We start from the raw sequence: 140540 nt of genomic DNA on the forward strand, positions 1-140540 counted from the left end.
TACTGTACGTATTTTCTAATTTGTCTTAATGAAATAACAAGATGAGTGCCATGCAAATATCATATGTATGGCATTGCATTTGAAGCGTACAGAAGATCGAGGATTTGAAAAAAATTAACTTGTGATTATGTGTCCATATATTGATGAAGTTGGGCCGGGGAGAATTCAAACTTAATTTTGGAACTAATGGAGTTTATACTTTATAAACCATGCATTTAGACCAAAGGATCCATGGTTTCTCAGCTGATCTTGGGGTTGGGGAAGTTCTTCAAGCATCAGTTTTTGGTCGATTCCACGTTAAGCATCGTGGAAACATTGATAATACTCCGCCAAAATAAGGTAGATACGTGATTAAGGTTGGTTTGGAATTGTTTCTCTAGTAAGCACTTGGGTTGGAATTATTTTTATTATGTATACATACAAAATTTTATTGAAATTCAAGAGTTTTTTGAAAAAGTATTTGGAAATGTTTTTAAAGAAGCATCTACTGTGTGTGTATATATATATATATATATATTTAGAAAACACTTAGAAAAATTAAAAACGCTTTTAAATTTTTTGTCTGCACTCATAATCGCTTTTGGTTATCCAATAACATTTACAACGCTTACTACAACAATCTCAACATGGGTTGGAATTATTTTTATTATGTATACATACAAATTATTATTGAAATTCAAGAGTTTTTTGAAAAAGTATTTGGAAATGTTTTTAAAGAAGCATCTACTGTGTGTGTATATATATATATATATATTTAGAAAACACTTAGAAAAATTAAAAACGCTTTTAAATTTTTTGTCTGCACTCATAATCGCTTTTGGTTATCCAATAACATTTACAACGCTTACTACAACAATCTCAACATGGGTTGGAATTATTTTTATTATGTATACATACAAATTATTATTGAAATTCAAGAGTTTTTTGAAAAAGTATTTGGAAATGTTTTTAAAAAGCATCTAGTGTGTGTATATATATTTAGAAAACACTTAGAAAAATTAGAAACGCATTTATTTTTTTTATAACATGCTTTCATAATCGCTTTTGTTATCCAATAACACTTTGCAACACTCTCTATAACAATCTCGACAAGATATTCCAAAGAGAGATACAATTATAAAAACGTGTCTATCATGTAGGTAATTATACAGTACTTTAGTATGAAATGGTTTTTGATGGGCTAAAATCAAAAGAAAGCATGAATAAAATTGGTTGACCGAACAAAAACTGGAATACACTTAAAATTATGTACTAGTAAATATGACAACGATGTATTTCATAATTGACACTATAGACATCGAAATTTCGATGAAATAAATGTTGACCAATAGTTACAATTTCAATGCTCACGTGTTATATAAATTTTACACGTAGCGTGTGACTAAACGAAAAATCAAAATAAATCGAAAAAGTCATCAAGCAGGACACATGTCAACACCTGGCAGAAATGATTTATTTCATCTGATTATTTAAACCCAAAAATCAAGTTTTGGAATTCTATAAATAGGAAGCCAAGGCATTTATTTGGAAAGGAATTCATAACCAATTCACCTCACACCAAAACCTTGAAACTTTGAAACTCCAAAGTTCCCAAGCAAATCCCGAAGGATCAAGAAAACTCTCTTCGTTCTTCGTCAACCCAACCTTCAAGATCAAGCCCCAACGGCCCTTTGAAGGAACTTCCTCCAATTCAAGATCAAGCTCCGACTGCCCTTGAAGAAAGCATTCATCGTTCATCATCCGTTCATCCTAAGATCAAGCCCCAACGGCCCTTTAAATCAACAACATCAACAAATCCACATATCCAACCATTCTTCAAGATCAAGCCCAAAAGCCTTGAAGATCCGTTCATCCATCAACCTTCAAGATCAAGCCCAAAGGCCCTTGAAGAAACTTCCCTCAACCTTCAAGATTAAGCCCCAATGGCCCTTGAAGAAAACTTTCGACCGTTCATCCAAGATCAAGCCTCGACGGCCTTGGATCAATCGCACATCCACAAATCAACACCTTACAGAGATCGAATCAGAGGATCAAATTTGAGAGAGATTGTAACCCCTAAATCATTAATACAAATATTATTTTGTACACGTATTCTTGCCTCTTTCGTTTCAGGAATTTTCCGTGTTTACAGACACTCTTTACAACCTTACCATTTCATATGAATTCTATTTGTTTCTTATTAACAAATACAATGGTGTAGGATTATTTGTTCATATTTGAATCTAATGCTCAATAATCACAACAGAAATTCTATGGTGCTCTAGATTATAAGGTTTGAGCTTTTTATTCATTAAATCTTGACTTTTATGCTTTTTATCACTGTTCTAACAGTTAAAAAAATCATAATATTCAATACTTTGAAGCACTGTAGAAATCCCGTGACCATAGTACCTTGACATCACGACTTCATATATTGTGTTTCTCACATGTTTAGGCAGTTCAATGTCAAGCCCAGAAAGGCATATATAGATAAAGTTGTACTTTGCACACCCAAATTTCATCTTTCGGCATCCTTGTTTCTCTAGACACTTAATTTACTTTCACGCATTTCTTTGGACATTCAAAATAATTTACTAAATTTTCAAAAATACCTTTCTTTTACTTTTTATGAATCTGTCTATCTCTATCTCTCCATATCGACACTACATTTGTATGAGTTTCCTTGCAACAAATTGTATATTCCATTGTATATCTCTTTTTTCGCACAAGCTTATTAGTTTTATCATAAGTTGTGAGCAGTTTGTGAGAGACATGAGTGAGCATGGTTTGAAAGACACCTGTAATTGGATGTTGATGATGCTACTAGTCCATGTTGCTTTCTGCACATTCTAGGTATTGACTGCAATGTGCATGCATTGTTCCACAATTTGGACTTTTTACTGCTTCTGGCAATGTTGTGTGTCTAGTCATTCTTGGATAGTTTGTGGCTTTTATTTTGTGTGTCATTTCTTGTACATTTCTGTTAGGAAAAATTAGTATCCGGTCACTAGTTCTTACTGTTCATTGACTTAGACTTTATTAGTTCTCAAATTTTATTCAAGTCCCTATCATTAATGTGATAATGAATTTACATGTGTATTATATAATTTTTTTAATATAAAAATTAGTAATTAATTTAGGGTTTAATACTCACACCTCTATTAAACTTCTAATTAATTTTCAATTCAAACATTTCGAAAATAATAAAAAATTAAATTAAATTAAGTTTGTACCTATTAGTTTTTTTTATATATATATAAAAGATTCTCAATTTTTTAATCTTAAATGTACCCATTCATATAATTTTTCAATTTTTTTAATCTTAAATGTACCCATTCTCAAATATATCAATTTGTTATAGGTAAAATGTACCCTTTTTTTAATATAAAATCCATTCAAATTTTTTAATCCATGTTTAAACTTATATGGGTACATTCTTTTTCGTTGATTTGAGAATGTATCCATGTTTTGGTACAATAACTTTTTTTGTTAATTTTGGTTAATGTACCCATACATAAATGTACACACACACACACACAATATAATAAAGAGTATAATTTATATTTTATTATTTTTAATCCCATAAATTATGGGTTTTATTTAAAATCTCATTAATATAAACAATTACAAATTTCAATTTTTAATGTAAAAAATATAGTAACTTACATTATTACATTAATGTCAAGGACCTCAATCAAAAACTAAAAACTAACAAGGTCTTAATCAAAGAATATTGATAGCTAGGGACCGTATCCAAAGTGTTCATTTCTTTTATATTCAAGCTGTCAAGAGTAAGGGCTGGGTCAATGACCAACTACTAATCAAATTAATATTGTTTTAACTTGACTACATATACAACCTGGCTTTTGGTTTTATCATACAAGGCCCTTGAGCATTATGAGTGGAATCACTCATATACGTTGTAATTTCAACACTGCTCCTCACGTGGGACCACGCCTTTAGTATGCCACATGTGCAACCAATTCATCATCAATAACTTCTTTTTTAAGTAGCAGAAGATTCGTCATCGAGCTAGGTCTTGTTCACAATTAGACTGGCTTGGGTCACAATTGGAACGATCGTTAGGTCCAAGTCAAAAGAAACTGCTACCATATGATGTCAAGACTTCAGAGTCAAGTCGGTGGTCCATTACTAATCACATTAATATTATCAATTTAACCATTGGCATAGTCTAACAATATTATTGAGTTTTATTACAAAAAAGAGTGGAATCATTTAATAAATTGTAACATATTATGTCAAGTTTCTAGTGTGAAATTATTCTTCAACAGATCCTTCATACACTCTTCTTCACCCTTCCTTTTGCTGTGTATTTCCCCTCTATCACTAAAACAAAAAGTAAAAACAAAAAATGAAACCAAAATATAGTTATCAGCTCTAAAATTTTTCCTTTAAATACAATTCCTCATCCCAGTGTGACACATGATTGACATTCCATTTTTATAAGCTTGGTGATGACTGATGAGTATTTGAAAATTACGCATGCACTCATGTGCGGTGACTAAACAGTACACTAGTCCCTTTTGATTAGGTCTTCTCAGCCATCAAAATTGCTTGTGAGGTGTAAAGAGGCGATGTTGCCGTGGATGACGATGACAGCTTATATCAAGTGCTACTGCAGATCAACTGCAGACCCACCCCAGACCCTCCCTCTCCCCCCAACCAAAAGAATAATAGTGGTTCGTGGTTGAACTAACGAGCTTTTTAGGGTTTTGGACGTAGCAACTTAGCAAGCATGGAGAGTTAGAGACGACAGAGGCGGTTGTTTTTTGAAGGTGAAGTAGGTTGGTCAAGAAAACCACTTTACTAGACTCGCTCACCAACGGACCAACCAACCTTATAACTACGGTAGGTACTGCCATGCCCCATGCACTATTATGTTTAAAATTTAAATACTAATAAGGTTGACAAGTTATGAATGATTTGAAAGGTATACCATATAATTTGACCTTATTTAAAATTACCAAAGAGTGACCTTATTGGTTGTGGTTTAGAAGACTGGTCTTATTTTCACCCCAAGCTTGTCCACCATTTCAAACTTTTAATTAGAATGTAAGCATCGGTCTCAAAATTAGTTAGCAATCACTAGTTAGGTCTAAGTGTTGAATACTTCAAGACTATATTCATATATTAGTTGGCTGAAAAGTTAGGTATTTTCCTAACCGTTGCTTCTCTTCGAAAATGATAGTACATAAGTATATATGATTATTATATACATATATATATACATATATATATATATGGTGCTTCATTGTGCAGCATGTGTGTGCAAAAATGATAGTACCAAAAGGTTGGATTTAATTCATCCTTGTATCGTTTAGTTGAACTGCAACTTTTGATTAAAAGACATGATGCTTACTCAAACTGTATGAGTAGAGTTAAAAGATGTAATTAGTCAATATTTATTTTCTGTAAATTCTAAATAGAAGACATGTCTTTTGGGTCAACACTATTAAGAAAGGTTGTATATCTTCAACTAAAATGAAAGGACTCGATGAACAAGTGCTTTAATGTCTATAAATACCTATTGTGGCATAATGTTTCTCACACAATTTCAGAAATTTGCTTCTACATTCCTTGCTCTCTTCTATCTCCATCACATTCATACAATTTCTTTCTAGTTATTTCTAAGGGAATCTAATTCGGTTTTGCTAATCGAATATTACATAATTTGTTGTATCCTGTAAGTGATTTGCCAAGAACCCTTTAGTAAACTCATTCTAGTGGGAGCAAATAACACTTTAAGGAAATGATTCAAGTTGTACCTTAAAGTCATCATTTGGATTATTCTCTATATTTCTACATTTTCTCTAACAATCTTAAAGTGTTACTTCATCATGGAGAATAAGTCTGATAACATGGCTTTGAAGATTATCAATCAAGATGTCTACAAGCTAGACAAATTTGATGGATCAAACTTCACCCAATGGAAGGACAAGATGTGTTTCATGCTTAATATTCTAAATATCATATATATGTTGGACCCAAAATTGGAGCCTATTCGTGAACCAAGTGACAAAGACACGGACAAAATAGTTGTCGATCGAAAGAAGCATGAAGAAGATGAATTGGTATGTCGATGACACATCTTGGGCACATTATCTGATCACTTACATGACCTGTACACGCACATTCAATCTCCAAAGGAAATTTGAGAAGCACTTGAACACAAGTACATAATGGAGAAAAGAGGTACCGATAAATTTTTAATGTTCAAATATTATGAGTTCACTATGTTTGGTAATAAACACATCCTAGACCAAGTTCATGAATTATTGGTCTTGGTCTCAAAGCTTAGTGAACTTAAAATAGTTATTCCGGATCCTATGATAGTTGAGGCTATTATGGCAAAATTACCCTAAACATGGAATAACTATAGAAAGAAACTTCTACACATGGTGGAAGATATTAGTTTGGAGGATTTGCAAAAAGGAATTCAAATTGAAGAGGAAACTCGAAATCGTGATAAGAATTTTGCAAATCAAGATTTCTCTAAAGTTCACATTGTCGAGGGAAACAAATATAAAAAGAACTTCAAAGTCAAAATTGACAAAGGGAAGTTTAAGAAGACCAATTCCAACAACAATCAAAAGAATGCAAATGGTGTATGCTACCATTGTGGAAAGAAAGACCATTACATTCGTGATTGTAAACACATGAAAGCAAGTGAGGAATATGCCAATAAGTCCAATAACGCAAATATGGTGGAAAACTCTAGAATTGATAACATTGTTGCAATGGTATTAATGATGCATATTAGCATGATTACCGAACTGAATATGGCACTGGCAATAAAATCCTTTGATTGGTGGCTTGACTCAGGGGCTAATGTACATGTGTGCAATGACAAGACACAATTCAAGACATTTGAAGCATCAACGGACAATCAAGAGGTTTTAATGGGGAATCATAATTCTGCCAAGGTTATAGGAAAAGGAACCGTTGAACTTCAGTTTACTTCTGGGAAGAAATTGATGTTGCTTAATGTACTACATGTTCCAGAAATTAATTAGAAAGAATCTTGTGTCTGCAAATTTAGTATGTAAGAACGGTATAAAGATTGTTCTAGAGTCTGAAAGTTAATAATGTTGAAAAATGGATGTTTGTTGGGAAGCGGTATTCTTGTGAGGCGATGTTCAAACTAAGTGTTAATAATAAAGTGATTTCTTCTGCTTATATTGTTGAATCTTCCTCTTATTTATGGTATTTACATTTAGCTCATGTAAATTCTAGATCTTTAAAATACATGCACACACTTGGTTTAATTGCTTGCAATGATCATGACAATGATAAATGTGAAACATGTATTCAAGCAAATATGACTAAGAAACATTTTCCAACTGCCGAAAGAAATACAAATTTATTAGACTTAATACATTCAGACATATATGAATTAATGGTGTTATAACAAGAGGAGGAAAAAGATATTTTATCACATTTATAGATGATAGTTCTAAGTTCACTTATGTTTATTTATTGTCTAATAAAGATGAAGCTTCTGAGTGTTTTAAGCACTAAAGGCTGAAGTTGAAAACCAAAAGGGAAGGAAAATTAAATGCATTCGTAGTGATAGAGGTAGTGAAAAATTTTCACATTAATTTGATATCTTTTGTGAAGAGTAAGGTGTTGTACATCAAAGAATTGCACCTTATACACCACAACAAAATGGTTTGGCAGAAAGAAAAAATAGGACACTCTCGGAAATGATTAATTCTATGATGATTAATGCTAATACCCCTAAACATTTATGCAAGAAGCATTATTTATTGCATGCAATATACACAATAGAATTACATCTATGAAGACACATGTGTCACCATATGAAATTTGGAAAGGAATAAAACCAAATTTGTCATATTTGAGAGTATAGGGTTGTGTAGCCTTTTACAAGGCACTGAACCCTAAGAGATCCAAGTTGGGTCCAAGAGGAATTAAAAGCATATTTGTAGGATATGCTAAAAATTCAAAGGCATTTAGGTTGCTTAATTTAGACTCAAATACAATAGTTGAGTCCAAAGATGTCGAATTTATAGAAAATAAATTTTATAACGACTACTCAATGTATGGAAAAGAGAGTGATAAAACATCTTTCTCTAATCCGGCTACTAGTCATTATCAAGGTGAGGAAAGAAAACAGTTTGAAGCTATTAATGAACCAATGAAAAGCCAAAGGGTGAGAAAAGAAAAGACTCTAGGCTCTGATTTTATTTCATCTCAATTTATTGTATTTTTAGTCGAATGAAATAGAAAAAAAGGCTCTTAAGAAAATACCCATATTGTTGAATGTTGAGGATGATCCTAAAAGTCTAAGTGAAGCATTGACTTCAAGAGATGCAGCCTTTTGGAAAGAGGCTATAGATGATGAATTTGAATCATTAATATATAATTAGACATGGGTTTTAGTAAACTTGCCACAAGGATCAAAAGCAATAGGTTGTAAGTGGGTATTTAGAAGAAAATACAATACATATATTATTTTGTACACGTGTTATTGTCTTTTTCGTTTCAGGAATTTTCCATATTTACAATAATAACAAGTTATTGATAAGTGGTTGTGAAAGCACTGAAAATTAATATATAGCTATTCCAAGATGATCAGTGCAAGACTGCTACGTTTAGGATGATGAGTTTTATCTCATAATGAGGTTATTTATAGTTATGTCTATAGTAGTAAGGACATGGGAAGGAACCTCACCTATATGAACATAAGAAGTGGTGCCGCCCCTACCAAGAGTTGGGTTTTCTCTTTTAAATATTCATGAAACCAGGATGAAGCACAATGTCATAATAGTACTTAATTAGTTCAGAAATTTCTTAAGGAAATAAGACATAATCATGTGTGTGGTGATTCCGGTTTTAACATAAGAATAGTTGGTTTAAACTTAGGTCATCATCGCATTCGTTATAACTTTGAATTACTTACACTAATTAAATGTTTAATTCGAAAGACACCTCTATTGCATGCATAATTATATCGGTATGCTTGTGATTAATTATAAAAAGAGAATTATTGTAATACCATTTATTATATATTCTTAAAATAGAGAAGGATTGTTGAATATTTGAAGAATATATTCATATATTAGTTGGCTGAAAAGTTGGGTATATGCCCAACCGTTGCTTATCTTCGAGTGAAGCATTGCAACAATTAGTTTCAATAATATATAACATAGTATATATTATATATGTGTGTGTGTGTGTGTGTATGGTGCTGCATTGTGCAGCATGTGTGTGCGAAAATGATAGTACCAAAAGGTTGGATTTAATTCAACCTTGTATCTTTTGGTTGAACTGCAACTTTTGGTTAAAAGACATGATGTTTACTTAAATTGTATGAGTAGAGTTAAAAGATGTAATTAGTCAATATTTATTTTCTAAAAATTCTAAATAGAAGATATATCTTTTGGGTCAACACTATTAAGAAGGGTTGTATATCTTCAACTAAAATGAAAGGACTCGATGAACATGTGCTTTAATGTCTATAAATACCTATTGTGGCAAACAATTTCATAAATTTGCTTCTACATTCCTTGCTCTCTTCGCTCTCCATAACATTCATACAATTTCTTTCTAGTTATTTCTAAGGGAATATAATTCGGTTTTGCTTATATACTTTGTTGTATCCTGGAAGTGATTTGCCAAGAACTCTTTAGCAAACTCATTCGAGTGTGGGCAAATAACACTTTAAGGAAACGATTCAAGTCGTACCTCAAAATCATCATTCAGATTATTCTCTATATTTCTACATTTTCTCTAACAATAAGATCTTTTAAGCTACTATGTTAGACTTTTGTGTATTTTATGTCGGATAATTTCAAGGAAATTCTTATTAGCATTTCAAAAATCTCATTTAGCACTCCAAACTTTCGATAATTAGAAAGAAAAATACATTTGTAAGGAGTGTAGAATGAGATTTTTAGAATGTTAATAACAATCTCCAATTTCAAATGTTAAAAACTGATCATTCCAATTAATTTCGTATATTTAAAGTATACATTTTTAAAGAAAAAAATGTAAAAAAATAGATCACGTATATAAAATAAAAGGAAAAGGCTTATATCATAACATTTTTGAATTCCCTGCATGGAGGGCGGGAAGTGGTAAACAAAGCACATGGATAATATTAAATTAGACATAATTGGATAATGATTAAAAGAGTAAGGAGAAAATCAAAGTAGCATGTGGAAAAGCAATAACACGTAGATTGAAAGATTCCCTTTGCTAATTTGCGTCCACACCACTTTAATGGGGAAGATCCCATCCTAAACCCTTTCACACTTGACTTTCTTATTTAGTTTGGTGGCAGTTCAAGGTCATGAATCATGATGGTTGGTTTGTTTCTTCAGATCAAGATTCGAAATTACTGGTAACATAACATAGTTAAATTATACATGATATGGTAACACTTTTCTTATAACATTAACATACTATATACGTTGTTTACATCAAGATTTGATTGTTGATCCTAACCTTTACAATTCACTTTTTATAATCTAGCTAATTGATGTCTTTTTAATTAAGTTTATATTAGTACTTATCATTTATCAAACAACTGTTGATTGAAAAACCAAATATCAGAAGTTCATTCCTATTAGTCATGTTGCCACAATAGTTAAAATTGACTCGAAACATAAGGACTAGTGAGGACTACACATATCATAATGCACATAAAATAAGATTATTTTTATTTTTATTATTTAAGAGAAAAATAAAAATCAAACTCTTATCATAGATGCGGTAAATAAATGACAAATAAAACAAGTGTTTTACAAATTGTACTAAAATATCTCCCACTCTTATAACTAATAATGCCAAATGCATTGGCATCATAATTTGACCTACTTTTGTAAATAAATGGCATACTATTATTTGTTATTAGTGAAGCCGATCGGCTCGAGCATACGGTGATGGTGTCATCCTATATCTTCCAGTTGGAACCAACCCCAAAAGAGGCACAAAGTCCCAAAGATGATGATGGTAAAGAGGTCAAACTCCCACTACCAGCCACGTAGGACAACATGTCATCCAACGTGGCAACAAATTAGGTTTGACTCTCCTCTCTTAAAAGCTTGATCATTTTCCATTACCTTACCATCTTCCCCCTCACCACCTTTTTCATAATTAATTTCCCTCTCCAATCTTCATCCCTTCGTGGTGTATATATAACACATACTACACCTCTCCATTTGCTCTCTAATATTATTCCGTTCAAACAAAAGAAAAACAAGACGAGATGGGAAACTGCATAAGGCATGAATCGTCTATGTGGGCAGGAGAGGATTGGGGGAGTCTAGCAAATGGAATGAACGGTGACGGTTATTGCGATGGTGATCAAGCAAACATAAAGATCATGAAGAGGGAGAAGAACCAGATTGAAGAAGCAAGCCAGAGGGATTCATGTTGTTCTACAACAACAACTAGTAACAGTAGTAAAATTGGTGCAGCAACAGAGCTGAAGATCAAGATCACAAAGAAGCAGTGGGAAGAGTTGTTGGGAAAGGTGGAGTTTAAGCAAACGTCAGTTGAGCAGGTTTTGGCTCAGTTGATTGGGGTTAGTGATGGCTATGAGACCCAGTTGCAAAGGTCTTGGAGGCCTGCTCTTCAAAGCATTCCTGAGGTCAATTAATTTTTCCTTTTGTATATGTTAATTATGTGGTTTTTGTTAACATACATGTTCCGAAGGTAATATCAAAGGGGGGATGTGGGGAAGAGTAATTAGCTTTCTTAACATATTTTGTTCAATATTAACGTACATACTCTAGAATTCAGAAAGAAAGGAAAAGACCCAAATTTTTGTTTTACCTCTCTCTCTCTCTCTCTCTCTCTCTCGGTGATACAAGGAGGAGGACGGCCCTAGCTAGTCCCCTCATGGCTAGCTCTGCTTCAATCATGGAAGAACACTTACATGCAACGAGTTTACTATTATTAAGACGTCTCGATCTAATAATGCAATGTTAAATGGAGTAAAATTTACACATTGAACTATTGGGTCGAAATGCCACAACGACACTGAGCCCGTTCAATGCACTTCATTCTCCTCCATAGATATAGCTAGGATTCATTTCTAACCATTTCATTATAAGAAACAGCCTCCTCTTAATTATAAAAGGGACCCAACAACTATCTTTTGCTACAAGAGCAGGTGGCTGTGAGTAATTGTGACCATTTTTATTTGGTAAAGTTCCCCAACAGATTGTTAAAGATTAAACCCAATAAAAGATTAAAGAAAGTTTGCTTAGAAGGAATAGTAAAAAAGGGCCCAAGACAATCCCCAAAACTAAGTATATGGTTCCTTATGAAACCTATATTACTAAACTAATACAACTAAAGCACTGGTTTGATTAGGAAACAAAATGCTCTTTGTACTGTTTATTGACAAAAGAATACTCCATTCCATTTCAGTAAGACTTATCGTTGTCTCAAACATGTAAAATAGAGTGTTGTTATAAATCACATCAATAACCACATCTCTAATATAGACAAGCACGAGTACCCCACGCATGTAAATAGAAACATTCCTCTTATAAAAAAGGCTTGCTCTAAACCAAAGTCTAGAGTCAAGAACCCACATTGGACTCTTCTATGCCAACAAAAGTACATAGTATCTAACCAAATTAATTTAAGGGAATTTTTGTTGACACCTATTACTTGAACGGGAAAAACACCGAATAACCTCACTTATTGTGGTAAAAAAAAAATTCGCTCATCGATCTCAAATATTATGAGTACTGATCAAGGTATAAAATATCGATGATATCGGAAATATTGGTAGTCCAAAAATATGGAAATTTCGATGGAAATATCGGGATATTATCGATATCGATAAAAATTGAATAAAAACCACGGAAATTGTAAGAAAAACTTGAAAATTTTTATTGAAACTTTGCATGATGTTTATTTAGTCAATTATCTATTAGTTTATCACAAAAAATTAGAAGTATATGCATTACATGATAGATATAACTGATTTAAGTTGATTATATAGCGAGTTGGCAAACATTGTGAGTGTAGAAAATATGTAGTGATTAATGAAAGAAGTTTAAACACACCATAATCATTTATATATAATGAATTAGTACAATATTTTACAATTTATACATTGCATGGTAAGATACATGAGTGACTTAGCAAGGTCTAAAATATCGATGATATCAGAAATATCGGTAGTCTAAAAACACGAAAATTTCGATGAAAATATCGGGATATTATGAATATTTTAGACTATCATGTTGTCTTATCTCACCACCCCACTAGTTTAAGAAATTTTTACTACCATTTTTACCCTTTTGTAGAATTACATCAAAGGACCTGGAAAAACGCTCGCATTGCTGGGGAGGCCTACGCTGTCATGGCTCTCAAGCACGTCCCCGCTGACATCTGATCCCAGGGCGGCATAACCCGAATGTCCAACCCCCAGCTCATCAAGGAAATCAAGTGCTCCGTCACCATCCCCGTCATGGCCAAAGTCTGCATCAGCCATTTCATCGAGGCCCAAATCCTTGAAGCCATCGGCATGGACTACATCGACGAGAGCGAGATCCTCACCCTGCCGTTTGTCTGCGGCTGTCGGAATCTTAGCGAGGTCGCAGCGATGACTCCTGACAGAGGTGGAAGCCGGTACCGGAAACATCGTCGAGGTCGTTTGACTCGTGCGGCGTGGCGACTTGCGCGTACACTGATGATGCAGTTGGGGTGAAAAAAAAAAGCACTTAGATATTTGAGGTTATTTTAGGAATAATTGGGGTGGATTAATAGGATTTTAGTTTTTTAATTTTTTATGATGGGTGAGATTAAAATGTGAGTGTAGAAATAGAACAATGGAGTGGGTCGAGTAGTACTTAATTTTATTTAACATGAGACTTTTTGGATCATTTTCTGACCAAAATGCTCCTGAAGTTTGATGTATTTTCAACTTGGATCGACTCTAAAACCAACCTTATGTATCCACAAAAATCCCATTTTATCCACTAGCTCCATGCCTACTTCAATGGCATTCTTCACTCCACATACCATGAAAGTGGTAGTTCAATTTATCCAACAAGAAACGATGCATGAAAAACTCATCAAAAGAACAACCATGCCTTACTACGTCGTCTTCTTTTTCACTTAAACTTTTCGTTTCGTTTGTGCGGAAACTCACATCAACAACCAACAATGGCAAAAATGGCATTCTCATATTCTTGTTTTTGAGTAAAATTCCATATCCCGATTGGGATCATCAGGTCGTAAAGGTCAATTTCAAAGACCAACTCTCATCTCCTCCAAAATGCCCCTTGTGTTCGACTCCAAAATCAACATTTGTGCGTCATACAATCATAAGTTTATTTAAAAATAAAACGAATTTTTGTTTTGTTTCTACTGTCACATCTCTTTGAGCCAAAAGCGCATGGTTTTATTTTTGGACTCAAAACACATCTTATTTAGAAAGATGTCATCCGCACATCTAAAGCACTTTACCTTTCCTCGTCGAAGTGATATTGGACTTGGTACGGCTCTGATGCAGGGCGCAGCAGATAAAAACAAAATAAAATGACATATAGGATTTATAGGTAGGGTCCACTATCTCCTAGTGCGAGGAGAGGCCTGAAAACCCTATAAATTTTGGTTTTAATACCAGCCTACAACGTAGATACTAGAAAGAATAAAGCAGCAGACTCTTACAAAGAGAAAGGCACAAATATGAGATAGAAATCTCTCTGAATATTTCATTCACCAACAAAAACGTTCAACTCCCTCATCTTACAAAAAGAAATGGTTTTTATAACCATTTTGTAACTTACATTTAGAAATTGAAAGACAATATGATTAATCGACATAAAACTGAATTAAAATCACATAAAAATGAAAATTACATAACTAAAGTAATGATATCAGCCATAAAACATCCTGAAAGTAAACCGATCAGCCAATATGTATTAAACCACCCTCTCTGTTCCAGCAAATAAATTTATCTTCCAATAATTTATGGTCACCACTCACCACATCTACTTCGATCAATGTGAGGAAGAAATTCCGTAAGATTTTTTTGTATGTTTTCGGAACATTTAAGTTGGTTGCAAGAGAAAACATACAAACACAATTGCGTTCGATTCAAAACTTCATAATGCATGCAATATAAAAACTTTGAAATCTCGTGACTCATTTTATTGTCTCACGCGACATATTTAGAGCCCATAGTGACCAAAAAATAAAAAATATAAATACAGTTAACCCAAATATATATTCAAAGGACTCGGTGAGAGCCCAAAGGGATGAAAGAGCACATCTTCGGATTCTTCCCCATCACGCCGCTGCCAAAAATAAAACATAAAAACCCAAAAAAGGAAATTTCATTTCGGAATCCCTCCAATTTTTCCAAATTCAAATCCCGCCCTATAAATCCCAGTCTGCCAGTCTCACCCATTTTCCATCTCCCTTCAATTTTCAATACCCAAAATCCATTTTCTCGATTTCTCTCCATGGCCGACTACGAGCCTCCGTCGTTCTCTCTCGGACTCGACCTTGGTTTCGATTCGCAGCTCCAACCAGCTGCCGCGAACCACTCCACACCCGCCGCAGCTCCAAACTCTTCGCGGGGTTCCAATGCACATACACCCGTTGAGGTAGATGAGGAGTTAGAGCCTCAAATCACGGGCCCGGATCCAGATCCTGGGTCCCGACCCGGCCGACCGCTCAAGCGGCTCAAGAGAGGGGTGGCTGAGAAGCGGGAATCTACGCCGGCTACGCCGTGTCGTAATGTTGACGACGATATCGAAGATTTCTCGTCTGGGGAAGATTTTGTTCAAGGTAATGATAAAGATTTATCATTTTTGTTTGTTTAGGGTTAGCTGGAAATGGGAAGAGAATAAATGTGTGATCTTTTATGCAGTATTTGATAAAATTAGGAAAGAAAATTGGGGAAATAATGTTAATTGTTTGCAGATGCTTAGGAGAATGAAGTAATTGTAAAGGAAATATTTTTTGTTTCATTTCGCTATCGGTTTCGAAGGAACAAACATGGAATGTAATTAGGAAGTTGTTATCTGCAAGAAAGTAGTATTTTTTGTTAGATTTGCAGATGTAATGTAATGGGTTTTTTGATGTGGTGAGGGGCCTTTTTGCAAAACTTATGGTTTTTGGTGATTTGGGAATTAGGGTTATGTGCAGTATGAACTTTGAGATGGGAAAATGGTTAATTATGGTTGAAATTGAAATGCATTTTCGGGGTAGCGGCATAAATAGGGTTTAGTTAAACCTGTGGGTTGGTAAATAGTGTTCATTGTAAGTTGTTTGTAAGAAGCACAAGCAAACACATTGAACAATCTTTGGCATAGTTGGTTAAGTTCTGTGTTTGGCAATGTAAACCTGGGCTTTTTCTTTGGTTGTTTTATTGTTGTTGCTGCTGCTAGGCTGCTTTAGGATTTGCTTCAGAAGATATTGGGTGTTTTGATTCTCATGTAGTGCTATTAGGAGTGTTGGTTTAGTAGCGTAATAGTTTCCTTCTTGGATATTTTGCCAGGAAGGTCCAACTTTGTGCATAATCTTTAATCCGATTCATATCGAGGTTTTGAGCTTTCTCTCTCTCTCTCTCTCTCTCTCGTGTGTGTGTGTGTGTGTGTGTGTGTGGTGTATCTGCTTCATAGAAAATGTATTAAGGTTAACGGTTGCTAAATTTATAGCAGATGTGCATTCGTCAACACAATACCATACTGTATCTAGTAGTTCAAAGGTCCCATTACGTGGAAGTGGGGTTTTAACCTCTCAATCATCCTGCCATATCATGGGAAGGAAAAGGAAACCAGTTTCAGATGTCTCAGCTTCTGTGAGTTTGGAGGAAAGCCACAAAGGATTCATGTTTCCGAAGTTAACTGCCAGTCCTCTTCGAAGGTTCCAATTAATTGATTCCGATTCTGATGATCCTTCACCCAGTGAAAGTGTGAGCAGGGGTACTTGTGATGTTGATGCATCCTCAAAGAAGCAAAAGTATAGTTCTGCCCATGCTGCAACTACTAGTGAAACAAAGAAGAAATCTTCTATGAGTATGCCTGTAGATGTGGATGATGTGGATTTATGGAAAGATTTCAGTCCGATCAAGAAGTTTAGCATTCCAACACCTGCTTTAGATGAGGTATGTCAGGAGTACTTGCGATCTGCGAAGGATAAGTCTGCTCAGAAATTTGAGAGGGTTTCATGTTTACATACCAATGAGAATTTTCATGAAACAATGCCTGGTGGCCAAGATTTTGAACAACTCTGGAATACGGCTGATCCCCTTCCACCTGCTCATCGTTACTTTTTTCATGATGATCCAAAGATTCGGAAATTAGTCTGCAATCGCTTGCCCAATTTTTTCCCACTCGTTAACATCAGAGGAAATCAGCAGAGTGGTGCATCAGTAATTGATTACATGTGAGCACTTCTTTTTCAGTTGTTTCTAGTTTTTTTTTAACTTTCTTTTTAGTTATGTCATGATATGTTTGTCTTTGTCACTTCAGGGGTCAGTTTAACAATGGAGATGCTTCAAAACAGAGAGTGAGTCAGAAGATTGACCTTGAAAAAACCTCTAATAGGCAAAGAAATAAATCAAACGTACCAAATGTTGAAGATGCTTCTGGAAGCTGGGTGAACCCAAAAGATGGTAGACTAGCACAGAAAGTTAGTGTCAATAAAAGCTCAAAAAAGGGAAGAATTAAGTCAGTAAAATCCAATGTTGGAACAGTCGAGCATGCTTCTGGAAACTGGGTGGAACCCAGAAGCTGCGTCAGTACAAAGCGGGTTCAAGCAAATGCACAACCTTCTAGTCAATGGGATGCGTTTGGTGGAAGTGGGCAAGCTGCTGGTTATTGGTATACCGGCCCTGGTGGAAGGAAGGTATGTTACACTGCTTATTGCTGATTTGATTTTTATGGATCTTTTGTTAATTTCAATTCAGAGGTCATTGAGGTTCTAAAAATTGACTCTGGATTGTTAAAACATATGCAATTATGTTTACAATCTTCCAAAGCAACACTGCTAAAGTCCTACATTTTCTTATTATTGCTTTACTGAAGAAGGTGAATGATATCGGTTGATGCTTTGGTTATCACATTTCCAGATTTGAAGGATATCATTAATTGCTAGTGTCAATGCATAATTTGGGTTTCCGCTTGAAGCTTTCTCATGGAACTAGGAAACCAGAATTTGATATTGCTGGTGAAATTTCGTATGACCCTTATGTAGGCATTCTTATCCGCAGTCACGTGGATATAATTGACTTGGCATTTTAGTTACAAACTGTTTGTTGCGTCTCTGACATTATTGATGTGTGCTTCTCTCTCCTTTCATTTATGTAATGCTCTTGTTTTTGTCGCCAGGTTTATCGTTGCAAAACTGGGCAGGAATTGAGTGGTTCGGCAGCCTACAAACAGTATAAGAAGGTACATATAAATCCGTCCATGCTTCTCCACGTTTCATTCTTCTCTTAATGCAGCTCACACATTTATACATTTCATCGACAGGAAAGTGGACGTTCTGTGCAAGCCAAGAAAGCAAAACCAAAACCAAAAAAGAAAAATGTTCCCAAGAAGAGGTGAGGCTGACGGTTAATGGCCATGTACCAAAAGTTTTTCTGTACCATTTCTTGTCGATAATTTTACTATCTGGAATCTTCATAAAATCTTTGTGTGAACGCTTATTTCATGAAATAAAAAAGAGATTTTGATAGTGTTTGATTTCTGGATTGAGTTTCTTCAATGGAATAGGGAAAACAGAAATGTACAGAGAGAGAAATTAGAGAGCCATGGAAGCTTCAAGGTTCATTGGATTCCACTCTACCAAGCAAGAAGCTCGGAGAGCATATATTACCGTTAGAGGAGTGAGTAACAACCGTACTCTCTCACATCATTACAAATCAATCATAACCATCCATTCTTAAGTCATCATGTAAGATGCTTATACTTGTCATGAGCTATAACTCATTACAATCTAATCTAGATGCCATATGGAATATGATCCAAAGGCTCACATTAAATCTTACAACTTGCATATAATAAAACCATCACAGCAAATACATTTATACACCAATACTTTTTTCAAAATGTTTTGCTGATTTCATTCCAAGTGCAGCTCTCAAATACCCAAACCGATCCTTAGGTAGAGCCTTGGTAAAAATTTCTGCCAATTGCTCTTCTATACTGCAATACTTCAATTCAATTGTGCCATCCCAAATTGCATCCCTTATGAAGTGATACCTTATATTGATATGTTTGGTTTTCTGGTGGAAAACTGGATTCTTGGACATGGCTATGGCAGAGGTATTGTCACATAGCAAAGGTGCAGCCTTCACTTGTTCTCCAAAGTCAGATAACACAAACTTCAGCCATATTGCCTGTGTTGTAGCTTCTGCAGCATTTATATATTTAGCTTCTGCAGTGGATAAAGCCACACTGCATTGCTTGACAGAAGCCCAAGAAAATATCCCTGGGCCAAAGTTGAATACATAGCCCGAAGTACTCTTCATATCATCCAAGCTTCATGCCCAGTCACTATCACAGTAGCCTATCAACACAACTTCTTTACCCTTCACATACTTAATTCTAAAATCCAATGTCCCTTAGACATATCTCAAGACCTTTTTAGTTGTCCCCATGTGCTTCCTAGTAGACTTATGCATAAATATTGCCAATAAACATGATGCATACATCAAATCTAGTCTAGTAGTTGTTAGGTATAACAAACTACCAACCATTTTTCTATACAAACCCTCATTAACATCTTCACTTTCATCAACCTTAAATAGCTTCTCATTGATTGCAAGTGGAGTCTTCACAGCTTTACAGTCCTTTAAACCAAACTTCTCAAGTAAGGACTTGGCATATTTCTTCTAATGGATAAATATGCCCTTATCAGTTTGAAGTATGCCTAAACCAAGGAAATGATGTAGCAATCCCAAGTTTGATATCTCATAATGTTTCATCATATCCATCTTAAACTCTTGAATCATTTCATCAAAACTCCTTGTGTAGATAATGTCACCTACATACAGAGACATAATAAGCACACCTGCATCATTGAATTTAGTATACAAAGTAGCTTCACTTTGACTTTTCTTAAACCCAGACTTGTTGAAGTATGTATCTATTTCATCATACCAAGCTCTGGGAGCTTGTTTCAAACCATATAAGGCCTTTTTCAGTCTGTAAACTTTGTCTTCTTGCCCTGTGACTTCAAATCCCTGTAGTTGATCAACATATACTTCCTCATGCAGTGTACCATTTAGAAATGCAGATTCGACATCCAATTGGAACAATCTTCATTCCTTTTAAGCTACCAGTGCAATTAAAGTTCTAATGGTATCAAGCCTTACCATTGGTGCAAAGGTCTCATTGAAGTCAACCCCAGGCTTCTGAGAGTAGCCCTTTACCACTAACCTTGCCTTGTTCTTCTGCATTGAGCCATCCAGATTAAGTTGTCTTATAGACCCATTTGACACCAATTACTGGTTTATCAAATGGTCTATTAACTAGCTCCCATGTGTCATTCTTTTCATTTCAATCTCTGTAGACATAGCTTTTCTCCAAGCTTCATCCCCTGATGCCTTTTCAAAACACTCAGGCTTTATTATACAAAAATTGCACCTTTCATATACTTCATTCAAGCTCCTGAACCTGAGAGGAGTATGATCATACTCTTGTGGACCAGTGTGGTTCACTTGTTCCCCTTGACTTGAAGAAGAAGTAATAATTTGATCATGTTGCTCCTGCAATACCTCTGAGCACTCCACATCTTTATCACTCTCTTCACTCTCAACATTGCTCCCTTCATTTTCATGCACTCCATTAGCTATTGCAATCGACATATTCTTCCCTGCACAAGACTTCAAGTCCCAATAAGAGTTCTCATAAAAAATCAAATCTCTAGAGATGACGATTTTCTTGGTTTTAGGATTATACAACCTGTAACCCTTTTCATAGGTTCCATAACCAAGAAAAATACAATTGACACTTGTTGCATCTAGTTTCTGTCTCATCTGTGATGGAACTTGTGCATAGCATAGAGGGATCCAAACACTCTTAAGTGTTTCACTCCAGGATTCCTTCCATTATATGCTTCAAATGGAGTCTTCTTATTCAGAGCTTTGGTAGGGCATCTATTAAGAATGTAGACTGTAATGTTAACTGTTTCTGCCCAAAACTCAAATGGAATACCTTTCTCCAACATCATGCATTTAGCCATTTCTACAATGGTCTTATTTCTCCTCTCTGCAACACCATTTTGTTGTGGAGAATAGGCCACTGTGAGCTGTCTTTCCAAACCTAGATCTTCACAAAACTGAGAAAATTCAAGGGAAGTGTACTCTCCTCCTGTCACTTCTTAATTTCTTTTATTTGTACCCACTTTGTAGTTCAACAGTTGCTTTGAATTTCTTGAACACACCAAATGCCTCAGATTTACTCTTTAGAAAATAAACCCATCGCATTCTGGTACAATCATTTGTGAAGGTGATAAAGTACTTGTTTCCAGCTTTGGTAGGTGTTTGCATTGGTCCACATATATCAGTGTGAATCAACTCCAATGGTAAAGTAGCTTTCCACTTGGTTTCTTTGGGAAAAACATCTCTGGAATGCTTGCCAAGTGCACATCCCTCACACACTGTGGTGTTCATTTTTAGCTCAGGCAATCCAATTACCATATCATACTCTTGTAGTTGCATTAGAGCATTCATATTCAAATGCCCTAGCCTTCTATGCCATATCTCAGCAGCTTGCCCAACACTAGCTCTTATGACAATTTGGATTCTTGGTTGCAACTTAAAGGGAAAGCTTCGATTTCCTTTCATTGGGATCTTAACAACTAGATTAGAGCATGTGAAATCATCATAGATTCTGACTTCAATTCCTCCAAATACAAGGTAGTACCCATGCTCCATCATTTTTCCTACACTCAGCAAATTCTCTTTCAAACCAGGTACTAAATTATCTCCCTTATGTACCTTTTGCCTTGCTTAGTTTCAACCAATAAATCACCATTTCTAACCACATCAACCAATTGCCCTATGCCCATCTTAACTTTGGCAGTGACATTCCTATCTATATTCACCAATAGATCTTCTATCCCTGTCATGTGGTTACTACAACCACCGTCAACATACCAAATGTCTTCACCCTTATTCACAGCAGTTTTCATACACACAGAACATAGTTGGATTATTCTCCACTTGACCAACATAATTTGCATGTTGAGTAGCTTTCTTAGACCTACAATCCTTGGCAAAATGCCTTGGCTTATCACAGTTATGACACCTTGGTTTCCCCTTGAACCAACACTCTCCAAAATGTAATTTGTCACAGTATTTGCAAGGGTTCTTGGCTCCATTAGAAGGTCCAACAAATTTCCCTTGCTGGTGCACAGGTTGTTATCCCACTTCTTACCCTTTGTCTTCTGATTCTTTGTGGGTTTGAAGTTTTGGTTGGCATTATAATTGTTCTTCCTGGAAGCTATACTTAAGCTAGCAAAAGCTTTTTCAATACTGTTTTCAGAATGCCTCTCAATTCGTTGTTTATACTCTTTTAGAGTAGCAATTACATCCTTCACATCAATAGTCTCCAAATCCCTAGTATTTTCAATCACAACTACAATACTATCATAGGATTTAGGGAGGCTAATTAATAACTTTTGCACGATTATTTGATTTCCAATATCTTTACCATAACTTTTCATTTGTGTAATAAGATCAAGTAATTGCACAAGATACACAGAGAATGCTTCATGCTCACCTATCCGAGTATATTCAAAATCACGCTTTAAACTTTGAAGTTTCATAGCTCTTACCTGTTTATCTCCAATAAAATCTTGCTTCAGTATATCCCAGTCCTCCTTTGCCATTTCTAGTATGGTGATCCTTGAGAAAATCTCATCTGACACAGCTCCTTGAATGATGTCAAGAGTCTTAGAATCTTTGATTGTGTTCTCCTTCAGAAGCTTAAGCTCAATTGCAGTGAGCTATTCTTCTCTTTTCGCCGGAGGACTGTACCCTATCTCAACCATATCCCACAAATCGTGAGATCTGAATATGGTCTTCATCTTTATCTGCCAGAAATCAAAGTTTTCTCCATTGAAAACCGGTGCTCGAAGATCAGCACCACTCGATCTAGCCATATTAGACTTGTTATCGAGTAACCCAGAAATTTTCAGAGCTTTCTTCAGTTGCAGCAAAACCCGATTCTCCTCCGAGTTCTTTTGCTATCAACCACGTCATAGTTTCACACCCAGATCAAGCTCGAACCTGGCTCTGATACCATGATAGTGTTTGATTTCTGGATTGAGTTTCTTCAATGGAATAGTGAAAACAGAAATGTACAGAGAGAAAGAAATTAGAGAGCCATGGAAGCTTCAAGGTTCATTGGATTCCACTCTACCAAGCAAGAAGCTCGGAGAGCATATATTACCGTTAGGGGACCGTTAGAGGAGTAACAACCTCACTCTCTCACATCATTACAAATTTATCACAACCATCCATCATCAAGTCATCATGTAAGATGCTTACACTTATCATGAGCTATGACTCATTACAATCTAATCTAGATGCTATATGGAATAAGATCCAAAGGCTCACATTAAATCTTACAACCTACATATAATAAAACCATCACAGCAAATACATTAATACACCAATAGATTTGTGTTTTCATAACCTGGGATCTACATGTAGATTACATTTCTTTATGCTATTAAGATAATATATTTTGAATCATTGCTCATGCTCGAGTAATGATTAATTACAACCACTTGGTTCTATGATGGAACTCTAATTGTTAAGATTTCACAGTTAAGCCATTGAGATTAGTCTAGGTCGTGATAATGAATTGGAAAATCGTTAGGATTACACTAGGTCACGAGTATGATTCCCTCCATTTTGGTTTTAAAATTAAAAAATAATAATAATAATAATTCTATTGCCATAATGTTTAGGGAAATGTTTTTATATTAATTAACATAGATGTGTAGAAGAAGAAAAAGAGTGAACCATTTCCGCTCATGGAATAGGCGCTTTCTAACCAACCTTTTCAGCTCATAAAATGTGACTATTAGCGTCTTCAATCACCAAGTCCGCGGTTACATGTTTACTACGTATGAACCATTTCGGTGACTTAATCGATTGCCATGGGCTGCTGCAACTCAATATGACAAGCTGTCAAACATGGCAATAACTTACCTATCACATATTGTATACCCCTCTCTCGACTTCGTCACATGATTAGTGATGTGATGAGAGGGAGAGAGGAGAATACAACACGATACGTAAGTTCCTCTTCTCAAACACAGTAACAATAGGCTTATATTCAAGCATCCTAAATCTTCCAATCATGAAGTTACAAGCAGTTTATTTGCTGCATGACAAATGCACATAACAAAGCAATTCATCGGGCACAAGGGAGACAAACAATATTTCTGCTCTTGCTTTCGGAATACTTGCTTTCCCTCAAAAATAAAACCCACAAAAATAAAAGGAAAACAGTCCCTGAAGAAAACCTCTTATACAACATTTGATGCTCTAAAACAAAAAGCACTCGCAAACACGGTCAGGATTCAGGACAAGCAAAAATCATGGATTGTGTTAGCAACAAAGTGTTCAACTGACTGCTGCAAGCGCTTGGGCAATATATGCTCCGTATTACTAACTTCATGAGACCTCATCAGTTTGCTCAAGACAATATCATTGAGCCCTGGATCTGAATACATGGTTGCATCTCCTGAAATGATTAGAGCAGCATGATTAGTTTCTAGAGATTGAAAACCAAATGTAACAGCAACAACACCGTAGGAATCAAGTGAATTGAGAAACCAGCAGCAAACTAGGGAAATGCGTAAAAGTTGCTGTAGTGCAAATGAAGGAACAAGTTACCCCAATCAAACAATCATAAATACTCCCCATATCATTTGTTTCTTATTTAACCCATCAAGCTGAGGATATATTCGATGCTACCACCAGGTTAGATACATTTTCAGAAAAGATTGATTTGGCCAAACAACTTATTGATCTTGCAGTCCTACATTTAAAAGGTCTTCACATAACATGTTGACAAAATTAAGAACATTACAACGAACATGGAGCATTATAATTAAAGTCAAGTCAGAAACTAGGAAGTGCAAGAGTATTACGACTTCAATTCCTCATTCCTGCTCTTAATATCATTTGACCATAAGACTGGGTCAACATTCTTTGGCAACGAGTCTTGTTGTTGGTTTTTCTCCCTAAGCCACAGCTCCACTTTATAGCACTCATTAAAAACCTGAAACATGAAAAGTCAAACGCAGAAGAAAATATAATAGTCACATTTATATGAGGCATAAGTAACTAACTGAATTCGCAGCCATCCGGTAATCCCCAATGCACTTTAATAGATCTCTTGTAGCTTGCAATCTTGCTTCCTTGTCTTTATATCGGTTCTCAATTGGATTTACCAGCTACAGTTATCAAATAGACATCAAGAATGGAGAAAGATAACCGGAATTTAAATTCTCAAATTTCAAGAAGTGGAGAAAACCTTCTGAAGATCTTCCAGCTTTGAAGTATAAGCATTTTCTGTTTCATCTTCTCCATCATCATAAAGCCATTCCTCTGTCTGCTGCAGGCTCCTGGAGATGCCCTCCATCTCTTGATAACTTGCAAAGCTTCGATATGTGTTGAGAAGCTGTTCACATGCATGTCCTTATGTTAAAAAGCCAGCCTCTGGCAAAAAGTGGCAGCATGAACTAAAAGATCTACGAGAGTCTGACTAAGCTACGGTCAAACATGTTCAGGTATGAATAATGGCACAAACAGAGATACAACAATAAGGGACTGATTTTTTGCCCAAAGATATATAGAACTGATTATCATCCCATACTATAGAACAGTTCAAAATTGTTTGCTTAAAGAAAATATTACTAGATGCAGTGTTCCCCATTGTGCATTTCGGTCTTTATCACACCCACACCATGAAAACCAAATCTTTGAGTTGCTAATATTTACTCCCAGGCCACATGGGGATTAAAACTATTCCGGTATTACAAGAAGAATGTCAGTGCTATGTCCTTATACTGCTTCAAAAAGGCGTAAGTCAAACCACGGCAAAGTGATTGAGCAGGCAAAGCCGAAGCAAACATGATGGAAAGATAATACAGGCTATACCTTATTTTGCATCTCATAGACGTAAGACTCCAACGCATTCTTTTTGTCTTTAGTTTGTTCCATAATTTTGTCCTGTTGAGCTAACTGGAGTTCTTTTTCTTGAGCTTCTGAAAGTTCAGCCTTGGTCATTCCACCATATATACTTTCACTAACAGGTATCTCTAGCGTCCTGGTGGCTTTTTTGTTTCTTTTAGCCTCACCCTGAAAATTTGGATATCTTTCAATAAGTTTACATCTGCTCCACAAACTTTAAACACAACTGAATTTGACAGGAACTTTGCAAAACCAAAATAGTATGCATTGCAGATTAAGTATAAACGACAAGATTACTGTAGATTAAGTATAAACGACAAGATTACTGTAGATTAACTATAAGGGAATTATCACATTTATTCAAAATTTGGATTTATCTCTAGTTTTTCCAGCATGAAATAAAGAACATAAATAAGAACTAAATTACGAGGGAGTGCATTTCTGTAACTTAAGAAGTTGGAAACAAACTTACACCAGTATGTGAAGAGTTGTGCTGCATACTGCCTTCTTCAAATCCATCTGCAACTGCCTCAGTAGAACCAGAAGCAGTTACATAATCAGTGTCCATTGGTTCCATTTTTGAACCGGCAAGACCCCCTGTAGAAGAGTCATCTCCGTGATCTTCCATCACCTAAAGCCATTATAAGATTTATACAACAAAACTTTCGACCAAAAAAAAAAGTACCACAAAACTATGATCCTAGGAAATCAGTAAATGACAAAGTAGATATTGTCAGGAAAAAAAAAGGTTTTACTTACCATAGCTGATTCAACAGAGACAACACCGTGGAGATCTAACATAACTTTAACTTTAACCCTTGTTTTTTCGCCATGGGAGCATTGGAAAGGGCCAATCTACATAAACAGCAGCCCTTATTGAGGAAGTAACAGTAATCCAATTAAATAAAAGGTATTTTCATTGCAAGGTAAGCCAAAACAAAAGGATCTAAATGACATTTGCATTGAGCAGATAGTAAATCTTTTTAATTGGGTTTTGGTGGCATCTCTCTCCCTCTAATGCCCACACATAAACATTTAATTGTTTGACATGTCAAATACTGGAGTCGTCTCCCCCAACTGTTCTATAAATTGTCTAACTAAAAAAAAACAGAAGATTTTAATCATCCTAAATTCTTATAGAGGCTTCAAAGATTAGACATTGAACTTAGTGTTCAGTGGTAACATGATTGCCTTTGATTTACTTTCACTTCTCTATGTGGTCATCCTTTCTACACATTTTTATCATGCATCCCCACCAATTCCCCTCTACCACCCCACTGAAAAAAAGGGAATGAAGAGCATAGTATATTACAGTAAAACAACAAATGTCAGGAGAAGTGCCAGCAGGCACTTCGCTGGGATTAGCATAGAATGCTTTCAAATGAAATAAACTGCTTCGTCGAAACATCAGTTCTTTAACACTTGGAATGGGTTGGCCTTTTGGAAACAGGATGCCACTTGTCCCTGTGCAAATTGGAGCTTCATCGATTAAGAATGCTATTGAGAAAGGAATTGAGTCTTGAACCTGCATAGAGATCCGGGAAAACCATTACAAACATTGTGGACAACTATCCAGATAGCAAAGACGTCTCACAAGTGTCTCTACATTTTACAATTAAAGCCACAAGTTTGTGCTTTGTCGGTAGGGGTTTTTGGAATGCACATCAATTCCAGAATGAGTAAGCAGTCGTTACCCTTTGTCATACTCTCAAATTTCAAAAAATAAAAAAAGAACCGAAAGAAGGGAAAAGAAGGGGGGGGGGGGGGTGGTGGTGTGGGGGGGCATTGCATAGAACAGCATAGCATTACTGATGCATCTCTTGTTCCATACAGGGGCATTGCATAGAACAGCGTAGTATTACTGATGCATTGCATATGAACAAACATATCATGGTATTCTTAACTGACAGTAAAGCACTGTATTTGTGACCATGAATTGAAAGTTTCAAAATACAAACCTCATGTTCTCTGACTCGAAAAACAGGACTGAGCATTGCACATTGAAGAGCGCATCCACGTGCTACACACTCACTCGCATTCAGCGTCCGGCCAGGTTCTTTCCTGAACACAGAAGCTAATATTCTAGCAACCGCTGGAATCCTAGACCCTGACCCGACAAGCTCCACAGAATGAATCTTATCAGCAGTCAAACCTGCATCAGATAGAGCTTTGCTACAAGGAACACCAATTCTCTCCAACAAACCTGAAGCCAGCATCTCAAAGTCTTCCCTTTTAATAAATCCCCTGACATCTTTTTCATCCATTAAGCACTCAATATTAAGAGGTGCCTCCGTATTCGCACTCAACACTTTCTTCAGCTTCTCACATGCTGCCCGTAGCCTGATACTTGCCTTCACATTAGAGTACACATCAATTCTGTACTGCTCCTTGAACTGTGTGGCAAAATGATTAAACAAGACCTCATCGAAGTCTCTCCCTCCCAAGCTTCTGTCAAAAGTATGAGATAGTATCTTCATTTGCCAAGCCTCAAATGACGCAATAGAGACCTGTGTATCACAGTGACCAATGTCAATAAATGCCACATAAGTTGGACCGGAAGTTGAGAAATCTGTTCTGTAAACTCCATAACTATGAGCAGTTGCAGTACAGTCATGCATCAATCTCAAAGGCTTCAACCCAGCAACTTTGGCAGCATCCAAATATGCACGTCTTTGCAAGTCTGTAAAGTACGATGGAATTCCAATCACACAATCTGAAATGGGCATTTCCTGATTCTTCTCTATTAGATCTTTCAAATGTGCAAAAAGCATTGCTGTAACTTGAACTGGCGTAAATGTATGAGTCGCGCCCAAGTACTTCAAATGAATCAAAATGCCACCATCTGGAGCTTCAGAAGTTTCAAAGGGCAAAATTCGAAGGTCACGTTGAACATCAGGCTCAGTAAATTTTCTACCCATCAGTCTCTTCACCTGAGACACCGTAGATTTCGGGTTCATCATTGCAGAGGCAGCACCAGCAGACCCCAGAAACCTCTGCTTCTCACCAAAACAAACCAGAGCTGGGGTTTCACGTTTCGATTCATCATTCAACAAAACATCAACTCCCCATTGATTCACCACCGCAATTACACAATTCTCATTTCCAACATCAAACCCCACCACACTCATGTTTAACAAAATTTCGAAACGAAACTACCGACACCAATTAAGTTCCACAAAACCTACAATTCAATCCCAACACTGCAAATAAGAAAAAAGATACACAGAAATGTGAATTCAATTTACTTCAAACAAGTTTTCACCAACAAATGCTTAAACATTTTTATTAATAACTGCTGTTATACGTTTATCAAATTCCTAAACCCAGGTAAATTTAGCCATCAGTACATTTCAATTTTCCCAGAAACCAAACAAAATTCAAATGTCAAATATTTCAAAAGCAAATCCGCAAAGTACTACCAAAATCTGCACAGAAATGATGAATTGAGCAGGCTGAGGAAGGTGATTGCAGTACCGTTTGAGAAACGACGTTCCGGAAAGAAACCGAAGAACACCACGAAATTGGGTAATTTCAGAGAGAAGAAGAAACTATTAACAAAACTGCAGAAACTTAAGAACTAAGGAAAATGAAGCACGAAGAATTTGAGAGAGAGAAAGAATGAGAGCTGATTTCATATCAGTAAAGTTGTTACAACTGTTGATCTTCTAGCTATTTATAGAAGCTAGGTAAACTTAATGACTAAGAAGGCTTCTAATTAACTCATGCTACAAGATTGTGACACATGTACACTCAAGATCATTACACCTGTCCATTTAGAGACTTACACTTAATACCCCCTCAATCTCAACTGGGTATCCTAGCTTGAGATTACCATTGGAACAATGCTGCAGAAATAAGGAACTATGAAGACCTTTGGTCAATACATCTGCCACTTGATCATTTGTAGAAATATACTCAACCAACAAATTTCCCTTTTGAACTCGTTCACGAACAAAGTGAAAATCTGTATCAAGATTTTTTATCCGAGTGTGAAAAACCAGATTAGAACACAAAGCAAGTGTCGAAACATTATCACAGAAGAGAAGTGGAGGAGATGGCAAGAAAATATGCAGATCCTTAAGAATCAAATGTATCCATGCTACATCAGCAGTAGCATTAGCCAATGCTTTATATTTTGCTTCTGTTGAACTTCTGGAAACACTTCTCTGTTTCTCTGACTGCCAAGAAATGGGATTGGGACCTAAGAATACCACAAAGCCAGTTGTTGATCTTCTAGTGTTTACATCTGATGCCCAATCAGCATCACTATAAGCAGTTAACTCCATAGAAGCAGCAGCAGAAAATGTGAGACCACAACGCATAGTGCCTTGTAAATAACGCAAAATCCTTTTCACCAAGGAAAAATGCAAATTTGTTGGAGTGGACATGAACTGACAAGCATAATTAACTGCAAAAAGCTATGTCAGAACGTGTAAATGTAAGATGTTGTAAGACACCAACCAGACTACGAAATAAAGTAGGGTCAGAGATGAGTGTTCCTTCATCTTTAAACAACTGAGTATGTGGCTTGCAAGGAGTGAAACATGGTTTGCATGAGTCCATGGATGCCTTGTGAAGTACATCTTTTACATACGTAGACTAAGATATGAACAAATCCCCATTGTCCTTGTAAGTAATCTGAAGACCCAATAAGTATGTCAATAATCTCATATCCTTCATATCAAATACCTCTCCTAGCCTATCAATCACTTCTTGCACTAACCCAGGTTGTGAACCAGTGATAATTATGTCGTCGACATAGAAGAGAAGAATCACAACTTCATTGTCTAGAGCTTTAACTAACAAACTGGGATCGGATTTAGAAACAACAAATCCCAAATTAGGTAGATAGGTGGTAAATTTCAAGTTTCAGGCTCTAGGAGCTTGTTTAAGTCCATAGAGAGACTTAACAAGCTTACAAACATACTGAGGATGATTAGGGTCTTGAAACCCTTGTGGTTGCTTCATGAACACCTCTTCTTGAAGATCACCATGCAGAAATGCATTTTTGACATCTAATTGGCGTAACTTCCACCTTTGTGACGCTGCAAGAGCAAGGACAAGTCTTACAGTTGTGTGTCTTACTACAGGGCTAAGTGTATCAGCATAATCTAACCCATGTTCTTGACTGTAGCCTTGGGCCACTAAGCGAGCTTTATATCTAGAAACCTTGCCATATTGATCCTTCTTAATCTTATAAACCCACTTACTTCCTATCACATTCCTATAAATTGGTGGTGGAACCAACTCCCATGTTCCCTGTTTTTGCAAAGCATTGAACTCTTGTACCATAGCATTCCTCCAGTGATCATGAACAACTGCTGTTCTAAAAGTAGTAGGCTCAACAGAATCATGAATAGACAAAACAGCAGTGTAACCCTTGAACACAACATCAACAGATTCACTAGCATTTGTCTCAGAGAAATCAGCAGTAGATGCTATATAGGAACTATAATCTTTCCTAGAGATGGCACCAGATTTAAGTCTAGTTGTCATAGGATGACTTGAAGATACAACGGGTAAATCAGAATTAGCAGCAGCATTTGAATCATTATTTGGATCAAGTGAGAGAGTTAACCACCACTGTGATGAACACTGCCGGATGGTGTATTCTGCCAATTAATCGAAGAATCCATAGTGTTACCACTTGAATGATCAGGCCTATTAACTGAAGGTATTATAATTGGAACAAGTATGGGATGCTTGTCTAAAGGAGTATATTACTGCTGTGAAGAAGAACGTACAGAACTCTCCATAAATGGAAACACAGTTTCATCATGCACCACATGTCTTGAGATAAACAATTTTTCAAAACTCAAATCCCGCCCTATAAATCCCACTCTTCCAGTCTCACCCATTTTTCATCTCCCTCCAATTTTCCATACCCAAAATCCATTTTCTCGATTTCTCTCCATGGCCGACTACGAGCCTCCGTCGTTCTCTCTCGGACTCGACCTTGGTTTCGATTCGCAGCTCCAACCAGCTGCCGCGAACCACTCCACACCCGCCGCAGCTCCAACCTCTTCGCGGGGTTCCAATGCCCATACACCCGTTGAGGTAGATGAGGAGTTAGAGCCTCAAATCACGGGCCCGGATCCAGATCCTGGGTCCTGACCCTGCCGACCGCTCAAGCGGCTTAAGAGAGGGGAGGCTGAGAAGCCGAACCCACGCCGTGTCGTAACGACGATATCGAAGATTTCTCGTCTGGGGAAGATTTTGTTCAAGGTAATGATAAAGATTTATCATTTTTGTTCGTTTAGGGTTAGCTGGAAATGGGAAGAGAATGTGTGATCTTTTATGCCGTATTTGATAAAATTGGGAAACAAAATTGGGGCAAACAACGTTAATTGTTTGCAGATGCTTAGGAGTTAGGAGAATAGAGTAATTGTAAAGGAAATATTTTTTGTTTCATTTCGCCATCGATTTCGAAGGAACCAACATGGAATGTAATCAGGAAGTTGGTAACTGGAAGAAAGTAGTATTTTTTGTTAGATTTGCAGATGTAATGCAATGGGGTTTTTGATGTGGTGAGGGGCCCTTTTGCAAAACTCATGGATTTTGGTGATTTGGGAATTAGGGTTATGTGCAGTATGAACTTTGAGATGGGAAAACGGTTAATTATGGTTGCATCTCTGACATCATTGATGTGTGCATCTCTCTCCTAATGCTCTCGTTTTGTCGCCAGGTTTATCGTTGCAAAACTGGGCAGGAATCGAGTGGTTCGGCAGCCTACAGACGGTATAAGAAGGTACATATAAACCCGTCCATGCTTCTCCACGTTTCATTCTTCTCTTAACGCAGCTCACACATTTGTGCATTTCATCGACAGGAAAGTGGACGTTTTAAAGAAAAATGTTCCCAAGGAGAGGTGAGGCTGACAGTCATGGCCATTTCTTGTCGATAATTTTACTATCCAGAATCTTCATAAACTCTTTGTGTTAACACTTACTTCTTGAAATAAAAAAGAGATTTGTGTTTTCATAACCTGGGATCTACATGTAGATTACATTTCTTTCTGCTATTAAGATAATACATTTTGAATCATTGCTCTCGCTCGAGTAATGATTAATGACAACCAATTGGTTCTATGACGGAACTCCAATTGTTAAGATTTCGCATTTAAGCCATTGAGATTAGTCCAGGTCGTGATAATAAATTGGAAAATCGTCAGTATTACACTAGGTCACGAGTATGATTCCCTCCATTTTGGTTTTTAAATAAAAATTAAAAAATAATAATAATAATTCTATTGCCGTAATGTTTAGGGAAATGTTTTTATATTAATTAACATAGATATGTAGAAGAAGAAAAAGATAACCATTGCCACTCATGGATTAGGCACTTTCTAACCTATCGTTTCAACTCATAAAAATGTGACAATTAGCGTCTCCGATCACCCAGTCTGCGGTTACATGTTCACTATGTACAAACCATTTTGGTTTGGTGACTTGGTCGATCGCCATGGGCTGCTGCAACTCAATATGACAAGCTGTCAAACACGGCAATAACTTACCTATCACATGTTGTATACCCCTCTCTCCGGCCTTCGTCACATGATTAGCAATGTGATGAGAAGGAGAGAGGGGAACACAACACAGGATACGTAAGTTCCTCTTCTCAAACACAGTAACAATAGGTTTATATTCAAGCATCCTAAATCTTCCAATCATGAAGGTACAAGAAGTTTATTTGCTACATGACAAATGCACATAACAAAGCAATTCATCGGGCACAAGGGAGACAATATTTCTGCTCATGCTTTCGGAATACTTGCTTTCCCTCAAAAATAAAACCCACAAAAGAAGGAAAACAGTCCCTGAGGAAAACCTCTTACACAACAATTGATGCTCTGAAACAAAAAGCACTCGCAAACACGGTCAGGACTCAGGACTAGCAAAAACCATGGATTATGTTAGCAACAAAGTGTTCAAATGACTGCTTCAAGCGCTTGGGCAATATATGCTCCGTATTACTAACTTCATGAGACCTCATCAGTTTGCTCAAGACAATATCATTGACATAGGTCTTCGGCAGAAGAACAAGCAAAAATCAGAGTCCGATATTGACTATTATGTTCTTGTATACTGCTGCCCATCCATTCAAAGGCAAAACCGTGAATGCAACAGAAACAGTTGTCAGAACAAACAAGAAAGTAGGGCTATAAAATTTTTTGTACACATCCTGCATTGTTCCACTCACTAGTGATCAGAAAGTGTCATGTTGGTTAGAGCCCTTGTGGTCCTCGCGATTAGGAGCCCTGGATCTGAATACATGGTTGCATCTCCTGAAATGATTAGAGTAGCATGATTAGTTTCTAGAGATCGAAAACCAAATGTGACAGCAACACCATAGGAATTAAGTGAATCGAGAAAACAGCAGCAAACTAGGGAAATGCATAAAAGTTGGTGTAGTGCAAATGAAGGAACAAGTTACCCCAATCAAACAATCATAAATACTCCCCATATCATTTGTTTCTTATTTAATCCATCAAGGTGGGATATATTAGATGTTACCACCAGGTTAGATACATTTTCAAAAAGGATTGCTTTGGCAAAACAACTTAATGATCTGCAGTCCTACATTTAAAAGGTCTTTGCACACCATGTTGGCAAAATTAAGAACATTAAAAAGAACATGGAGCATTATAATTAAAGTCAAGTCGGAAGCTAGGAAGTGCAAGAGTATTACGACTTCAATTCCTCATTCCTGCTCCTAATATCATTTGACCATAAGACTGGGTCAACATTCTTTGGCAATGAGTCTTGTTGTTGGTTTTTGTCCCTAAGCCACTGCTCCACTTTATAGCACTCATTAACAACCTGAAACATGAAAAGTCAATCGCAGAAGAAAATATAATAGTCACATTTATATGAGGCATAAGTAACTAACTGAATTGACATACCGATTCTCTATCCATGGGTGGAAGTGAATTCACAGCCATCCGGTAATCCCCAGTGCACTTCAACAGATCTCTTGTAGCTTGTAATCTTGCTTCCTCATCTTTATATCGGTTCTCAATTGGATCTACCAGCTAGAGTTATCAAATAGACATCAAGAATGGAGAAAGATAACCGGAATTTAAATTCTCAAATTTCAAGAAGTGGAGAAAACCTTCTGAAGATCTTCCAGCTTTGAAGTATAAGCATTTTCTGTTTCATCTTCTCCATCATCATAAAGCCATTCCTCTGTCTGCTGCAGGCTCCTGGAGATGCCCTCCCTCTCTTGATCACTTGCAAAGCTTCGATATGTGTTGAGAAGCTATTCACATGCATGTCCTTATGTTAAAAAGCCAGCCTCTGGCACAAAGTGGCAGCATGAACTAAAAGATCTACGAGAGTCTGACTAAGCCACAGTCAAACATGCTCAGGTATGGATAATGACACAAACAGAGATACAGCAATAAGGGACTGATTTTTTGCCCAAAGATATATAGAACTGATTATCATCCCATACTATCGAACAGTTCAAAATTGTTTGCTTAAAGAAAATAAAGAGTAGTCACAAAGCTTAAATCCTAATATTACTAGATGCAGTGTTCCCCATTGTGCATTTCGGTCTTTATCACACCCACACCATGAAAACCAAATTTTTTAGTTGGTAATATTTACTCCCAGGACACATGGGGATTAAAACTATTCCGGTATTAGAAGTAGAATGTCAGTGCTATGTCCTTATACTGCTTCAAAAAGGCGTAAGTCAAACCACGGCAAAGTGTTTGAGCAGGCAAAGCCGAACCAAACATGATGGAAAGATAATACAGGCTATACCTTATTTCGCATCTCATAGACGTAAGACTCCAACGCATTCTTTTTGTCTTTGGTTTGTTCCATAATTCTGTCCTGTTGAGCTAACTGGAGTTCTTTTTCTTGAGCTTCTGAAAGTTCAGCCTTGGTCATTCCACCATATATACTTTCACTAACAGGTATCTCTAGCCGCCTGGTGGCTTTTTTGTTTCTTTTAGCTTCACCCTGAAAGTGTGGATATCTTTCAATAAGTTTACATCTGCTCCACAAACTTTAAACAACTGAATTTGACAGGAACTTTGCAAAACCAAAACAGTATGCATTGCAGCTTAAGTATAAACGACAAGATTATTGTAGACTAACTATAAGGGAATTATCGCATTTATTCAAATTTTGGATTTATCTCTAGTTTTTCCAGCATGAAATAAAGGAAATAAATAAGAACTAAATTACGAGGGAGTGCATTTCTGTAACTTATGAAGTTGGAAACAAACTTACACCAGTATGTGAAGAGTTGTGCTGCATGCTGCTTTCTTCAAATCCATCTGCAACTGCCTCAGTAGAACCAGAAGCAGTTACATAATCAGTGTCCATTGGTTCCATTTTTGAACCGGCAAGACCCCTTGTAGAAGAGTCATCTCCGTGATCTTCCATCACCTAAAGCCATTATAAGATTTATACCACAAAACTTTCGACCAAAAAAAAAAATAAGTACCACAAAACTATGATCCTAGGAAACCAGTAAATGACAAAGTAGATATTGTCAGGAAAAAAACAAGTTTTACTTACCATAGCTGATTCAACAGAGACAACACCGTGGAGATCCAACATAACTTTAACTTTAACTTTAACCCTTGTTTTTTCGCCATGGGAGCATTGGAAAGGGCCAATCTACATAAACAGCAGCCCTTATTGAGGAAGTAACAGTAATCCAATTAAATAAAAGGTATTTTCATTGCAAGGTAAGCCAAAACAAAAGGATCTAAATGACATTTGCATTGAGCAGATAGTAAATCTTTTTAATTGGGTTTTGTTGACATCTCTCTCTCTTTAATGCCCACACATAAACATTTAATTGTTCGACATGTCAAATACTGGAGTCGTCTCCCCCAAGTGTTCTATAAATTGTCCAACTAAAAAAAAACAGAGAAGATTTTACATCATCCTAAATTCTTATAGAGGCTTCAAAGATTAGACATTGAACTTAGTGCTCAGTGGTAACATGATTGCCCTTGATTTACCTTCACTTCTCTATGTGGTCATCCTTTCTACACATTTTTATCATGCATCCCCACCAATAAAATTCTTAGTGTCACATATTCCCCTCTCCCACCCCACTGGAAGAAAGGGAATGAAGAGCATAGTATATTACCTTAAAACAACAAATGTCAGGAGAAGTGCCAGCAGGCACTTCACTGGGATTAGCATAGAATGCTTTCAAATGAAATAAACTGCTTCGTCGAAACGTCAGTACTTTAACACTTGGAATGGGTTGGCCTTTTGGAAACAGGATGCCACTTGTCCCTGTGCAAATTGGAGCTTCATCTATTAAGAATGCTACCGAGAAAGGAATTGAGTCTAGAACCTGCATATAGATCCAGGAAAACCATTACATGCATTGTGGGCAACTATCCAGATAGCAAAGACGTCTCACAAATGTGTCTACATTTTACAATTAAAGCCACAAGTTTGTGCTTTGTAGGTAGGGGTTTTTGGAATGCACATCAATTCCAGAATGAGTAAGCAGGCGTTACCTTCAACCAATAAAAATCAATTATAAAGCAAACATTAATCCTTTTTTAAGGTGGTCCCTAAGCCTAAGCTTTGTCAGAGGCATTGTCATACTCTCAAATTTCAAAAGAAAAAAAAAAGAACCGGGTGAGAAAGGGGGGGGAGGGGGTGGGTGGTGGGGAAGGGGAACAAACTCATCTCTTGTTCAATACAGGCATTGCATAGAAAAGCATAGTATTACTGATGCATTGCATATGAACAAATATATCATGGTATTCTTAACTGAAAGTAAAGCACTGTATTTGTGACCATGAATTGAAAGTTTCATAATACAAACCTCATATTCTCTGACTCGAAAAACAGGACTGAGCATTGCACATTGAAGAGCGCATCCACGTGCTACACACTCACTCGCATTCAGCGTCCGGCCGGGTTCTTTCCTGAACACAGAAGCTAATATTCTAGCAACCGCTGGAATCCTAGACCCTGACCCGACAAGCTCCACAGAATGAATCTTATCAGCAGTCAAACCTGCATCAGCTAGAGCTTTGCTACAAGGAATACCAATCCTCTCCAACAAACCTGAAGCCAGCATCTCAAAGTCTTCCCTTTTAATAAATCCCCTGACATCTATTTCATCCATTAAGCACTCAATATTAAGAGGTGCCTCCGCATTCGCACTCAACACTTTCTTCAGCTTCTCACATGCTGCCCGTAACCTGATACTTGCCTTGACATTAGAGTAAACATCAATTCTGTACTGCTCCTTGAACTGTGCAGCAAAATGATTAAACAAGATCTCATCAAAGTCTCTCCCTCCCAAGCTTCTGTCAAAAGTATGAGATAGTATCTTCATTTCCCCAGCATCAAATGACGCAATAGAGACCTGTGTATCACACTGACCAATGTCAATAAATGCCACATAAGTTGGACCGGAAGTTGAGAAATCTGTTTTGTAAATCCCATAACTAAGAGCAGTTGCAGTACAGTCATGCATCAATCTCAAAGGCTTCAACCCAGCAACTGTGGCAGCATCCAAATATGCACGTCTTTGCAAGTCTGTAAAGTACGATGGAATTCCAATCACACAATCTGAAATGGGCATTTCCTGATTCTTCTCTATTAGATCTTTCAAATGTGCAAAAAGCATTGCTGTAACTTGAACTGGCGTAAACGTATGAGTCGCCCCCAAGTACTTCAAATGAATCAAAATGCCACCATCTGGAGCTTCAGAAGTATCAAGGGGCAAAATTTGAAGGTCACGTTGAACATCAGGCTCAGTAAATTTTCTACCAATCAGTCTCTTCACCTGAGACACCGTAGATTTCGGGTTCATCATTGCAGAGGCAGCACCAGCAGACCCCAGAAACCTCTGCTTCTCACCAAAACAAACCACAGCTGGGGTTTCACGTTTCGATTCATCATTCAACAAAACATCAACTCCCCGTTGCTTCACCACCGCAATTACACAATTCTCATTTCCAACATCAAACCCCACCACACTCATGTTTAACGAAATTTCGAAATGAAACTACCGACACCAATTAAGTTCCACAAAACCTACAATTCAATCCCAACCTGCAAAGAAGAAAAAAGATACACAGAAATGTGAATTCAATGTACTTCAAACAAGCTTTCACTAACAAATGCTTAAACGTTTTTATTAATAACTGCTGTTATACGTTTTCAAATTCCTAAACCCAGCTAAATTTAGCCATCAGTACATTTCAATTTCCGAAATCTGAGGATCCAGGGACTCAAAATTCCATCAGGATATTTAATTTTCCTTCAATTTTCCCAGAAACCAAACAAAATTCAAATGTCAAATATTTCAAAAGCAAATCCGCAAAGTACTACCAAAATCTGCACAGAAATGATGAATTGAGCAGGCTGAAGAGTACCTGATTGAGAAACGACGTTCCGGAAAGAAACCGAAGAAGAACACCATGAAATTGGGTAATTTCAGAGAGAAGAAGAAACTTGGTAGAGAGGAAAACTCTGCCCTTTGCTCGCATTGCAGAATATACAACGCCATATTCCTCCTTAATAAAATTATGCCATTTTATGGGGATCTGTTGGCAAATAATAATATTCTCAGAAATGCCTTTCTGTTTCTCGTATTTAACAATTCCCTCTGTTAGATTTCGATTTTTTGGTTCAAGTCCTTATTGTCGCTGCAAAAATGAATGTGTGAATAGCCCACACTTTTTTACTTCTCACACACTTCTTGTTAATTTCTATCATTTAATCTTCTTTAATTCATCCGATCTGACGGTCGAAAATTAAAACAATATGTGAGAATTATAAAGAGGTATGTGAATTGCACACCCCTACAAAAAATCACATACATGCAATTACATGATAAGGAGTTTGATTTCAATATATAGGAATCAGATTCAATATATAGGAATCAGACGCTCAGAGTTTATTTGTATAACATTACTGTTACAATGTTAACTTTAATTTTTTTTAACACACATAAAATTGAAATTAAACTTAATTTTCTGCCAACTATGTAATGCCAAAGCTCAAAGAACAGTAAAATAAGAGAGTAATGCCTTGTAAATTTTCTTTTTGGTGCAACGTAGATAAGATTCTTTTAACCTATCACGTCTTTAGGGGCAACTTGCCAAAGTTCAAGTCGTTTTAGAGCAATTACTTCGAGTGCGACCATTCTGGATCCCATATCAAGAACGCTCCAATTGTTTTATTATACATATATGAACAAGAATAATTTTTATTTGTGGAGAATTCTATGGTACCATACCCATTTAATTTAATAAAAGTTGAGTATTATCTTAGAGCATTGATTAAGTTCAACGAATTATCTTGACCGTCATATACAATTTGTTTTAATAAAAGTCAAGGACTATCTTACATAGTTAATTAAATCTAAGAAAAACTAATGAAAAATGTTTGAAAACTTTTAACGATAAGACCAAAATAAAGGGTAAAATGAATAGTACCAGGTTTGACTTTTTAGTGTAAAAATATGGTTTTTCATTAAAATCAACAGTACCGTGGGCTTTTCGTTAAAATTTCCTTAAATCTAATGAATTATGTTGACCGCTAGGCTAGTTTACTTTTTCTTTGATTATTTTTTTGTTTTGTTTTGGCGTCTCAGTCTTCTCCTTCTTCACCGTTAATCTACTTCAATACGTCATGCATGAAAAGATCCGTACGTATTTTCTATTACTCGAACCATGCATAAAGGTCGAGCGTGTTCCCCTTCACAAGTGTTTTTTATTCTCGGGATGTACTTTTCCTCGATGCAGCGTTGCAGATTACTAATTTTCTACTTAATTGCAGATGTGGATTCTTTGAAACCATGCAACGATTGAAGGAGCCGAGTTCTCGAATAAGAGGGCAATTTATATCTAGTCATGCTTCTCTTCTCGACATTTCCCTTGTCATGCGGCTGACTCGTACCGGCAGTGTTGGCATTGCAAAAAAACAGGCAAAATGTTCATATGTCTGAGCCTATCAGGGTTGCAGGCTAACATATATGATTTTTGTGCTTTTATTTGCACATATTCGTAAATATATGCATTTGTTGTGCGAAAAGAAATATGCATTTGTTACTACCTTTCTAGTTTCTACAACGTTGTTCATATATGCGTGTCCAAACCGGATCAAAGCAACTCTAGTTTACCATAGAAAATGGTCCAAGGAATGAGTAAATATTGGAATGCTTGTTTTATGCAGATCATATGGTGTTGGTATCCCCCAACTGGACAGCTTAACGTACTGGCAAACCATCTTCGCATAGATCGCTCCAATCCAACTGCAGCTATTGAATCTATGAACGAGGAATCCTATTTTATCATCTCCTCATTCTACATAGGATTGTTTTGATATCTATCCTTCGTTTTTTTACCTTTGTCTTGCTCGGGGTAGCTCGAGCAGCTGTGAGAAACAAACTTTCTTTGATTTCTTGAGGGCAACAGATCAAGAGATGGACGACTGCTCCCCTTTAAAAAGGTAATTTTGATTACTTGTTAACATATGTTATTTTCGGGACATTTGGAATATAGATCATAGAGTGGAGTGACAGTAGACTTCTTCTACTGTAACTGGCCAGCCTACTTGATAGTTATCCTGATCGATATCTCATGCATTTGGTGCAACGCATTTTCTTTCAAATTGAGGAAGCATGGGTAACCTCTAATGGATTGTGTTCTGCAATCACTCTTGTGTACTTCTTGAATAATCTTGTTCGTCGTTGGGCATCTACTTTTGTACAGAACTTCAATGTCTTTACTTGTCTTCTGCATTCAAGCATATGAAACAAATTGTATAACGTTTCTTTGCAGGGCTTTGTTCTTCTGGCATTGCAGACAGTTCCCATGGTCCTGACAGGTACCCATCGAGCATGGAGGAAGGGTAGTTTACATGTTCCGCCAGCATCTCTAAGCGTAAAGTTTCTTCCTCCAATAAGAACCGATGGTCGGACAGCTGACAAGATTGACGCACATTAAAATGGTGCATGACTTGTATGTCCAAAACCTTCCAAAGTCACAGAGGCCTCTTGTGTTAGAAGAATTCACGAACGGTCAGTAATAGTTGTGGAGCTTGTGGTACTAAGAAGTACAAATTCTAAGTAATCATCCATTCTTTAAATTACAATCCCCTATTAATTGTAACTAAATTAGTTTTGAAATGGCGAGGAACTGTAGTTCAATTGATTAAGAGTAATAACTCGACGCCTAAGATCTTAGGTTCGACTCATCTGCCCCAACATTGATTGTATAAAATTAGTATTGAAATGTAAAAGTGATCCGAGCATGCACAAGCATTTGGGCTAGGGCTAAACTTTGGGGTATAAGAAAGTTCAAACTCTTAACATGTGGGGTATGAAGACATAAGTTTTCTACAACTCTTTAATTACAAACCTCCCAACTTGAACATGAGTCTTCATGATGCACAATATGTCAGCCACACTTTGATTCCTAAATTTGAATTTAACTCAAAGAGGCAAACAAAACTCCTTTTAAGTAGCAACTATAAGTTAAGTTGGATGCTAAAGTACATTTTTCTGATCATCTACCTAAGAAAAATAGCTCGTGCGAACATGATAATTTTTGAGTGGTTGACGTTTGACCATTTAAAGTATAACATTTAACTTTCTCGTCCATCTTTGGAATGTTGACATGTGCGTCATTCTTTTGGTAAATGTCTTTTTTGGTCTTTTTGAACTTGGCGTACGACTATATATACTTTTATTAATGCTTTAACAACACGTAGAAGGTGAACGTCACACTCATCGTAATTTAGATGTTTTGTGCATGAGCGGCCATATGGGTCTTTCCAAACTTTACAATAGGCGAGTCAATCGTGAGACTTTGTTTAGTTCTAAGATAAGTCATTTAAGTTGATCAAATTCAAATTCAAATTCAAATTCAAATTCAAAACTTTTATAAGAAAATGTGAGAATTAGTGAGGGATAAGAACAAGCAACAACCCACTTTTATCTTATGTGTCACCGCACCGTTTACATCTTACAATGTAACATATGGCCAAATCACACATTAATTAATTAATTATATTAACTTCAGCATCGAAAGTGACATTTTCTCCGAACTCATACTTCTGTTTCTCTGGTAGCATATTTTTTACCCGGTCCCCACCTCGTCCCTTCCGCCTGGCCCAAAACCCAAAACCTCAAGATTCCCAGATATCAACGACCAGTGAAGCTTTTGTTCTCTGTTCGACGACGTCGTTGCAACACTTGGAGAAGGTACTGCCACTTTCTTCCCCAATCTCTCTCAGTCCCTAGCTCAGCTTTGATTTTTTTTTTTGTTTTACTTGGGTTTACTTAAGTCTAATCAAAGCTCAAAACTTTTCCTTGGGTTTAATTGCAAATTAATTTTTAATCTCTATGTTTTATTGGGTATCAATAAAAATTAAAACTTTTAATTTGGTTTATCTATCTTCTGAGTTGCTGTTGTGTAGGAATTCAACCAAAAAAAAAAAAAAAAAAAAAACAGAGAAAATGAATAAATACGGAAGTGTGGTTGTTTAGGTGAGTGGAGTTATTTGCTTTTATTGACTCCATTTATGAATAAGTTAAATATTAGCTTTTTGTTAAATAAAAAATAAAATATAATCTTTATGAAATTTTGGGGTTAAATTTCAATATTATTTTGAAATTACATATTCCATATTACAATTCTATGGCCCGCTGTATTCAGCTTTTGTGCTTGTATGCTGGAAGCTTGAAATTTGAAGGTGAAAAATAAGGATGGAAAAGCTTGTGTTGCCTGGATTTTAATTTGTTTGTTGCTTCTGGTGTGCCTATTTTTTGTGTCCCAGTTTTGAGTTGAGTGACTTGTATCAATCAATGTCGATATAATTATGCAGTTTGGTTCACTAGCATCTGTTGTGTGGCTTATATTTGCGTTGGCCTATTTAATTTGTTGTCTTTCTGATGACATTTTGCGATCATGCTTGTTCATTGTAGTTGTTTGTTGATTCTAAAACAGTCGATTTCAGTAATTAGGAAGCGGGTTTGTCCAAAAATCGTAATTGGTAAATGGTTTCGTTTGTTGCTTGACTTGGTGCACGGGAGGTTAGCTGCGGCTACCCTGTTCTGTACAAGGGCATTACACACATAACTTATGAGGGACATTTGAATTTAAACCAAGCTATGGGAATTTTGAGAACTATAGAAGTTGTTTATGACGGAATGTTGAGTTATACGATTAAACCTCAACTGTCTCTTATACTGGTGAATGTAGAGTCTAGTCCAAAGCACTTGCTCGTAACATTTTCTTTCTCGTTCGTGTAATTATTCTGGTATGAATTTCAAAGTGATGATTCTTTTGAATCTCAGTTTGCAGTTGTACGTCCTAAGAAGTGGTCTCAGAGTTGGTTTCCTAGAGTTTCAGATTACTTCTTATTCACCATTTGGTGGAGAAGTATAAAGATAGACAAAACCAAAGGCAGACTGAAAACTAAGTGCTGAGTAAAACACACGTTTGTGTTTGGTGTCCTACCTCTGCTTGTCCGAAAACCCCCAAAACTTAACCAGGAAAATAAGTCAAACATGCATTCGTGAAAAAGGAGAGAAAAGGGTGGGGTTTCTCTAGGTTGAAGAATGGACCCAGCGGGAGTCCCACAGAAAGCTTTTAGCCCCGTGGTAGAGCGCGTCTCTGATAATTGTGTAGTCAAAGGAAGAAATCAACCCATGAAAATCAACTCATTATCCATGGTTTCCTTATAAAAGTTCCCTTGCTCTTCAGTTTTCCATTTCAGTTAGAATTTCTTATTGGGCTTAGTGTTACTTGCAAGTAATGCACAAGTACATACCACATGGATTTTTCATTTATTATCCAGTATCTTTTGTAAACATTTGTTTCCTTTCTGGTTTGGAAGTTTACTATATCTTCAGAATCACGATTATGAAATTATGTGAATTTACAGATTGTGGTTAAGTTTTAGCTTCTATAGCTCAAGACTAATTATAGTTGTGGTTAACGTTTTTGTTTTCGTTAATTTTATTTGATATGGTGAAATTTTAAGCTATTAGTAGCTGGCTTGTAGCTTGTGGAGGTTAGTTTACTTCCTAAAGTTAAGTATCCAGCTTAATAATTTTGAGGAGTCTGGAAGTATTGGTGAATATGAACATGATTTCAGTTTGAATCCAATATATCATTGACATGTAAATTCAAATATCATGTTCCATATCAATTTTCTCATTTAAACTCACTTTAAAGCCTTCCTCTTGCTGTAGGGTGGGAAAATTTCGGGGAAGAGGACGAGAGTTTGTTAAAAGTGCCTGAAGATGAGCCAATCGGATCAAGGGAACACCCCTGATGGCTCGTCAAGTATCCCCATGAAGCGAAAACGTGGCCGTCCACGGAAATATCCCAAACTAGATCTGGAAGAGAATGCTCATGTGACAAACACTCCAAATCTGAATATGGGGGAAAATGCTGGTAATGGTGTTCCTTCTGCTCCTCCTGGGTTTTTAGGGAGGAATGGATACCAGCCCCATCGTCGAGCTCCCACTAATGGTGCAGCTGATGTCATGGTCGGAACAGTAGTTTCTGGTGTCATTGATGCAACATTTGATGGAGGATATCTACTTAGTGTTAGGGTTGGCAACTCTCCCACCACTTTGAGGGGTGTCATCTTCAAGCCTGGACGTTACGTTCCTGTTTCAGCGGAGAATGATGTGGCCCCAGATGTTCAAATGATAAGGCGAAATGTGATTCCAAATCCAGCTGAGATCTCTCATTTCCATGGTTCGAGCCCTCGTTCTAGAGACGCCATTCGATCTGTTAATCATGTAACATCAAAACGCAAACATATGGTTCCAGTGGCACCCCAAACTGCTAACCCACTACTGTCCAGAGGCAACTTGTTGCCTGTTATACTGCAACCTCGAAATTTATCTGAAGGGGTACCACTCACTGGTTTACCAAATTCTGTTGCTCCAGGTGCTCCTCCGACTAATGGGTCCATACGCACCAACCGGGTGCCACTCACCAATGAAGTTGCAAACCAATCTTCAGATCTGACAACTTCAATAGTTAAGCAGGTTCCTTCGGTTCCTCCATCAAATGGGTCGATATCTACCAACCAGATTCCGACAGTTGGAAATCAATCGTTGGTCTTCGAAGGTGGACAAAATGAGAATGGTACTTGTAATCAACCATCGACAGAGATGCTGAAGGCAGAAGCCAAATCAACGAGACTCCCAAATATACCTTTTGAAAAACTGGTTACCGAGGTAGTTAAGAGGATTGATACACCCTCACAAGCCCCCGCACATGCCCCCTTACATTCAACTGAGATAGACATTGAGGGTAGCAAGTCAACTGGCAGTGAGCTGGAGGACGATATGAATCAGCCTCTAGTAATTGAACCTCTGCAAGCCATACAGCCTAAAGACCACTCTGTGCCACATTCAAATCCCCCGGAGGACAACAGAAATGGAAAAATGTCTGAGCTGTTGCAGGTAAAGGGACTCGTCTATTACACATATCCTTATGCAATAGTAGTTAACTTATTATCCGAACATGTACATTGATTCTAAACATCTCAACAAGTTTTTTTTTTATTTTTTTATTTTTTATTCTTCTTCTTCTTTTGGCTGGAAAATCAACAAGGTTTTGCAGGAAAGCATGAGGGAAAGTGAGTCAACCACAGCTTCGAGAGTGAAGTCGGATGAACCAAGCCAAACTGCGCTCGGAGGTGAAGAATCCGATCGTTCAAGAAAACCTTCCGAGGCATGAAGTGTTTGCTTTTATGGTTGCCACCTCGTATGGATACTGTGTACATGCTATGGTGATGGACACCATTGCATGATGTGGTAATCAGACCAGTGTGTGGAAAGATTGTGTTTTTAAACGAAGGATGTTGGATAATAAGTACATAGAAGGGTTGTTTTCTTAAATTAGGAGCTGTGGAAGATTTGTTTTTACGCATTTTATAGTTTATTTAAGAATGATAATTTGTTTTGTGGTGTTCTGTATGAGATACTCTCGGGTTCTTTAACTGTTAGATCTTAGTCATTGTGAAACAAAGATTTAACAGTTAAAAAACTTGGAAGTATCTCAATACTCTGGAGGCCAGAGAAAATTCCGGCTTGGAAAAGACAAGGTAAAAATCCAGACCAAGCCGGCACGACCAATAATCCAGGACATGGTTGAAAGCTAAACAACTAAACAAGGGGACAAGTAAGCCTGGGATTTCAGAATATTCTGTTGTTCCTCTGTTTCCAACTGAAGGAATTCAGAGCATTCGTTATGGAAGTTGGTCAAGTTTATATTATCCCTTGTCTGGTCTTGCAATTTACGTAGTATGGAAAAGGATAGCTACTATTTGGTTTTCTTTTCTTTTTTCTTTTCCTTTTAACAAATGATACGATATTTACAATAGTCCAGGACATGGTTGAAAGCTAAACAACTGAACAAAGGGGACAAGTAAACCTGGGATTTCTGAATATTCTGTTGTTCCTCTGTTTCCAACCGAAGGAATTCAGAGCTTCTGTTAGGGAAGTTGGTCAAGTTTATATCCTTTGTCTGGTCGTACAATTTACGTACTATGGAAAAGGATAGCTACTTGGTAGTATTTAGTTTTCTTTTCTTTTTTCTTTTCCTTTTAACAAACGATACGATATTACAGATATACTTTTTCAATCAATTGTTGATCCACATAACAATCCACAACGAGTCATAATTTTGTAGACTCACTTTTCTTTGCATCCGTGTGAGTCAAAATTGAGACCTTTAATTAGGTAAAAACCGGATGCCGCTAGACCAACTGGCCATGTGCAATTATATGGTGGTACTATACCGAAGTGAGCAAATATGAGACAAAGAATTAGATTCGTTAAATTGTGGAACTTGTATTTTCAACTGGTTTACAATTTCCATTACCAGGACCAAGTAGATATGCAACAAAGTCCAACATGCTGACCATTTTTTTGGTCAATCAACATGATATATAACGCAATTGAATTTGATTGTCCAACTTTTTTACCATTTTTTGAAACTTTTTTGGGTATACCGATTAACTCTTTGACTAGTGATACTTCTCAACGTTCAAAATTAGAAGAGCTTCAAAGGGTTTCCTTAATTGTGTCTAGGTCAACAACAACACTTGCTACACAAATTCACCTTCAAAAATTGGTGCCCTTTTGTTCCATAAGCCTAACCTAATTCTAACCAATAAACCAACCATCAGATTATGGTACCCAGGTTTATATAACATATATACACACATCTAAAAAATGGAAAAAAATGAAGCAGATTTGACAAAAACAAGATTGCATGCATGCATATATAAACAATGGAAAAAAATTCCAAGAGAGCTATGGATTACGAACAAATTAAATGTTGTATATGAAGTAAGACATCAGGAATCGTAGTGTAAACAATATGATCGTTGATACTGTTCAAATGTAAATCTACAAATTACAACAACAGAATTAAAGAACAGCAGCAGGTTGATCCATATTGTTCCAAAGGTCGTCCAAGTCTATCATGATGTCATCACCATCACAATCATAAAATTGGGTGTAGTCAAGGTTAATGTTGGAATGCATGCAAGTCATATCTTTTGTTAAAATGCATGCATGAAATAAACATGTTGGATGACTAGTGAAGTTAGGCTAGTCAACCTTCTTTGTGTAAATTAGGCAAGTTAGGCAAGTTAGGAAATTAGGCAAATTAGGCAAGTTAGGCTTATGTTCTCTTTCTTTTTCTATATAATGTTTCATCTTGTAATTGTTTTGATATGAAATACACATAAAAAATTCAACATGGTATCAGAGCAGGAACTCGAAATTCCTGGCTCTGTTGATCGTTTCCGCTAAGTTTCTTTTACTCTAAGCCAAGATGGCTGGAGAACATTATGAAGCTGAGTGCTCGATGGATGCTCTGTTGATCGTTTCTGCTAAGTTTCTTTTACTCTAAGCCAAGATTGCTGGAGAACTTTTACTCTAAGCCAAGATGGCTGGAGAACATTTACTCTAAGCCAAGATGGCTGGAGAACTTTTACTCTAAGCCAAGATGGCTGGAGAACTTTTACTCTAAGCCAAGATGGCTGGAGAACATTTACTCTAAGCCAAGATGGCTGGAGAACATTATGAAGCTGAGAGCTCGATGGATGCTTTAGCTCTACCTAACGTTGTTCAAGTTTGTGGCACGAAGCCATTACTGTTTGTTTGCGGCACGAAGCCATTTCAAGTTTGTTTGTTTGCGGCACGAAGCCATTACTGTTTGTTTGCGGCACGAAGCCATTTCAAGTGGGAATTTGGTAACATGGCGCAGCAAGAAGCAAAGCATTATTTTTACTAAACCTCTTCCTACGGTTCAGTTCATGCGCATTCTGTCCAAGCTTGGCTCAAGGAATCCCCTCGATCCAGCTTGAGGGGGAGTGTTGGAATGCATGCAAGTCATATCTTTTGTTAAAATGCATGCATGAAATAAACATGTTGGATGACTAGTGAAGTTAGGCTAGTCAACCTTCTTTGTGTAAATTAGGCAAGTTAGGCAAGTTAGGAAATTAGGCAAATTAGGCAAGTTAGGCTTATGTTCTCTTTCTTTTCCTATATAATGTTTCATCTTGTAATTGTTTTGATATGAAATACACATAAAAAATTCAACAGTTAAGAAGTGAATTTTGATCCTTATCGTTGATTTCTGATCAAGATTGGAGGGACTAGTTGGTGAAGAAGCCGTAGTGGGATCGGCTACAAAGTAGTGTGCTTGATCAGCGAAACCAGTCGTACCAGTCTGCGGCGGATCATATTGAGTCAGTACCACTACTTGGGTCTTGTGTACTGGAGTAGTAATATTGTGGCGTGTCCGTCGAAGCATTATTCACAAAACCATTGTGCTGAAGGTAATCTTCTTGTCTAGCCATGCCTAGTGAGGATGCCATAGTTGGGTCTGCAATAGAATTTGGTTGGGAAAGACATGCTGCTTCTGCAATGAAATCATATGGCCTCGCCATAGCCGTCATTGGTGTCATTGGTTCTTGTGGATCATGGTAGTATTGTGGCAAGTGCATTTGCTGCTGTTGATTGTCTGGCATAGCTAGTGATGAAGAAGCCACAGTTCGGTCTTGTGTAACAAAGTAGCGTTGCTGCTCAGTGAGCCCAGTCGGCAAGTTTGTAACGTTCGCATGATCGATAGTAGTAGTTGTCTGCTCCTGCTGCAGTGGAATATCATATTGATTAATAACCTCATAGTACTGTGCTGGCTCATGATAGGAGTACTGTGGCTGATCCACATTAGTCACAGCAATACTACTACTAGTACTAGTTGCATTAATATTAGTCTGCTGCTGCTGCTGCTGCTGCTGATTGTAGTGATCAACATTAACCTCAGAAGACATGGGAGCCACATAAGATTCATCAATATTCTCTGATAGCCTTTGAATCTTGTTTCTATTGGATTGAACCACTCGAGCCTCCTCGCGATCATGATCCCGATCATCCGCCTTTCTCTTTCTGTCACAATTCTTTCGAATCCGGCAGACTACATATTCATCATTATTCTGACGACTAGTTGAACTTGATTTAATGTGCTTGACCAGTTTAGGGTCAAGGCTAAACTCGTGCATAATCCAGCAATCGCTTTCTTGACGAAATTTAGTATTCCTGTATTGAAACCTTTTCAAGAAACCTATCGTCTTCCCAGTCTTACGATCTTCGACTTTGGTCCCTGAGTTCTCGCCTTTCCATGTCCCAGACCCTATCGTGCAAGCTATGCGGGAACCCGCACCCTTGGCGCTGGCTGGCTTCAGCTTGGTGAAGAAATAAAGGTCTTCATCCTTTTCTAAATTTTGTCCGCCATTGTTATTCCATATATCTCTTGCCTCCATGCTACCATATAGATCGATCTCAGGAATAACATGCTCATCCCTAAACGGTACACCACGATTCCACGAACCTTGTTATACAGATAATATTCCACTAACTCTTCGTCTCTTGGATGAAACTTGTAACCCACGGGAAAGTTATTAGAAGGTGCCATGCATAAGGTAGGTATAACTAGGTTTTCCTTGGACGTTCTTGACAAGATGAAATATATTTCTCGGGAGGGCTGCTGAGAGAGATGGCACGTACGTAGTAGGGTTTATTATATTATGGAGGAGAAGAAAGTTTGTTTGGGGGTTTAAAGGGATTCCTTGGATCGCAGCGAAGTGGGTTTATGTGAGCGAGTTGCTTGGTTGCCCTCCAATATATATAGATGCATATTAGGGCACCGCCTCTCAATCATTTCCATGTAATTAGCATGCAATTTGATTCCGAGTAAACTTCTATATACATTAGGGTTTCAATTATATATAAGAAATCTGTTTAGATTTGGAAAACTCAAGACTACTGATAATTTTGTGGATAATATATACTTGCATTCCCCCTTTGAACGGATGAGCTTATTTGCTCCCGTAAAAATAATGTATTACCGTACAAATTTTATAATCGAAACCGTTTAATTTCTTAATTTTTATTTGAAGATCACCCCTACCAAAAATCATTTGAATCGGAGATCATTGAATTGAATCATTCGAATGTCTTGAACAAATAAATGATGTGAGTACCAAGTAACATATTCATGAAGAACTATTCATTTATTTGATATGTTTGGATGATTAAACGATTTCCGATTTGGATGAATTTTTGTATGAATAATTTTCAAATAATAATTAAAAAAATGAGTGATTCCGATCTTTGAGTTTATATGTTCAAGATACTTTATTCGCAATTTCGCAACTGGGGGAAATAATATGTGCATCGCCTCATGGTGTGATGCAAGTGTCCTAATTCAGCTAATGTAACCCCAAAAAAAGTTTAAATAAATAAAACACCCACCTCATTTTTATTTTTTGGAAATTAACACCCGGCAAATCTATTGTTTGACTGAAAAATAAATAAATAATACCCCACCCATGCTATAACCCTCTATTTGGATAAGAAAACTAAATTGAAAATTTGGACAAAGTCAATTTTTTTTTTGATTCATAAACACATAAATTTAAAATCGTCGTGTGAAACAAAAACTTGAAATTTGGACAAAATCAATTTCCTTTTTTAGATTTATAAACACAGAAATTTAAAATTACCGTGTGGAGCAAAAATTTTAAGGCCTATTTGGTAGTCTACTTGAATCCAACTTTTTAAACTCAAAAACAATTTTCAAGTTTTAGGCCATAAAAACTTGTTTAGTATGACTATTTTCAAAAACTGAATTCAAAACTAACTCAAAAATATAGTTTATTTCCTAAAAACACAAAAAATGAGTTTTTAGAGTTTTTAAACTTAAATTCACTGGAAATTTTATTTAAACCCATGTAACTTTTTTCTACACCCAACTTAAATTTTAAATGTTAATTGTCTATTTTACCCTATTGCATAATCACTATTAAGTACAAAATGAAATTAATAATAAAACTCAAATTTCTCTATAAACCAAGACACTATAATTAAACCCTAGCATTACCCTTTGTTTATCCTACGTCCATTCCAACTAAAACTCTAATAGTTCTGATAGAGAAAAACAAGCTTTTTTTATTGATGGATAGTGATTTTGAAGTTTTGAATCCTACAACTAAGGTATGACTCGATTTATGGATATTTTGTTTGTTTGCTTCTTCTTTGGATTAAATTTCATACTTATTATATTATATTGTATTTGTTTTTCTCTACCGTCTGTCTGCCCCCAAAACACCATGCATGGACTTTTGATTAGTAGTGCAAAGACATATACTTGATTCTTGGTGCAAATAACGTTTGCCCAACCTCATAAACCTTGACCACTCACTAGCGGGTGGCATGTCTCCATCCAAACCAAAGCATCAAGGTCAAATGTTTTTTCTGGCAAAGTGATGGATTGAACTGGAGCTTGCATCGCATTCTCTGGCAAATTCAAATCTATGGAAGGATCTCTTGGATCTTAAGTCTATGGATGGGTTTGGAAGCAGAAGAAAAAAAAATCCACGGAAATGCTAGTCATATGCAATTATACAGGGGCAATGGACGCCTCTTTGAAGAAAAAAAAACATTCAGTTAGACCATCTCCAACCCTAACCTAAAACCTAAAAATATTTAGCCCATAAAATTTAGGTTTTAGCCCAGAAACAGCTTTTCTGCTCCAACCCTTATGACCTAAAATTTTAGCCCCAAATTTATTAAAGAATGAATTTAGGCTATTTTTTTTAAATTAACTTTAAAAAAAATTATGTTGACTATCCTAAATTAATTTTATGAACATTTTAACCTAAAAATATTTAAATTATGATAAATTTTGAAAAATCACTAAATCAATACATGAAAATCATGATAAACCACATAAACTTAATACAAACGATATTTAATAAACCACATAAACTTAATACAAATGGTAGAAAGAAAAATTGGAAGAATTGTAGGAGAAAAGTGAGTTTTGTGTGGATATTTGAATAAATACATAGGTATTTATAGAGTTTTTGGGTGAATTTTGAGTTAAATAATTTTTTAAAATTATTTTAGCTGTTGGATTTAAATTTGGACCGTTAGATTTGATTATATTCGATCTAAGCCGTTGGATTCAATAAATATATAAATATAAAATTAAAAAAAATATAATTTGAACCTGGACCGTTGGATTAACCAACGGCCCATTTAAATCCAGTCGTTGGATCGAAAAAAAGTAGCTGTTGGGCTACATAAATGGCTGACACTCGGGGGGACAACCCCACGTGGGTGGGCTCGGCTGGCAGGGATGCCTGGCGTTTGCATCGCGTGGGCGACTGGGTTTTGGGGTGTGGTCTTCATAGCCCCGGTTTCAGTCTCACCTTGTGGGGTCCACTCCAATTTGTGGCCTAAACTTGGGTCGATATTTGGCCCCAGGATGAATTTTAGGCCATGGGTTGGGTTGAGTTTTGGGGGAGGAAGGGGAAATTTAGGTTTTAGGTCAGGGTTGGAGTGAGCCTTAGAGATGTTATTTTATAAAGGGAATGAGTGTAAAGATAACTTTACATTTTGAATTGGATTTGAGAGGGTAGTTTAGGTAATAAATTTGGGTTTAAAGAGATATTAATTCTTTAATTAAAAAAAATATGGGTGAAAGGGAGTAAGTTGAGTGTAGAAAGATGTAAGATGAGTTCAAATAAAATTTCTATAAACTCACTCATTTCTTTTCTCTCCCTCCTCCTCCCATCTCACTCCAAATCTGTCTCTCTCTTTTCTTCTTTCTCTCCCCTCTTTTTTTTTTGGGTAAAAGACTGTTTACTACCCTCATGTTTCGTGGTTTTCAACATTTAGTACATCAAGTTTTTTTCGTCTCAGATTCATACCTAAAGTGTAAATTTTGGGACAATCTCATACATCCATTAGTCAAACTGTTAACTCTCCCGTAAAATGTGATGTGGCGCCCATGTGGACACTGACTGGGCGCCACGTGTCATCCACGTTTTTTTTTTCTTCTTCTTTCTTCTTCCTTCTTCTTCTTCCTCCGACTGCAACTTTTTTTTTTCCTCTTTCTCCTTCTTCCTTCCCCCTTCCCCTTCTTCCCCTTCTTCCTTCTTCTTCCTTCTCATTTTCCTTCTTCTTCTTCTTCCTCCGAATCTAGGGAAGTTTTTTTTTTCTTCTTCTTCTTCTTCTTCCTCCTTCTTTCTTCCTCTTCTTCTTCCTCCGAATCTGCCCAGATTCAGTTTTTTTTTTTTTTTTTTCTTCCTTCTTCTTCCTCCGATTGCAACTTTTTTTTTTCCTTCCTCCTTCTTCCTTCCCCTTCTTCTCCTTCTTCTTCTTCATCTTCCTCAAAAAAAAAAAAAAAAAAACCTTCATCTTCCCCAGATTCGGAGGAAGAAGAAGAAGAAGGAAGAAGGGGAAGGAAGAAGGAGAAGAAGGAGGAAGAAAAAAAAAAGTTGCAATCGGAGGAGGAAGAAGGAGGAGGAAGAAGAAAGAAAAAAAAAAGAAAAAAAAAAAAAACTGAATCTGGGCAGATTCGGAGGAAGAAGAAGAAGAAGAAGAAGAAGAGGAAGGAAGAAGGAGGAAGGAGAAGGAAGAAGGAGAAAAAAAAAAACTTCCCTAGATTCGAAGGAAGAAGAAGAAGAAGGAGAAGGAGAAGGAAGAAGAAGGAAGAAGGGGAAGAAGGGGAGGGAAGAAGGAGGAAGGAAGAAGGAGAAGGAGGAAGAAAAAAAAAAGTTGCAGTCGGAGGAAGAAGAAGGAAAAAAAAAATGTGGATGACATGTGACGCCAAGTCAGTGTCCACATGGGCGCCACGTCACAGTTAACGGGAGATTGAACAGTTTGACTAACGGATGTATGAGATTGTCCCAAAATTTACACTTTAGGTATGAATTTGAGACGAAAAAAACTTGATGTACTAAATGTTGAAAACCACGAAACATGATGGTAGTAAACAGTTTTTACCTTTTTTTTTTACCTTTTTCGTCTCTCCTTCAATCCGCTCTCTTCATTCTCTCGGTTCTTTCTCTCACTCCTCTTCCTCTCTATCTCCTCCAATCCTCTCTCTTCTTTCTCTTTCCTCCAATCATCTCTTACTTTCTTTTTTCCTCTCTCCTCTTTCTCCCTCTCCTACAACCCTCTTTTTGGATCTCTTTATCCAGTTTAAGTCATAAGATTTAAAAATTTTAAATCGCATACCAATCAAGTTTATTAGTTTTAAAGAATTTTTTTTCAAAAAATATTTTGAGAAATGATGAAAATTTTCGAATAAGATACCAAATAGTTCCATAGAAATTTGAAACGATGAGGATTTTTGGGCGAATCCGCAAGCTTCCGGGCCTTGTTGAGGCCCTCCCGGTCGAATGAAGCAGGATTCTTTGACATGTGTGATCGCATTCCCTCGACCACTTCCTCCTCACCCCGTCTCCCTCCCTGCCTTCTCTGGCAAACCCTCCGACCCCCTCTTCAACTCCACGTACGTAAAACCCACACCAACGTCGTGCAGTCCATATTTTTTTAATCATCGTAACAGATATAGAATAAAAACATGCATCAGCAGAGGGATGTGAAATTTCAAAATCAAACGAAGAAATACAAACATTGGTTGTTTGAATAATTTACAAGTCACTCTATTGTCCAAAATTGTTCAAATGGAAGCAAAAACCACGAAACTCCCTCCCTTTTCGTGCAGGAAAAGTTCACTACATTTCGAAAAAAACAATGTAAGCTTCACTTCCTTTAGCAAACCCTTTTGCAAAAGTTCTCTCAACTTTAAGGTACAGAAAATAACACAATGAATGAATGCAGGTTGAAAGAATTTAAGGCCAAAATTTTCAAAATCTATAATATGAATATGGGAAAAAGAACCCCTGGCGGAGGTAATTAGTCGAAGAAACATTTTCACCAAAATCTGGGGTTGGGGCGAGCGAGATCATTAGATCCTGGGACTTCAATGAGACGATTAGAAGGGAAGGGAGGTCGCAAAAATGGGATGTGACTTGGTATTGGGGAAAGGCTGCTGTCCTGTGGCCATAGACGGTGGAGGAACACAGAGCTGAAAAGCTTGGTTTGGTGCAGTTCCTGCATTAAAACCGAGAAACGAATCCTTGATCATGACAGTTAAAGAATTCGCAAAACAAAATACTATAATTTTATTACTCAGTTTTCCTTTTTCTAAGAATTTAGATACTTGGTTTTCTTTTCATTACGTATGGAGCATAACCAATAATTTAGTCAAATAGTCATCACAATGATTCTTTACTTCACCAAATTTTTGTTTCCTTCCTTGTTCAATTAAGATTCATCGTAAACGTAATAACTAGCTCATACCTTGGTGCTTGGGAAACTGGACCTGATGTGGAGTCAACACAGGACGAGCAGACAGTGGTGAGATTGCCGTTGCACCCTGCACCAAATCCTTCAATAAAAAAGGAAGGCAGATTAAACAATTGTAAATAAAAGATACAAAAACCATCATGAAAGTCATATTTTGTTGTCTTTCACTATCATTGTTATTTCATTTCAAAGAATGTTGGGACTCATGCCAGTAGAATGTATCAACAACCAACAGGTATGTCTTAGTCAAATACAAACTCAATGCCAGTCCTAAAAAGCATGGAGTTACCACTTCAAACTTGATTAACGAAAGAAATCATATCAAAAGACAGCTTTAATCATAGGAGTTTTCGTATGCCATAGTATCTTACTTGAGAAACTGGATGCACGTATACAAGCTGCCCGAATCGTCCAACCATAACCTGAGGGTTAGTGAATCAGAAAAAGGGAGTAAAAAAATGTAACTGCTCAAAAGAAGTTGACATACAGATGGTATTAATATCCTTCAATTACTTACAGCTTGAGAATTGGGATGAACATAGGGAGGTGCAGCCTGAACAGGATACTGACCAGCATACCTAAGCGTCTGTGCCCTGCTCCCCACGTGTCCAACAATCTATAATCAGAAAAAACAACCTAAGATCAATCCTAACTAGTGCCACAACACCTCTGTCATATATTATGTATTCAATATTTCTATTTATTTTAACAAGACATGTACCGTGCTTTAAACCTTTGTTAGTTTAACAAAACACAAACATACATCTATGCATAGACTCATCAATCTCCTACTCACCAACAAGCATTAAATCCACGCTCACCAACCTTTGGATCAAACAACTGCTGATATTCAAAAAGATATTGTGTACTTTTCTTTTCAAAATAAATATCAACTTGATCAAACAATTGGTGAGTGGATTTTCGTTTCCACTAGTCAGTAAACTGGAGAACACACACACTTATATTGGTGGTGAGCTTCAAGTGAGTGAAGCTGAGCCTTTATATATGTATGCACATATGAACACACGGTAACTTTGCCAATTGCAACTATTTACAAGGAAAGCTTACATTAGTATCATATAATAACCATATGAATTCGATAATGACTACAATACATACAGGTTGTGAAAATTGAGAGCCACTGCCACCATTTCCATTTGTGAAATTATTAATGGGGACCACCTTAAAAGGTAGAGAGGTACGAGATGCAAAAGGATTTGATCCAACGCCTGGCTGAGCAGCAGCAACAGGTACCATGGGGGAGTTGTTTGGTAGATAACCCATGCTTCCCACTGTTGGCAATGGGGGAGGGGTTGATGTCGTGGCCTTCGTAAACGATGGTGAGAATGTTTTTGCTCCTGGGTTGAGCTTAAATTCCTAAGAAAAAATGCCAAATAATATTAATGTTATCAACTTGGTTATGTAAATAGCATACACATCATGAATTTCTAAAAACTTATTTATGTCACCCGATATATTAACTAGAGTAGTTGGACTTGGGATCGCCAGGCATTAAGGTTTCCATAGTATTAGGCCACAAAAACCATAATCTATGATAACACAACTACCAACAGAATTAACACAAGGTTCTTAGGGGTGGTTTGGGAGTGAGGTGCTTAAAAAAAAAGCACCTATGAAAAAAAGCTGTGAGGGTTTTAGGTGTTTGGTAAACTGAAAAAAAAGGGCTTATTTTGGAAGCTGATGTGAGAATAAGCTGAAATCAAAGGAAAAAGCTGAAGCTGCTATTTGCAGCTTTGGAAAACTGGTTTTTTTTCAAAGCACACGGAGCTACAGTGCTCCTTTAATGAAAAGACCCACTATCAGACTGCTTTTTTTTCCAAAAGCACTTTTACAAAAAAGTTTACCAAACACTCTGTTGATTTATTTCACAGCCGCTTATTCTCACAGCAACTTTTTTTCAAAGCACAGCAATACCAAACCAGCCCTTAGTGGCCCAACGTGTGGTGCATAAATAGAAGCATAAACAGATGGTCAACCATTCTAAGTTAAGAATATGAAACAATTTTGTCCCAAAACATATATACTGAACCAATATGAAATCAATTGATAATTCAAGATGAATTGAACATGGTTCATCCAATGGTAGTTTTACCTTGGTACTTCTAGTAAATTCTGAACCCTGAGGAGGGACCATTTCAGTTGAAGTTGCCACCAGATGGCCATATGAAACATCCACGGCCGGATTCAATGAAGTTGTGACGCTTGAAGAAACAACACCAGATGAAATGTCCGCTGAAGTTGTCCTTTCACAACATTGATTTTCTGTATTAACAATTACAGTAGCAGGATCATGAGATACTCCGTGAGGCAATAACTTGGATGGGATCTTTGTATCATGAACTTTATCAGCCTGCATAAAAAATTTGCACTATTATCGTATAACATGATTACAATGTGAGAACAATCTTGGCAGAGGTTATCTTTACATACACTTTCTTCCCTATAAAACTCATGTTTCTGTTTGAAATCATCCTGTTTCCCTGAGGACCCATCATCTTCAACCTGTCTGCCAAAAAATTGACCAGAGCCTGATGATTAAAAGAAAATAATAGCAGACAGTACGCAAAAGTAATTATTGTATGATAATATGATAGTGTTGAGCACAGATAGCAATTAATGTATGATAGTATGATAGTGTTGGACACAGAGAGCAACCATGCCGGCAACCATGTTTCTGTGTCACAGATATAGGAGATTATCCAAATTGGATATGAATAGCTAAACTCCATGCCATAACAGCTGGTAGAGTTTTATCAGCACGTGAACACTCCTGATACCAGTGTCAAGGCAGAGAGCTTTAGCACCCAAAGTGTCACTCCCCAAGTATGAAATAATATTAACAGAAATAAGAATAGAACCCATACCTCCCATTAGGGGCTTCTTTAATCTGCATTGGAAAAAAAATAAAGTTGTAATAAAAACCTGAAAATGCTTTATACAACTTGCGTCCATAAAAAAACACATACTCGGCATCATGGACCTATATAAGATATTCTAATGCCATTTCAACTCATGTACTTAGAGATTCTTTTTAAATGTGATGCATTTAACTCATGTTAGAATAGAAAAATATTTGTTGGTCCATCCTAACAATTTAAGTGTTTGAAAATAGTGGTAAAGCAACCACACTGTTCATTGTATAGAGTCGTTGGTATGATTTGGTTGGTCTAATCAGCACAATGCCCATTATTGTGGAATTTTAAGTCACCCTACACAGTGCACAGAGAGCAGGCACCGCATGCAACTTAAGGTGAATTCGGGAGTAGCTCAAAGAGTACATGGATTATTTGGAAAACATTTTTTAGTAGCCTCCAACATTAAGAATATCTTTAAGTTGCAATGAGAAAGTGTGTGAAGTTAGGAACATTATACTTGCAAACGACATAGGCCCCCAACAGCAAAAGTGTTAAGAAGGCGTGATCAGGGTTCAAATCCCTGCAATCACAACCTTCCAATCTGTGTTGAGTTCTACCAGTGTGTTAAGAACTTAGGATTCTCTAGTGGTGAAGAAAAATTCAAATATGATAGGGAGAGCTATAATATTAAAATAAAAATTTGGTCAATTGCTCACCATTTTTAACTTTTTACGTAGAAATTGATTATATCCACTAACTATTTATTATATCGACTGCTTCTTCAAATAAGTTTCTAAAAACAAAGAATCTGGTGCAGTGATAGCCATAAGGGGGTGCTAAAATTCTTATGAGGGAAGCAGAAAGTAAATCATTTAATTTTACGCCAACCAGTTTTTAAACTCTACAGTTTAGCTTTTCTTTTTATCCTCTTTGATGTTTACAAGATTTTGCCAGTTTTATTAAAGCTATAAATCACTAGGAGAAAAAGAAAAGGGCTTTTGCAGGAAGGCTCACTGAAATGGTGAATAAGCATTCTGCTTTCATTTTTATGACGTGTCAACTGCCACAGATCAATTGAATTCATTTTATGCAACGTTGTTGCATTTTTAGGTGTTCTTGATTTTATTTCATACCCAATTTCTATTTTAGTTTTTCCTTTCACAGTGCTTTTTCTGCATATAATTAGAGTGCTAAAGTTGGCCATGTTTTTGCTCCCTTCAATAGATTATAGGATTTTTCCTTATTTTCTATAAAATGAAAAACAAGCTCGTAAAAGATATGGAATAGTAATATATGACTTAATAAGAAATAAACTAAGCTTATAAAGTATATAGATAGAACTATGCATATAGAAAATAGTTACCTCTGACAAGTTTATCCCATCCATTTTTCCATTTTTAACTTCCAGGGCATTTACAGCATGTTTCAGTGGAAATTTCCTCCCTTCATGCTCCTTTACAGCTCTCTTTGGGGCAACACCATGAGCAAGGCCATTTCCATTTTGCATTGGACCCCTGCTTACATAGGTAATTATGAATACATAACTTTACACAAAATTGAATTTACAATAATAACTGAGGTGCGTATTTATGTAACAGTATCTGTTCCAGCAGGTAAAACAAGCAATAGCACAAGCTATCTGCCAGTACAATCAGTTGCTATGCTGAAAAACTCTTGATATTTTCAGTTGAAACGAACTAACAAAAAACTTCTTTGATCCCCAAAATTTAGAGTCAGAACTTAGTGCAGATAATTGTACATACAAGTTCAACACTCAGAAAATACCTAAAACCATCCATTTTCTTCTTATTTGTGGAAGAATCAATTGACTTCTTTCCATCATTCTTTGAGCACACATCAGAAGAAACAGTATCCATAACAGCTTCAGTTTCGTCGCTAGCTATATTTCCAGTAATACCATCAGCTGGAAGCAAAACTCCCTGAACGATGTACAAAGAGCCACATTTAACTAAGACAGATTGCTTAAGTTGATTCTGAAACAAAAAAAAGAAAAGAAAAAAGAGGAATGAAATGAATTACATACCATAGCAACAACTTGGACAAGGTCACTGGAGCGAATCACAAGAGTCTCGATCAGTGCCCCATTTCCCACATTAGCATCACTCTTCCCCTTTTTGGTCATCCTGGCTTTCTTCAAAACAATACCTAAACAAGACAAAAACTGACTCAATAAATCTTGCTTAGAATCATGTGCCTTGAGTGCTTGTGTGTGAGAGAGACGGATAATTGTAAGTTTATAACACACCAACCGTGTGTATTCAGAATTAAACTGCCGGATAATCTAATTAAAGAGCACGAACGCCACATACTCAGCGGTTAGACAAAAGGATCCAGTCTTTCCAAATCCAATATAACAACTAAATCTCACAGCCAAAATTCCAACTTTTCTATCCTCCTGCGCATTCTCAATAATTCACCCTTGCTCGATGAAAATCAGAAGCAATCATGAACAAAACCCGCTATAAACCGGAGAAACCCAATAAAACAACCCAGATCAAATACCATCTTATCCTTTCCATCCCAAACACAACAGGATCACAATAACCACTCAAGAAAACGAAAACCCAGATACAGTTGAGCTTAATATTGAAAATTCCGAAGCAGTTTTAAAAAATTCACCATTTTCAAAAACGCATTGAAAGGAAAACAAAAGCTCAATAGAACAGAAACGCACCGTACTCAGTCTCCACAGAGGCAGTGTAGAAGATTCCAGAATACACAGAACCGTCCTTGACGTGGACATCAACTGGGAGGCCAATGATGCACATGGTGGCAAAGAGCAAGGCCTCGCTTAGCGAAGAAGAAGAGGACGAAGAGACAGTCTCGTCGTCTGTGAAATCTCTGTTTCTGCAACCCATTTTTCTATTTTCTCTGTCTTTTTCCGATCCAACCCAGGAAGTTTTGGCCTTCTCCGTGTCTGGTTGCAGTCAGATTTTGGAGGTTCGATAACGAGGGGCAGGGGAAGAGATCTGATGAAGCTGCCGCCAGGGAATTCGAAATAGGAATATCGCTTTCTTGTGCGCTTGTGTCTCTGTTTTGTAATGATACCAATATTTAAGAAATTCCCTTCTTTTTTGTTTCTTCTTTTTCATTTTTTATCCCTCACTATCTATGCTCCCAAGTTTTGTGTTTGTTTTTTTTTTTTCCAAATGTTTTTTATTTTATTTTAATTCTTTTTTGTGTTTCTCTTAATATTAATCTAAACTATATATTAATGAAACTCTCTTTTTCAATTAAAAGATGAAAAAAAATTATGAACAGTAACATAAAATTTATTTTTATTTTTTTTGTTGTAAATCATCATCACTTTATAACTGATTTTTATTTTAATTCTTTTTTGTGTTTCTCTTAATATTAATCTAAACTATATATTAATGAAACTCTCTTTTTCAATTAAAAGATGGTGACAATACATTTTTATCTTCTATCACCAAAAAAAAAAAATTTATTATGAACAGTAACATAAAATTTATTTTTATTTGTTTTGTTGTAAATCATCACTTATAACTGATTTTATTATCTCTAATTAAAAATAAAAAACAAACCTCTCCGCCTCTCTCCCCACTCTTAGGTTCTCTCTCACTTTTTTCCTCTCTTCTTTAATTTAAAAAAGTACGGTAAACATTTTCACACAAACTTTATGTGTAGGCATGTACTAGTATTATTTAAAAGCAATAATACTTAGCAATATTTTGTTCAAAAAAAAAAAAACTTTAGCAATACAACTTGAAAAAAAATATAGGGTTCTTCAACTCATTCTCAACAGACATCAAAACAAAGAGCATGGACATCGCTTATAAGAGTAAACCTGCTTTAGTGATGAATTCCAACATAATCTTTGTACCGAAAAGCTGAGATGGTTTGGAAAGAATCACACCTAACCAAAATTAGATAAAAACCCATGATTCGGTTGCATTTTTTGTTTTTTTTGGTTGCTAAAATCATAACGACGAAGCTGGTGGTGGCAGCCAAGGTTGGTAGGGGTGGTAGTGGAAATGAGGATGTGTAGGGGTGAGATGGTGGTACAAATGGTGGAGCCTAAGGTGGTGATGCTGGCTTAGTTTGAGAGAATTTGATACTTCTATATAAAAATGATGTAGCATAAATTTGATACTTATAACACTATTGCTACACATATGAATTTATAATTGTGAGAGTAAAACTTTAGAACGCAACAATTTATAAGTATCACACTCAAATTTTGCGGTCTAATGTAAAGAGCGTGATTCTTATATGAGCTAAATATATTAATCACACTCACTTTTTCCGGCCTGTAGAAGGCTGCGATGGCGTTTATAGAGGTAGCAGCAGTAAGGGTGTGAAAGTATGGAAATAGTGAAAGGAAATAACATAGCAAATAAGCCTGAACATAAACAAACACGAATATCCGCTCCTCAATATATAAAACTGCAAATAACAAACATAAAGTGCATCGTCTCCCGAGTCTCACTCGGGGCAATCAAGGGTGGGAAGGAAGAACACAAAAGAGAAAAAGAAAATAAAGATTGAAAGTTGATATGCACTCCACAACATGATACAACAGCAGCTCGATGATACCCCCAGCTTTCAACATATGAGGCAGGCAGCTGCAAATCACTGCAACGGTGGAAGCAAATTCGCAATCATGCACAAGCCTAATTCGATATCAAGTAACAAAACTGCATTTAAACGAGTGATGATAGTTACCTGCTGTTGCTGTTGATATGCGCCGGGCTGCTGGTAGTTTCCATATCCAGCAGCATAGCCTCCATAATACAGGGCAGGGTCTTGGGCAGGAGGAGGTGCATATGAATATGCATCGTATCCTTGTGGATATCCATAAAATCCAGCACCACCAGCGCCATTCCACTGTGCTTGATCTGGCTGGTTCTGAACCAATCCAATCAACCAACATATATGGTTAATATGAAGTATGTAGAACAGTAAAATGTCAAAAAACAATAAGGTCGCAAATAAAAACCTGTTTGCTTGTAGGACTGCGGCCCCATGAAAGCCGAATACTTTGTCCTCCTAATTGTGTTCCATTCAACGATCCCAATGCTTGCTCCGCACAAGACCTGAAGCAGAGTACATGCACACGACAAACAAGCATATGATAAGTATTTTACAAGGAAAGAAAGAGCAAGAGCACCAAGGAAACTTATATCAAGACTACCAGCAGTGCTGAGCTCTTACCTGTTAGCAAATTGAACAAAACCACAACGCTTGCCTACTGGTATCTTCACATGAACAAGCTCACCAAACTGGCTAAAAACTTGCCTCAACATGTCATCATTCACACTGGGATCCAGACCCCCAACAAATATCTGCACTCAAAAGTTTCAGGAGTTACTATCAAGTAGCAAGAAATGTACAATGCCAACATTAGAACAAACTACGCACTGTTGTATTATTTGGATCAGCTTCGCCTGGATTTCCTTGAGTACTTGGATACGAAGCTGCAAATAACAAACACATAAGCACTAATTTATGCGAGCTAGTATTAGTAGCACAGATAAAGTTTTCCGCACATTCAAGAACTGATAGTTCAGTTTACACCATGCTATTATGGTTCTAAAACTCAAAATCTAAAATTGAATCAGTTTGTCAAGTTGACATGTCAAATAGAACTGTGTGCAAACTTCCATGCAAATTTTCTATACATTAATAATACACTCATTTGTCTAAAGGTCTATGTCCTCCTACTTCAAACTGGCAATGTTTAATGAAGCATTCCATTTAGCTGTTATGGTTAGCATATTACATGATGCACCGACCAACTGACATTCACCTCCCAACACTACCAATTTGATTTTCTAACAAAAAAGGATTTTTATTTTAACAAGAAACAATGAACATCAAAATTATCAAGAGGCAAAATTATCAAGGTCAAAGCAGAAAGGCAATTGGAATATCAAACATAATAAATTACATAAGCAGATACTAAAAAAAATGAAAATCTAAACACGCAATTGAACAGATTTCTCAAAATCTATTCAAAGAGTTAGACAGATCAAGTAGACTCCATCCCATAGAAGTCTAAATGAAAGAGTACTTCATAAATCTATTCCTGATACAATATTGGAATCCCACTTTACCACAAATTACAAAGTGGCACTTCTACCTAAAACACAGCAAAGAGAGGCAGATGATAAGATGCAACCATATAAGCAGCTCACAAAAAATTAAAAGGGAGCTTCTATTGACACTCCAAAAAGTCATTATGGACTCCTCCCCAGTGAAAAGAAATAAGTAGTGCAGTGTCTTTTCTGGAGTGCTAATAACTATTCCCAAATTTAATGGTGTTTTCATTAAATATGTGCAATAGTGCATCGGCTTCAACTAATAGTTTAAGCATTTGATGCAGATTTATAATCTGACTTAAGATGAGGGCTGAAATTTGGGTACACATTCTATCCTATCAAACATAGAGAACATTGTGGAACCGATCCACAAAGAAAAAACACACTGGTTCTTCAACACAAGCGAAGTATTATAAGAAGGATATATAAACTTCGGAAACGGAGTAAATGTAAACCCGACTGGCAAATGGAATAAATGTAAACCCGACTGGCAAATGGAATAAATGTAAAACCGAATGGTAAATGGAATAAATGTAAAGCTGACTGGTAAATGGAATAAATGTAAAGCTGACTGGTAAATGGAATAAATGTAAAGCTGACTGGTAATGGAATAAATGTAAAGCTGACTGGAAAGGTAATTCTTGAGTAGCATTAAATGCCACGAGAAAAGAAGTAAGAAGCTTCTGACATAAACAAAATAACTGACCTAAAATGAGGCCACGCAATAATGTGGAATCATTTCATCTGAAATCAGTTCCAGGCCCTCCAAAATGAGAGCCTCTCGGTGTCCTGCTTTAAGACAACATGAGTTTTACATAAGCTTTTGCATGTTTTAACATAATTAAATGCGCCCAAGTTTTACAAAGGAAAGTACTCGAAGGAAATGACTAAGTCCCGCCAATCTTCAACTGAATAATCAAAACGACGGCAAATTTAGAACACTTGAGAGATCGTCACCTCGAAAATAGAAATTAAAAGCCCTAGTGCAACTTACCAAACCATAGTTAACATAAGGTGCAAGATATTCATAAAGTACAAGTACAGAACAAACATCTAAGAAAAGTATCAACTGCAATGAAGTAGCAAATTCAGCTGCAGAATTATTCGTATGGCTATTACAAACCATTATGCAATACTAACTAGAATACATACCTTTCTGATATTGCTGTCCACCACTGGCTGGTTTCTTAGTAGCCGCAGGCCCAATCCGCATGGGCCTAGTAGAACAAAATTGGCCGTTCATCTCAGTCATGGCTCGCAATTGCTCACCTTCATCAGCAAACCTAACAAAACCATATCCCTTAGATCGCCCTGTGGTCCTATCAGTTACAACCTTTGCACCCTTGACAGAGTGGTAATTTTGTCTAAATGTTTCTTGAAGCATGTAATCAGTCACATCAGCAGCCAAGTCCCCGACAAAAACTGTAAAATCTGGACCATCATCCTGCCGTCTCTCACCAGCACCTAGGGTTGCCCAATTCAGTCTGAAATTCTGCTCCGTGTTAGGCATAAGAGCGCCATTGTATGTCTGCAAGATCTGCTCAGCTGCAGCGCGAGACCTAAACTCAATAAAACCATAACCTTCTGGCAGACCCGTTAACTTGTTGCGGATAACCTTTGCATTCACAGCCTACAAACAACTCAAAAAACAAAAACGAATACAACATAATGGGGTCAGCAAACAAAGCACATGTACCAAGAATTTAATAGCAAATATCAATTGGCATCTCAAACCCTAGAGCAACAATTGGTTGAAATCTTGACCAAAGCAACTATGGTTTAATATTTTTATCGCAGTGTTTTACTAAAATAAAATTTTCAAAAAGTTTGGGTTTTTTATTTTACATATCACATCTAGAACCAAACCCTAAATTTCAAATTTGAAGTAGAACAACTTCAATAAAAAACCAATCGACGTAAATTAATCTAAAGGAAATTCACAGAAATTCAAACCCTAGATGTACCTACACACAGACACACACAAATAAATCCTAATAATCCTACGCGTGCGAGAGTATATTACCTCACCGGTGGGACCAAAGCAGCTGAGGATATAAGCCTCGTCCATCCACTGCAGCAAGTCACCGATCCAGAGGGAGCGGATCTCATCGGGGCCGGGATTCTGTGTGGTCGCGTACTGCTGAGGCGCCTGCTGGGGCCACCCAGCCTGCGCCGGAGGGGCTTGCCCCTGCTGCTGTGGCGGCATCATCATCCACTGCTGCGGCGGCTGCTGCTGGTACTGCTGCTGGGGATCGGACGGAATCTGTTGTGGTACCAATCCTCCTGATGGTTGCTGCATCATGGTGAAGAAAGGAGGGTGTTTGGGTACGGCGATAAAGGCGTCCTCGTGGAGGAGGAGGGAGGACTGCGGCGCGGTTTGGGAAAACCGATAACCTGAATCCCGGATTGGGTCTGAGAAGAAGGAGAGATATTTTTGTGGTAAGGAGGGTTTATATAGACGGGATGTTGTGGTGCGACACGTGGCAAACGAATATTGGTTGGGTTGTGAATCCTACGGAACTGGGATAGATTGTTGACTATTGGGCCGCTGGGCCGGGCCTGGGCCTGAGCAGGGCTCAAACCCTATTTTCTCTTAAACCCTGATTCCCCGTACCTCACTGCAAATCAAACCAGACTATCTCTGTTTCAATGGAAGGAAGATCAGCCTCCGAAAATCAAGGTACGCATCCCCATGCACTCAAAGCTTTTAACTTTCTGTTTGGTTGCCGAGAAAATTTGTGAAGTTATTTTCTTTGCTGTGTTTGCTTTTGAACTGCAGCTACGGTGTTTGAAGAAATGCCTAAACCTACAATTAAAGTGACCCACGAAGCTAAACTTAAAGAGCTACTGCATAATCTTAACTCTGTTGAAATTAAATTATGTTCTCATGCTACAAAAGAGTTCATAAAGTTGCTGAAAGGTGATAATGGAGGTGATTTGCTCCGTTATTATGTGAAGAATTCGGGTAAGTGCTCGGAGCTTCTCAGTGCTTGGAAGCTCCGGCGAGGGAAACCCGGAATGTTTTGTGTATTTAAACTAATTGCTGTTGTTTTGAGTCATCCTGATGGGATGTATATGCCGAATGATGTGGAGAGGATGGGTATTAGCCGGGCATTGGATAAGTTTGCACGGTCGATTATTGAAGAACAGTTGCAGGATGTGTGTAAGGAGTTGAATAGTAAAGAAGCAAAACGCCAAAAGGCGGCTCTTTTGCTTTTGGCTTCCATTGTGAGGCGTGGGTCGGGGTTGGCTTCTGAGGTTGCAAAGAATTTCGATTTCAAACTGCAGGGTTTTTTTAAGATGGGTGAGTTTAGAAAGAAGCAGGGTGAGAAAGGAATGAAGCTGTCCTTGAGGAAGTCGTTTGTGGGGTTCGCAATGTCGTTTCTGGAGGTGGGGACCCCGGGGTTGTTGAGGTCGGTTATACGTCAGAAGGAAATGTACTCTGGTGTCCTTCGCGGGATTGGGAATGATGACGATGAAACTGTTATCTACGTTTTGTCCACATTGAGGGACAGGATTCTTGTGGAAGAGTCATCAGTTTCCCCAAGTCTTCGGAGTGTTCTCTTTGGGAGTGCTACTTTGGAACAATTAGTTAACATCTGTGCAAGGGAGAATGGTGGGCCTTCTGCGGAATTGGCATACAGTGTTTTGGTTATGGTTTGTAACGATTCTAGTAATGGTTTGATGTCAGATTTGAAGAAACGTCTGAAGGGTAATTCAAAGCGACTCGTGGATCTGATGAAGAAGCTTAAAGCAACTGAGATTGGCTACCACAGGGATCTTCTTTTGGCTATTGTTAGTGGAAGACCGTCTATTGCTGCAGCATATATGGAAGAGTTCCCCTACAATCTTGAAGATTATGCGTCGCATAACTGGTCAGATTTATTTATACTAGTGCATCGTATTGTTTAATACTTAATTTTCACTGGTCCCGTTTTCCTGTTTATTTGTATGGCGACTGAAGCATTTGCAGGTTTTCTGTTGTTACTCTTACAGCAAACTTGGTTTCCTCAGTGCGCAGTGGGCATGCTTTTGGTATCCATGACTCTCAGTCTCATAATCCAGCCATGTTTGACAATGTGGATGTGCAGAGTATCATGAAATGCTTGTATCCTCGTTCATTCAGCCGGTCCGCAATCAATAAGGGGCTGCTTCACTCTGATTTCCTAGTGAAGCATGGATCTTTAAGGCTTCTTTTAGAAGCACTGAAGTTGCTGGACTCCTTTCATGTTGTTTTAAACCGTAGAGACCAAAGTTATTCTGATAATAAGAAGGTATACGTATTGGAGTCTTTTAAGCAAGAATTTCAAAATGAAGTTCGAAACTTGCTCCCTGATCATCAGGTTATGTTGACTCTACTTTCGTCTCTGAGTAGTCACTCCAAAAGTCAGCAGTTAAGCTTAAAGAGGACAGCTGAGTTGGAGGAGTTCCCCGAACATAGCCCCAAACGCTTGAAAAAAAAGAAAACAGATGTGGGGAACAAGGACTTAGATATTGTTGTAGGTGGGTTAAATTTTGATCCAGATGTTGCTTCACCTGAGAACAGTGAAAGAGTTGCAGGTACATCCACTGCAGATGCATTGGATAATGACAAGGATGCTATAAATGTTATGGTAGAAATTTGGGGTTTGGATCTTCAATCCACACATATTAATACATTAAAGGATGCAGAGATGTATTTCCACTGTAGGCTGCTCGATGCACTTAAAACTTACCATGTAAGTTTAACTTCATATTTCATTTTGTGCTCTCAAAACTTATCTTGTAAGTTTAACTTTCTAAGTCTCATTTTCTTTGTATCTTTTATTGAGACCTTATGGGGCATGACAAACAGGGTTAGAAACTAAAGTGAGGCATTTTTATTTAATCAACGTAGGGTTCACTTTCTATTGCTTTTTTCTAACACATGCCGATTTAGCATATTTGGTTTAAAGTGAGGGGTGCAGTTTTCTAGCACTATCAGGCATAATTCTTTTGGGAACACCAACACATCTATTGTGGGAACACCAATACATCTATTGCATTTCAAGTAGCATCTTGATGGTTTCATGCCAAGGCATGCTTTAATGGCCGGAGGGAAAACATACCCTGATACATTTAGTAACACAGGGTGCATCCTTCCTACTATTTGCCTCATCCTTTGGAATTTAATATATATGTGAATGTGTATTTTTCTGTTTTTCTAACAGTCTGAAAGTATGTGTTTCATAATCAAAAGAACTGTGATGTGCTGACTTGCAGATGGAATTAAGGGATCGATTTTGATTTCTACTTTCAATCCAAAAAGGCTCCTATGTAGTTGTTCTTACAATGTCCTTTTTATTCTTCTATTGCAGCGGATAATGCCCACTGGCTTGGAGGGATCATTTGAGTTTTTTATGAATCTTCTAAGCAGCCCTTTAGCATCAGAAACAGATCTGCAGTGCTCTCTTTTGTCTTTGTTAACAGAATACGTTGGATTGTCCCCAAAGAGTAGAACTCCAATTAGGACTCCACCCCTCATGTATAAACATCTTTTGACATTCATGAACTTGCTAGTTTTTTCACAAATCAGTGACATAAGGGATCAAGCATATGATCTTGCACAAGCTGCTATGTTAAGTACTGGTGCTTTTGACAGAAATCAGCATGAAATTGCATCATGGTTCTTGTTTTTACCGGGTTTTGGTAGAAGAAAATCTTCTGTTGAAGTACTGGAGGTGGAAGTATTACAAAGCTTGTGTCATGTTGTCATCTCATTCTTATGTGATGCCGTTTCTACTACTGGGAATAGTTTGTTCAAATACTGGGATATTGTTAAGCGTTATACCTGCCCTTTGGAAACTAGTAAAGGTGATTGTGATTCATCTCATTTGTTTAGCATTCTTACGTTGTTCTTATTTTCTTTTGGGGAGGGAGGTTGGTGTGGGGGTTCTTTGATCCTGTACTTTCCAAGTGAACTTCTCTCTGGTATGCAGTTGAGATGTGGCCTGAATTTTTTTTAAATCATAAAATCTTTAGTGGGCATTGAGATAATTGTAGTATAACAACTACAGTAGGATCTCTTCTTTTTTTCTGTATTCTTTTTCTACAAGTTGCATAGGTCTCGTTCTTTATTTATAAATATATTAGATGTAAGAATAATTAGTTACCGGAGGCAGGATCTTTTACACAAATTTGATAGAACTGTTTGTTATACAATACCTAGTTTATTATATTTCCTAATATGTATTTGTATTGTACAATAATTTAGGAAAATGTCTTCTGTTTTTTAAATGAAAGTAGTTGCTATGTATCAGTTCCTCAACTGTATTACAGGCTATTTCTGCATGCTAATTTTCCTTCTATTTTTTATTTTTTTGCAGATGTGACACCTCATTTCAGTCCTCTTACCATATGTGTACTGCAGAAGTGTCTAAGGTTGCTTGATTCTGGATCTGGAACATTTACAATGCCTGAAAAGTCAATGATATCAACATATGTATGCAGCACACTGAAATATCTCTTGCAAACTCAGGTACACGTCTGTTATTTCTTAGCTTGGAATTGATTGCTAATTGAATGCAATCTAATGTGAAATTTAATTTTGATAGGTTGATGCAAGATTGCTTTCTTCCTTGATTTGCTCAGTCTTGGTTGAGAGACTTGGTGACTGTTCTATCGCTGACAATGCTAGGGATAAAATCTGTGAGTGGAGGCCTTTAAAGAATTTGCTGCTCTTTTCACAGAGTATATCTGTTCGGAAAACTTGTGGCATTCTTTCTATCCACAATAAGGCTATGCCTGCTGATAGTTCCTTAACAATTACAATTGAGGAAGTGAAAAGATTTGAAAACAGTAGGGATGCTGGTGACATAGCTGGAATAACCAAAGCCTTTTCTTTCTCAATTATCTCTACAAGTCCCGAGGGAATACTACAAAATTTTCCATCATTTATGACAGCTTGGAAATATCTTCTTGGCATTCCCGTCTCTCTCTTATCATCAATATTTTTTCAGGAACAAACCCTTCTAGCCAGTGTTTCTAAGTTGTGGCCTGATATATTTATTCCTGGCCTTGAAAAGGCTCTATCCAGTATTTGTTGCAGAGGTAGAAAAGATGATGCCCGTGGATCTCTTGACCCTGTTTCTTATGCTCGAGGAATGATATTTAACCAAGATCATGATACAAATGAAGCTGCTTCTGCTGCCTTTTCTTTCTATTTGGAGAAAGCACCATTCCATGTTTTATTCTCTGCCATTATGAGCATTGATGGTCATTCTTCATCGGACCTCTCAAAGATACAAGACTTGCTTGTAGCTAAACTATCTGAGTGCTCAATTGATTGCCACCTTATTTCCCATTTGCGTCTTGTGCTATTTTGGCTTTATCAGATACAATCATCTCATAGAGTTGGACATTTGGTCAACTTCCAACAACTGTCAGAGATTTGTTTAGTTCTACTGGAGAACTTGTTATCTCAACTGTTGATGTTGAATACTGATTCTGATTCCTCTGAAAACTATTCGGTTCTTCTGTCAAGCCAAGATGTTCAAGAAGTGGCTGAAATCATTATCTGTCATCCTGCAATGCTAACATTGTTATCTTGTCCTTTGGGATGCAGTGATGACTTACCAAAGAGTAGCCTAGCGGACAATGTAAATGCTTTGATTAGCTTATCAAGGCAGAGTATTCATAGATTAGATTGTCATGCCTTGGATATATTGGCAAAAACTTGTGACTACTTGTTTACTTTATGCAATGACCGCCAATTTACGGCAGAAGGTGAAATAGGTGCTGGTAAACAATTTGTGAAAGCATTTAACGTCTTGCAAAGGAATCTATTTCATGAAGTCAGGGTCAAATTTGATCAATGCATTGGTACTAAGGATTTTACGCCTTTCCTCCCAACTTTTTATGCTTTACATGTTTTGATTCGTTTTATATCCCCCTTTGAACTTCTTGAATTGGTGCATTGGATGTTTAGTCGAGTTGACATGGATGACATAGAGAAATCTGCTATTTCTTTTGGATCTTGCATTGCTGGTGGTGCTTTCAGAAATCTTTCTAGCTTCTTGCAGCATCCAAATACAAAGAGAAAATCATATGATATATTTTGGAAAATGGAAGAGAACAAATTCAACAGTGACATTATTGAGGAAATCTATCTTAAAATATGCAAGTTTTCCTTGCATTTTAAAACAGAAGTTGTGGATATATGCTTGCTGGAAGCTATAAATGCTGTATGCAGACAGAAATTCAAGCAGCAATGTAATCTTCATCCATTACATATAATATTGTCGAGAGTTATAGCAACCACCCCTGTAGAAATTGTTTCCCATTGCATTTACAGAACCAGCAAGATGAAAGCTAGATTATTGTCTCTTCTTACTGATATGAGTTCCCTGCATTTGTCTACCTTTGGGCACTTATTTTCGTGTTTTGTGAACAAATATAGAGATTTTCAACGTGAAGGCAATGTGATGGAAGAGCTTTGTGTCTCTTCTCTTTCAGATGAGGACTGTATCATGCTTCTGCCTGCTGCTTTGTTGTACTTGAATTCAGCTTCCTTGAAATTTGGAAGGTTGTCTTTTGAGCATTTTAGATATATACCAACTTTTTATTCAAGGATTATTTTGAATGGTTTCCTTCAGTGGAAGAGTTTTGTGTCTAGAGATGTGTTTCAGGAAGAATTTGGAGAGTTTTTGCCATCATCTGCTCAAGAACTTCTCAGTCTGATTGATGATAGTCTTCTTGGAAAAACAATTTGTATGTTGCGTTATCACTTCAGTTTGAATGAAGATGCAATGAAAATGAAGAACCGGTTCCAGCTTTTTAATTCTATTTTCCCACCTTCTGTGTCACAGGATGAGCTGGTAGGTTGTGATATTGGTGGATTGGCTTCTCAATCACTCAATGAATCATTAAACCTTGTAAATAAATTTTTTGCAAAGATATCTTTTGGTAAGGTTTTATTATTCCCAAAAGGTAGTCGGTCAAATGAAGCAGGCAGTGACGTGAAAGACAATCCTTTGGACATTGCATCTAAAAAATTGGATTCTTCAAGAATGCAGTTTATGAACATATTGGTGGGTATCTGGCAATGGATTGTTAAAAGAGTCCCTTCAGTTGAAGATAGTTCTCAAAAGGAAACAAGCACAGATACTTCCTTGTGGAGATGCTTTGAAGCTCTCATATTGATGAACATTCTTGAACTGACCGGAGAGATGTCTGATGGTCTTATTCAATTACAGTCTATCCCTTTCCTAGAGCAATTGACAAAATCAGCACTTCTATATAGGTTTGAAGATCCAACAACTTTAAAATCCATCCGAGATCTCCTAAGTGTGCTGTCAGAGGGAAAATTTTCACATGTTCCCTATCTTCAGCTTCTACTTGCCCATTCTCAATTTGCGCCAACAGTTCGCTCAGAATACAGATCATCTGAGGGTTTCATTTTTGGTGCATTTTCCAGGCCTATGCCTGGCATTCTAAGATCGCTTGTTGTCCCTTCCGCTAACCAAAGTATAATTGATCACAAGTGCAATCTGGAAACAGCAGATCTGTATGCAAGACAGTTGGAGGTTGTCAAGTTACTACGGATGCTCTTTCCAATCAAGGAACATCAACATGGTTTTGACTTTGGTAAAGATATATGCATAAATCTAAAGGAACTGCATTTACTGCTTCTGTCTTCTTATGGTGCGACACTTAGTGAAATTGATGTGGAGATATACAACTTGATACGCACAATTGAGTGTCTTGATGGTTCAAAGCCTGCCAATGTTGCTGGAATGGATCACTTGTGGGGCAGTGCCGTGTTAAAGATAGAAAAAGAACGGACTCTGGAAAGGAATATGTCTGATGATGTCTTGACTGATACTGAAGCAGTAAAAGAACGCCGTAGAAGTCAATTTAGAGAAAATCTTGTTGTTGACCCCAAAATCTGTGCTTCCACCGTGCTATACTTTCCTTATGATAGAGTGGCATCTGAAGAACTACTATGCTTGAACAAGTTTCAAACAGATAATTTTGGTAATGGTCTTTTGGTAAGTCTCTTTACTTGTGAAATAATGATGAATATAATTTTGTTTGAGCTGAGACTTTGGATATGTGCTTATTGTGATAGTTCTCATCCAATTTCGACATTTTATGCAGTTGCATTCTCCTGATGGTGAATATATGCAACGATATAATCCTATTTTCATCTTGCGCTTCTCTATTCATAGCCTCTCCGAGGGTTATATTGAACCCTTGGAGTTTGCGGGTTTAGGCTTGCTAGCTATTGCATTTATGAGTATGTCATCTCCTGACGACAGAATAAGAAGGTTGGGTTATGACACTCTTGGAAGATTTAAGAACACATTGGAGGTAATGCTGTTTTCTAAATTGTTTCTGGCTCTGTAAATGCTTTCTGTGCATGCGGGCGTGTCATAAATTGTGTGTGTGTGTGTAATAGAAGTGAAATACATATCTATTATGCTTGTGCACTTTCCTAATTTCTCATATATTTAGTGTTAACCATAGAAAATATAATGTTAGTTACAACAATATCAGTCCTCTTCAATACTGGAAAGTCATATTTTAGCACATTAGCACTTGAGTCTTACATTAACCAAAGAGCTTTTAATTACTGTTTCTTAGCTAGAATTCTCAATCTTCTAGAATTTCTATTTGTTGAAGTACTAGATATTATTGCATGCACAGTATATTGGTATGTTGATATTTATGACTGATGATCGTACCCAGTGCACAAGGCTCCCGCTTTACGCAGGGTCTGATGATCCATTTAGAAAAAAATTAGGGGTATGTATCCACACACCCCATTTTACTTCTTACACATCCCTTGATAATTTTTGTCCGTTTTCTCACACACCCGAAAAATTAATGTTACTTTGGTTATGATATTCCTTTCGGCGTATTTTGTTTAAGCTGTTTGTTAATCAAAGTTCTACTACCCTTCACAGAGATGTCAAAAGAGGAAGGGTGTCAAGCAAATTCAACTTCTGTTGACTTATGTGCAAAATGCTATAGAAGAACCATGGCAGAGAATCCCTTCTGTAAATTCTATTTTTGCTGCAGAGACATCCCTCATTTTATTAGATCCTTCACATGAGCATTACACAGCCTTAACAACGCTTTTGATGAGATCGTCCAGGTTGAATGTCAAGGTATGAGTTCCAAGAACTTGGTACATTAGTTTTTCTTTTCACATTCAGATCTGTATGAGTCATTTATAAACATTTTGGTCTTAATTTCTTTTTTTTTTTAATTGCAGAATATACTTTTCTTTAGCAATTTTTTTTGGAGCTCCTCTATCAATTTCAAAGCAGAAAGGTTGTGGATACTTCGCTTAGTATATGCGGGGCTGAATTTTGATGAGGATGCTCAAATTTATATGAACAACTCGGTTCTTGAGGCTCTGATGAGTTTCTATGTCTCTCCAATTTCGGATGATGAATCCAAGGAACTAATTCTTCAGGTAACTTTTCTTTTAAGAAAACAATTAATTCTTCAGGGAACTTGTAAGCTCGCTGTAATTTCGGGTGTTTGCTTCTGTCCATACTTTTGCATTGACTGTCTTTGTTTCATAAGTGAAACCATTTCTTTCCTAAAAAATAAAAAGTACCTTGATTTGACATTGTTGGCAGAAAAGAAATCAAAAGAAGCTTTCTTTTCAGTATCTTGTTATCATCCCTAAGTGGTTTTTTTTATCTCAAAAATCTAAATTGAAATGAAGAAGTTGTCATCATCTGAAACTGTTCTGTTGTTTGTTTCTCCTGGGCCAAGAGCGAGTGCATTAAAGTTGGATGCAAATAATTTGGATTTACAACATAACTTTCTGACTTGTGTTGACGTGAAATTTGGATTGATTTCCCAAGGGACAAAAATGAGGATTCACTTTCCTTGGGTTGCAGTTGTTCAAATGTTTGTTTAATGTCTCAAGAGGATACTCGATAATGTATCTTGAAATGTCACAATTTTCCCTCTTGAAATTTTTTTATTTGTATTTTACTTCTACTTTTTTTTATTTTTTATATGTAACATGTCAGATGGCTTTTAAAGTTGCTTTCACATGGCATAACTGTGTGGTCCGTTTCAGCACAGAATGGGGCTCACATGTGCCACACAGGCAAGTAATGGAAAACTTCATTGAAGGCCAACCGAAGGCTAAAATTGCCACGCTGTGCAAACAGTAGGGTGTACATTGTAATGTTGTGATACTTGGGTACCAAAGTGAAACAAAAGCCCATAGTATAGGAGATAAAATGTAATTAGGTTTGACATATGGTTTTAATACACACGTGGACAAGAATACGTGGATACATAGTAGAATCAAATAATTTTCAATCAGCTAATCAAATACAAGGACAAGGGCATTGTTGATTGGAACTACATGCCCTATTTACGTTAAAAACTATTTGTCTTTGAATGAATGTTGTCGCTGTAACACACGAGCTAGGCCTGGTAGATTGAGGTGTCTATAAACTGACAATAAGGGATTCTAAAGAAATGAGTTAGATTTCAGTTTGCGATTTTTTTTTTTTTTTTTGGTGATGCACCTGTATCTTTTGCTCTAATTTAGAAAACTTGAGTCTTCTTAGTGTGATACGGTTGCTTTTGACTTATTTTTATGCAGGTGGTCAAGAAGGCAGTTAAATTACACAAGATGGCTCGTCATCTGGTTGAAAAATGTGGTCTTTTTTCGTGGTTATCATCTGTTCTCTCAGTATTGGGTGAACGGCATTTTAGAGATGGAAAAAGTTTGTTCTTGTTGCAGTTGGGTGTGGTATCAGAGGTATTTACTGAAATTGTTTGCTTCTTTCTTTGAGATTCTATATTCCCCGTCCCCTGAAGTTTTTTGTTCATGTCAATGCATAATAATTGGGGTGTCTGGTGTGATGTCAATTGAAATCTGCCATCTGTACTGTGAACCGTAACTAGAAGTGTCATAATAGCAATGTATGCATGTCCATGTAATGTTATGTTGGTTAGCTTTGCTTAACAGTCTGAGTTCATATTTTCACTATCATCCTCTAACTACACTTGTGAACAACTTCTCCCTTGTGCTGTTTATTTTTTATTTTTTGGAGTGTTACATATCAAAAAATAAAAATAAGAATTCGAAGGAGCAGGCAATCATATATACCACCTCCCATACATTGTCATGGCATTGTAAGGAATGAGATATTTTAATTGGTCAGTATATTAACTATTTGTCAATTATTAACCTCCCAGTGAGTCTTCCAAAGAATAATGTAAGTGTATCTTTTACTCCCTGCTTACTTCCTGTGTTCTTGGTTTTCAGGTCGTCAATGATGTTATTTCTTTGGGAAAAATCAATGAGTGGTTGCAACAATATGCCCTTGAGCAGCTTATGGAACTTGCATCTCATCTCTTCAAATTTCTTATCAGTGATATGACACTGATAAAGGATAACGTTGCTGCTGTCAATCCAATTCTGCGAGCAATAATATTAACACTAAAGATCTCCCAGAAGAGAAGGATATATCAGCCACATTTTGTTCTATCCGTTGAGGGTTCATATAACATATATAAGGCTGTTAAGATATGTGATAATGCAAGATCTTGTGGTACAGTAGAGCTTGCTCTTAAAGCTATACTTATGAGTGCACCTCCAGTGGACATATTTTGTTTGGTATTCTCTCTCTCTCTCTCATACACTATACAATATTAGTCTTCACTGTATTGTTTATACCAAAAAAGCTGAAAACTTGCTATAATTATTTTTCAGAGCCGTGAACAGATTTCAAGTTTTATTGTGTGGGCAGTTTCTGCTGCTTTGGAAGCAGACTTTGCAAAGATGCGTCAGCCTAAAGAATCTCACCTATGTTTAACTAGTATTCCAGAGGAAGAGCTGTATGAGAATTCTTTGATATCAAAACTTCTACGTTGGCTCACTGCTTCTGTAATTCTTGGGAAGCTTGATTGGAAATCCAATGATTTGGACCCCGAGGTTTCAAAGAGGTTAAATTTAAAAACTCTTCAGACTTTAATGGAGCTTGTTGAAAGTGCATCTGAAAGAAAGAGCAAAAGCAGATATGGTTGTGAGGAGATTTTAGCTTCTGCAATTCTTTTCCTTCAACAGCTTGCAGGCACAAATCACCAAATGCTACCATCAGTTGCAGCTGCCCTTAGTCTTTTGCTTTACGATGGCTCGGTTTTCACAGGTATCATGTTTTCATCAGATTAGTTATGCATTTGGATTGTTACAGTTGAGTGTTTGAGTGGCAACATACATTGTTGGATTAAAAACTGGTCGACTTCCTGTATTTGGGGTAACCCAGGCTTAATGTTAATTTAGAAACTCAATATGGTATTTAAGCAGGGAATAATAATGAATGAGAATGCTCAACTGATCCTATGGCATGCTCTCCCTGGATACCCTTTCAGGCAAAGTGCCTAAAAGCGGGTTGGACCAGCTTTCTCAAAACAAATTCGCGGGCCTTTAGCTTTGGGCCAAATTCTTTTTACCGAACAATTTTGGGGGAAAAAAAAATTTCCCGGAAACCAAATCTTCTGTCAAAAACTGTACCAAACTGGGCTTGAGTTGGCCCTGGTATAGTCATTATGGATGTGTCTGCTGGTGAGACATTAGGTTGATTTTGTGAGAGAGCTACCACTTTTTCCCAATGTCTCAGGTCAAGGAAATGTCCTTTCAGCTATTTTTCAGATGTTCAGTAAGAACAATTGAGAGCACATAGGTGAACTTCCAGTTATGTAGACTTACTTCGTAGTTTTGTGTGTATTTGGTCATGAACAAGCTCATCGATTGGTTGCGGAGGTATGGTGTGTATTTTATGTGGCTTTGTTCTAGGTTGTTATAGAAACAGAAAGAATGAAAGTGGTGAGCTGCTTTGGATCTAGACATATTACATAGGATAGTAAAGATGATTTGATCATTCAAAATCATTTTCTCAACTGGTGTTTACAATGCACTCAAAATCAAATGCATTTGCATGTTTATGCTCTTTCTCTGACAGCCGTTTTATATTCTGGTTCAGGGTTCTTTTGTAAAAATGAAAGTGTTGTGAAATCATTGTGGTCGAAGATAGGTTGCCCTGCTGAAGCAAATCTCTCTTGGAGATGGTAATATATACCGTTCTCCACCCTCTTTTTGTCCTTTCCTATTAATATTTCGTAATGTTTTATTGAGATCATTGGGATTGGGAAATTGATCAAGTTTGATTGCATTTGCTAGTGTTTAGACTTCTCCAGGATACGGGTATAAGTTATCTTTTTGTTTACTTGGGAAACCCTATATGATGAAAAAATATTACTAAGCTGACACTGTCAGTTTGATAAAATTTGTTTAAAAATCTGTCTGATATTTGATGTTTTGTTGACCAACTCCACTGCTATGTACCTGTTCGACATCTAACTTGTGGTGGCTATACAATTTGTACAGGGCATTTTACCAGCCGTGGAAGGATCTTACGCAGGAACAAACTGGTTCACAGAAGATGGAGGAACTCCATGCTTGTCACTCTCTTTTGGATATAGTTTCAAATGTGCTAGGCAAACGACCATCAGAATTGCTAGTCTCGTCAACATACGATGTAGATAGGTTTGGTGCATTTGAATGGGAAAGAAGTATTATGCAGACTGAGTAATGCTAATTAAAGCATCCTAGATCCCAGGATTTACTTGCTGAGGCTCCCCTCTTGTCCTGCTCGGCATCTGCCTCCTCCAAGTACTCTCAAGCTGAATGCTGATGGTGCCAGATAACAGTGAGAATCGTTGTGTCGGAGCTGGAAGATTGATCAGAGATTGTGATGTCCTGTAGTTGGTTTAGTGGTTAGATTCTTAATGAAGGGATTCACTAAACATGCTATTTGCAGTAGGGTAGCTTTGCTGTGACATTATGGATGGCTTTGTTTAAAGTCTTTGTGCACACATCACATGTTGAGGTTGTCGGCATGAATTCCATACGTGATTACTTTTGACTTGGGCTCTGTTTGGTTCACGAAATTGAAGGGAGCGCGAAATAAATCCTATGTTTTTTCCAAAGGGATCTGAATGTATTCTTCCCTTGAAGTTATGGTTAAGGTATGAGATTTTTATTATAATTTTTTTTTGAAACGAGGATTTTACAACGATCAGAATCATAATGGCGATATATTGATCAAATGTTGACGACATTATTCATTAAATGTTGATGTATCGATTAAAATTTTTAAAAAGTGATTTTAGCGACTGGAATTTGTCTTTTCATCATTTTGAGCCAATTCCCCATTTTTATTTGAAAAATTAACTAAAATGATCATTTTATCTGTATATATAAAGGGAGAAGGCAAAAAGGTTTAGGGCCTGTTTGGTAGTGTACTTGAATCCAACCTTTTAAACTCAAAAACAATTTTCAAGTTTTAGGCTTTAAAAACTTGTTTGGTAGGACTATTTTCAAAAACTGAACTCAAGACCAACTAAAAAATATAGTCTATTCTCTAAAAACATAAAAATTGAGTTTTTAGAGTTTTTAAATTTAAACTCTTTTTTTTTTCTTCCTCATCCCCTCTCACTCCAAATCTATTTCTCTTTTCTTCTTTCTCTCTCCTCTTTTTTTTTTTTTTTTTTATCTTTTTCGTCTCTCCTCCAATTTTCTATCTTCATTCTTTAGGTTCTTTTTTTCACTTATCTTCCTCTTTATCTCGTCTGATTCTCTCTCTTCTTTCTTTTTCCTTAAATCATCTCTTACTTTCTTTCTTCCTCTCTCCTCTTTCTACATCTCTTGCTACCCCCTCTTTTTAGATCATTTTGTTATAGTTTAAGTCGTAAGATTTAAAAATTTTAAATTGGAAACCAATCAAGTTTTTGAGTCTTCAAGAAAACTGTTTTCAAGAAATGTTCTTAAAAAATGTTTTGAGAAATGATAAAAAATTTCAAATATGATACCAAACAGGCCCTTAAGTTTTTATAATACTCAAATTATTCTTCTCACTTTAGGAGTTCAAAATTTAAAAAAAAAAAAATCACAAAAAAATAAGTTCACATAGTGGGGCTGGGCGTGATTAATTTAATAAAAACAATAATACCAAAAACAAGTAAAACAATAAAAGAGCCAAGGCATGTGTCAAGAGGATTGTAAAGTGTTAATTGAAGGTTTGATACCACAACTAAAAATTCATAATCAGTCTTTGTCCTTAAACTTTAACAATGCGTAGCAAAAATTTTGTTGGATAGCTTCGTTTAGTATTCTGTCCCATTCTTGCCTCTTTAAATCTTTTATTTTGAATGAAATTCTAAATAGTGTTACTGAAAAGAATCATTGCTCCACAATCCAACACAATCTAAGAATCAGTGCTACACATGCAGTCCCCATTATAACAGTAACCAATACTCATGAATCTTTAGTTTAGAGAACAAAGCTCCAATTGAGCCATATATTAGGAAATAGTAAAAATTAGGAGATATGTTTCTTTTTGCACCTGAGTTTGAATGCATCCATTTCATGTACAAATCAGAATATAATCAAGTTCATGCACTGATCATAGATCAAATCAAATTATCAACAAACAAAACGCCATTCAATTAAGAGTGTCGATCATATCTCAGTCATTGGAACAAGGACAAGGACTTGACTGGCTGCAATGTCCGACTCTAAATAATCTTTCATGGTGGTGACTTTTCAATGCAGAAAACAACAAGAGTGATCAACAAAGACAGAAAAGAACGAAATAAAAGAAGTGAACTAAATACGAAAATTGCAAAAATTGCTGAAAAGGTCGTGTAGCCGATGGAATCGGTGCAAGTATTGTCCTCTCTACAATTAATAATTGGACCTTTCCAAATCTATAAAATCAAGCATCAGGGACCAGTACTGGTGGGGTTTGGGCCTTGTACATTTCCAAATCAAACCAGTGTCATTATGCATTGAACAACTCAAAGACGAGTAGGAATTTCTACTCAAAATTTTTAGTATTTTATGTTGGAGTAAAATCCGGTTCTCACAAGGTTTTGTGGTCTCACAATCATTGTACGTTACTTGAGGATCAAGTTATAGGATTAGGGAATTAACTTGGACTTTACCGGTTGCAAAAGGAATGTAATATTAAGTTGTTATTCTTGCTAAAGGGGTTCCTAATCCTGATTGGTTAAGGAGATATAGACATATTCAGTTACCTATTAGGTCTCAATGATGGGCTAAGCCTCTTAGGTTAATATGTCTATATAAGTGAAGGTCCCTGCGTTTGCTGATATGCGCAATATTCTAAAACTCCCATACGGTTTGATTGCTAAGGATCAGTACAACGTAGAAGACTCTTTGCACACCAAGGTTTCACGCATGGCGTCTCCAGGTTAGTTACTTATATGTGTTTTAATCTATATAGGCTAATAAAGTTTTACATGTGGTATCAGAGCGTAGCTTGTATGATTAGGACCTTAAAAGAAAATTAAATTAGAAAACTTGGTAAAGTTCCTTTTCTGTCGTTCATCATGTTATAGTTTATAGTTTTCTGGTTCAGTTTTTTGCCTTAAAATAATTACGCATGATGGCCGTTATGTTTTTCAATTATCTGGCATTCAAAGTGGATGATGGGTTTACATTATTATATTGTTGTGCATGGATGCCGTGTTAATTAACGTATTGCCAATATAAGGACTAATTGAAAGACATTGAAACTGGACATATATTTGCATGATGGATTGTTTCCAGGTTCTAGAAAGACATGTCTGATATAAAGATTAATAATCTGACATGCATAAAGTAATATATGATCAAGTTTTTAGGTATCACTTGGTTGATATCGATTAAGCAAGCCGTAGCGGCTTAATTGATTTGAGTGGTCTCTAAATCCAAAGTCTTATTGATCAAATTGTGTTGTTTTAATTATAACGATTACGATAATCTTCTTGCTCGTAAGTGTGGATTATTATAATTGGTTCAATTAGACAATAGCATGGTATGGAATATATACTGTAAGAATTTGTGGAAGGTTTTCTTCTTGCTCGTAAGTGTGGAAAATTTTTCATGAAAGTAATTCTTATAACTATGTATTTTAGTGCCACGTACATATTAACTTTCTTGCCCGTAGGTGTAAGTTAATTATGTTTTGAAGTTTATGGGGATTAAGTATGTATTGTTTGTTTAAATCTTCAGCTGTCAATGCTTCTTTGAATTTCAATTCAATCCAAGCTTTAACTGGGACCAACTATAAAAAGTGGAAGCAAGACATAGAGATTATTCTAGGTCTCATGGACTTAGATGTTGCTTTGAGAGAGGAAGAACCAGATGTTCCTGAAGAGGACGACTCGACTAAGATTAAAAACAAGTATGAAAAGTGGCATAAGGCAAATAGGATGGCAATTCTCATTATGAAAAGGGCAATGTCTGACACTGTGAGAGGTGGTATTTCTGATACGGATAGTGCTAAGGAATTTTTGGCATCAATTGAAGCTAAGTTCAAGGAATCCGACAAAGCTGAAACCGGAAACCTTATGAACTCATTGATGACAACCAAGTTTGTCGATGGAAGTGTGAGGGAGCACATATTGGGGCTGATTGATATTGCTACTAAGTTAAATGCTTTGGATGTTGCAATTAGTGATCCATTCTTGGTTCATGTGGCTCTCAACTCTTTGCCTTCGGAGTACTCTCAACTGAAAAGCACCTATAATGCTCAAAAGGAAAAGTGGGATCTCAATGAGCTTATAGCTATTTGTGTTCATGAAGAGCAGAACATAAGACATGACAAGAGCAAGGTCGCTAATTTAGTCCACACCCATGCTAAGAATTCAGTCAAAGAAATTTCCAAAAACCCCTCCTACAAACCTAAAGGGTCTAACAACTTCAAGGCAGCAAACAAGCCAAATGGTTTGAAGTGTTTTTTCTGTAAGAAATTTGCCGGACATTTGAAAAAGGATTGCCCAAAGTATAGGCGTTGGTTGGAGAAACAAAAGGCTAAAGGTAAGAACATTGTGTTTGTTTGCTTTGAAACTAGTTTGGTTGATGTTCCTTCTGATACATGGTGGCTTGATAGTGGTGCTTCTGTGCATATTACAAATACCTTGCAGGGGTTCATAAGCAAGAGGGTGCCAAACAAGGATGAAGTAAGCGTGTTCGTAGGCAATGGAGAAAGAGTACCGGTGGAGTTCATTGGAGTAGTTCGACTTGTTTTGTTTGTTTGCTACCCGCTCGTAAGGGTGGGGTGCCCCTACTAACCCGAGGGGCTTAGGGCATTAAAGCGATTGATGGGTGATGGAATCTTGGTCAAGCGAGGTCATGGTGTTTGAAATCTGTTCACCACTTGTGAATTACAAATACCTTGCAGGGGTTCATAAGCAAGAGGGTGCCAAACAAGGATGAAGTAAGCGTGTTCGTAGGCAATGGAGAAAGAGTACCGGTGGAGTTCATTGGAGTAGTTCGACTTGTTTTGGATTCTGGTTTTGTTTTAGATTTAGAAGATGTTATTTATGTACCTTCAATGAGAAGGAATTTGGTTTCCGTTGGCAAACTCATCAAGAATAAAATTTTTCCTAGTTTTAATGAAGATGGCTTCGATATTAATCACAAGTTGAATTTCGTTGGAAGTGGTCTATTTGTTGATGGTTTATTTAAACTAAATTGCAAGGTTCCATTTGTCTCCATGAACACCGTAGGAGTTAAGAGAAGGATTTCAACCAATGAAACTTCATCCAAGTTATGGCACAAACGGTTAGGACATATATCAAAGGAACGAATGCAAACTTTAACAAAAACTGAAATTTTGCCACCACTTGATTATCAAGACATGGATGTTTGTGTTGAATGTATAAAAGGAAAAATGGTTAACACCAAAAAGAAGGGTGCAATTAGAAGCCAAAATCTGCTGGAACTTATTCACACCGACATTTGCGGTCCGTTTCCCACACCAACACATGATGGTTTTAAATATTTCATCACCTTCATTGATGACTATTCAAGGTATGGCTACTTATATCTTTTGGCTGAAAAATCTGCTGCTTTTGAAGCTTTTAAAATATATAAAGCTGAAGTGGAAAACAAATTGGACTTAAAGATCAAAGTTGTTAGATCCGATAGAGGCGGGGAATACTATGGCAAGTATGATGAAGCTGGCCGTCGTCCTGGACCTTTTGCACTGTTTTTGGAAAAGAATGGCATTGTAGCACAGTACACTAATCCTGGAACACCTGAACAGAACAGAGTTTCGGAAAGACGAAATAGAACTCTTAAAGATATGGTGAGGAGTATGATATGCTGCACAAAGTTGCCAATGTTTTTGTGGGGTGATGCTATAAAGACAGCAAACTACATCTTAAATAGAGCTCCTAGCAAATCTGTTCCAAGCACTCCATATGAATTATGGTACAAGAAGAAACCGAGTGTATTTCATCTAAAAGTTTGGGGTTGCAAGGCAGAAGCAAGAGCTTATAATCCATTGGAGAAAAAGTTAGACCCAAGAACCATTAGTTGTTTTTTCATTGGATATCCCGAAAGGAGCAAAGGTTATCGGTTTTATTGTCCAAATCACACCACAAGAATTATTGAAACTGGGAGAGCTAAGTTTATAGAAGAGTCGGTTGGTGATTTAGAGGTTGAAAGCTTTAGCTTTGAAGAGGAAAAGGAATTAAATAATGAACAAGGACCTGTTGTACAAGAAGATGTTGTGGTTAACTCTACCATGGCAGCAAGTGATGAAAGTCCATCTCTTAATGCTCACGTGGAAAGTGAGCAGCAAGAAATTGTACATGATCACCATGATATACCAATCCAAGTGAGTGAGCCCATAGTCCCTGCTAGTAATACCGATGACCAAAACCAAGTCCTTTTAAGAAAATCCCAAAGAATTAGAAGGCATGCAATATCGGATGATTTTATTTGTTATCTACAAGAATCTGAATTTAATCTAGGAGAGGTTGATGATCCAATTACATTCAAGGAGGCCGTGACTAGTTCTCAAAATGAAGAGTGGTTGAAAGCCATGAAGTCTGAGCTTGAATCAATGAGTAAGAATGGAGTTTGGGAGCTAGTACAATTACCAAAGGGGTGCAAGGCTATAGGATGTAAGTGGGTATTCAAAACCAAAAGAGATTCTAAGGGAGATATAGAGCGATATAAGGCTAGATTAGTAGCCAAAGGGTTCACTCAAAAGGAAGGAATTGACTACAATGAGACATTTTCTCCCGTTTCTACCAAAGATTCATTTAGGGTCATAATGGCACTTGTAGCTCACTTCGACTTGTTTCTACACCAAATGGATGTAAAAACTGCATTCTTGAATGGTGATTTGGATGAAGAAATTTTCATGAAGCAACCGGAAGGGTTCATTCAAGAAGGGAGAGAGAATTTAGTGTGTAAGCTCAAGAAATCCATTTATGGTTTGAAACAAGCCTCAAGACAATGGTACTTGAAGTTTGATCAAGTTATACAAGATTATGGTTTCATTGAGAACCCGTCTGATGAGTGCATATATCTAAAATTCAGTGGGAGGCATTTTGTGATCTTGGTACTTTATGTAGATGATATCTTGCTAGCTAGCACAAATCTTACCCTACTCCATGAGACAAAGCTTTTCTTGTCTAATAGATTTGAGATGAAGGATATGGGAGAGGCTTCTTACGTCTTGGGGATAGAAATTACTAGAGATAGGAAGAATAAAATACTTGGCTTATCTCAAAAGGCTTATGTTGAACGAGTTTTGAAAAGGTTTGAGATGCAGGATTGCAATGGTTGTGACATTCCCATGGCAAAGGCAGATAAGCTAAGTAAATCCCAATGCCCTAAAACTGAAACTGAAAGGGTAGAGATGGCTGGAAGACCCTATGCTTCTCTTATTGGCAGCCTCATGTACGCACAAGTGTGCACTAGACCCGACATCGCTCAAGCAATTGGTGTTTTGTCTAGATATCAATCTAATCCAGGTTTTGCTCATTGGATGGCTGCAAAGAGAGTAATGAGATATTTGAAAAGGACTAAGACTTATAAACTCTGCTATAGAAGGACCAATAATCTCGAGTTGATTGGCTACTCGGATTCGGATTTTGCGGGGTGTGCAGATTCTCTCAAGTCTACTTCCAGCTACGTTTTCATGCTCGCTGGGGGAGCAGTGTCTTGGAAAAGTGCAAAACAAGGGGAAGTTGCAACATCTACAATGCAGGCTGAATATGTAGCTTGTTATGAAGCCACTTCACAAGCTGTGTGGTTGAAGAACTTCATATCTAGCATGAATGTTGTCGAATCGATTGCTAGGCCAATTCAGTTATGGTGCGATAACAAAGCTGCTGTTTTCCATGCTCGGAACAACAAAAGGTCTAATGGAACTAGACATTTGGATCTCAAGTATAAGATGATTCGCAAGGAAGTCAAGAAGCAGCATATTAAAATTGATTACATTGATACTAAGTCAATGTTGGCGGATCCACTTAACAAAGCTCTTCCTAATGCAGCGTTCCATGTGCATGTGAAAAACATGGGCTTAGTTTTCGATTTTGATGCACTGAATTAGTGGGAGATTAATTTATTTTAGTTAGTTCCCTTGCATTGATTCTAGAGTTAAGTCACTAAAACTATTAGTTTTGGTTGGTTCGTGAGTTTGGATTATAAAGTTTGAAGCATTTTCAGTTATTTTTATTATGAACTTGTTGATTGTTTTATATATTTGTGTGGCTGTTTGAATGCAGCTATGAAGTAAAAAGTAAAGTTAATGCTTTAAAGTCACAAGCATTTACAAGATGATATGAAGAATGTTTTCAGATACTGTTTTCATTAAGAGTAGAAAACTAAGGTGTTCTGATACAGTTACACCAGTCATCATGCTAGAACTGACTGGGTTTTGGACATAAGGTTTCAGTCGTTATTCTTCATTCTTTTAATAGTTTTGGAGGGCTTCGGTTGAAGCATAAAGCAGACTTTTATGGTCTGATCAAGGAGGACCTTAGAAATTAAAATATCAATATATTACATCAAGTCTGATATTTATATTTCGATTTTCTCACTTATTGATGTTTCATGTGATTAACCATGCTCACATATGTGATTATGAAGACTATGGACGTTGCTCTTGTCCAATAGACTTGTTAGTTCTATGTGATTGTGCTAATTGACAGAAGCTATAAGGAACTTTGAGTTTAAGTGATTTCCATGGCCACTAAAGTAATCCTGATTTGTTTTCTCTTAAGTTAAGTTTAATACAATGCTTGTTTCGACCAAGTGGGAGAATGTTGGAGTAAAATCCGGTTCTCACAAGGTTTTGTGGTCTCACAATCATTGTACGTTACTTGAGGATCAAGTTATAGGATTAGGGAATTAACTTGGACTTTACCGGTTGCAAAAGGAATGTAATATTAAGTTGTTATTCTTGCTAAAGGGGTTCCTAATCCTGATTGGTTAAGGAGATATAGACATATTCAGTTACCTATTAGGTCTCAATGATGGGCTAAGCCTCTTAGGTTAATATGTCTATATAAGTGAAGGTCCCTGCGTTTGCTGATATGCGCAATATTCTAAAACTCCCATACGGTTTGATTGCTAAGGATCAGTACAACGTAGAAGACTCTTTGCACACCAAGGTTTCACGCATGGCGTCTCCAGGTTAGTTACTTATATGTGTTTTAATCTATATAGGCTAATAAAGTTTTACATTTTAATCATGGAGCTTATACTTATGATTAGAACTATTCATACTATGAATTATATTGTAAAGATCATCTCTATAAAAAATAAATTATAAGTTCGTTTAGTCAATCTATTGTAGCAAATACATAGACTGTTCATAATGCTTTTATCAATACCGTTTATTTGTTTTTAAATAGTTTGATGACTAAACGATCTTAGTTTTAATTGATTTTTTTTTTTTTTTTTGCAAAGACGATCTTTATATAGTGATTTATAATATGAACGGTTTTGATTATAAACACAAAATTCTATAAATTGACAACAAACAATTTTAAAAAATTTTGAGTAGGAGTTCCTACACATTTTTAAGTAGTCAAATATTGTTGATATGCATTTTAGCCCATTCCACAAAGTCAAATCTGAGCATCTCTGGACAGTTATTTCATCTCATCCAATCAGTTTTCTTATTTTTTTTTGCAGTGAAGACAATGGAGGGAGGGGGTCGTTGACTTATAATCCTGAGCATCCATCCGAGTACTTCAGTTCTAGCGTCGATCATCGCTTACAGAGTTTTTTCTGCGATCGATCCCGTGCTTGTTAATGGCTGCTTTTTCTCCTTCTTCTTCATCCGAAGGTCGTTGGAAATACGATGTCTTTCTCAATTTTAGAGGCGAAGACACACGTAAGATCTTCGTCGGCCATCTCTACAAAGCTCTGGATCAGAAAGCAATCAACACCTTCATCGACGCCGAAGAGCTTCGAAAAGGCAACGACCTTTCGGAGCTCCTTACAGCTCTTAGCAACTCGAGGCTATCGATCGTAGTTTTTTCCGAAAACTACGCTTCCTCGACGTGGTGCTTGAAAGAACTCGTCCAGATAATGGAATGCATGGATACACACAAGCAGATAGTGGTGCCTGTATTCTACCAAGTCAATCCATCCGATATCCGTAAACTCGAGGGAAGTTTTGCAGAAGCTTTTGCTAAACATGAACACCATTCTAACGTTGACGTGAAGGAGGTGCAGAGCTGGAGGTCCGCTCTTGCTAGAGCCACCGATTTGTCCGGTTGGGATTCGCAAAATTATAAGTATGTTTAATTTGTTCACACGCACTTGCTATTAACGTATTTTCCTTGTACAATTATCATAACTAAAAACTGTTTATTTTTTTTAAGGAGAAATTCGGTTCTCATCTTTCCTTTTACTAATCCTATTCTTTTTCAATTTTTGATCAAGTCCTTGCATATTAATAATATCATTAATGATTTCAATAATAAAATATTTTTTTATTTCTAAATACGTTTATTTAATGTTAAAAATGTTACAATTAGTATATTTATATTTATGACCAATTTTTTTATCATATATTTTTAGTTTTAGTTTGTACCCATTTTTAATTTATAATTCTTTTTTAATTTGTACCAATTTTTTTTTTCAATTTTAATTTGTACCCATATTTTATAGTTTATTTGTATATGTACCCATATATATATTTTTTTAATTTTTTTGCTAAATGGACCCATGCTAATTATATGTACCCATTCATGTAAAACTTTTTTTAATCTTAAAATGTACTCATTCTTAAATATACCAATTTGTTATATATAAAATGTACCTTTTTTTATATAAAATCTATTCAATTTTTTTAAACCATTTTTAAACTTATATGGGTACATTCTTTTTTCTTGGATTTTAAAATGTATCCATGTCAAGTTTAATAGAAGAAATTTACTAATGTTATTAAGCCTAATATCTTTTTTTTTTTTTTTGTGATTTTGAAGAATGTACCCATGTTTTGATACAATAATTTTTTTGGTTAATTTTGATGAATGTACCCATGTTTATCTACACACACACACAATAGTATATTTATATTTTAATATTTTTAATCCCACAAATTATGGTTTTTTATTTAAAATCTCATTTATATAAACAACTAAAATTTCTAATTTTTAATTTTAAAAATATAGTAACGTACATATAAATAAATTATCACATTGATTTCAGGGACCTCGATAAAAAAATTAAAAATCAATAAGGTTTCAATCAAAGAATATTTTTTTAATCATTATTTAAAGATTAACTGGAGATAATTAGTCACCCTTACATATAGATGGCTAAATGTTCACCAGTTTGATTAGTTTTTGCATGCATATGATCAAGATAATGAAAAATTCAGATTATGAAATTTGTGCGATTAAGTTAAAATATGTTAACCACAAGTAAGTGAACATGGTGGTGCATGCAACAAGTATTGCCCTTCTAATTATTCAGTTTTCGTTTACTATTTTGGGCTGGTTAAAAAATGTAGCTTTTGCTTTTACGCTTTCGCAATGCTAATTCTAAAACTTCTCAGGGATGATGCCAAGCTTATTGAAGATATTGTAGATGATATCTTTAACAAATTGATCCACGTCTCATCAAGCAAAGATAATGGCTTGGTTGGAATGGATTACCACATAGATGAAATGAATTTACTATTACGTCCTGGGGTGAATGATGTTTTCGCTGTTGGAATATGGGGTATGGGAGGTATAGGCAAAACCACCATCGCTCGCGCTGTTTATGATGAAATCGCTTGTCAATTTGAAGCTTGCTGCTTTCTCGAAAATGTCAAGGAAGGCTTCTCGAATAAGGGTGCAGTACATATGCAGGAAGTGCTACTTTCTAGAATCTTGAAGGAAAAGATGCGGAGTTTAGGCACGTTGGATCGAGGTTCCAAAATGATAATGGAAAGGCTACGAAGGAAAAAGGTTTTCATTGTTCTTGATGATGTTGACAAATTATCCCAAATCGAAGACTTACTTGGAAAGCAGCATTCATTTGGTGGTGGAAGTAGAATCATTATAACCACTAGAGATATGCAATTACTAAGTGGAGTTGATGCTGTATATAAGCCCAAGAGCTTAAGCGAGCCAGAAGCTCTTGAACTCTTCAGGCAGTATGCCTTCAGAACAAACCAATCCACAACAGATTATGATCGTCTCTCGAGGCTTGCCCTACAACATGCTCATGGTGTGCCTTTAGCACTTAAAATCTTGGGAGCTTTGCTTGATAACAGAAGTGTACGGGAGTGGGAAGATGTGTTGAAGAAAACAAAGAAAACTCAGCTCATGGGAATTCAGGATGTTCTTAGAAAGAGCTTTGATGGGCTAGACGATTCAGAGAAGGACATATTTCTAGATATTGCATGTTTCTTTAAAGGGATGGAGAAAGACTATGTAACTAAAATTCTTGATAGCTGTGGCTTTTATCCCCATAGTGGATTAGGAGTACTAGTTAACAGAACTCTCATCACCATCTCAGATTACGATACGCTTGAGATGCATGATTTACTGCAAGAAATGGGGTGGGAAATAGTCCGCCAAGAATCTAATAAAGAGTATGGAAGACGAAGCAGGTTATGGATTTATGAAGATGTTCATCGTGCATTAACTCAAAATACAGTAAGACATATTCATTACCTCTTTCTTTTAAGCATGTAATTGAGTAGAAAGCTGAAGTACGACAAAAATCAAATTCTGGATATTTTCACTCACTGAATTTCCACTGTTTGGTTATGTAGGCTACAGAAGCAGTTGAAGGCATAACCCTCGACTTGGCCAACTCAGAAGAGGTATACTTCGAAACTGAAGCTTTTGTTAGAATGAAAAAATTAAGGCTTCTCAAGATCCATTGTAGCCGATCTGTGGTATACGCATCATGGGAGCATCTATCCCATCCAAATGATGACTGTAAACAACACATGAGTGGGGATTTAAAATTTCTCTCTCATGAGTTGAGGTGTCTACTCTGGCATGGGTGCCCCCTAAAGTCCTTGCCATCCAATTTCCACCCCAAGAATCTTATTGATCTTGAAATGCCTTATAGCCAGATTGAACAACTTTGGGAAGGAACCGAGGTACGATATTCATTTTTCATATGTTTCTTTTGAATGGTTATGTTGTCAGATGCCTTATTATTTATTAGATGTTTTACTGGTTGTCGTTACAGCATCTGGAAATGTTGGAAGTCATCGATTTAAGACATTCTCAATACCTTAACAAAACCCCCGACATCACTGAAGCAAAAAATCTTGAGATTCTAAATCTCGAAGGTTGTACAAGTTTAACTGAAGTCCACCCATCAAGCAGAATTCACATGAAATCTCTTAAAACCCTTGTTCTTTCTGGCTGCTCAAATCTTGTTAAGTTTCCAGAGATTTCAGGAAGTATGCAGGAGCTATCAGAGCTTTATCTAGATCAGACTGCAATTGAAGAACTTCCCTCATCGATCAGAATTCTTACGGGGCTTGTTACTTTGAACCTAAAGCGTTGCAGAGAACTTAAGAGTCTTCCAAGCAGCATTTGTCAACTCAAGTCCCTTAGATATCTTACTCTATCTGGTTGTCCAAGACTTAAGGAGTTCCCAGAAATTGAAGAAGATATGGAAGGATTAAGAGAGCTTCATTTGGATGGAACATCTATCACACGGATTTTCCCATCAATTGAACGGCTTCAGGGGCTTGTGATACTAAATTTGAAAAATTGCAAAAGCATCGTCTGTCTTCCAGACAGTATCTGTAATTTGGCATACCTTACCCGTCTCACTGTCTCTGGGTGCTCAAGGCTTTGTCACTTGCCTGAGGGCTTAGGAAATGTAGGATCCTTGAGGGACATTGATGTTAAGGGAAGTGGTTTACGTCAACCATTCTCTATGTCAAGTAGGCTTTTGCCTCCAAGATTATTATTTCCTGGATGGAAGAAAATGAAGGCACCATTTCTATTTTCACAACCATCAATCTGGGTTGGTGAATATTATAAAATTTTGAGACAGCTTGATTTAAGTGACTGCAAACTGTTGAGACTACCGGATGTTATTTCTGTTCTCTCCCAATTGGTCACACTAATACTTTGCAGAAACAATTTTGAGAGCTTACCTGCAACTCTAGATCGACTTCATTGTTTAAGACATCTCAATGTAGAAGCTTGCAGGAGACTGAAATCAATACCACAGCTTTCATTGAGTATAAAGGACGTAGATGCGCATGATTGCACTGCTTTGGAAACAGTTTCAACCCCAAACCCGCATGATTGCAATGCTTTGGAAACAGTTTCAATACCAAAGCCTCATAATATGAATCTTTACTTCACATTTTCCAATTGCCTACAGCTGGTACAAAGAAATCCATTTAGGGATATTATGGAAACTCTCTCTCATCATCAGGTCTCTCTCTCTCTCTCTCTCTCTCTCTCTCTCTCTCTCTCTCTCTTATGTACACAAGTTGAACACAAATTAAGTCAACCGTTGTTTGTACTGTTGCAGGGTAATCAGCTCCAGCTTCTTTCCTTCAATATGTCTCTTCCTGGAAGTGAAATTCCAGATTGGTTCAGCCATCAGTGCATGGGGTCTTCGGTAACTCTGCAGCTACCGCTGAATTATTACCATAATAAGGTATTGGGGTTTGCTATATGCGCTGTTAGTAAGTTCAGGGGTGCTCATTATTGTGCATCTGATCTCTCTGTTCGATGTTTTTGCACCTTCAAAGGAGATCATGGTGATTTCAATTACAATTTCTATATGGTTGATTGGGGATCCAGAGTCAGATTCCTTGACTCAGATCACATCTTTCTGGGATATGTTCCATGGTCTAAATGTACCTTGATTGAAACTGGAAAGCTGCCCAGTAAACATTGTTACACTGAGGCTACATTCAAAATTGTAGTAAAAGAAAATGGAGCCTATGCGAGCGATTTCAGGGCTGCAGTACGATACCCTTCTATTGGAAGGGTCGGACTTCATTTCATTTATGCCAATCATGAGACAGACAGCAGTTGCTAACTATGCTTAGATGAGCAGCCAGTGTTGCTGCTATAATGAATGCTGGATGGTCAAGTGAAGGAATGCTTCTTGTAAGCAAGAGGTGCAACATCCTAAAACGAATTCAAAACACTACTAATCTGAAAATGACCGTGGTGAAATGCCTTCACTGGGAATTGTTGATGGCCCGGAATGGTGGTGATGCAACCCTGCAGAATGGTTTTCTCTTGGCTCACATTAACAATGTCAGGAAAAGTTATTGTGTGGTTGAAAAATCTTCTAGTGAGTGTCGCTATCTCTGTCATCTTCTGTCGTCTCTGTGTTCATTCCTAGCAAACCAATTTTTATTTTGGTTTCTTGACCCAAAAGAAAATTTCACTTTGATTTGCAGCTTGCAATTGATGATTGTCTTCATCCTCTATTGGTGAGGCAGTAACTCAATGTGGATTTATACTTTGTGCAGGTTGCTTGATGAAAGGGAAAACAATTGTATTTGTTGAAGTTGGAACATCTTCCTATAGACTTAATCGTTTAATGCTTTGCCCTGATTGGTTTAATACAAGCTTGTAATATCTACTCTTCTCTACTTTGCCCTCATATAAGCTTCAAAGAAAAGCAGGAACGCTTTTGATTCCGAAAATAAAAGGTACCTACTTTTGCTGTGAAAATTTATTGTCTTTGGCCTGAAATTCTTGACTTAAGTGACTGCAAACTGCTGGAGGTATCGGATGGTATTGCCCGCCGGAAATATTAAAGCTTTGAAGAAACATTTTTGAGAGCTTACATGAGACACTGACAACTCTCAATTTTTTTGCTGGAAATAATGTGATCTGTGACCATGTGATTAATCCTAACGCGCAGAAGGGACTGGTGGTGAAATATGGAGGAGTAGGAGTAGGTATGATTTTGGCGAACACAGCTGCGTCGCATTAGAAAATTGGAGAGTTTCATTTCTATATAAGCCGATCGTGAGGAGGTGCAAAACCGAAGCATGGCGCAGCCCCAAATATCATCATGAAAACTATGGAGCGGAACTTCATGTTCTTGGCAAATCACAGGTAAGAGTTGCCAATCAATATTTCAGGTGTGTTCTGTCTGTTTATATCGCTTTTTGTGTTTTTCTTTAAGTCTACTCAATTGATAAAAGTAGATTTCGATTTTTCAGTCAGTGGCGGGATTTTTCTTTACTTACGTGTTTTACTAGAATATATTATCAAGGAAATTGTGTAATACTGTTTTTCAAATTCCACAGGGATGATGCAAAGTTTATTGAGGAAATTGTGCAAGAGATTTGCAGTGAATTGCCCCAATTCAGCAGTGTTTACCTCAGTTTTAGAGGTGAAGACACTCGCAAGAGTTTTGTTGGCCATCTCTCAAAGCTTTGTATCAGAATGCAATCAACACCTTCAACGATCTTGAAGCGTATAGTAAGGGCAATGACCTTTTGGATATCTTCAAAGCTATCCAACAATCAAGGATTTCGATTGTAGTTTTTCCAAAAACTATGCTAATTCCCGATGGTGCTCAAGAGAATTGGTCGAAATCTGGAACGTGTGGACAGAAACAAGCAGAAAGTGCTTCCAGTTTCTTATGGAGTAAATCCATCTGATGTTCGTACACTCACCAGACCTTTTATAGGGAAGCTTTTGATCAATACAAGCACATTTCTGGCGTCGTCATGGAAGAGGTGACCAGATGCTGCTGCACTCTAACTAGAGCCGCTGATTATTATGGACTTGTAGTGCACAGGGATGATGCCGAGCTTATTGAAACATTATAAAACATACTTGGAGAGCCTACCGTGACTCCAACGTTTAATGTATCTGGAATTGGGAGCTTGCAGGAGACTGTAATCAAATACCAGGGCTTTTCACCAAGTATAAATGACATGGATGAACAAGAAATAAGAGCTTTGGAACTAGTTCTATAAGATTGTGAATATCCGATGCACTAGCACTGGGAATAACTGGGGTGCTGGTACCACATTCAACAATCATGTCCCCTTCTTGTTCAGAGATTCCTTCTTCCATATTAACATCTGTACCAACCCCTTGTTCTTTGATACAACCACTTCCAGATGCATGGTTTTGAGGACCTTCGGAGCTTCCAATTTCAACAGCCACAAGTTGTGAATGTGATTTCATTGTTTCTACACTGTTCACGTCAGCTCTGTTGTTAGCTTCACTGACAACTGTCTGGTTATTTACTTCAGCACAAAGCCTCTCAACAGCTTCCTCATCAATTTCCATCTCCTCATCACTGTCATCATCGACATGGGGTAATGTCATCGTAGGTTTAAGGCTAGCCTTTAGCATATTTAAACTTTGACGAAACCATGCTGCACTGTGACCCCCATTTGAAGTAGCGTGTGCCTTAATCCGCCGTAGTTCATCCTGTCAAATTAACAAGCTCATAGGGATGATTCACATGTTTAATTTGGAAATGGATGAATCACAATATTCCAAACCACAGTGAGAGAGAACATACCCTAAGCTGTCGTATCACCTCGCGCAACTGATTCACGTCTTCCTGCATTACTTCATTAACAACTGTCTTGTTCTTGATAGCCTTAGCCCGCTGTGCAAATCTCAATGTACTGAAAGTCTCACTCTTACAGCTGCAAGATTAGATCAGTGACTTCCAATTCACAAAGACAGATTAAAAAAAAGGGAACTTTAACGAAAAGCTCCCGGTACTGTTCACTTTAACGAAAAACCACATTTTTACACTAAAAAGTCAATCCTGATACTATTCACTTTACCCTTTATTTTGTCCTTATCATTAAAACTCAAAGTTTTCAAGCCTTTTTCATTAGTTTTCCTTAAAAAAAATGCTAAATGCTACTTTCAAGGAAGAAAGGGGTTGCAGTACTACCTTTGTGTTGGAGAAATAGCACAGACCATTGCTAATTTTGAATCTCTATAGGGAATATGCCTTTGCTTTCCCGTTTGAGAAATTTCAGCAAGAATGTTTATCAGGTTCCTGCATCAAATAATAAGCTGCAATCAGCACAAAAGTATAAAAGAAAAGAGCAAAATCTCGAAAATAACAAAACTCTGAATCTGAGGAGATGAAATTTCAATGACACGCTCAGTTCAGTATTAAGCTTTGGATAAAGAATTAAAACATGATATTATTCTTAGCCATTTAGTTAAACTGATACCACTGTATTACAAATCACTCCATCAAGCTTGTGTAACTTTATGATGCAGCACTCTAGCCAGGTAAAGCTAGGCTCAGCACAGCTTTGTTTCAAGCATGTAAGCTCAAATTTTGGATTAAGTGTTGGATGCAGAATTCAAACTTGCTAGTATTCTGTTCATTGGTCCTGCACATAGGTCCTAAAATCAGTTATTACCTTGCATTGAGATTCAACAACACATGTAAATACAGTATGTGAGCGGGAACTCTCAGCATTGATACTAGTTGAACCTGTTCTCCTGTTTGAATGGCCCTGTATAAAGCACATGTTAATAATAGAATTCCTGACAGAAATTTCCACTTCAATTTATATAGAACAAGCCTTCATACACACGCTCACGTGCGTGCAGAAGACATTTTTTGAATCACAGCATGCTACGCGCGACTTGCACGTTTTAAATGTATTTATATGCGTAAATTGACGAAGTAAATGAATAATATTAGATTATGCTAGAAGAAACCCCTCATAGACCAATTAAAGCAGTTGAATCCATATATAAAATTGGTCTCTATAAAATCTATATTAAGAATAGAGAAAATAATATTTAATAAACAAATTATTGAATCACTTTATTGCTAACCCATTGTGAGACTAAACCCACTCCCTCCCCCTTAGTGTAGATAATATCGTTTGTTAAAAAAAAACAATCATTTGACAACTAATTTAATCACATTATTATTCGCGCGCGAAAGACCTTTTTTATAACCAGCATTTCACGCCTGTTAAGTTGTTTTGAACGTGTTTAAAAATAGAGAAAATAATATTGAATGAACAACGGATTGAATCACGTTATTGCTAGCCTATTGTGAGGTACTAATTAAAAAAAATTCAAAAAATTAATTATTAAAAAAAACACTGTTAAAATGACGAAAATACCGCTGAATTATTTGATGCATTATTTTTGGATTGCCTTTGAAGTTTTTTTGTCTTGGAGGCATTTTTGTCCAAATATTTTTGTTGAAGCTTGGTGACACCAAAAATACTATTCACCTTTTGCGTTGGCTTTATATATAAATTAATGACTCATATAATAGTTTGTTTGCTCACTCTACACTCGAGTTCAAATTTCTCTTTCCCAATTGTAACAACTTTGTAAAATAATTTATAAATGAAAAAGTAAGTGTGTTTGTCCTCTATGAAGGACATCCGATAAAATTGGATGATTAAAAAAAATTAGCATGGCCGCTCCACAAGAATGACACGTATAAAACGAAAAATTGTCCAAATTTTTTTGTGAATAAGAATTTGTTCACTGTATGAGATTTTTGCTTATTGAATTTGTGCTACCGATATTTTTAAAATTAAAATAGCTCACACAAGGTGACTGGATTTAGCATAATTCTACATTTTCTAATGTGATTCTTAACAAAATTTCAGAAAATTCAATTAGGCAACACTTGATCATCCGGTGAAGCAACTACAAAACAGAAAACCATACGACATGAATTTTGGCTTCTCCAAAAAGCAGAAATTGAAGGGAGAAAAATGAGCACCCATCAAAACCTCTAACCCTTTCTTATTTATAATTAAAAAAAAATTAAAATAAAATAACACCCTCTATCCTTCGTCGGATCAATGCCAGTCGGTCTGTCGGTGTGCGTACACGTAGGTGGTTTGCGACGTGTCGTTTTCCCAGCAAACTAAGACGCGGCACACCGTTTGTGTTACAATCCCACCTTCTTAATTTGCGTGTCCAAACGCCCTCTATTTCCTCCACGATCTACCCCCAGAAAGATAAGTCCTACAACTACAAGACCCACCAGATTCTGCCAAAACCCATCAATTTCAATCCTCATCCGCAGCAAATTTTGAAAACCCAGAAAAACCACTAACAAAGTCGAATCAATTTCCTGATTTCCAACAAACAATACAAAATCATGATGAAAGTTCCGATTTTTGCCCTCCTGATCTGCCTCCTCTTCGTCGCGTCGAATGGGTACGGCGGCATGGTCGGAGGAAGGAAGGAGATCGAGAACGTGAAGACGAACAAGGAGGTTCAAGAGTTGGGGAGGTTTTCGGTAGAGGAGTATAACAGGCAGAGGGGTACCCAGAAGATGGACGGCGGCGGAGAGCTTCAGTTCTTGGAGGTGGTGGAAGCGCAGAGCCAGGTGGTTTCCGGGATCAAGTACTACCTCAAGGTGTCGGCGGTGAGGAATGGGGTTCACAGGTTGTTCGATTCCGAGGTGGTGGTGAAGCCGTGGCTCCGTTCCAAGCAATTGCTCAACTTTGCCCCTCACGGTCCCAAATGATTGATTCGAGTTCGGATCCAAAATGTTTAAAATTGGGGTTTTGGGGTGTCTGATCTCGAATCTGTGTTTGTTTGTACCGAATTACTAATCTCGAACCATCTGATTTTTCTTTTTTGTTTCTGGGTTTTGTTTTGTTATTCGTGTTGGGGATCTGGGTTGTGTAAAGAAATGTGTTCATGCAGTTGTATCAATAAATGGTGTCTGCTGTGAATCCGTGAACCGCTTAGTTTTTGTGTTCTGTTTTATCTCAAGGTCAACAAGTATTTATCTCACCCTCCAGGCTCCGACCACAGACCATGGATTGACCTTCACCTTCTTAAATTCAATTATTGAAAATGAAACGTCAAACACTGTGGAAAAAAAGACATTGTGGACGAAATATAAATGTTTTTTCATATTTAAGACATATGGACAATATTTGTCAGATTTCCTCCTTATTTTTATATCTTTATCTTATTTTAATCAAAGAAATTTTAAGACATACTCATCATCTTAAAAATTATATTATAACCAAACATGAATTGGTATTTTCCTATCAACCACGTTTTAATATATTTTTTTCCTCTTAAAATCATCCTCAAATCAAACCACCGCATATATTTTCTAATTATAGAAATGCAAATCTCTGCTCAGGAAAATATTTTTTTTTCGTACAATGTCATTTAAATTTCATATAACCCACCTTATTTTATTTATTTATTTATTTTTTAACTAACGATATTATTTACATTAAAGATAGACGGTAGACTTAGCCTCACAATGTGCTAAGAGCAAGTCCACCCCTAAGGACTTTGTGCCAGCACCCAGCCCATTTATCCACTTCAGTGAATAGTAATAGACTCCAATGAACAGTAATAGGCCAATGCATCTCCACTCCTAACAAAAAATAGCCTAGTCAATTTTATTAAAATATTATTATTTTTTATTATAAAATAATAAAAATAATTATTATAAAGTTGGGCTTACATAAAAAAGGAACAAACTTTGACCGGAAAGAAAAAAGGAAGGATCTTTCGCGGCGGGAAGCGGGAAGAAGATCATGGGACGTGCTGGAGAGTGTGCTGGAGGGCGTGCTGGAGGGCGGCGACAAGTTTCCAGGGCGTGCTGGAGGGCGGCAACGCTGTCGGCCTGTGCGAAGGCATCGAAGAAGATCACGGGATGGGAAGGAGACAGCGGGGAGGAGGACTCCACGGTGCTGCTGTGGCTGCTGGCGTCAGCTAGGCGTCACTTGAGCCGGTCCCAAGGTCTGTCGATTTTAGGCTGGCCTGTGGACTGGCTTGGGCGGGGTGTCAGTCGATTCCACGGGCTGTAGTGGATTGGCCGAGTCTCAGCCTATTTTTTCCACTGGGTGCCGGCCTATCCCACCCCCGGTGGACTTGCTCTAACAATAATGTGGTTCAAATCCGTGTGCGAGGAGGCAATGTCAAATGGAGAGCTCTCAGGTTGAAGAGCAGTTTGGAGGTGGGAGATTGCTGGCTTGCATATCTTCCCGTCCAGGCCAATGTGGTAGATGTGATGGGTGAGTCTAACTCGTGTTACTATTCTCTTCAGTTGTATTTCTGTGTTTGCATCATCTTATTTTGTCTTGCATACTTTTCGTCAGGTACATCTTAGAGGGTAAGGAACTTGAGTTTTACATGAAGAAGTTCCAGAGGAAGAAGGGAAAGGGTGCTAGCGCTGCTGCATAAACAGTTTGTCGACAAGGCTTTTTCTTTTTAGGCTTTCGATAGAACATATATGTTGGTTGCTGATCACTCATATATTTCATGCATTTATACCATCCATTTTTAAAGTCTTTGTGATGTTTTTGTGTTAAAATGGTTGCATTTTACCTTACCTTGTGTTAATGTGCAGTTAAATTTGTTTTAGGATCAATTTCAAGCAAAAAGGAGAAAAGGAAATAATAAAAACAAACAAAAGAATTGGAAGTGGAGCTTGTCTCCACGGGTGGTGTTTGAAAAAGAAATCAGAAAGCAAAGTGGGGGAGTGAGGATAAAGTGGAGGACTAGGAAGTGGGATGAGGCTTGTCTTCCACTTGTGGCCTTAGTGACTTGGAAAAGAGCTGCCTTTTATTAAAGGCAAGAAAAGAAAACACACAGACTGGCAGTGGGAAAGACATAAGGCACACGGCAGAGAGGAAAAGAAGGGAGAGCAGAGAAGAAGAAGAGGAATGGACAGAGTTGCAGGAGCAACATAGCAGAGAGCAGAAGGGATGCCGCAGCTCCAAGAGGATCGGAGAGCTCAGGAGATAGCTTCCTTGTAAAAAAAAAAAAAGGGTTGTCTCTTTCTTTGATTCTTCATGGATAATTTCTTATGTTTTCAAATAATTATGTATAACTAGCTTCCTTTTGCTATAGTGAGGCCATGAGCTGCAACATGATTACGTAGATTTCTCTTTCAATTGCTTAAGTATTGTTACATGCTTGCTTTGATATTTTCAATCTCTAAATTAAACTATCTATGTGTCTTGATGATTGATCACCATTAGGATGCTTAGAAAAGTCATTTGATGCAATTTTGAACGAATGTCACGTTAAAATTGGTTATACTTCTTGTGATTGAGGATTGTAATTTCTCCTAAGGTAAATATCATACTCTTAGGGATTACATATGGTTTAACAAAAGGATTTTCATCAAGATTAATGAATCATTCATGTTTATATTTAATCCAAATGTCATGGATAAATTGCATGTCGTGGTATGCGTTTTAACTTGAATGTCACAAGTAAAACATACACAAGGAAAACCCAACCTTCAAAGCATATATGTTTTCGATTAATTAAGCAATTGGAAGAGCTACGTAGGAGTGTTGTTGGTAAAAGGTTGAACTCTAGCACCTTGTCAATCTAATTTTCTTAAATTAATTGTATTATCTTGAGTTTATATATTTACTTGTTTTGTTTAGTTGGATCACTATTCCTATAAGCCAATTCCCATTTTAGATATTTGTTTAAATCACATCCAGTAGTATTTAGTTTCGTCAAATTAGTGTAGTTCTTAGAGTTAAATAAGTTAAATACACAAAAACTCGTAAATTGTTTATATCAGTCCCTGAGGAGATCGACCTTGCTTGAGCCATTCTATACTACAAACACTTGTTCTCTTGCAAGAATTTTCTATGGTTTAACCCTTGTTTTACAAGTGGTAATATCGCTATCAGTTGCCTGTGTGCTAATGCAAATCTTTCGCTTGGCATATCCGGTATTTCAAGATTTTGACAATTTTTTTTTACCACTGGTCATTTGATATTTTTGTGGTGCGAGTTGAAGTAAACTGGTGTAGTGGATGTTGAGTTTGATGGATTTGGATACAATTCAATCTAGAGTTTTATGAACCCTAAATCTTGGTGTTCGTGGGCTGTTTGATGTAATCCTATTGCAGAAAATTAGGTTACTAGAGCATTGAAATTTTGTTGATCAATGACTGTGCGCTAAGGCTTTGTTGTTATTGTTGTAATGACTGTGAGCTAAGTTTATTGAGTTTCTTCGACATGCTAGTTTTATTTCTTTCGTCGAGGCTTGTTTGCAGAGTATGTGAACTAAGAAAGCAGTTTTTGCAATGCATCCAGTTTCTTTAGACGATGCCATTCTAGTAAAAGACCTACCATGTAAATGTTTTACATGAATTAATTCGCTGTTTCAATGATGGTTCAAACAAGCAGGCCACAATTTTCTCACACGGTGGAGTGATTACTTTTTAACTAATTGAGTTACAAGGTGTAATTTTTTTTTGGTTCATGACTAAATCATACAATGAGTTAATTATAATTAAATAGGCAACGGTTTTAAGGTTCGACACCCGAAAATCGATTTAATCTCACTTTATCTTTTGAAACTGAATTTGCCTTACTTTTGTGTCCATGTTGGCAAAGATTTAACAATTTTAGAGGTTTAGGGCAGTTTGAAAATTTCTTACCTCACCAAACATTACTATCAGCATGATATGAAATGTCTCGATTGCCTTTTCATTCAATGTTCATAACTAAAATAGGGTGAAATGACTCGAGTTTGGTTGTTTTAGAGGCAAAGCAAGACAAATTCAGTTTTAAAATATAAATTAAGACGTTTTAGAGGGAAAATTAATCAAATATTAAATTTGAAATTGAACTTGAGATTTCTCGCAGACAAACAAAGATAGAATAGTACCATTACAGCCAAATAGTAAGAGACAATTTTCGTTAAAGTGAATAGTATCATGGGTTTTTCGTTAAAACTCCCTTTAAAAAAAGCAGTTTATTAAAAAATTTGGATCATCAAATGTAAATTTGGTAAAACAATTTTTTTTAAACTGCTGTTAGTGACAATATAAAAATATAGAAAAGCAAAAGCATGGTCTACCTTACTTTTTAAAAAAAAAAAAAATATTTTTAATGGCCATTTAATGAAAATTTCAAATGGCAAGTGTAACTCTGCATATTTCCAGAGATTTTAGAAGTTATGGGAGAACTCAATTTACTTTGTTTGGATTACTGCAATTGAAGAACTGCCATCGTCGATAAATAATCTTATGGGGCTTTGTACTTTCAGCCTAAAAGGCTGCTTGAAGCTTAAAAGTCTGCCATGCAGCATCTGCCAAGTCAAGTTCCTTGTATGGTTTTCTCTTTCTAGCTCCAAAAATCTTGAGAAGTTTCCAGAGATTTTAGAAATTATGGGAGTACTCAATTCGCTTTGTTTGGATGGGACTGCAATTGAAGAACTGCCATCGTCGATAATTAATCTTACGGGGCTTCGTAGTTTCAACCTAAAAAGTTGCTTGAAGCTTAAAAGTCTGCCATGCAACATCTGCAACTCAAGTCCCTTAGATGGTTTTCTCTTTCTGGCTCCAAAAATCTTGAGAAGTTTCCAAAGATTTTAGAAGTTATGGGAGAACTCGATTGGCTTTGTTTGGATGAGATTGCAATTGAAAAACTGCCATCGTCGATAAATAATCTTACGGGGCTTCGTAGTTTGAGCCTTGAAGGCTGCTTGAAGCTTAAAAGTCTGCCATTCAGTATCTGTCAACTCAAGTCCCTAGAAGATTTTACTCTTTCTGGCTGCTTAAATCTTAAGAAGTTTCCAGAGATTCTAGAAGTTATCGAAAAACTTTGGTGGCTTCATTTGGATAAGACTGCAATTGAAGAACTGCCATCGTCGATAAATAATCTTACAGGGCTTTGAAATTTGAACCTTCAAGGCTGCTCGAAGCTTAAAAGTCTGCCATGCAGTATCTGTCAACTCGAGTCCCTGAATCTTGTTGGCTGCTTAAATTTTGAGAAGTTTCCAAAGATTTTAGAAGTTATGGAAGAACTCCGGTCGCTTCGTTTGGATGAGATTGCAATTGAAGAACTGCCATCATCGATAAATACTCTTACGAGGCTTAGTTATTTGAGCCTTTAAGGCTACTTGAAGCTTAAAAGTCTTCCAAGCAGCATCTGCCAACTCAAGTCCTTGAAAGATTTTAATCTTGATGGCTCCAAAAATCTTGAGAAGTTTACAGAGATTTTAGAAGTTATGGAAGAACTTCAGTCACTTTGGTTGGATGAGACTGCAATTGAAGAATTGCCATCGTCGATAAATAATCTTACGAGGCTTTGGGGTTTGAGCCTTAAAGGCTGCTTGAAGCTTAAAAGTCTGCCATGCAGTATTTGTCAACTCAAGTCCCTGGAAGATTTTACTCTTGCTGGCTGCTCAAATCTTGAGAAATTTTCAGAGATTTTAGAAGTTATGGAAGAACTTCAGTCGCTTTGTTTGGATGTGACTGCAATTGAAGAACTACCATCGTTGATAAATAATCTTACGAAGCTTTGTAGTTTGAGCCTTGAAGGATGCTTGAATCTTAAATGTCTGCCATGCAATATCGATCAACTCAAGTCCCTGAAATATCTTTTTCTTGGAGACTGCCCAAATCTTGAGAGAGAATTTGGATGCACAAAATATATTAATGGGAGTTCGAACCCGAAATGAGGGTTTCAATTGTAATGAATTCGATTCTCTATGTTGTCCGTACATTTGAAAACCCACAAACTTTTTGAGTCCATATGCTCCGTCGGTTCAAAACCGAGAAAACATGGGCTGATCATCAGATTTTCTTGGCCCGTTTGAGTCAATGCGTTGCAAACAAAAATGTGGGCCGGAAACAAAATGGGCCCAGACTCTATAAAGCTCACCTGTTTGTCCATGAATTTGCATTGCTTCTGAAGACAGAGAGAGATTATGCGACGATGAGCGGGGGCGGACGAAACGTGAACGGGAACTTAAACGCGGTGTTTTATGCGGAGGCGTATCATCCGATTCAGGCGGGAAGCATAGACGGTACTGACACACTTCCGCACGACAACGCCGTCTACCGAGCCTTCCTCTGCTCCTCCGCCGGCCTCTGTAACCAAACATTCTCTCTCTTCTCCTTCTTTTTTCCTTTTTCTCTAATCTCCCCACCCTTTGCTTCTTTTTACTTATACTTTGTCCCTGTAACTCTTTTGCTTTTGTAGATGACCCCCTGGGCGATCCCAAGCTCCTCGGCGACCCTTTTTGCACTCTCTTCGTCGGTCACCTTTCTCATCTCACCACCGAACGCACTCTTCGCAAGGTTCATCTCTTTCTCTCTCTCTGACATTCTGTTTGGTTGCTCAGAAAATTGAGCAAAGAAAGAAATAGAGAGAAAGTTGTTCGACTGTGATCGGTAGAAATCCAATTCAGTGGAAATTCTTGGTCTAAAATCGAATTTTGAATTTGGGTTTTCAGGCTATGAGCAAGTATGGTCGGGTCAAAAACTTGCGCTTGGTCAGGCACATTGGTGAGCTTCTTAATTTTGCTTTGAATTCGAGCTCCGTATAGAATGTCAAAACATTACAACTACAATGCTCTTGAATATTATGCATATTGATTTGCAGAGTTTTATGTGTTCAATTTGTTTTTTTTTTTTGACACAATACTATGAGAGTCCATCTTTGTAATTTGATTGTTGCAATTTTTCCAGTAACTGGTGCCTCGCGTGGATATGCTTTTGTTGAATATGAAACCGAAAAGGAGATGCAGCGTGCGTATAAGGTGCTGCAACTTTTTAAGCACTCTCTGTAGTCTATACAATATGGAATCTCTTCATATATTTTCATATATGTATTTGCATATTTATGTGGCGGGGAATTCTAATTTGACACTCTGGTACTGTTGATGGATTTCGCTTCAAGCATAATGGTATTGGTGATTGATCTCATATACACATCCTTCTCTCACGAAATTAAATTTATTGGCTGTGCTTGCTAGTGTTGTGAGAAAAGACATGCATATCAATTTTATGTGGTTGGATAACATATTTCGTAATGGTATGAAGAGGCAAGCCAGAAGTTTAAGGAAAAGAAAATAGGGGACAATGTGAAAATATGATCTGCATGTGTCATAACATGTCTATGATGAGCTTAGATTAGTTGCTTGTTTGCAGGAAGCTCACCATTCCCTGATTGATGATTCTAAAGTTATTGTTGATTACAACAGACAGCAGTTGATGCCAGGGTGGATTCCAAGAAGATTAGGTCAGTGAAGTTTTCGTATTCTTCTACCTTCAGTTTGCATATGCCTATAGAGGTCAAGTTCATGTGATTTTATTGTTTTACCAGGAGGTGGTTTCTGTGGTAAGAAGGAATCTGGACAGCTTCGTTTTGGAGGAAGAGAAAAACCATTTCGAGCTCCCCTGTATGCATAACTTTCTTAATTATGTAATATATTTCGTAAACTAGCAGTGAATTAGATGTACCGACTCTTTACCTTTTATTTATCTTGGTAACCAGGCGTCCAATCCCGTATGACGAGCTGGAGAGACTTGGGATCCCACCTCCACTAGAAGGAAGATACATGTCACCCTATCAGGTATTTTTCTTCTTTTGGTCCCATTGGCCATGTATTTTCCTCCCTGATTCCTGCAGCCTATAGCTAGTAGCAGTTGCTCAAAGCAGTTTAGATCATTTAGCTTTTGAGCATTATCAGATCTTTCCTCATGGAACTTCTATCACAGAGTCTTTGTTTCTCGTTTGTGTTTGTAGGTCCCGTCCCCACCTAGAAGGAAAGGGAGCTCCATGGATAGAGAAGAAAGTACCCATAAAAGGTCCATGGACAGGGAAGCGAACATGTGCAAAAATAGTCCTGTGGAGAACGAAGAAAGGTTTTACAAAAGATCTATTGACCCAGAAGACAGTTCTGTAAGGAGATCAACTGAGACAGAAGAACACTATCACAACAGGAGCTCGGTTGACAGAGCAGAACGCTCTCACAGGAGCTCTAGGGATAGGGACGAGCGCTTTCACAGGAGGATCTCTAGGGATAGGGATGAGCATTGTCACAAAAGGAGCTCGAGGGATAAGGATGAGCGTGCTCACAAGCGGCACAAGTCCCGTCACCGTGAGAGGTCCACCAGCCGTGATCGCTATTAAGATTTTCAGGTGGAGGCAGCAAGGGGTAATGGAAAGACCAAGGAGAGCAGTCACTCATGATTTCGTAAGACCCGTCGGGAACTCGAAAGTCACAATATTCTCATGAGCTAGTCGTAAACACAAGCAAAAAGAATGTCTAATTTGCTTGACTTTCTCTTCACAAATTCCCTCTCAACTTCTTCCACCATCGTCGGTTGATGGTGTCAATATGTTTCACGTTTTGCTCATTCACATTTAGAAATGTAGGGATCATGCTATGTACAACTGTGTGCATTCAAATTTAGAACAAGAGCTCATGGAATGTATGAAAATTCAAGTCCCCGATTATTTTGGATTGAAACACACAAAGTAGAAATTGGTATATACTTTTAAAGGAAAACTAATGAAAATAGCTTGAAAATTTTGAGTTTTAACGATAAGGACAAAATAAAGGGTAAAGTGAACTGTATTATGATTGACTTTTTAGTGTAAAAATATGATTTTTCGTTAAAGTGAAGAGTACCGGGAAATTTTCGTTAAAGTTTTCTACTTTTAACGAGAAAGAATTACCTTTAACATTTCACGAGCAGGGTAAATGTTTTCATCCATATGAATCGATTTGATCGGTTTGGTTTGAAGAAGGTCAAACAATTTAAATACCGAAATAAACCAATTTATGAGAATCCTTTTCCATTTAGGGCCGGTTCATAATTTGAACCGTAATAGAATTGAAAGATCATCTCAACGAAGTTTTGCTAAAATTGAAGGACGTTTATTAAACTTTAATTTCTAATTTCATAAATGTTAATTTTTATAAAAATGATCAATTATGACAAAAAAAGAAAAAAAAAAAAAAAGAATACATGGATAGATCTAAATGCCTAAGAATTGATACATAATTACTCTAAACCCTCAGAATTGAGACACTACCCTGCTTCAGCATCTCCATCGCGCGCCTCCCTCTCCCAAAAACTTCTCCTGCTTTTTTTCGTTTGGTCTTGGCCAGTAATTAACAGCCCTTTCTCTCGCTCGTCGGATACTTGTCGACTTCCACACCCGACTGATTAGTAATCGAATTGAATTGAAGGTGAGGTGGGTTTTTTACTCTGCTTCTGTGTTTGTTTCAATGTAAAGCATCAATTTTTCTGGAAATTAAGTTTTGGATTTTTTTGTTTGTTTTTAGTTTCTTCAAGGTCGAGGGTATGACCGGTGTTCGGGAAACAGCCGCCGCCGAGTTCTTACAAGTAAGTATTCTTCGTTACCATTTGTTTGTTTTTATTGCTATGAAGGATTGTAGCATATTGGTAGAAAATGTCGATCGAAATCGAAATCTGTATGTTGTGTGGTTTTATTTGGCAGGGCACGAATAGGCAGAGCCTTTTTTTGCAGAGGAAGTCGGTTAAAGGAAGAAGCCAGGTGCTTTGGGGCTCGCTTCACGGGCGAAGTTCAGCTCCCAGTTTTGGTAATAGGAGAGGTGTTTCTTTGAGGTGTCGTGCTCAAGAACAGCCCAGAGCTGTGGTTTCAGGTGGTGTGAGCAGCTTGGTAGATGATGAGCAGTCAAGCTTGGTTGAGAAGCCTGCAGCTGAAGTTATTCATTTTTTTCGCATCCCGCTCATTCAGGAGAGTGCAACAGCTGAGCTTCTCAAGACGGTTCAGACAAAGATTACGAATCAGATTGTTGGTTTGAAAACTGAGCAGTGCTTCAACATTGGCCTTGACTCGCCGCTTTCTAGCGACAAGGTTTTGGTTTTGAAGTGGCTTCTTCAGGAGACTTATGAGCCCGAGAATTTGGGGACTGAGAGCTTTCTTGAAAAGAAAAAGCAGGAAGGGCTTAGTACAGTTATTATTGAGGTTGGTCCTAGGTTGTCATTTACAACAGCCTGGTCTTCTAATGCCGTATCGATTTGTCGAGCATGTGGGTTGACAGAGGTGACTCGTTTGGAACGGTCAAGGAGGTACTTGCTGTTTAGTAAGGGATCACTTCAAGATCATCAGATTAATGAGTTTGCTGCACTGGTTCATGATCGAATGACTGAGAGTGTGTATGCCCAGAAGCTAGTTTCTTTTGAAACGAGTGTAGTTCCGGATGAAGTTCGTCATGTACATGTCATGGAGAGGGGTCGGAAGGCATTGGAGGAGATAAATCAAGAAATGGGTTTGGCATTTGATGAGCAGGATCTCCAGTACTACACTAGGTTATTCAAGGACGAAATCCAAAGGAATCCAACAACAGTTGAGCTGTTTGATATTGCACAATCCAACAGTGAGCATAGTAGGCACTGGTTTTTTACTGGCAAAATTATTATAGATGGACAGCCTATGGATAGAACTCTGATGCAGATTGTGAAGAGCACATTGCAGGCAAACCCAAACAATTCTGTAATTGGCTTCAAGGATAACTCAAGTGCAATCAAGGGGTTTCTTGTGAAGCAAATGCGACCGGTTCAGCCAGGTTCAACATGTCCATTGAGCATAGCTACTCGGGACCTTGATATTTTATTTACTGCTGAGACCCATAATTTCCCATGTGCTGTAGCGCCTTACCCTGGTGCAGAGACAGGCGCAGGAGGTCGGATTAGGGATACCCATGCGACTGGAAGAGGGTCTTTTGTTGTAGCATCTACAGCTGGTTATTGTGTTGGGAATCTCAATATGGAGGGCTCTTATGCACCTTGGGAAGATCCGTCTTTTGCTTATCCATCAAATTTGGCTCCACCTCTGCAGATCCTTATAGATGCTAGCAATGGTGCATCAGACTATGGGAACAAATTTGGTGAACCCTTGATTCAGGGCTACACTAGAACATTTGGAATGAGACTTCCAAGTGGAGACAGGCGAGAATGGTTGAAGCCAATCATGTTTAGTGGAGGCATTGGGCAGATTGATCACACCCATATAACAAAAGGTGAGCCTGACATTGGTATGCTGGTTGTTAAAGTTGGAGGCCCTGCTTATCGTATTGGAATGGGGGGTGGGGCAGCATCGAGCATGGTTAGTGGCCAGAATGATGCGGAGCTTGATTTTAATGCTGTACAGCGTGGAGATGCAGAGATGGCACAGAAACTTTATCGTGTGGTCCGTGCCTGTATTGAGATGGGGGAGAATAACCCTATCATTAGCATTCATGATCAGGGGGCAGGTGGAAACTGCAATGTTGTTAAGGAAATTATATACCCCAAGGGCGGCCAGATTGATATCCGGGCAATTGTAGTTGGTGATCACACAATGTCTGTCTTGGAGATATGGGGTGCAGAATACCAGGAGCAAGATGCAATCTTGGTGAAGCCTGAAAGCCGCCACCTCTTGCAATCAATATGTGAAAGAGAAAGGGTTTCTATGGCTGTTATTGGAACAATAAATGGTGAGGGACGTGCTGTTTTAATTGATAGCTTAGCTATTAAAAAATGTGAATCTAGTGGAATCCCTCCCCCTCCTCCTGCTGTCGATTTAGAGCTTGAAAAAGTACTTGGTGATATGCCACAGAAAAGTTTTGAATTCCACAGGACGACTGATGCACGAGAACCACTTGATATTGCTCCTGGAATAACAGTGATGGATTCACTTAAGAGGGTGTTGAGACTTCCATCTGTTTGTTCAAAGCGCTTCTTGACATCCAAAGTAGACAGGTGTGTTACAGGTCTTGTAGCACAGCAGCAAACTGTTGGGCCCTTGCAAATTCCTCTATCTGATGTTGCAGTAATAGCGCAGACTTTTACTGACCTGACTGGAGGTGCATGTGCCATTGGGGAACAGCCAATCAAAGGTTTGTTGGATCCAAAAGCAATGGCGAGATTGGCTGTTGGAGAAGCACTCACAAATCTTGTTTGGGCAAAGGTCACTTCTCTATCTGATGTTAAAGCGAGCGGGAATTGGATGTATGCAGCCAAGCTTAATGGGGAAGGAGCAGCTATGTATGATGCTGCTACAGCTCTTTCAGAGGCAATGATCGAACTTGGTATTGCAATTGATGGTGGGAAGGACAGTCTTTCCATGGCAGCCCATGTTGCAGGCGAGGTTGTTAAGGCACCTGGCAATCTTGTAATGAGTGTTTATTGCACTTGTCCTGACATAACAAAAACAGTAACCCCAGATTTAAAGCTCAAGGATGATGGCGTGCTGCTTCACATTGATTTGGCAAAGGGAAAGCGGAGGTTAGGTGGGTCTGCTCTTGCTCAGGTTTTTGACCAAATTGGCAATGATTGCCCTGATATTGAGGACGTTCCTTATCTAAAACGAGTTTTTGAGGGAGTTCAGGACCTTCTTTCTGACGAATTGATCTCTGCTGGTCATGATATTAGTGATGGTGGGCTACTGGTCTGTGCCCTTGAAATGGCATTTTCTGGGAATTGTGGCATTACTTTGGACTTGACTTCACATGGGAAGAGCCTATTCCAAATTCTTTTTGCTGAAGAACTTGGTCTGGTTATTGAGGTAAGCCGGAATAACTTAGATTTGGTGTTGGAAAAACTGAGCAGTAACAGTATTTTGGCTGAGATTATTGGTCAAGTTAGTGCCACACCCTCAGTAGAGTTAAAGGTTGATGGGGTTACACATTTGAATGAGAGTACTTCTTTTCTAAGGGACTTGTGGGAGGACACTAGTTTTCAGCTGGAAAGACTACAAAGGTTGGCTTCTTGTGTAGATCTAGAAAAAGAAGGGTTGAAAGATAGGCATGAGCCTTCATGGGATTTGTCCTTCACTCCGTCTTTCACAGATGAAAAGTATATGACCGTCGCTTGCAAACCAAAAGTGGCTATAATTCGAGAAGAAGGCAGCAATGGGGACAGAGAAATGTCGGCAGCATTTTATGCTTCTGGATTTGAACCTTGGGATGTTACAATGTCAGACCTTCTTAATGGAACCATTTCATTGCAAGAATTCCGTGGAATTGCGTTTGTTGGAGGTTTTAGCTACGCTGATGTGCTTGATTCTGCCAAAGGTTGGTCTGCATCAATTCGATTTAATCAGCCCCTTCTAAATCAATTTCAAGAGTTTTACAAGCGGCCAGACACTTTTAGTCTTGGAGTTTGCAACGGGTGTCAGCTTATGGCCCTTCTGGGGTGGGTCCCGGGTCCTCAAGTTGGTGGTGTGCTAGGTGGTGGTGGGGACCCTTCGCAGCCCAGGTTCATTCACAACGAGTCTGGACGGTTTGAATGCCGATTCACCAGTGTGGCAATAAAGGACTCGCCAGCTATAATGTTTAAAGGAATGGAGGGCAGTACATTGGGTGTGTGGGCTGCACATGGTGAGGGAAGAGCATATTTCCCCGACGACGGTGTTCTTGATCGTTTGCTTCACTCAAAGTTGGCACCAGTAAGGTATTGCGATGATGATGGTAATGAGACAGAAGTTTACCCTTTCAACGTCAATGGCTCTCCCTTGGGGGTTGCAGCAATTTGTTCTCCAGATGGGAGGCATCTAGCCATGATGCCTCATCCAGAGCGTTGCTTCTTGATGTGGCAATTCCCCTGGTATCCCAAGCAATGGGATGTGGAAAAGAAAGGCCCTAGTCCCTGGTTGCGAATGTTCCAGAATGCTAGAGAGTGGTGTTGTTGAAAAACAGTCTTCCTTTACGTACAAGAATGGTCACTATTTCAGTCTTCTTTAGAGTTCTGCTTTATTTTATTTTTTTGCCAGTTACATGAGAGTTGTGTTTTTCTTTAGGGTATGCTTACATGAGGGCAGTGGAAATAGGCATTTAGATTTTCATGTCTCTCTAATATGCTTTTTGGATTATTGAAATCGACAAATATGAGGTATAATGAGTTGGTTTCTTTTTTTTCATCTCATGCAAAACCGAACACAGTGGTGTTCTAGGATTCCATACAGTCGACCCCACTTAGTGGGATAAGGCTTGTTTGCTGTTGTATGTATATAAAAAAAGTTGGACAATTAAAATGCGAATCTGATGAATATCATACGTGGATAAGCTTTTAAATGTTGACCTATATTCGGTTGATGACCTTGATTTGCCTTGCTATTTCATTATTTGTTGACCTATGTTCGATGGATCTGGGGTTATCATTTGAATTAGGCAAAATTGGATTAATGGTCTCATGGTGATAAGACATTCAGAAGATACACCCTTTGGTAAAAAAACTTGGGATTTAAACCTACGAGGGGAATCTTCGGAAAAAATTACCCGGTCACCATAAGGACTGTTAATCCGATTTGGTTGTTGAATGAATTTTTTTCTATAATGTTAACGGGAGCTTTAGCTGTCTGTTGAAAGGATTTGAATCATGCATGCTGTGGGGTGATTTAAGATTTTGTTGCTGACATGAATTTTGTTTTCCTTCTCGTTTTGGCAGAACAGATGACGACGATGATGACTGATCGGAATCTGTTGCAATAGCCGCGACAGCAGGACGACCGGAGTCAAAACCTGAACTTATTTCGAACTTCATCTACGAATATGCTTGCAATTTTGTATGCGGCATCTGTTAAGTTTATGAGTTTAACAGTATTTATTTTCGGTACACAGGAAGGGATTGAACCCTTGACCTATCTTAACTCTTAATCTGCGTTGATGCTGATTAAATTGCAGTGGGTTAAAGAACGAATTGTCGATATGGTATTGATATTATGTGTCATTGTCGCTGCATTGTCGCTGACAAAACGTTGCAACATGTTCATGATATATATTCAACATCGATACGACACCCGTGCACTAGTCTAGGACAAAGTACAGATTATGGTTTAAACTTTAAATAGTGGTAATTCAGGAGCGTCTCCTTTCTCAAATATTATCTTGGATAGAAGCATGTGGTCTTTTAGTGGATAGGATGTTAGGTTTCTATTCATGCGTTTTGAGTTAAAACTCTTGTATCTTTTAAATTATTGTGATAATTCCGAACTCTCCCGAATCGCCTAATAGTAGTAAATTTTTTCTTAAAAAAAATTCTTGGATAGAAAATTTAATTGCTAATTCAAATTGAAATTTAATTTTGTAACAAGGTTTAAAAATACAATAATTCTATAAATGACGTCTTACTGCAGTGGAAGAAAATATGCATTCTAGTGCGAGTTTGATCTCCATCTCCATCGATTCTTCTTTCCTAACATTTGATGATTTAACCTAGTAAGTCCTAGTTTGGTATTGCTTGTTTTCACAAAAAACTAATCCATTTTAAAATTAAATAGTAAAAAAATGTTAATAAAATAAATATTCGGCTTATTTTAAAACCAATGAACTTTAAACAACTTTTAAAAGCAGCATGTATGTTGCTTTTAAAGCTGTCTTAATAAAAAGTGGAGTTAAGCCTTTAATGAATATTTTTTAATTCAATCATTAATTTAAAACAATTACAGTATGCATCTGTCTTGACACAATTTATCTTTGGAGAGCGACCACCACCACCTACTATTACAAATGCTCCTTCTACACTATCATTGCCACTATCACCACCATTGTTGCCATCATCACTACGCCACAATCGTGCCACCACCACTACTACAACCACCGCTACAACCATACCCGCCACCATTACTACATTACTATGACAAACCATCCTTAATTTTACGATTTTATTAATTTTAAGAGAGTGAATTGACGAAAATGCCCTAGAGATGAGATTGTTGACTTTCGTTGATCGTCTTTTCGTGACGTGTATGAGTTATTATTTTATAGTATTCTCGAAGTACTCGACGGTACGAACACGTAGTCGCAAGCGGAATCGAAACCAGAGTTACGGTTAAAATTTTACGAACTTACGATGTTCAAGGGCATTTTGGTAAATTCATTATTCTAGATAAATTACGCTTTATTATTTTAATATTTTTTGTGTAGGATTTTCTGCATGGTGGGACGCACCCAAGTGGGTCTCCTATCCCCTTTGTCCCCGTGTCACTTATTCTCCCATACTCTCTCAGATTCCCTCACCTTTAGAGCAACTCCACCCCTAAAAATGCGCTGGCACAAATGCATCTCCACCACTACAAAATGTGCTGGCACCTAGCCCATTTAAAATATTATTAATTTTTTTATGAAATAATAAATAATAAATTTAGTTTTAATTTCAGATAGGATTTTTAATCAATCTTGTCACGCTATGTGTCATTATCCGAAGGTACTATTTTGTGGATAGATTTTCAATAAGATTTTCAACCAATCCCGACGCACCACATGTCACTATTTGTTTACAATAATTTAGCCTAGATTTTGATAAGATTTTCAACCAATCTTGTCATGCCACATGTCATTATCCGAACGTACTATTTTGTAAATAAATTTTCGATAAGATTTTCAACCAATCCCAACGAGTTACGTGTTACTATCTGTTTACAATAATTTAGCCAAGATTTCGATAAAATTTTCAACCAATCACGTAATGCCACGTGGCATTGTCTAGAACCTCATCCTTTCTTTTTTTTGTCCATATAAACCCTACATCCATCCTCATTTATACACCAAACTCAATCCTTTTTTTTTAGCTCAGAATCCTTCTTCATCATTTTTAAATCTTAAGTTCTTACAATGTCTTCTTCAAGGAGATTGTATGAAATTGATGATCAACAGAAAAGATTGTTGGCACAACATGAATAAGTGTTCAATCTCGAGGAAAGTAGAGATAAGGCTTTCGCAATGGAAGATGATGAGGATGATGAACATAGAAGGCAAAGAGCCTCACATTCCCGTCGTGTCATGGAAGTTGTGGGTCAAATATCCAAACCCAGACGTGCTGCAAACTTGGATAGAAAGATGGAAAGACGAGGTAAAGATTTCTTGAAAGATTATTTTATCCCTAATAGTTTATTCCTTGATCATATTTTTAGACGTCATTTTATAATGCAATGAAGTTTGTTCAACAAAGTTATGAGTGCTATTTGCAACCATAATCCATACTTTGTGCAAAAAAAAGGATGTTTTTCATGTTTTAGGTATCCTATCCCCTTTATCTCTCTCATCTCTCACCCTCACCTCTCATTTCAAACTCTATCTATGTGTTCTCTGTGCAACGCAGGGCAAGCAAGCCCCAACGCCTTATGTTACGTTCTTCGGCGAGCTCAGTTGAACCAGGCCAGGACCAGACTTTCACGTGTATGTTCACATCGCACCATACGCTCACTTTGGATCCATTGTAGGTGCCAGTCCTGTCCTAGATTGCTATAAGCAATTAGGATTTGTATGTGATGCGCATAGCTCCAGTCTTCACGTGAATATAGTATTGGAGCGTAAATTATTATTACACAAAGTTCTGTTCATGTCAGAATACCTCTGCATGAACTCGTGTGTCAGCATATATTGATGAGCACTCGATGTGATATGTTTATTTTTGCGAGATATTGTGATTACTGGAAGTTATATGCCTATTTACGACTTTTGTGACGTATTGAATTCTTGAGATATTGTAGGCTACTATAAGTATTTACATACTATACGTAGTATGTATATTTTGGAAACTATACTTGTTTTACGGCGAGGGGTTATTATGTTTTCGAAAAGCTTTTTACAAAGCTTTATTTTTAGGCCCACACACCCTTATTTTTCATCCCTCCAGGTTTTAGTAGCTGAGTTTTCGTGTCGACGAGGATTCTTGGCAAACTTGGTATAGATGATTACCCTCGGCGGTATAATTCTTATCCTACCTTTACTTTTCTTACGCTCTGACATCACGTGTGAATTGGATTCATTCTCGCTCACAAGCGCACTCATACATTTAGGCACTTATAAGTTTAAATTTACTTACATTTTCCACATTATTACACTTTATGGCTCCGTCACCAGCATGGTGTCAGCTAGCACAACTTGATTCGGAGTCCAAGTAGACATCCCAGATCGGGGTGTGTCAATTACCACTACAACCACCGCCACAACCATACCCGCCACCATTACTGCTACAACTACCATTATCATCGATGCCGCCACCCCCCACTATGACTACAACCACAATTGTCACTACCATTGTGTTCTTGTATTTACCAAGTCACAGTTAAATAAAAGTATTTATCATAAATAATCAAAATTAAGACTCTAATTTTATAAATGTTAGTTTTTATAAAAACTTTCAAATATAACTAAAATCACACTTCAATATACTTTAATACCCTCCAAATTAAAAACAATACAACCCTGAAAATCCAAACCTTCGATTTTTTTTTTGCCAAAAGATAGATTTTGTTAGATTAGTCATGGATTCGAACTTTGTCACGCAACCAATCATATGTATTCATCAAGAATTGATGGATGACTACCGTCATCTCCTTCATATGATGCTCCATCCTCCTTTAACATTGCTTCTCCAAGAAATAAAAATGTTTTTTTTTTCAATTGCATTTTTTTAACATACAATTTTGATGATTTTTAACAAAAGGTAAAGGTTGTGATTATCAGATGATGGATGACTATGGTCGTCTCCTTCATATGATGCTTCGCCCTCCTTCCCTTGATTTGTTAGGTTTTGAAGACAAACAGAAAGTATATAACCAGTTGACATAATTGTAAGAACTCGGTGGCGGCGGTTGTTTCCCAAACACCTGCCATAACCTCGACCTTGAAGAAACTAAAAACAAAAAAACAAAAAAACAAAAAATTAATTTCCAGAAAAATTGATGCTTTACATTGAAACAAATATAGAAGTAGAGTAAAAAACCCACCTCACCTTCAATTCAATTACTAATCAGTCGAGTGTGGAAGTCGACAAGTATCCGACGAGCGAGAGAGATGGCAGGTTGGTAATTACTGGACAGCCATGGCGGCGGCGCGCGAAGAAGTAGGGTTTTGGCCGAGATCGAACGAAAAAAGCAGGGGAAAGATTTTGGGAAAGATGGAGGAGCGATGGAGATGCTGAGGGAGAAGTTAAGAGGCTAGGAAAGTTTTGCGGTACTAATTTTCTTAATGACGGTGCGTATCACAGAATCTGATTCTACTTTACTTTTTGAAAAAATTGAAACCCTTTTATAATCCATTAGACTCTAAATGCTAGATTTGGTATGCGGAAATAAATTAATGAGTGTTGTAAATAATGGGTATGTTTGCCCGCATGTGTATAGTAATGTGTACAGTAAAGTATACACATGTGATACTTTACTGTACATATTACTATACACATGCGGGCAAACATACCCATTATTTACAACACTCCCCCTTGGATGCCCACATATCAACATCAGTTGCCTCATTAAAACCTTGCTTGGAAAAACCCTGTGGGAAAAAACCATAGCGAAGGAAAAAGAGTACAACTTTACCCGGATGGTGTTGAGCATGCTTAGGTTGCCTCGTTAAAACCTTGATAGGAAAAACCCAGTGGGAAAAATCCTAAGCGAAGGAAAAAGAGTACAACATGCATGTATCATGGATGCTCCCCCTGATTCCGCATTCTTCAAATCTGTAAGCCGACGTAATCCGATTCCCTGTACCAACTTCTGAAATGTGCACTTTGGTAGAGATTTGGTGAACAAGTCTGCTAAATTTTCATTGGAACGGATTTGTCTGACTTCAATAACTTTAGCCTTCTGAAGCTCATGCGCGCTGAAAAATCTTGGAGATATGTGTTTAGTCTTATCACCTTTGATAAATCCTTCCTTCATCTGGGCGACACAGGTTGCATTATCTTCATGGATGACAGTTGGAGTGTCTGTCTTTGAAGGTAGACCATATGAATTCCGGATGTGATGGATCATTGATCTTAACCAAGAACATTCACGACTTGCTTCATGTAAAGCAATTATTTCCGAATGATTGGAAGATGTTGCAACTAGCGTTTGCTTTGTTGATCGCCATGAAATTGCAGTATCTCCATTAGTGAACACATATCCATTTTGTGAGCGGGCTTTATGCGGATCGGAGAGAAAACCAGCATCTGCGTATCCAACAAGGATTTGTTCATTTGTGGGCTTGTCTGAGTAGAAGAGACCCATATCTGTTGTTCCACGAAGGTATCGTAGAACATCTTTGACTCCCTTCCAATGACGAATTGTTGGAGCAGAGCTGTACCTGGCTAACAAGTTAACTTAAAAAGTTATATCTGGTCTAGTACATTGTGCTAAATACAATAAAGCACCTATTGCGCTCAAATATGGTACTTCTGGACCAAGGACCAGTTCATCATCTTCTTTTGGACGAAATGGATCTTTCTTAATGTCCAAAGAACGAACGACCATTGGGGTGCTAAGTGGATAAGCCTTGTCCATGCCAAATCGCTTCAGTATTTTTTCAATGTAAGCTGATTGATGGACCAAAATTCCACTAACACAATGCTCGATCTGCAGGCCGAGACAATATTTGGTTTTCCCAAGGTCTTTCATCTCAAATTCGCTTTTCAGATATTCAGCAGTTTTGTTGAGCTCTTCAGGGGTTCCAACTAGGTTCATATCATCGACATATACTGCCACTATAGCAAATCCAGTATTTGATTTCTTAATGAACACACAAGGGCAGATGACATTGTTGGCATAGCCTTCTTTAATCAAATACTCACTAAGACGATTATACCACATTCGCCCAGATTGTTTCAGCCCATATAGTGATCGCCTTAATTTGATTGAGAACATACCCCATGGTTTGTTATTTGCTTTAGGCAACTTAAGTCCTTCTGGGACTTTCATATATATGTCAGTATCTAATTCTCCATATAGGTACGCGGTGATGACATCCATAAGTCGCATGTCAAGTTTTTCTGAAATCACCAAACTTATTAAGTAACGGAACGTAATTGCGTCCATTACAGGAGAGTATGTCTCTTCATAATCAACTTCAGGTCTTTGTGAAAAACCTTGTGCAACGAGTCGTGCTTTATATCTTGCAATCTCGTTTTTCTCGTTGCGTTTCCTTGTGAATACCCATTTATAACCTACGGTGTTCACACCAGGCGGGGTTTGGACTACTGGTCCAAAACACTTCGTCTTTCTAAGGATTCTAATTCTGCCTGGATTGCATCTTTCCACTTAGGCCAATCTTGTCTCTGTTTGCATTCATCAACAGAGCGGGGCTCAATATCATCACTTAATATAATTTCAGTGGCTATTGCAAATGCAAACATGTCATCGATGATTATTTCATTTCGATCCCACAATTCATTAGTACATGCATAATTTATGGATATTTCTTTGCTTTCATGTACTTCTGTCTCTTCAGGGACATGTGTCTCATCAAGGGCATTTTCTTTTTCTGGAAGTACAGAGTCACGAATTGTGGATTTATCATTCAATTCCTTTTCTTGAATGATATCATTTGGGTTCAATTGGGCCCTCATCTTTCTCTTTCGAGGGGCTGAATCTTTTGAACCTGGGGGTCTACCACGCTTCAGGCGTGCACTGGATGAATCATTCGCTGCCACTTTATTTTGTCCAACAAGGACATCAATTCTTGCAGGTGCGTTTGCAGCCGGTATATATGACTGTGTCACTTTCGAAGCATCATTAAATGCATCTGGCATTTGATTAGCAATACCTTGAAGATGAACGATTCTTTTCACTTCGTTTTCACATTGAGTGCTTCTTGGATCAAAATGAGATAAGGTGGGAACAACCCATGTTAGCTCTTGTCGTTCTTCTGGAACGGTCTTTTCTCCCCTTAACGACGGGAAAACTGTCTCATCAAAATGACAATCAGCAAAACGAGCTGTAAACACATCACCAGTCAAAGGTTCCAAATATCTAATGATAGATGGTGAATCAAAACCCACATAAATTCCCAATCTGCGCTGAGGTCCCATTTTAGTTCGTTGTGGTGGTGCAATAGGCACATAAACAGCACAACCAAAAACTCGTAAATGTGAAATATTTGGCTGATGTCCAAACACGAGTTGTATTGATGAGTATTGGTGGTTGGCTATGGGTCTCAATCTAACCAATGATGTAGCATGTAATATGGCATGTCCCCATGTAGAAACTGGCAATTTCGTTTTCATGAGCAGAGTGCGGGCTATTAATTGAAGCCGCTTGATAAATGCCTCTGCTAAACCATTTTGAGTATGGACATGAGGAACAGGGTGTTCAACATTAATGCCCAGTGCCATACAGTAATCATCAAAGATTTGAGATGTAAATTCACCAGCGTTATCAAGTCGAATGGACTTAATGGGATGATCTGGGAACTGTGCTCGCAACTTAATTATCTGAGTAAGAAGTTTCGCAAAAGCTACATTTCGAGTAGACAATAGGCAAACATGTGGCCATCGGGTAGATGCATCAACCAAAACCATAAAATATCGAAATGGTCCACAAGGTGGTTGAATAGGTCCACAAATATCCCCTTGAATTCTTTGCAAAAATGATGGGGATTCATCATCAACCTTTAGTTGTGATGGTCTAATTACCAACTTCCCTTGGGAACAAGCCTTGCAAGGATTATCATTCGAGACATTAATGTGTCTGCTCAGTAATGGATGTCCATTAGAGTTGGTAATGATTCTACGCATCATGGTAGATCCTGGATGACCTAAACGGTCATGCCAAAGCATGTAAACCTTTGAATCAATGAACTTCTGGTTCATGACAGTATATGCCTCAACTGTCTTTATGTATGTACAATACAATCCACTCGATAAACCATGCAACTTCTCCAATATACGCTTCTGGGTATCATTGGAGGTAATGCATAAATATTCCACATTTTCTACACTTTTCGTTTCAAGGTGGTATCCATTTAGACGTATGTCTTTAAAACTCAACAAATTTCGAATGGACCGAGTAGCATATAATGCATTCTTTATAGACAATATTGTTCCATTTGGTAACATAATCTGGGCTTTTCCTGAGCCTTCAATTACATCTGATGGTCCTGATATTGTTGTTACCTTTACTTTTGCAAGTACCAAATTCGAGAAATACTTTCGATCTCGAAGTATTGAATGCGTGGTTGTGCTATCTGCAAGACAAAAGTCTCCGCCATTGATCTTGTTTTGAGAATAACCATAATTTTTATCCATGATCTCTGAGTAAAGAAAAAGCAGTTTATTCATACTGGAATACTACTTTTATTGAATTGAAAATGCGAGCATTAAACCACAGGTACAAACAACATGAGTACATTAAACATAAATAATTCAATCGGACCCATAAACTTCATTCCCTCTTTCATTAATAAAGTCTGTAGCATCCTGGTGGGTTGTGTTTAACTGTCCTGATAAATTGGTCACTGGATCAGGGGTTTCCATTGGTTTAGCCTGGTCAAGGAAATTGATCTCGACACCCTTCTCCTTGAAGGAGGCTTGATATAGTTCCACCAGATGCTTTGGGGTGCAACAAGTATGCGCCCAATGTCCGTTGCCACCACACCTATGACAACCTCCTTCATGATTTCTAGGAGTGTTCACATGAGCTTTTCCTTTCTGGCGATTGGTATTTTTAAAGCTCGGGCCTGGATTATACCTTGGAACCTGGTTGTGAAACTGGACACCATGGTTCTTGCTTTTCCCTTTCCACCGACCTTGCTTGTGGCCACGTCCTCGTTTGTAATTATTGCCACGGGAGGATATGGTATTCCTTTCAAGGGAAGCAACATTCACTTCTGGGAACGGTGCTGATCCAGTAGGTCGGGAATTATGGTTTTTCATGAGAAGCTCATTGTTCTGTTCAGCTACCAGGAGCACAGATATCAGCTGGTTGTATTCAGTGAAGCCTCGCGCTCTATACTGTTGTTGCAGTACCATGTTAGAGGCGTGGAATGTGCTGAAAGTCTTTTCCAATAACATCTCCTCAGTGATAGTATCCCCACAGAGTTTCATCTGGGAGGTAATTCTGAACAACGCCGAATTGTACTCAGCCATTGATTTGAAATCCTGGATCCTTAGGTGAGTCCAGTCATAGCTAGCTTTTGGAAGAATCACCGTTGTCTGGTGATTGTATCTGCTTTTCAAGACATTCCAAAGGGCTAACAGATCTTTAACCGTTAAGTACTCGCTCTTTAGTGCCTCATCAAGATGGCGACGAATAAAAATCATGGCCCTTGCCCGATCTTGAGAGGATGAGCTGCTTTCTTCCTTGATGGTATCTCCAAGATTTGCTGCTTCCAGATGGATCTTGGTATCCAGTACCCATGTAAGGTAATTCTTTCCAGTAATGTCCAGGGCAGCAAAATCAAGCTTTGCCAAGTTTGCCATTTTCTTTTTTGAAAGAAAAATGAGGTGTGTAAGAACTTGCAGTAATATGTGTACTGGAGAAATATATTGTTAGAACTTCTGGTTCTTACAAATTTTTGATCTTCAGGCCAAAATGATAAGTACTCGAAACTTCAGGCTCGAGATTTACACAATTAATGAGAAAGACAATTGTACCGCACCATTCTCATCGAAATAAGTATAGGATGAACGATTATTCTGCACTACTTTAAACAGCAGGAAAAATTAAATATGTAGAGCAAGGTGGACGATTATACCGCACCACCTAAAATTGCTATAAAATTTAAATTGCGATAAAATTTAAATATGTAAAGCAGGGTGGGTGATTATTTCACACCACCTAAAATTGCGATAAAATTAAATATGTAAAGCAGGGTGGGTGATTATTTCACACCACCTAAAATTGCGATAAAATTAAATAACGGGAAAATTTAAATATGCAGGATAGAGCGGGCGATTATACCGCTCAACTTAGAATTTGCAGTAAAATTAGATCTGCAGTCCAAGATAGGCGATAGAACCGCACAATCTTGGATTGCATAAATAATCAGTGGGTTAGTAGTCAATATCTACACCAAACAAGAAATCAAAGATATAAGTGACTGTTAGTTGGAGAACTAGAAGTAAACATGATGCAAACAGTTCTTCGCGAGGGTATACCCAGCAATTGAGGGAGAGGAAGAAGAAGAACAGTAAAAACCTTAGAGGAAACATTCTTTTTTTCTTTCGGTGAAGGGAAATGAGAAATGATTAGAGAGTCGTGCTGATAACGTGTTATAAATAGGCAAAATTTATAGAGAGATAACCTTTACTCGGGACAGGAACGAAGCAGTTGCAGAGTATTATACCAACACAAGCTGTTGCAGAGGAAGTAATGTATATTATTGCTATTAGATATATTTCTCTTTTTCTTTCTTCTTCTTATTCACTCTTCTTTGCACAATTGAAGTACTTATTCACTCTTCTTTGCACAATTGAAGTAGCTCTACTTCAATTGTGCAAAGAAGAGTGAATAAGAAGAAGAAAGAAAAAGAGAAATATATCTAATAGCAATAATATACATTACTTCCTCTGCAACAGCTTGTGTTGGTATAATACTCTGCAACTGCTTCGTTCCTGTCCCGAGTAAAGGTTATCTCTCTATAAATTTTGCCTATTTATAACAATGAGAATTTTTTTTTCTATGTTTGGTAATAAATTGGAAAATAATGAAATGTCATTTTTCAGGGATATAATGGGCAAATCCACTTATAAAAAAAGGCAACAAAACAAACCGAGTTGGAGCTATGGTACTCATAACGCTCGCAACCATCTTGTATCTTTTTACGAGATAACTTGATTTTGGTTCAAGCTTGATTCACCCATTGAAGTTTGCCTTATAAACATTAAACTTTTTAATCCAATAATTAAATAAAATGTCATGAAAAATCAAATCCAACATTTATTTGGTTAGGGAAAGGAATGACCAAGGTTTGGGAAACGCTACTCTAGGTTTGGTAATTAAACTTGGATCGTGTCATGGGAACTCGTTTCTAGGCCTAGATCTTTTTAATCCAATTCATTTGAACTATTCAATCTTATGGAAGATTGTTAATTGAGAAAAATATGATCAATTTTTTTATGTGATCCAATATCCTAATGGATATGGTGTTGAGTTTCTATCCATATACCTACGTCAACAAAAGGCAAGTCAAAGGAAAGAGTGGTGCCCGCATTAAAAAAGGGATTTGTCACAGGTTAAAGAACCACATCTAGATCCAGCCACAAATCCCGAACTTTTTGGTCGAAGTTGACCTACCACAAACGCATCCGCTGGACTCATCTGACACTTTGCAATTAATAGTTCGAAACTCACCTATCCTGAAAATTAATGTAATAGCTGCAAACTTTTCCTCTGCTTTCTTTCGTTCGATCTCGGTCAAAACCCTAGGAGTCTTAGATGACACGCTTTGTAATTGCCACCTTGCTGGTTCTCGGTGAGGGATATTGTGGGTTTTTGTTGCTTTTGAATAAACAAATTTCTGTAAAACAGTAAAAAGTGCCAATAAGATGCTGTTATTGGGGACATTCATCAACTGGCTAGGCCATGCACTGGAATATCCTGGAAGCATGTGTTAAGGGAGGCGAACTTCCTATTACGGAAGATGGCTCCTATTTTTGAGACTGTACTGTTAGGATTGCGGCGCGCAATGCTTAATCTTTGATTGTATGAGCTTGAGTACGATAGGGATTCAAAAAAAAGACAGTGCCAATAAGAGTACGTATAATTTGATTCTTGCCGTGATATTTTAGCTAAGCTAGTAGCTAGTGATGATCAACATTAGAACCCCAAGAAAAAAAACAACGATGTGTTGTGAAATCTATAGAGTTATTCATATGCAAATTCAAACCATATTAATGTGATAATATCTCAATTCTCCTACCTTGATTTTCAATTTTTTTTTCTCAAATCATTTTATAGAGTTCAGTAAAATCACACGCATAAATTGAAGATAGTTGAGGTTTCACCATAAAACCAATTGGCAATATGAGTAGTTCATCCTCTTATAAGCCCTTGCAAGGTTTCACTTTTCACTGATGTGCGACTCTTTTACCTTCACAACCTCACGTCGCATGTAGTGAATTTTCAAACCAAACACATGGAAATACAAATAGGGTGACGTGAAGTATACATACCATGAAAAAATTGAGGTTTCACATTAAAATCAATTGACAATATAGAGAGTATTCCAACTATTATAAGCACATGCAAGCAAGGTCCCTCATTTCCTCGATGTGGAAAAGACTCTCAACACGCCCCTTTACATGTCACGTATGACGAATTTTTAAGTCTAGTACGTAGACAACAAAAATAGGGTAATGTGAGCGCGTGCGGCAGTGTGGCGAATTTTCAAGCTTATCATGTGGGCAACACAAATCAAAGTAATGTGGAGCACATGTGGCAGTTGAGCTTCACACATGGGACAAACTCGCTTTGATATCATGAAGAAAGTTGAGATTCCACCATAAAAGCAATTGGCAATATAGAAAGTATCCATCTTTTTATAAGCCCTTACTCTTTTCACCGATGTGCGACTCTTTTACCTTCACATCCTTGTATAAATATCAAGATTTCATAGTAATTTATACCGTGACATCCAATTAGAAGCCGAAAAATCCACCAATTTCCCAAAGGAGATCGCCATGTTCTCATCATGTGCAATTTTACCTGTTAAATCCATTCCCTGCCAGTAAGTCACCCGTTTGGCGATGATTTAGATATGTATAGGTATTTGGGCATGGGACGGATATGGGGAAACGCAAACTTCCAAGTTTTGGAGCTAAAGCACTCTGTGTGATTGGTCCAGGAGCTGAGGCACTATATACACCGTGTGGGATGGGGGAGGTTGCCACGCTGGTTTTTTTACATGAATAAATCCCAGTGTCGGTTTTATTGCTTTTGAATAAACAAATGTTCTGTAAAACCAAGAAAGCTCTGTCATCTATATTTCGATTTTAAAAACGTGCGTGATTGGTTGGCCTAAAGCACAATGTGTACCGAAAAGTAGACCTCATGTGCGAATTCATCAAGTCAGATTTATCGATTTACATGTGTTCAAGAATCATAATATCACAACACCGGCAGTGTTGCAAGTTATATATCAGTTAAAGAGTAAATACTAGTCTGTTGTTCCATATTAACGAAGTGCATATGTAATACTAGTTGTAACTCTCATATATACTTCACTTTGGAGATTAATAAATATACAAGAAATTCTCAAATATTGTCATCTATATATATTTGGTATTTTATCATGTTTAATTCAACTTAGCATTAGAGCAGTTCGTTCTTGATGACTTGTGTACTTTAATTTTGTGCCCACTTTTTCTTTGTATCGTGCAAAAAGAACTCTTGGTGACTTTTGTACCTTAATTTTGTGCCCACTTTTTCTTCGTATAGTGCAAAAAAAAAAAAAAAAAAAATTGTGCCTTGCTATAGTGTCATGAACAATGCATTGATGCAGTGCCAGAACAGTGATTATGCTACAGTGTCCTGGTAAATTGTCTTAATTCCGCTGCATATCTTTTGTGTCTTTATTGTTTGTGTTTTAGCTAAATGGTTCAATATAATCATAATGTTGTTATGCATCTTAGTGGAACAAATATATAGATAATTGATATTGGGGCCACTGATCATGTGACTGGTGACCCTAGAGTGTTTGATGAGTTACATGACTATGTTCGTTATCTGTATATTACTAGTGCACATGGAGTGAAGGGTGAAGGCATTATCTCTCTCACCCCGACTTTATCACTGGTCCATGCTTTATTTGTTCATGATGTTAAGTGCAATCTTTTGTTGAAGGGAAAACTACTTGATACCTTATATTGTTCAGCTCACTTCCACCCCACATATTGTTATTTTCAATACATTCAAACTCAGAAGATAATTGGTCATGGTAAAAGAATTGGACGTTTGTACATCTTCACTATGCAAGATACTGTTGCTTCAAGTTCAAATAATCATGAAGTTCTAAGTGCTAAAGTGGATGACAAACATCAAATTTGGTTGTGACATTGACGTTTGGGATATCCATCATTCAGTTATATGAAGCATTTATTTCTTTCTTAGTTTTGTACTTGTAGTGATTTAGATTTCAAGTGTGAAACACGTGTCATGGCTAAGAGTCATCATGCTTCCTTTCCAATAAGTAATTCTAAAGCTACTTTACCATTTGATTTGATACATTATGATGTGTGGGGTTCGGCAAAGGTTACTTCTAATGGATTTCATTGGTTTGTTACTTTTATGGATAATTGTACTTGATTAACTTGAGTGTTCTTAATGAAGAATAAGAGTGATGTCCCTTTACTTCTTCAAGAATTTTGTGCAATGGTGTCTACTCAGTTTTAGACCAAAGTTAAGGTCTTCAGGTCTGATAACAGAGGAGAATATGTGAATCACACTTTGGTATTTTTTTTCGTGATCATGGTATTATTCACCAGACGACTACTAAGTTTACACCTCAACAAAATAGTGTGTTTAAATAGAAGAATCGTAAAATAATGAAGGTTTCTCGCTCCTTAATGTTGGATAAATATGTTCCTAATCATTTGTGGGGGCATATGCTGTTTTGGCTACTGTGTACTTGATAAATCGTGTTCCAAGTAAGGTTCTTGATTTTCAAACACCGTTTGATGTGCTACAAAAACATGTTTCTCATGTTTCTGTATCCAAACTTCCTCCGAAGGTGTTTGGGTGAGTGGCGTATGTGCATGTCTACACTTATCAGCAGAGTAAACTTAATGCATGTGCTATCCGATATGTATTTATTGAATATGCTAACAATAAAAAAGGCTATAAGTGTTATAATCCTCTGATTCAGAAAACTTATATTACTATGGATGTCCCCTTCACGAGGAAGTTTCGTATTTTATGAAACCCTCTTCAAACTCTCCACTTCAGGGGGAGAGAAAGAGTGAAGTGAAAATTCGAAGAGATGGTATGGATGGTGTGTTACAGGCAAAGTTGGGGACATAACCTGTTATGATGCGTGATACTGACTAGTCGGCTTTAGATGGCGATCGGTCAACTGTCATTCCCATGACTATTTCTATTAACGACCCGTCAGATGTGCCCAACAAGTTGCCTATTGTTGGTATGTCTGACGAATTGCCTTTTGATGACCAGTTGCCTATTGCTGGTATGACTAACGAACAGCCTGTTGATGGTTCGTCCAGTGATGATTCTTCTAATGGTTTGGTACATGATAGTGACACACATATGAGATAAATTTTGATGATTCTTCTACTTATTAGTTGTCTTCACGAGTTAATCGTGGAAAACCTAAAGTACAATATAAGCCTGATATGCATGCTAAAGCCAAGTATCTTATCAACAACTATGTGTCTGCTCATCGTTTGTCCAAACTATATGCATCTTACATATGTCAACTATCTAATGTATTGGTTCCAACAAAATTGCAGGATGCTTTGTCTGACTCTAAGTGGGTTAATGCTATGAATGTTGAGATGGAAGCTTTGGAAAGGAATTCCACTTGAGATTTGGTTCCGTTGCCAAACAAGAAGAAAGATATTGGATGTAGATGGGTGTTCACTATTAAGCATAAAACAGATGGTTCTATTGACCGGTACAAAGCCAAATTAGTTGTTAAGGGTTATACTCAAACCTATGGTGTGGACTAATATGAGACTTTTGCTTCTATTGCCAAATTAGATACTTTTCCAAGGCCCCTGTGAAGGTGGCTTATACCCTTTCTACTGGAAGGCATCCAATGGCATCTCTGGGATTGCTATTTCTCCTATTGCTAAAGCTGATATTCATACATGGCATAAACGACTATGACACCCTTCTAGACCTATTTTACATACTGTTATCAATAAGAATCAATTACTTGTTATTGGTTCTGTTAGTAAATCTTCTATCTGTTCTGATTGCCAATTGGGGAAGGCCTCTAGACTTCCATTTTCATCTTTGTCATGTACATCCACTAGGCCATTTCATTTACTTAATGCTGATGTATGGGGTCTTTCACTCCCACTTTCATGTACTGGATACAGATTCTACCTTATTTTGGTAAATGATTATGCCAAATACAGTTGGCTTTATCCTATGTTCTATAAATCTAATGTGTATTAAGTGTTCAAGACTTTTGTTTCCAAAGTCCAAACTTTATTTGAATGCAAGATTCAATGTCTTAGATTCGATTCAAAGGGTAAGTTTTTAAGTAAAATGTTTCGGAATTTCTTAATAATCAAGGTATTACTCATTAATTGAGTTATCCTCATACCCCTGAGCAGAATGGGTGTGCAAAGAGGAAGCATAGGCATGTTGTTGAAATGGGTAGAACCTTACCTTCTCAAAGTGGTTTGCCTCCTCGATTCTGGGTAGAGGCCTTTCAAACTTCTGTTTACCTGATCAAAAGATTGCCACCACAGAATTCCAACTTTAGTCCTTGGGAATTGCTCTTCAATGCCACTCTTAGGTATCATACTCTCAAGCCTTTTGGGTTCTTGTTATCCCTGGTGTTGATGCACAAAATCAGCGAGGACTTTGGTACAACAGAAAGTGTCAAGTTTGTGACCTTCGCTAGATTGCTTTGGTCACTAGTGTGGATAAGTATGTAAATGGATAGAGACAGGGAAGCAAACACAAGATATACATGGTTCACCCAGATTGGTTACGTCTACTAAGTAGAGGAGTTCTCATTAATTGTGAAGGGTCTACACAAGTACATAGGTTCAAGCTCTCATTTTGTGAGTACTAGTGAATGATTTAGTACAAATGACATTAGGAAATATTATAGGAGACTGATCTCCTTTTATAGAAGAGAGTTTCTAGCTTTGTTCTTACATTGACACGTGTCGTGTTGTGATTGGCTTATGATGTTGACACGTGTCGCACTATGATTAGCTTCTGATGTCGACACGTGTCGTGCTGTGATTGGCATCCTGGTTGGAGGAAAACTTTTCTGGGTCCTTGACGGTATAACGTTGACCAGTGCTTGATAGTTTCGGGATTGGTCAAGTATGGTACATATTGATGCACAAAACCGGAGGTCTTGGAACAACGTAAATCTAACCGTGAATCTGCAAGAAACGTAAATAACACAAGATGCATCCTGGTTCACCCTAATATTTGGGCTACGTCCACACTGATATTGTATTTGTCTGAGAGTATTGTGAGGGAAAGAGAGCTCTGAATATGAGAGTGAGAGCTTTGAGAAAGCTTAGAGCTTAAGGGATGTGAGGAAGCTTAAGAAATGGCCTCTCCAATTGTGAGGGTGAGGAGTCCCTTTTATAGAATAATGGCTCCTCACTTATTACATATTTGCCCCTTCCTTTGTTACATAATTACATTTGAGTTCCCTGAGTATTTATACGAGATCTAAATACAGAGGCCCTAAGTATGGTACAAACAGTACAAATAGTGCTCCCCTAAGTTCCGGAGTGAGGGAAGCTCCGGAGTTGGGGACTTGCAAGATCCAAGCAGCTGAGTAATCACGAAACTTCTAAGTACCGAAGTGTGGTATTGTTTTCACTTGCCTTATCTATCTCATAGGTAGATGTGACATCTTCTCTGGAAGTATTTTTCTTCCATCCAGGGGTGGTATCTTTAACTGGTAGAGATGCACAAGGTAATGTATCAATTTCACTTGAAGCTTACTTGTAGTTTCAGGCTTGGTTAAACGCAATACAAACCATGTAGTAGGAGTCCCCCAAGTCACCGAGCTAGGAGATTTGCCGAAAGAGGTAACAGACAAGGTAAGTAATCAGAGTTCCAAGCAATCAGTCCCAGATCAAAAGTTTGATTTCGAGTTTCGACTGATTGTTCTCATTCTCCCTATCTTGCAGGCAGCAAGAAGGATAAAGAGAAGAAAAAAAGATAAGATATGCTATGAGATACTTTTACTTTTGAAGAAGTAACTTTCCACAGGCTTATTCTTGAACTGGGCTGGAGGGTTTTCTGGTTTCTTCCAGAGTATAAGGCCGACTCAAGAATTTGAGGGTCAAAACAAGTCCATCAAATCTAGAGTACGTTCGATCCTGATGATATGAGATACTTTTGTTGTTGACAAAGTAATGGATGTGGCATGGCGAGGCTTTGCTATTTGGCAACGGCGTCAGCGAAAGGTTGTTGAAGCTTATCGAGTTATTCAGGTAGGGCAACGATGTCGAGTTTGGATTTGACTTAGACTCTTCCGTCTAGATTATGTGGTTCTGCAAGGAGGGCGTCGTGCTATAGTGATCTGTTCCAGCTCATCGTTGAACTTTCTGCTTCAATCTTTTGCATCGCAGAAGTGGTGCGTAACCTTTGCATTTGAATGGTCCTTCAGAGCACTACTTCTCAACGACTCATCCATGCTTGGTAGCTTCAGTGTAAAGAGCCAATATTGCATCAAATGTTCTGAGGTATTTGCCGAAAGAATTCGTGACCTTGACAACAGTTGAGGATGAGTACTCGAGAGCAATGTTAGGAAAACAACCATGCAAAGATTCCAGGCAATCAGTTCCAGATCGGAAGTTTGATTTCAGGTTCCGACTGATTGCGTTCTTTTTCCTTGTCATGTAGGTAAGAGCAAGGGCAAAGGAAACGACAGGGAAAAAGCATGATATGGGATACTCTTGCTTTTAACCCTGATGATATGAGATACTCTTGCTCTGGTGTGGCTTGTTTGCAGAGGTATTATCGGGGGGAAAAGAAGATGAGTATTTCAAGAGACTTTGCTGAGAGTGCCCTCTCGGATGTGAAGAAAAGTTGAGCATTTTTTTTATTTGCAGGTCTGCCTGGCTGTGGAGGATGAAAGTCGACATATATAGGAATTGTCCCAACAACGAGTAGTAATGCTGTTCTTTTACCTTTCTCGGTCATAACAATGTAGTGGGAGCTGCAAGATTCACGTGTTTTAACTTTGTCATAGCACTTTGAAAAAATGGTCTATTGTATCTGGAAAGCTGATATTGCGTGTGAAGATTGCAGATAAGTTTTATCCAAGGAAATTTGGCTCTTGAAGTTCGGAGAGCGATGCCTCTTCGGTTTTTGAATAAGCAATCTTGTCGGGGATCTGGCTCTCGAGATTCGAAGAACGGTGCCTCTTCGATGTTTGAGAAAACGATCGTGTTGGGAGTCTGGCTCTCGAGATTCAGAGAGCAATGCCTTTTTTATTTTTGATCAAGTAATCCTGTTGGGAGTCTGGCTCTCGAGATTCGGAGAACGGTGCCTCTTCGATTTTTGAGAAAACAATCATGTTGTGAGTCTGGCTTTTGAGATTCGGAGAGCGGTGCCACTTCGATTTTTAAGCAAGTAATCCTGTTGGGATTGTTTTCTCGATATGAGTAAAGATTGGGCATTTTCGCCAGTCTGCCTTGCCACGGAGTACAGAGGTTGACACACATAGAGACTTTCCAACTATTAAGCAGTGGTGCTGTTCCTTTACCCTTGTGGGTAATGGTAGGGTAGCTGGACCTTCAAAATTTATGTGTCTAAACTTTGTCAGAGATCTTTGGCAAAGTTATATGTGGTACCTGAGGAGCTGATGTTGCGTGTGAGGATTGTCGACATATTTTACTCAGGAAAATCTGCTTCTTGAAATCCGGAGAGTGGTGCCTCTTCGATTTTTGAACAAACGGCCCTGCTGCCTTTTCTTTTATAGGGGCACCAATTATGTGCAAGAAGTACGTTCAGAGAGTTATTGCTTGTAGGAATTTTCCCCTTATTTTCGTACTTCAGAGATTTATTAGACCTTATTTCTTCTTCATCATTTCTGAAAATGTATGGCCCATCCGATAGTTGTTTTGACTTGAACTTTGGTGAAGAGGCAACCATGCCTCTTCAAGACAACATATGGCGCCCATCCTTCTTATCCCTTACTGGTCCTTTTACCGTTGGGGACTCTATGATGAAGAATGATATGATCGCTGCAGTGGTGGTCAGGAACCTTCTCACTCCCAAAGATAATAGACTACTTTCCAAACGATCTGATGAGTTGGCTGTTAAGGATTCTCTGGCTCTCAGTGTTCAGTGTGTAGGTTCTATGACTAATATGGCCCAACGCCTATTTGCTCGAATCTGCCAAGTTGAATCATTGGCGGCTGAAGTGATAAGTCTCAAACATGAGATTAGAGGGCTTAAGCATGAGAATAAACAATTGCACAGGCTCGCACATGACTATGCTACAAACATGAAGAGGAAGCTTGACCAACTACAGGAATCTGATGGTTAGATTTTACTTGATCATCAGAGGTTTGTGGGTTTGTTCCAAAGGCATTTATTGCCTTCGTCTTCTGGGGCTGTACCGCGTAATGAAGCTTCAAATGATCAACCTCCGGTGCCTCCTCCTTCTAGGGTTCTGCCCAGTATTGAGGCTTCGAATGATCATCCTCTGGTGTTTTCTCTTTCTGGGGCTCTGCCGACTGCTGAAACTTCTCTTGAGCAACCTTTATGAAGGCTCCTTCTTGTTTGTTTATTTTGATTCATGTATATGTACATATTTATAACTTATTGGAGATATCAATAAATAAGCTTTGCTTCATTTCAATGTATTGTGTTAAATACACCAAAGCCTTCTTCACTAAGTTCTTTGAATTTTTTCTTTTGTTGAAGCTTATATGTTGAAGCTTTGTGAGTGAAGCATGTAGGTTGAGGTAGTGCTCTCTTAATTTCCCGAGTGAGAAAAACTTCTCGGTTGGAGACTTGAAAGATCCAAGTCATTGAGTAGTCGTAAACCTTCCAAGTACCGAGGTATAGTAGCATATGGTAGGAGTCCCCCAAGTCTCCGACAGAGGGAGTTGACGAAAGAGGTGTCTTGCTAGTAGCCAAGTTTCCAAAGTAATAAAACTTCACCATTTTCCTTTCTAAGTGGTAGCCCAAAACTCCTTCATATATATTTGTTATGAAAGTTGTTAGGCCTAAAGAAGAAGAGGCCCAGGCTTTTTTTTTTCTTTTCAAATTTTTGAATTTTTGAATTTCCGAAAAAATATATCTATATTTAAGCTTTATAGGTGAAGCTTTATAGGTAAAGCTTTGGTGTTGAAGCTTTGTAGGTGAAGCTTTGAGGTTGAAGCTTTGTTGGGTACTATGAATTGATTTTGCTTCACACTATCTAGATCAATAATGTGTGAAGCTTTTGGCATTTGTAGTTGAAGATTTGTAGGTGAAGCTTTTGGCATTTGTAGTTGAAGATTTGTAGGTGAAGCTTTGTAGTGAAGCTTTTGTAGGTGAAGCTTTGGAGTTGAAGCTTTTGTAGGTGAGGCTTTTGTGTTGAATATTTGTAGGTGAAACTTTTGTGTTGAAGTTTTGTAGGTGAAGCTTTGGAGTTTAAGCTTTTGTAGGTGAGGCTTTGGAGTTGAAGCTTTGTAGGTAAAGCTTTGGAGTTGAAGCTTTGTAGGTGAAGCTTTTGTGTTGAAGCTTTTGTAGGTGAAGCTTTTGTGTTGAAGCTTTGTAGGTGAAGCTTTTGTGTTGAAGCTTTGTAGGTGAAGCTTTGGAGTTGAAGCTTTGTAGATGAAGCTTTTGTGTTGAAGCTTTGTAGGTGAAGTTTTGGTGTTGAAGCTTTGTAGGTGAAGCTTTTGGAGTTGAAGCTTTTGTAGGTGAAGCTTTGGAGTTGAAGCTGTTGTTGACACCATAAATTGGTTTTGCTTCACATTGTCTTGATTAAGAGTGTGTGAAGCTTTTGAGAATTGTAGTTGCCCTCCATTGATGAAGCTTTTGTTGGCACCATAAATTGGTTTTGCTTCACACTGTCTTGATCAAGAGTGTGTGAAGCTTTTAAGAATTGTGGTTGAACTCCTTTGATTTGATGAAGCTTTTGTTGGCACCATAAATTAGTTTTGCTTCACACTGTCTTGATCAAAAGTGTGTGAAGCTTTTGAGAATTGTGGTTGAACTCCTTTGATGAAGCTTTTGTTGGCACTATAAATTGGTTTTGCTTCACATTGTCTTGATTAAGAGTGTGTGAAGCTTTTGAGAATTGTAGTTGCCCTCCATTGATAAAGCTTTTGTTGGCCCTCCATTGATGATGCTCTTGTTGGCACCATAAATTGGTTTTGCTTCACATTGTCTTGATCAAGAGTGTGTGAAGCTTTTGAGAATTATGGTTGTACTCCTTTGATAAAGCTCTTGTTGGCACCATAAATTGGTTTTGCTTCACACTGTCTTGATCAAGAGTGTGTGAAGCTTTTGAGAATTGTGGTTGAACTCTTTTGATGAAGCTTTTGTTGACACTATAAATTGGTTTTGCTTCACACTGTCTTGATCAAGAGTGTGTGAAGCTCTTGTTGGCACCATAAATTGGTTTTGCTTCAGACTGTCTTGATCAAGAGTGTGTGAAGCTTTTGAGAATTGTGGTTGAACTCCTTTGATGAAGCTTTTGTTGACACCATAAATTGGTTTTGCTTCATACTGTCTTGATCAAGAGTGTGTAAAACTTTTTGTTTTTTTTTTGGGAAAACTAGAAATTTGAAAATGTGGGAGAGACAAAATATACAAATTTTGCTTCCACATTGTTGAGCAAGAGATTGTGATGTAAGCTACACCTTGTAATAGTCGAAGGTTTGGATGAACCATATAAATTGAATTTGCTTCGACCAGTTTTGATCAAGAGTGTGTGAAGCTTTCTACGAGTTGTAGTGTTTGCATTGTTACAAAGAAGAAATGTCTGAAGTAGATGTAAGAGAGTTGAAGAGCTTAATCTTCGTATACCATACACTGAAGCCGTTGTTGGCTTGCAATAAGACTTTGTTGGTGACTATAACTCTTGTTAGGCATAAGTGCTCCCCTAGTTGAGTTGTAAAGCTTGAAGGTTTTTGATTATTTGTGAATGCTAGGAGTTCACATGTATAAGTTGTATCACTCGTTTTCTGGTTAGTGGAATAAATGGTGAGTTGCTTTCATCACTTGGTTGGTGGTACGAAGGTGAGTTCCTTCATCACCTTTCATCACATTTCATCACCTGGTTGGTGGCACGAAGATGAGTTCCTTCTTCACCTGGTTGGTGGCATGAGTGGAAAGTTGTCAAATGATATTAGAGTACGGGTTGTACATTTCATCACCTGGTTGGTGGCATGAAAATGAGTTCATTCTTCACCTGGTTGGTGGCATGAGTGGCAAGTTGCCAAATGATATTAGAGTACAGGTTGTACATTTCATCAGCTGGTTGGTGGCATGAAGAAGAGTACGGGTTGTACATTTCATCACTTGGTTATTGGCACGAAGATGAGTTCCTTCTTCACCTGGTTGGTGGCATAAGTGGCAAGTTGCCAAATGATATTAGAGTACGGGTTGTACATTTTATCACCTAGTTGGTGGCATGAAGGAGAGTACGGGTTGTACATTTCATCACCTGGTTGGTGGCATGAAGATGAGTTCCTTCTTCACATTTCATCACCTGGTTGGTAAGAATAAGGGCAAGGTGTCGAGGCACATTGTAGCAAGTGTCGAATGACACAAAGTTATGTTGAACCCTTTTGAAGCATAGTTGGCTTATGTATGGATGTGTTGGAATGTATGATGTTTATGTATGAATGTGTTGGAATGTATGATGTTTATGTTGATTTACATGAATGATGCTTATGAATGTTTTGCTATGCATGAAGGGATCCATGCTTTCGATATATGAACCATGTTGGTTGTAACACTTAATATCACATATTTTGTGTCAAAGTACGCATGTTGAAGCTCTGAGTTAGAGTATAGGGGTAGGTCAGCGTAGACCAAGTGTTCCAGTGCTAGGAATGCAAAAGACTCAGAATAAGTTGTCTGAATTCCCTCTTCTTTAAATGTTTGCCGAATGGCTTGTGTGACAAAATATCTCAAGCGGTTGAGAGTCAAAACATTTGTAATATGTATGCCTTCTTATAATAGCATTCCTTCAGTACCTAGTCCTTCACTTTGAAAGAGTGAGGCTTGGCCCCATGGTCATAATAGTCGACGATACGTTCACCCCTGGTTGTCTTGATACGAACTTTTATCCCTCTTGTTGTAA

General features: G+C 37.5%; 12 protein-coding genes, 2 long non-coding RNA genes, 1 other non-coding gene and 2 pseudogenes across 33 annotated transcripts; 12 read left to right on the plus strand and 5 right to left on the minus strand.

Annotated features, from left to right (window-relative positions):
* Positions 1-11108: 11108 nt before the first annotated feature.
* LOC126614343 (uncharacterized) lies at positions 11109-14005 on the plus strand. Its single transcript, XM_050281954.1, has 2 exons — positions 11109-11617; positions 13293-14005. Exons 1-2 carry the CDS (start codon positions 11234-11236, stop codon positions 13395-13397), a joined length of 489 nt encoding a protein of 162 aa, XP_050137911.1. The 5' UTR covers positions 11109-11233; the 3' UTR covers positions 13398-14005.
* Positions 14006-15218: 1213 nt separating this feature from the next.
* Positions 15219-33148, plus strand: LOC126614340 (uncharacterized). Of its 6 annotated transcripts, none has more exons than XR_007620346.1 (6): positions 15221-15786; positions 16659-17388; positions 17475-17850; positions 18074-18194; positions 18333-18395; positions 18477-18634. XR_007620346.1 is itself a non-coding variant. In XM_050281948.1 (5 exons), exons 1-5 carry the CDS (start codon positions 15252-15254, stop codon positions 33066-33068), a joined length of 1779 nt encoding a protein of 592 aa, XP_050137905.1. In that variant the 5' UTR covers positions 15219-15251; the 3' UTR covers positions 33069-33148. The 6 variants fall into 6 exon arrangements, 4 of the variants coding, with proteins under 4 accessions (XP_050137905.1, XP_050137904.1, XP_050137903.1 ...); XR_007620347.1 differs by having other exon boundaries at positions 18074-18171; XM_050281948.1 differs by lacking the exons at positions 18074-18194; positions 18333-18395; positions 18477-18634 and adding exons at positions 32850-32912; positions 32994-33148 and having other exon boundaries at positions 15219-15786.
* LOC126614339 (heat shock 70 kDa protein 16-like) lies at positions 24294-39687 on the minus strand. Of its 10 annotated transcripts, none has more exons than XM_050281942.1 (11): positions 39544-39670; positions 29584-29641; positions 28123-29364; positions 27477-27689; positions 26924-27019; positions 26637-26795; positions 26132-26332; positions 25506-25652; positions 25321-25425; positions 25120-25250; positions 24294-24710 (listed from the first exon to the last, which is right to left on the minus strand). In XM_050281942.1, the coding sequence occupies exons 3-11, from the start codon at positions 29290-29292 to the stop codon at positions 24674-24676; spliced, it is 2259 nt and encodes a 752-aa protein (XP_050137899.1). In that variant the 5' UTR covers positions 29293-29364; positions 29584-29641; positions 39544-39670; the 3' UTR covers positions 24294-24673. The 10 variants fall into 10 exon arrangements, with proteins under 10 accessions (XP_050137899.1, XP_050137896.1, XP_050137900.1 ...); XM_050281938.1 differs by lacking the exons at positions 24294-24710; positions 25120-25250; positions 25321-25425; ... (5 more) ...; positions 28123-29364; positions 29584-29641 and adding exons at positions 33802-34248; positions 34364-34448; positions 34853-34983; ... (5 more) ...; positions 37280-37492; positions 37976-39216 and having other exon boundaries at positions 39540-39687; XM_050281937.1 differs by lacking the exons at positions 24294-24710; positions 25120-25250; positions 25321-25425; ... (5 more) ...; positions 28123-29364; positions 29584-29641 and adding exons at positions 33802-34251; positions 34364-34448; positions 34853-34983; ... (5 more) ...; positions 37280-37492; positions 37976-39216 and having other exon boundaries at positions 39540-39687.
* A 3492-nt stretch (positions 39688-43179) lies between these two features.
* Positions 43180-47038, plus strand: LOC126614342 (uncharacterized). 2 transcript variants are annotated; one of them, XM_050281952.1, is made up of 3 exons: positions 43180-43375; positions 45371-46600; positions 46761-47038. In XM_050281952.1, exons 2-3 carry the CDS (start codon positions 45422-45424, stop codon positions 46875-46877), a joined length of 1296 nt encoding a protein of 431 aa, XP_050137909.1. In that variant the 5' UTR covers positions 43180-43375; positions 45371-45421; the 3' UTR covers positions 46878-47038. The 2 variants fall into 2 exon arrangements, with proteins under 2 accessions (XP_050137909.1, XP_050137908.1); XM_050281951.1 differs by having other exon boundaries at positions 43184-43375; positions 46752-47038.
* A 9436-nt stretch (positions 47039-56474) lies between these two features.
* LOC126614611 (uncharacterized) lies at positions 56475-62859 on the minus strand (annotated as a pseudogene).
* Positions 62860-64145: 1286 nt separating this feature from the next.
* Positions 64146-68270, minus strand: LOC126614612 (polyadenylate-binding protein RBP45C-like). Its single transcript, XM_050282260.1, has 7 exons — positions 67861-68270; positions 66990-67467; positions 65158-65213; positions 64951-65081; positions 64736-64832; positions 64462-64644; positions 64146-64371 (listed from the first exon to the last, which is right to left on the minus strand). Exons 1-7 carry the CDS (start codon positions 68137-68139, stop codon positions 64369-64371), a joined length of 1227 nt encoding a protein of 408 aa, XP_050138217.1. The 5' UTR covers positions 68140-68270; the 3' UTR covers positions 64146-64368.
* Positions 68271-68420: 150 nt separating this feature from the next.
* Positions 68421-81827, plus strand: LOC126614610 (uncharacterized). Of its 2 annotated transcripts, XM_050282258.1 has the most exons (14): positions 68421-68517; positions 68617-69712; positions 69811-70555; positions 71174-71669; positions 72182-72333; positions 72410-75844; positions 75954-76166; positions 76763-76966; positions 77074-77277; positions 78436-78594; positions 79105-79455; positions 79552-79987; positions 80822-80906; positions 81226-81827. In XM_050282258.1, the coding sequence occupies exons 1-14, from the start codon at positions 68487-68489 to the stop codon at positions 81428-81430; spliced, it is 7812 nt and encodes a 2603-aa protein (XP_050138215.1). In that variant the 5' UTR covers positions 68421-68486; the 3' UTR covers positions 81431-81827. The 2 variants fall into 2 exon arrangements, with proteins under 2 accessions (XP_050138215.1, XP_050138216.1); XM_050282259.1 differs by lacking the exon at positions 68421-68517 and having other exon boundaries at positions 69546-69712; positions 69834-70555.
* An 8991-nt stretch (positions 81828-90818) lies between these two features.
* LOC126615763 (TMV resistance protein N-like) lies at positions 90819-91548 on the plus strand. The gene has a single exon (XM_050283664.1). It carries the CDS (start codon positions 90970-90972, stop codon positions 91465-91467), a length of 498 nt encoding a protein of 165 aa, XP_050139621.1. The 5' UTR covers positions 90819-90969; the 3' UTR covers positions 91468-91548.
* Positions 91549-93105: 1557 nt separating this feature from the next.
* LOC126615767 (disease resistance protein RPP2B-like) lies at positions 93106-98052 on the plus strand. Its single transcript, XM_050283669.1, has 8 exons — positions 93106-93815; positions 93935-94270; positions 94363-94492; positions 94637-95574; positions 95674-96450; positions 96632-96814; positions 97030-97226; positions 97421-98052. Exons 1-5 carry the CDS (start codon positions 93231-93233, stop codon positions 96187-96189), a joined length of 2505 nt encoding a protein of 834 aa, XP_050139626.1. The 5' UTR covers positions 93106-93230; the 3' UTR covers positions 96190-96450; positions 96632-96814; positions 97030-97226; positions 97421-98052.
* Positions 98022-99726, minus strand: LOC126617109 (kinesin-like protein KIN-12B). The gene is made up of 5 exons (XM_050285168.1): positions 99710-99726; positions 99527-99622; positions 99043-99150; positions 98656-98785; positions 98022-98561 (listed from the first exon to the last, which is right to left on the minus strand). Exons 1-5 carry the CDS (start codon positions 99724-99726, stop codon positions 98022-98024), a joined length of 891 nt encoding a protein of 296 aa, XP_050141125.1.
* A 772-nt stretch (positions 99727-100498) lies between these two features.
* On the plus strand, positions 100499-100601 carry LOC126617513 (U6 spliceosomal RNA). Its single transcript, XR_007621390.1, has one exon. It is a non-coding gene; the product is annotated as a U6 spliceosomal RNA (small nuclear RNA).
* Positions 100602-101065: 464 nt separating this feature from the next.
* LOC126615764 (cysteine proteinase inhibitor B-like) lies at positions 101066-101845 on the plus strand. Its single transcript, XM_050283665.1, has one exon. It carries the CDS (start codon positions 101248-101250, stop codon positions 101617-101619), a length of 372 nt encoding a protein of 123 aa, XP_050139622.1. The 5' UTR covers positions 101066-101247; the 3' UTR covers positions 101620-101845.
* A 1155-nt stretch (positions 101846-103000) lies between these two features.
* On the plus strand, positions 103001-104085 carry LOC126615770 (uncharacterized). The gene is made up of 2 exons (XR_007620896.1): positions 103001-103138; positions 103223-104085. It is a non-coding gene; the product is annotated as an uncharacterized LOC126615770 (long non-coding RNA).
* A 2350-nt stretch (positions 104086-106435) lies between these two features.
* On the plus strand, positions 106436-107561 carry LOC126617110 (disease resistance protein RPV1-like; annotated as a pseudogene).
* A 3-nt stretch (positions 107562-107564) lies between these two features.
* Positions 107565-110352, plus strand: LOC126615761 (U11/U12 small nuclear ribonucleoprotein 35 kDa protein). Its single transcript, XM_050283660.1, has 8 exons — positions 107565-107975; positions 108086-108183; positions 108339-108390; positions 108574-108644; positions 109036-109126; positions 109211-109286; positions 109382-109460; positions 109634-110352. The coding sequence occupies exons 1-8, from the start codon at positions 107636-107638 to the stop codon at positions 110018-110020; spliced, it is 1194 nt and encodes a 397-aa protein (XP_050139617.1). The 5' UTR covers positions 107565-107635; the 3' UTR covers positions 110021-110352.
* Positions 110353-110903: 551 nt separating this feature from the next.
* Positions 110904-116585, plus strand: LOC126615757 (probable phosphoribosylformylglycinamidine synthase, chloroplastic/mitochondrial). Of its 3 annotated transcripts, none has more exons than XM_050283654.1 (4): positions 110904-111091; positions 111183-111243; positions 111359-115584; positions 116311-116585. In XM_050283654.1, the coding sequence occupies exons 2-3, from the start codon at positions 111202-111204 to the stop codon at positions 115553-115555; spliced, it is 4239 nt and encodes a 1412-aa protein (XP_050139611.1). In that variant the 5' UTR covers positions 110904-111091; positions 111183-111201; the 3' UTR covers positions 115556-115584; positions 116311-116585. The 3 variants fall into 3 exon arrangements, with proteins under 3 accessions (XP_050139611.1, XP_050139609.1, XP_050139612.1); XM_050283652.1 differs by having other exon boundaries at positions 110904-111086; XM_050283655.1 differs by having other exon boundaries at positions 110904-111086; positions 116316-116585.
* Positions 116586-120142: 3557 nt separating this feature from the next.
* Positions 120143-120870, minus strand: LOC126615768 (uncharacterized). The gene is made up of 2 exons (XR_007620894.1): positions 120601-120870; positions 120143-120501 (listed from the first exon to the last, which is right to left on the minus strand). It is a non-coding gene; the product is annotated as an uncharacterized LOC126615768 (long non-coding RNA).
* Positions 120871-140540: the final 19670 nt, after the last annotated feature.

The sequence above is a fragment of the Malus sylvestris genome, chromosome 3, assembly GCF_916048215.2.
Source record: "Malus sylvestris chromosome 3, drMalSylv7.2, whole genome shotgun sequence".
Lineage (NCBI taxonomy): Eukaryota > Viridiplantae > Streptophyta > Magnoliopsida > Rosales > Rosaceae > Malus > Malus sylvestris.

Bases quoted from the DNA above. Each gene is read 5' to 3' on its own strand.
- LOC126614343 (XM_050281954.1), top strand. From the start codon at position 11,234: ATGGGAAACTGCATAAGGCATGAATCGTCTATGTGGGCAGGAGAGGAT. The intron at 11,618-13,292 runs GTCAATTAATTT...ACCCTTTTGTAG, and splicing joins CTCTTCAAAGCATTCCTGAG to AATTACATCAAAGGACCTGG.
- LOC126614340 (XM_050281948.1), top strand. From the start codon at position 15,252: ATGAAAGAGCACATCTTCGGATTCTTCCCCATCACGCCGCTGCCAAAA. The intron at 17,389-17,474 runs GTGAGCACTTCT...TTGTCACTTCAG, and splicing joins GCATCAGTAATTGATTACAT to GGGTCAGTTTAACAATGGAG. The intron at 32,913-32,993 runs GTACATATAAAC...TTTCATCGACAG, and splicing joins CCTACAGACGGTATAAGAAG to GAAAGTGGACGTTTTAAAGA.
- LOC126614339 (XM_050281938.1), bottom strand. From the start codon at position 39,145: ATGAGTGTGGTGGGGTTTGATGTTGGAAATGAGAATTGTGTAATTGCG. The intron at 35,423-35,931 runs GTATAGCCTGTA...GCATGTGAATAG, and splicing joins TCTATGAGATGCGAAATAAG to CTTCTCAACACATATCGAAG. The intron at 34,984-35,066 runs GTATGTCAATTC...TTCATGTTTCAG, and splicing joins CACCCATGGATAGAGAATCG to GTTGTTAATGAGTGCTATAA.
- LOC126614342 (XM_050281951.1), top strand. From the start codon at position 45,422: ATGAGCCAATCGGATCAAGGGAACACCCCTGATGGCTCGTCAAGTATC. The intron at 46,601-46,751 runs GTAAAGGGACTC...AAAATCAACAAG, and splicing joins AAATGTCTGAGCTGTTGCAG to GTTTTGCAGGAAAGCATGAG.
- LOC126614612 (XM_050282260.1), bottom strand. From the start codon at position 68,139: ATGATGCAGCAACCATCAGGAGGATTGGTACCACAACAGATTCCGTCC. The intron at 67,468-67,860 runs GTAATATACTCT...AGTTGTTTGTAG, and splicing joins GCTTTGGTCCCACCGGTGAG to GCTGTGAATGCAAAGGTTAT. The intron at 64,833-64,950 runs GTAAGAGCTCAG...ACTCTGCTTCAG, and splicing joins TTTGTTCAATTTGCTAACAG to GTCTTGTGCGGAGCAAGCAT.
- LOC126614610 (XM_050282258.1), top strand. From the start codon at position 68,487: ATGGAAGGAAGATCAGCCTCCGAAAATCAAG. The intron at 76,967-77,073 runs GTATGAGTTCCA...TTTTAATTGCAG, and splicing joins CGTCCAGGTTGAATGTCAAG to AATATACTTTTCTTTAGCAA. The intron at 79,456-79,551 runs GTATTCTCTCTC...ATTATTTTTCAG, and splicing joins CAGTGGACATATTTTGTTTG to AGCCGTGAACAGATTTCAAG.
- LOC126615763 (XM_050283664.1), top strand. From the start codon at position 90,970: ATGGCTGCTTTTTCTCCTTCTTCTTCATCCGAAGGTCGTTGGAAATAC.
- LOC126615767 (XM_050283669.1), top strand. From the start codon at position 93,231: ATGCAATTACTAAGTGGAGTTGATGCTGTATATAAGCCCAAGAGCTTA. The intron at 94,271-94,362 runs GTACGATATTCA...TTGTCGTTACAG, and splicing joins AACTTTGGGAAGGAACCGAG to CATCTGGAAATGTTGGAAGT. The intron at 95,575-95,673 runs GTCTCTCTCTCT...GTACTGTTGCAG, and splicing joins AAACTCTCTCTCATCATCAG to GGTAATCAGCTCCAGCTTCT.
- LOC126617109 (XM_050285168.1), bottom strand. The intron at 99,151-99,526 runs GTAATAACTGAT...TATTTGATGCAG, and splicing joins TTGTTGAATCTCAATGCAAG to GAACCTGATAAACATTCTTG. The intron at 98,786-99,042 runs GTAGTACTGCAA...CTAATCTTGCAG, and splicing joins GCTATTTCTCCAACACAAAG to CTGTAAGAGTGAGACTTTCA.
- LOC126615764 (XM_050283665.1), top strand. From the start codon at position 101,248: ATGATGAAAGTTCCGATTTTTGCCCTCCTGATCTGCCTCCTCTTCGTC.
- LOC126615761 (XM_050283660.1), top strand. From the start codon at position 107,636: ATGCTCCGTCGGTTCAAAACCGAGAAAACATGGGCTGATCATCAGATT. The intron at 107,976-108,085 runs GTAACCAAACAT...TTGCTTTTGTAG, and splicing joins CTGCTCCTCCGCCGGCCTCT to ATGACCCCCTGGGCGATCCC. The intron at 108,184-108,338 runs GTTCATCTCTTT...TTGGGTTTTCAG, and splicing joins CCGAACGCACTCTTCGCAAG to GCTATGAGCAAGTATGGTCG.
- LOC126615757 (XM_050283654.1), top strand. From the start codon at position 111,202: ATGACCGGTGTTCGGGAAACAGCCGCCGCCGAGTTCTTACAA. The intron at 111,244-111,358 runs GTAAGTATTCTT...TTTATTTGGCAG, and splicing joins CCGCCGCCGAGTTCTTACAA to GGCACGAATAGGCAGAGCCT.